Source organism: Telopea speciosissima, chromosome 2 (assembly GCF_018873765.1).
Source record: "Telopea speciosissima isolate NSW1024214 ecotype Mountain lineage chromosome 2, Tspe_v1, whole genome shotgun sequence".
Classification (NCBI taxonomy): domain Eukaryota; kingdom Viridiplantae; phylum Streptophyta; class Magnoliopsida; order Proteales; family Proteaceae; genus Telopea; species Telopea speciosissima.
This window is the reverse complement of record NC_057917.1, coordinates 5,223,868-5,368,046: the sequence shown is the minus strand read 5'-3', so window position 1 is coordinate 5,368,046 and position 144,179 is coordinate 5,223,868. Positions and strand designations below refer to the sequence as shown.

Genomic DNA, 144,179 nt, shown 5'->3' with positions numbered 1-144,179 from the left:
TGCAAAGGGAACACCTTCAAAGTATTCCCTCAATCGCCTTTAAAGCTCTGTCCTTTGCTCAAGATTTCCACAATCTAGAGAAAGGTCACTCACTTTATTATCAAAAATAGAAAAAGGTCACTCAGCCATCACATCTGCCAAAGAGTTGATACAACTCCTCCATTTCCAAACCCAAAGCTCCACACCATTGATTTCATGGACCCGACCACACTTTCCCTACCTCAAATTGAATGTTGACTGCGCCAGCAAAGGAAATCCAGGGGCTAAGGGTTCGGTGGTGTCTGTCGTAACAACCACGCTAAGTTTGTTTGTGGCTTCTCAAGGGCATCGGATGGAACTATGCATAGGTGGTTGAGACCCTGGCAGCAAGAAAAGCGATGTCGCTTGCTCTTTTCAACAATTTGAGGTGCATTATCATTGAGAGTGACAATCTCTTACTCATCAATATCCTTAAAGGATTTTCTAGGGTGGTACCATGGAAGATCTCAACTATCTTGTCTTTCTGTCTTTCTCTTATCCTTCTTTTTTATGCTATTCAGTTCTCGCATGTATTTTGCTAGACCAACAATGTGGCTGACTCCTTAGCCTCTAGGGCTGCGGACTCCCAACTCTCGGACTCTTGGCTCTCCTCCCCACTCCCTATCTCTCTCCTTTGTTATTTGCTGATGCTTCAGAAACTTTGTTTCCTCGCTATTATATTGCTCTTATCAAAATAAAAAAAAAAAGAAAAAAAGAAAAAAGAAAAGGGTCACTCACCGATTTCATCTCTAAGGAACATGCACTGGTCTCCCCCTCTTATGGGAGTCATCAAAATCAATGTTGATGGAGCAAGTCTAGGTAACCCTGCTCTGACTGGAATTGGTGGTATAGGAAGAGATCAGTTTGGAAATTTCATCTTCGATTTCTCGGTTGGTATTGGTGAGGATCACTCAATGATTGCAGAAATGTTGACGGTAAGACAAGCTCTAATTTTGGCAGTTTTAAAAGGTTATCAAATTATTATTGTAGAAAGTGATAACCTTCTTGTTATCAACTCTCTCTTAAGGACTAATCAATATAATCCTTAGCACATTCAACATTTGTTGTTAGATTGCGTATTTCTTGTGTCTCGTATTCAGAAAGTCTCCTTAGCATAATTTTGAGGTGTTAATAGTATGGATACGTAGCCTGTCGAGTCAGCTTCGTAACGGTTCAAACGGCACTTGATTCCGAGTTGAAACGAAGAAATTACGGCCATTTCCGTGGATAGGGGTTTATTTATAATTATTGGCAGTCGATCGAGGACAAAGTAAAGCAGAAGTTCGGATTCCAGGAACCTTAGCGTAATTATCAGAATTTGTCTTTCTGTCAGCCGAAAGATTCCATTTGGAAGGCTCTGGAGCAGTCCAACTTCAACTTGAGATATCTTAGGCTCCCGAACTCTAAATTGGACGAAATTTGGGTCTATTTTGGGTGATTTTTCGTAAGGAATACAACAGTGAGGCCTATATAAGCATCCCATGCTCCACGTCTTTTGAAGGACAGATTTGATATTTCATTAATTGTGAGTGGAATCCTAATCATCACCTTTGTTCTCTCTCTCCTCCAACTTTTCAAGGGCATTTTTAGAATTTTACTTGGGATAGATTTCTTTTGAAAGATATTCTCTCATCTATGGAAAGTTGAAAAGTCAAAGATGCCTTGATCTCATTGCTTGGAGAATACACCTACAAAGAAAATGAAGCACAAGTTAGAATTAGAAAGTTCATTTTTAATAAATAGAAGGTTTATGTATCTAGGATTCTTTTCTCTCCCTCTTTCTATTTTGTTTCTTTTTTTTTAGGGTTCAAGCTTTATTGTAAATTAAGGAAGGAGACGGGAATCTTTCTCCTACCTCTTCCCTCTTCCTTCTTATCTCTTCTCCTCTCATTCCCCCTATAAATACCCCTTGCCCTTTGGGTTGTAATAAGTTAGTTCTAGTTCAATTTGAGTTCAACTTTAGTTAGTTTTAATTCAGTTTTTAGTTCAATTAATTAGTGAAATTTCTTCTTCTCTTCTTCTAGTTTTTGGCTTTCTAAGTTCTAGTTTGGTTTCATACTTTCAATTTCATGGTTGTAATGCTTTTGATTCATACTTTAATTTTATGTCTTCAATATGGTTGTAATAATTCTAGTTTAGTTTCAAACTTTCTAGTCTAAGTTCCTAAGTTGATGACAAAACTTGGAGATTTAGAAAAGGAAACCATGCAAGGTTTGTTCAAGTATCCTGGTTTTTACTCTCTAAACTCTTAAACTCATTCTTCCTCTCTTCTATCTCATTCTCTCTTCTTCCATCTCATTCTTCTTCTTCTTCTTCCTCTATTTCTTTTATTTTTTTTATGTGGTGTGTGGTGTGTGGCTGCAATTTATCACTTCCAATCCGCGTTAGTTTGATAGGTTAGATGGATATGTGTTAGGACGGTAATTTAATTCATGCCAATTTAATTCGTTAGATGCTTGTGAGTTAGGATGTGTTAATTTGTTAGTTTAATTTAACACTTTAATTTGGTTCACTTTGCATTACTTTAAAGTGAATAAAATAGGGTGGCGTATATCTCCTCGTGTTCGACCCGTAGCTACGATTGACCCTTACGTTTGCGGTATTATTTTAACTCAAACAGTGTCTGTCGGAACAACCATGCTAAGTTTGTTTGTGGCTTCTCAGAGGGCATCGTATGGAACTATGCATTGGTGGCTGAGACCCTGGCAGCAAGAAAAGCGATGTCGCTCGCTCTTTCCAACAATTTGAGGTGCATTATCATTTAGAGTGGCAATCTCTTACTCATCAATCTCCTTAAAGGACTTTCTAGGGCGGTACCATGGAAGATCTCAACTATCTTGTCTGATTGTCTTTCTCTTATCCCTCATTTTGATGCTATTTAGTTCTCGCATGTATTTAGCCAGGCCAACAATGTGGCTGACTCCTTAGCCTCTAGGGCTGCAAACTCCCAACTCTCGGACTCTTGGCTCTCCTCCCCAGCCCCCCTATCTCTCCCCTTTGTTATTTGCTGATGCTTCGGGAACTTTGTTTCCTCGCTAATATATTGCCCTTATCAAAAAAAAGAAAAGGGTCACTCACCGATTTCATCTCCAAGGAACATGCACTGGTCTCCCCCTCTTATGGGAGTCATCAAAATCAATGTTGATGGAACAAGTCTAGGTAACCCTGGTTTGGCTGGAATTGGTGGTATAGGAAGAGATCAGTTTGGAAATTTCATCCTTGCTTTCTCAGTTGGTATTGGTGAGGATCACTCAATGACTGCAGAAATGTTGGCGGTAAGACAAGCTCTAATTTTGGCAATTTTAAGAGGTTATCAAAGTATTATTGTAGACAGTGATAATCTTCTTGTTATCAACTCTCCCTTAAGGACTAATCAATCTAATCCTTTGCGCATTCAGCATTTGTTGTCAGACTGCGTATTTCTTGTGTCTCGTATTCAGCAAGTCTCCTTCTCTGATATACTAAGGGAAGGAAATATTGTTATAGACGCTTTAGCTGTGGTTGATGTGGATTCGTCTGGTTTAACTGTGTGGGAGTCCCTTTCTAATTCCTTTTTGTTGTTTTTTTTTTCTACTTTCTGATGCTTCTTGTACTCACCTACTTAAAGGTTTTATTCAATAAATTTTTTTTTCACCAAAAAAAAAGAGAGATAAGATTTGCTTAACTATCAATGGAGAGTATGATTATAGTTTGTTATGTATATCTCAAATTTTTGTACCGGTTTCAAAGATTGACCAGCTTCAATATATTTTAGTGGTAACCTGAATGAGATTTTTTATTGAGGTCTGTGATGGTACGATCTAATTCGAGGGATAGACCTGCTTGGAGGAATATTTATGCTTTTCGTGTCTTGTTGTGTAAGTGAAAAAAATGTGAGAAAAAGGGATTTTCGAGCTAGGTTTTGGGTGAGAGTTCTTACTGTTGTTTTGGTTGTACTTCAAATATCTCTATATTATATTCTCTTCCATCACATAGTGAAATCATCTTCAACTTCACTTGTGGACGTAGCATACCATATTAGTGTATGAACCACGTTAAATCTCTGTTTCATCTTGCTCTGTTTTAATTTCTATTGGTGTTTCTTTGGTGTTTGTTTTAACACAATTGTTTGTCCTCACACGCCTCACTTAGATTAAAGAGAATGAACCCTCCATACAAATTTATAACAAAAGCTATATAGACACACATTATTACCAAAATACTCATATAACTCTTACTTTCTAGGAGTTATTGCCTCTGGACCCCACATGGAGGACGAGTTAACCGACACCCAATAACAAGGATACCGTTGATTCCTCCGGACCTACATTGCAACCTGAATCCTTTGCTTTTCATAAAAAAAAAGATTATTTTACAGATGCCCCCTTAAAAATGCCCATTTGTCCAAATGCCTTCTTACAATTTTTCTAATTGCAAATTCTCCTCTACTTTCAAAACAATGTAGCACTTTGGTCCTGTCTGTTAATTTGAGAACTTAGACGTTAGTTTTAGGGAATCTAATTACCAAAATACCCTTATAATAAAAACTCATCAAAATTAAAAAATAAAATGACCAAATTGCTCTCATCTTCCCAAAATGATTTAGAATTTAAAATCGAAAATCAAACCCTAAACCGTTCTTCTTTCTTCCTTCCTTCGTTCCTAGTAGGCTTATTTTCCTCTTCTTTGAGAATCCTTAATAAGCATAACCAAAACCTACCAACTAACTTGGGCCTCACCCCCTTTCACGCTATGCTATTTTATAACCAGCAAAGTACAGAGTACACACATGCCACAGTTCAAACTCCAACCAATCGCTGTGTCATTCACTCAATCATGTCAACTTGCATCTTTTCTGTCTTAGTTTGATCTTTTCCTTTCTTTATAGTGAAAGAAAATCTCCATAATTCTAATAAACTGTGTTCGTACATGATGTGTCTCCTACACTCCTACCAACGTTGTGATCGTGTTATATGTAGGGAGTCCTCTTGAGCAAGAGAGCGTTGTCGAGTTGGGTAGCCCTTCCACACTGGTGGAAGGCAATGAAAACATATACAGGGGCATCAATATGGATGAAATTTTTTACTTCTTAAGGGTAGATCAATAATTTTTTGTACTCCTGTGTTTGAGCATAGGAGCCATGCAACCATGTGGTGTCTTTTTTTCCCCCATTTCCTAAATATTTTTTGGGAAAAAGAACTCTATACGGGAGTGTAGCCAATGCTAGCACTCCCATTTGTCTCTCTCTCCTCCTCAAAGCAAGGGGGCAGAGCTATCTTTTTCATATGTGGAGGAGAGAGATAGACTCATGGGAGTCCCGGACAGAAATCTACTTCCCCTATTTTTTGATTTAAAAAGAGTATCTGAATGACACCTCTATATGTGTATTTAGCATTTAACAAAATTTTCTTATTGATACCCCCTAAGGTGATCCTCTTCCATTTTATATTTTCATTCAATATATTGAAGTTTTTTCTTCCTACTTATCAGATGCTCTTTTATTTTTTATTGATAAAGTTATCAGATGTTGTTTACCATAGAAGAATTCATGAGATTTGTCCTACTCGGTTGGGGGAACCTATCTATCATCTCACATTTGCAGATGATCTTATCCTCTTTGGCCGAACAACATGTCAAGATATTAGAGCTTTTCAATCGATTTAGAAGAATATTGCTTCTTCTTTGGCAAAGCTCTAAATCTTAATAAGACAAGGGCCCATTTCAGTCCAAACGTCTTTTTCGGGCTTACTAGACTTAGTTTTTAGAGATTACATATTCATTCTCAACCAAGAAGATTAACAAAAATCAATATCCGGAATTATATCATGGAGTTAACTCTCGGCTCTCTCATTGACAATCCAAATTGCTGAGTTTGGTAGGGAAGAAAATCTTTATTCAATCTACTCTCTCAGCCCTCCCTCTTAATTATATGTCTTGCTTCAAGCTTTCAGTCTCAGTATTCAATTTCTTAGACTCAAGTAGAAGCTTCTTTTGGTCCAGTGGAGAGAAAAGCCTTATTCCCACTTTTAGTTGGAATAAAATTTCTCAACCCATAAAATTCGGAGGGTGAATTTTAAGGATTCGTCTTATATGAATCAGGCTCTCCTTGCCAAGAAAAGGTCTGGTAATTGCTTTATCCTTCAAGATATATTTGGGATCGTATTATGAAAGCTACGTATTTTCCATCTTGCTTGCTTCTACGTACAAGCGGATTGTCTTCCCTCCTTGTCCGCAAGATGGAAATCAGTTATTTATGGTAAAGATCTCCTTTTTAAGGATCTTTTCATAAGAATCGGTCAAGGCCGGACTATTGGATCCTTAGCTCGATCTGCGGATACCAAATATTTATATATATCGGCTGCACCTTTTCATCTTCCTCTTAATATCCCAACCACTATTGCTCTTCATTAGGATAGCCATAATGCTAAATTTTTTTTTCTCGCTAAAAGGATGATTAATATTAAAAGAAATAAATAAATCCTCCCACCTTCGGCATGGCCATCAACAGGAGGGACTGAAGGGCACAAAGCAAAACAAAACAGAATTAACAAGCACGAAATCGAGCCCTTCGTTGAGCATCCATTTGCAGCTCAAACAATATTGATCTAGGAAGATCTATCATCGTAGAGGACAACTCATCTTTGGCAGCCGACTTAGCCAAGAAATCCGTAACAGGGTTAGCCTCTCTGTAATAGTGAAAAACGTACCATTCAATAGAGCAAAGGAAGGACTGTAAAGAGACCCATTTCTACCGCACAAACCATCTGACTAAACCTTTGGAGAGAAGAACAAAGACTGCATTGGAATCACACTCAATCCAAAGTTTGTGTCCATTCTGTAATGGGGATACTCTAACTCAAGATCATATTCAGGCAAGATCTTCTCTTATCTTTTCAATTGAATAGGGTTTTCGGGTCCGCCCTTTGTCCAAAAAACAAAAAGCTCAAGATCATCTTTTCCGTACATGTTCGTTTACTTCTAATCTTTTGAATTCCGTTGGAATTGATTTTCTCTGGGTTCAACCTCCTTCAGTTCAAGATTGGATGGATGCAATTCTGGCTTTCCAAGCTTCTAAGTAGTCTAAACAATGGTTTTCTACTCTTATGGCTGGCATCATTTGACATCTTTGCTTATTTGTATGTGATCTTCAAGAATACACACCATTCTATGTCGACTCTATCTTCTAAAAGCATAAACATTTGCCATAGAATATTATCAAAACCTCCTTCCAACTGCTATTTCTGTTCCATCTTCTATGATTTTTGTTAGATGGGAACCCTTCCTCCGAGTTATATTAAAATTGGGAGAGGGTTCTCTGAGCAAACGGGTACACTTCATTTATTCATATTATTATTATTGTTTTTTTAAAATCATCGTTTCTCTCTCCTTAAAACAATTAATATAATAATGAATGTGAGGAGGTATAATGGACTCCTTATAATTAGGCTCAGAAAGCCTTTTCGCATTAAAATTAATGTGGATGGTTCTTCTGGGAGTAAGGTGAATCTTCATGTACGTGAGCGTACATGAACGACTCACATCCGTTCAGATGAGAAAATTCCATCTGAACGGCTGTGAGTCGTTCACATACGTTCAGGTACATGAAGATTCCCCGCTCACTTCTTCTGGTTGCCGAGGAACATCTGGAATCAGTGGAGTTTTTAGAGATGATCAATACCATTTCGTTGGAGGTTTTGCTGGTTTTGTGGGGTTTACTTAGGCCTACATTGCTGAAGCTCTTGCTGCTCGTTTTGTGCTTATTGTAACTGTTGAAAGAGGTTATCGTAACATTATCTTGGAATGTGATAATTTATTAATGGGCTGATGTTCTCTGTGCCGCAACGCAGCCTACGCCTAATCACATGGGCCTGTCATTCAAGGGGTAGGGTGGTTATTTCGCCCACCCCATGTGTCTAAGTGCAACCTGCACCCCCGGCACAGAAAACATTTGACCTTTAATAATTGTCAATCTCTTGAATCAAATGTCAAACACACCTCCTTAGCGAGTTGGTCATATCATAGAAGATAAAATATCCTTTCTTCCTTGATTCTCTACTATTTTATTTCGGCACACTTTCAGGCAGGGAAACCATGTAGTAAATTGCCTCACAAATTTTGGTACTAATAGCAGATCTTTTGTTTTTTTGGATGGATTCCTCTCCAACGTTTATGTAGAGCTTCTACTCTTATAATATAAGTCCTTGTATTATTAAAAATCAAAAATAAAAAAAGTGCTAGTCACTCAATCATTTTATCTCACCTCCTTTTTATTTTTAGTTTTCTATTTTTATTTTTTTTCTTTCCCTTTCTTTATTTACAATCAAAATTTATAACCAATGTAAAAATGCTTCTTTTTTTTTTTGGAGGGGTGGGGGGTTGGAGTACAGAATAAGGATGTTACATTTACTTGATAATTTGGATCAATTGCTCGTACGTGTAGTATGTCCTATGGGAAAAAGATCATTGATTGTGTAGTGATGCTACCAGCATCAGTGTGGGGACCAATGAGAGCGGACACAGGAACATCTTTTTGATTTCATGGGAGTAGGGTGGTACTTTCGTATGCTTCTGTGTCTGAGTACATGAGCCACACGACCAGGAAGCGTCCTTTTTCCCATATCCTATTTATTCTTTGGGAGAAGGTTCTCTGAACAAGCGACATAGAGGAACACACCAATGAGGTGCATCAAAACATTATCGTGCATAGGAGGGCAACAAGGTAATTTCATGTTTAAAGATGAGAGATAGATATAGGGATGCTAGTGTACCTTGCCCCAGCGGCTCAAAGAACCTTTTTCCATCTTCTTTTTTTGCCTTTCAAATGGTAGTGCATGTTTGAATGACACCTCTATTGGTATATTTAGAACTTGACATCTTCTTTTAAGGGATTTTTTAATGTAATTTTACTTTTTTACCCCTTGTTTTATTTTCAAAATTTATTTAATGTAATATTAATGTAAAGATAAAAAAGAAATATACAAAAAATTGAAAGTTATTTAATACAATAGTTAATGCAGTTCCTATGTTAATGATAGATTTAACCTTGTAGAAAAAACTACACTAAATGCTTTTGGAAATAAGACAAAAGACAATAAATGAAGGCATTAAGTTCTAAATACACCTATATAGAGGTGTGATTTTGACGTTCCCTTATTTTTTATTACCCCTTGTTTTATTTCTAAAATGATTTTTAGATAGGAATATAAAAAGATTTTCAAAAATAATTTGAAAATGACATGTCATTATGTCATTATGAAATAAGGAAAAAAATTTGTGTATCTTACTCAAATAGAAGAAAAAAAAGTACAATTACAAATTATTTGACGCACCTTGAGTGACGTTAATAAGAAAACCCATTTTTAAACCTTTTTTTTCCTCTATTATTTCTCTTTGAGAGGGGTTCCTCATGTGGGTAGTAGATCTGAACTCGTTTTCATGCAAGATTAAATGGGGTTGTTTTATCATTTTGACCCCATATTTATCCCACCCACAGACCACAGTGCATGTTCAACCATACATGGTGCACGGTCGGGCACAAAACCTTTTGCCTTTTTAATTTAATAAAAAAACATATGTCAAAAGGTTTGGTTCACGGTTGTACATGATGCTGACTGTACCTTCAACCTTTGGATGGGGATGTGACGCATACTCGGTCATGCCCATCCAAAGGTTAAAAACACGGTCGTGCACAAAATCTTTCCCCATAACATATTAAACACAATTTTTTCTTACATGTTTTCTTCTTTTCTTCAATCTCAGTCTTTGCAACTTTTTCTTCTTTCTTCACAGGCGCTAACTAATTAATGTTGCTAACCCCACACTCATTTGGTTGGGCCCAGGGCCACCCGCCACTTAGTAGATCGTCATCCCCTAACTGGTTTGGTCTAGTGTGGTCGTCAACTGAAGAGAGGTCAAGAATGTATGGGGATCCATGTCATATCATCATTTCAATGGTGAAAAACCCCCCTCTCCCCTGATCCTCCATACCAAAGGTATGTGATGGTGATTCTCTTATCATGAGTGACACTCAAACGTGTCTTGGCAATAGGGTCCTATCGTCCTATCGGGCAGCTCGGCAGTAGAAGATACAAATCCTCAAAGAATCCAATCAGATAAGCATCTGCTACCTCCTGCAAGGCCGCAAAGGCCCAAATTTGGAATTACATTCCCAAATTAATACCAATTAACAATTTCGATTAAATGGTTTTTAAAAGTTTTTTTTTTTTCTAGTTTCAATTTTATACTTTTATGGTTGATTCGAGTCGTGGGTTTGAGTTAACAATTCTAAGACTAATTTAAATTAATTTACATGGCGTAAAAACACACTATAAAACACTAGAGAGTATATATAGAATGTCAGGAATATTAACCAATATTTTTAAACATTTTAGTGTATACAATAGGGGCGGAAATGATCACCTTACCTTCTGCCCAAACACACTGCCTGGTTGGGATCCACGTACCCCCTATTAGAGGGACTTGGGGAAATGGACCAGATAATTTTCATGCACGCAAATGGTCCTCAAAGGAGGACTGCGTTTTGTCTTTGTGTTAACCCTTTGTGGTCCTCTATCCATGTACCGTTGAGTATTATTAACGGTAGATTGAGCTAGATGTCTTGCTTCACCTTCTGTAGGTGCAAAACTTCACCTTGGATAGGAGAAGTCATTCTAGTCTCTATTGCAATTAATCGGTCAGCAATGCCTTCTTTTCTTTGTAGTCAATTGCTGTAACATCTCAAAGATTCGAGTATAAGGATCAAAAGGTTGATCGAGAGTCCTTAAATATTGTCTTCTGCCATGGCTCTGATATAAGTAATGAGGCAGTTGTCAATGGAGTCTGCTGCGGCTGTTGTGTTGTTGTTGTTGGTAATGGGGAACAGAGAGTGCTGGTGCTGAGGGGTTTGCTCTCTCCAAGATAGAAGTGAGAAAAGCTTGGACCGGGCCCCTCAGTTCAGCTTTAAAGAATATATTTTAGAATGGCTCACGTAAAGGTTGTGCGCTCTTGTAAGGAAAAATAAGTCAAAGCCGAAACGTACGTTTCCGAAACGAGGGATCATTTCACTCGTCTAGATAAAACCAAAATATGTGGTTTTTTCTTGAAAAAGTTCCAAAGTTAGACCAATGAGCAGGGTTTTAAAACTAGAATTGGGATACGGGTAAGGAAATTGGCAACAAACCCTCAAAACCATAGGTTGTGTTTGGTATGCACTCGGAATGCATTCTAGGTCGATTTCGATAGGGGTGCAAGTTTGGCCCTGCCGACCCAAACCTGCCCTGAGTCCGAACAGGGTTTGGGCTGACATATTTGGCCCTGAGGGCAAGTCAGGGCTAGAAATTTCTGGCCCTGAGTCAGGGTTGGGTCGGGTCAAGGTTTAAGCCTTAGTCTAAGCCTTAGTCTAAGCCTGGTTTAGCTTGACCCGGCCCGACCTTGTTTTAAGTTATACTATAAAATATATATATATTATAAACTTTAAACGTCACTCACATTTAGTTATATATAAGTGATATAATACATTTTATTACAATGTTATTTTACATAAAATTGATAATTTTCTCCCTGGCCCATTCCAACCCATGTATTTCCTTCCCCCTCACCATGATCAGGGCCAATCAAAGTTAGCTCGGCCCGACCCTGAGGGCGGGTCAGGGTTGGGTTGGGTTGGGTTGGGTTGGGCTGGGCCTGGGCCCAGCTAAGGGGACTTAGGGCTGGACTAAGGCTCTATAATGCCCGGCCCAACCTGACCCTGTTGCAACCCTAGATTTCACATTCTCAGACGATAAAAGAAATTATTTTTTATCATATGAGAATGCAAATTTGACATAAAATGCATTCCAATAATGCATACGAAACGTTGCCAATTATAAATGAGGTTTGCAGCAATCAATTGAAATTGAGACTCTGCTGGGGATGAGCTTCTAGCTCAGTGGCCGGCCTCCACCCAATGGGATTGGTATAAGTGTCGAGGGTTCAACTCCTACCCCACACCCTTCTATAGTATTACTTGTAGGTATAAAAAGTGTGGTCTTGTGCCCCTTTGTTGGCCCCTAGTGGATCCCTCTCTGGCTCCAATGTTGGGTTGATTTCTATTCAAACTAAGGGATTCACCCATTCTTCAACGCGGTGGGGGGGGGGGGTTTGGTTTGCACAAAATCATAATTACAATTCACAACTATCTATCTAATGACATGAAGGGTATTATTTAGAAAATTTTTCATGTCTTGTTCCCTGTTCGGTATAGTGGTCCAATTCCTCTCATAGGGAGGGAGATGGAAATGACGTTTTAACCTCCCTCGAGCAGTGTGTTTGGGTAGGGGGTTAGGTCGTCATTTCCAACCCCCTATGAGAGGAACTGAACCAATGTACCGGACAGGAAACAAGAGACGATAATGATCTATATTATTTGTTATAGTATTATTAGCAAGCTCCATATTTATCAATATTGGTCGCAATTTGTTGTATTTTAAGTTTGTAATAAGGTTTGTACATATTTAAAAAAAGAATACTTTATAACGAAGGAAAAAAAGTTACAATTTGCCTCCTTTTGGGAAGTTTCAACAAAAATTCTCCCATAGATTTGGCATGTGCATTCATGCAATGCTTCTAGTAGATTTTTTCTCTGGTGCTGTTAGTGTCAAAGATGAACTATGGGTAACAACCCGTTGGTCTCGGTCGGATCTAATTAGTCCCCACCACTTTAAGGCCCTGCACCATTACTGATCATTTAGCTCTCATTTGTTTAAAGGGGACTTAGGTGAAGTTGGAGAATTGGGATGGAAAAATATTGATGTGCACTTCAAAATCCCACGCTAACCTTATTTAGTTAACCTGAGATAGTAAACTTACAAAAACTCAGGTAATATCATTAAATGTTTTTTCTACTAATGTGGCATTTCAAATCCCATTCTTATCCTATCCAAAAGTCCCATCAATTTGGGATGGAATTTTGGTTACTGTTCATGAGAAAAGTAACTTTACCTCAATATTTCCACCTCCAACAAATTCCCACCAAAATGTAGGTCTCATCTTTTCAACAATCTCACCCCACCTTCTCCTCTAAACAAATAGAACATTAGGTAATCGGGCCTCTTAAGCTAAAGCATGTACATATTTCTATTCGGTAGGTCAATTATCGATTTATAATCATGTTTTAAACAAGCTAATTGACTAATCGGGCTACTAATAGGACATAAAATGGACTATAAATTGGACTATTAATAGGACATAAAATGGCCTACAAATGATCGATTAATCATGCCGATTGGTCAAATTTTTATCGTCTATGATCCCTGCCCGATATGGTTCCTACAATCCTCTAACAAGAGGCGATGGATCCCACCCGGACAAAGTGTTTGGACAAGGTGGAATGATCATTTTACCCCTCTTATTAGAAAATTATAGAAACTGTACCGAAGAGGGAACCATAGGCGATAAAGGTCTGCGATTGGTCTCGGTCAGGCACCCGTTAGGTTATAAGTTATAACTAAACACCGTTTCCGACCTTTTACATATAATAATAATTGGTTTATGATCAGCGCCAATCCATTTAATAATCGGGTAATCCGATGTCAAATATTAATTAGTCTAACAAACCATTTAACACCCCTACACCAAACCAATAATGGAATAGTCAAACAAGGAGAGAAAAGGGGGCCTCATATTTAACGAGCTAAAAGAAAATGAGGAAAAAGACTGCAAGACAGGAATCAACTATCATTGCTCCTACCGACTACCGAGTGTTCCACATTCCAGTCTCCTCGTTTCTTTAATGTTTCTTTCGTCTTATTCCACATTTCCACTTTGGCATAAGTTCTTTCCATCGTTTGAGTTCCCACATCCCCTCCTTCCTTCTTAATATCCTCTTTAATCTTTTTTGGGCCCCGTGCTAGGTGGGCGACTCTAAGCTTTCCCGGATGCTGTGCAAGTTAATGTGCCATTTGTCCTGTCGCTTTCTATCCTCTTTTTCCTCTTTTTCCTCTTTTTCTTTTCTTACCACCCCATTCTATGGGGTTACTATTCCTACCCTCTTTTTCCTTTCTTCTTCTATCCTCCTTTTCGGTCTGGGCGTTTTCTGGTCTGGTGGTTCTATTTACCTTGTTAGTGGTGTTCTTCTTTCTATTTTTTCCTTTTTCTGTTGAGACTCTATTTTGTACTGTGTCGCAGTTTCACTCTTCCTCTCGCCATCGTCAGTCTATGTTAGCGGCTCATGGTCGTGGTGCTTCGACGTCTGGCAGTTTTCAGAGTAATTCTTCCTAACGGTGCTTTCCTTCTGTTGTATGGAGGGTTCCGGTGTCCGATCAGTTGAGTTCTTTTGATGGTAGTAGGATCCGGTTGTTGTTAGCCTCTAAAGTGTTATACGGTTTTACCCTTGGCTATCCTCGTCCTTCTCAAGACACTCTCTGTGCGAAGCTGGTGGACCTCTGGAAATCTATGGGAGCTGTGTACCTATGTTGTTATGAGAAAGGGGGATTTATGGTGGAGTTTAATACTAGTTCGGAGAGGGATAAAGTCTGGGCTCTTGGTCCCTGGTGGTGCGGACGAACTCTTATTAATCTTATTGAACATGCACTGGATGATGATCGGTATGCTTATGAAAGGAGATTTTTTCCTAGATGCATCTTTGTTCCATCCCGGCCGAGTTTTGTTCTTTTGACACAGTGAAACAGGCGGTCTCTTGTATTGGTAAACTTCTTGATCTTCACATTCACAGCGATGACGCTGCTCCTGTAGCAGGTGTGGTACGGGCGAAGGTTCTATTTAAGCTTAAACAGCAAGTTTGCTTAACCTCCATCATCCGCAAACCTAATGGAGATTCGATGCCTGTTTCCTTTAAGTATGAAGCTTTCAAAATCTACTACCGCTGTGGTCGATTCTTCCATGTTGTAGATTTATGTTCCTTTGTTAAACCCTCTTCGAGCCGACGGATACCGTAGGGGAACTTTGATTCGGCCCTCACTCACCCGCTTTATATCAACTCTTCGGTGATGCACCCCTCCTCTGTTATGGATGTGGCCATGTTGGAGCCTGACTTGACGTCTTTTGATGAGTTAGGCTTGCCGGTTTCTAGTCCAGGTCAGTCTATTTCAATGGATGTGGATGCTCCTCCAACCCTTCCTGTCTGTGATGCTATGGCTCTTGTCGTGACGTCAGAGGTGTGTCTGCCAGTCCCTGAAGGCTTAACCGTTGTCCCAGCTCCTTTGAGTAATGCTACCCACTGCCCTTCTGATGTTCGGCCGATGGAGCCTAGTTCCCCTTCTAGTGAGGACACTTTTATATCTTCCCTGTTTGTGGATTTTTAACCTCTACCCTTGTTTGGGGATTCGTTCGCTAATGTTGTCTCTGCTGAGGCTAAAATCTCTGTGTCTGATGATCTTGGCTTTGATGGTGCCCACGACTGTTCTGGGCCTGAGTTTGTTGCTCCTGTTCCTGTTGGGAAGAATCCACCCTCCTCCTCTGTGGATTTGAATCATGGCGGGAAGGCTTTCTTTGTGGGATATGTTGTACCCTCCCCTTCTACCAAGAAGCGTAACTTCATGCAGCCTGATATTGCCCCGTCTGTCCTCTCGGCTTGCACCTCCAGCAAAGATCTCATGGAATCCTCTCTTGCCCAAGCCTCTAATCCGGAAGCCCTGTTGTTCTTGGTCCATGAATGGATGAAGGACTTCTCCTCCCGCGCCTCCTTTCAAGCTGAATCTACCAACCTCGATGGCACACCCGTTACCACAGCATCTGGGGAAGTACATGGGTCGCTAACTCCTAGTTCGGTAACATTCTACCTTTTGCACTCTGAGTTCTTTAACTATTTTTCTGTCCTTTTTTTTCTTATGTTTTGTGCTTCTGTTAGTATTTGGTTACTTCATTTGTGTTTCCTTCAACGATCTTTTACGCCCCGTCACTCTCTGTAACTCCAGTTGCATGCGTTATTTTCTGATTATTTTAACCTTGTCTATTCTTTGTTGACTTTTTATCAACTTGATTTGTCTTTCCTGAAATATCCGTGGCATTAACAATGCTTTCTCTAAAAGATGTGTTAGTCTGTATGTAAAGAAGTATAATCCCGACTTAGTGTTTCTCTGTGAGACCAAATGCTATTGCCATGCTTCTTTGAAATTGGTAGGCTTCTCGAAGAAATTTTCGTTGCTGGCCCATATTGATAGTCCCCCTGAATTCAAGGGCAAAGGTGGTTTGTGTGTCTTTGGGCAATGCTCACTAGACATTCTTGATATTCTGTATGGGTCCCAGTTTATTAGCATTAAGCTGAATGATAAACGAATGGGTGTGATTTGGTGTTTCTTCATCTGTGCCCCACCACATATGTCCCTAAGGCTTGGATTCTGGGATGAACTAGTTTTGACTTTATCTTCAGTCCAAGAACCCTTTTGTGTTATTGGTGATTTTAATGAACTTCTTGATCAATCTGAGAAATTTGGTGGCTCCTTATTCCACCCTTCTGCTTCCTCTAATCGGCTTCTTGATCTGATCTCTCGTCTTTCTCTGGAAGAAGTAAAGCTTTGTGGATCACCATTTACTTGGTCCAACCGTCACAAACCACCCTCTTTAATTAAAGAATGCCTCGATAGGGCTTTTTGCTCTGAGTTTTGGTTTCACCTTTCGCCATTGACTTCTCTACAAAAACTACCCTCTTTATGCTCAGACCACAATCCTCTTATCCTTAGCACATCTCCCTCTAAACCTTCTTTCCGGAAAAATTTTCATTTTCAACTTGCTTGGACTCACCACCTTGATTTCTCACTGCTGTGTGCGAACTTCTAGAAGGATAATTCTCCTGACTCGTTTCCCTGCCGACTTGCTTCCTTCTCTAATTTACTTCGAGGATGGAATAAACATGTTTTTGGTCATATTGAGGGACTGAAAGACCGGCTTATCTCTCTGCATGGATCCCTGGAGGACCTCCTTCCCCTCCTTTGAATGAAATTGAGGATTGCTCTGCTAAAATTAGATGGGTCCTGGACGTAGAGGAATGTTTTTGGCTTCAGAAGTCCAGGCAAAACTTCATTATATCTGGTGATCGTAACACACGTTTTTTCCATCAAATGGCAAAGCAAAATCTCCGACGCAGGAAAATTGATCACATTTTATTGGATGATGGCTCTAGGTTAACTAAACCAAGTTCTATTGCCTTAGCCTTTGCTGATCACTTCAGCCAGCTGTTTACAACTTCTGATCCATTGGATGCAAGCTTTATTGAATATCTTTTTCCTCCTATCATTCCTGTCATTAACTGTGATTTTCTTTGCTCTTCCCCTACTCTCGATGAAATAAAGCATATAGTTTTTTCTCTTGGCCCTCTCAAAGCCCTGAGAATTTATGGGTTTCAGGCTTGTTTCTTCCAAAAAATTTGGGATGATTTTAAGTTTCCTCTCTCACATTTCATCTCTGACTGTTTCTCTTCCCTATCCATACCTTCTACTATCAACCAAACTTTGCTCTGTCTCATTCCCAAGTTTTATTTTGCTAATCATCTGGGTGACTTTAGGCATATCAGTCTGTGTAGTGTTCTCTATAAAATTATTGCAAAACTCATTGCCCATAGACTCAAACCCTTTCTTCAACTTTTCATTTCACCCTTCCAGGGTGCCTTTGTGCAGGGACGCCAAACTTCTGACAATATAGTTATTGCACATGAGGTCTTTCACTTTCTCAACCATAAGCGAGGACGGGAGGGTTTTGTGTCAATTAAAATTGATATGTCTAAGGCCTTAAGACAGAATGGAATGGTCTTTTTTTACCTCAATATTTAAATTTCTTGGCTTTGGTAGTCGTTCATGTGATCTTATCTCACTCTTAATCTCTTCTACTTCTTTCTCTGTTAAACTTGAAGGAAGCCCATTTGGTCTATTTAGGGGTATGAGAGGACTGAGACAAGGGTGCCCTCTAAGTCCTTACTTATTTATAACTGGTATGGAGGTTTTGTCTCGTCTCCGTTCTGCCTATAAGGATCTAGACCATTTTCATGGCATCAAAGTGGCAAGGGCTGCTCCAGAAATTACCCATCTGTTCTTTGCTGATGAAATATTTATCTTTTACAGAGCTGATGATGAGGATTTATTAATAATTAAGGCAATTTTGGAGCTATTTTCTGATTTGTCTGGTCAACAGATTAATTCAACTAAAAGTGGCATGTATTTTAGTAAGAATGTTCCGGATTCTGGGAAATCCAAACTCAGTTCCATTCTCGGAATACCCCCTATGAATCCGGAATCCTTATATCTTGGTACAACTCTATTCCCCCTTAAATCTAAGGTTAAACAACTTATGCCCTTGGTTAATAGAATTAATTGCAGACTTTCTACTTGGATATCTAATAGTCTTTCCTATGCAAGTCGTGGAGTGCTTATAAAATCTATTTTAAGTTCTTTACCTCTTTTTTTCGCTAAAGGGTCATTGCATTAAAGAAATAGAAAGAAAAAAGGAAAACAAACCAAGGAAAAGGGCGTAGCCCCTTACAACGAATGAAATAGCTATAAAGAAACCAACCAGGCAGAGGCGATCACTCTACCCAGCCCTACAAAAATCTGTAGTTAGGCAAACCCATAGCATCACGGCCCAGAAGCTCATTAATATGTTAGGGAAGGTATGGCTATTCAGGGATGTGCCCGTTTTCGCCGCTTGCTTAGCCAAGTAGTCTGCATTTTGGTTCGCTTCTCTGAAACAATGCGTAATTTTCCATTTGCAGGAGTCAAGGTACGGTTTAATCACCTGCCTCCTTTGGAGAGCAAACCAGGGAATATTAGATTTCTGAATAGAGAGAACCAAAGCCGCCGAATCCGATTCGATCCAAATTTCTCTGAATCCACTCTCCCTAGCAACAAAGAGCCCCTCCATTAGAGCTTCAATTTCAGCTTCGAAGCGATTGGAAATGCCCAGGTATTTTCCATACGAGAACACCACTTGGGCTTGGTGGTTGTGAAACACGCCCCCCACCCCAGCCCTGCCAGGGTTGCCCAACGAACTGTCATTAATGCTGAGATTGACCCAGTGTGGATCCGGCTTACACCAAAACACTTCCAAGATCCCCCTACCTGTGTCATTAGAAGAAACCAAACCAATAGTTTTGACACACTTCAGATCTTAAACGCTCTTGACCCCTCTAATCACAAACTTGCACTCTTGCAGCTCCCCTTTCACGCATTCCAGGACTTGCTTCATGTTCCGGTGAGTCCCCTCATGGCGCCTTTTATTTCTCTCTTCCCACAGAGCTGCACACACAACAATAGCACCTGCTGCCCATGGGTCTCTCAGATTAGATGCTCTAAGAATTCCTTTCCACCACTCAAAAAAATCAAGGATGCTAGAGGGGCGCCCCCAAACAAAGCCAAACCAATCAGCGAAGGTATTCCAAACTGCAGCGCTAAATTTGCAAGTGAGGAACAAATGGGCTGTCAACTCACGCTCTTTTCTACACATGGAGCACCGAGAAACTACGCAAACACCCCTTTTTTGCACTTCCACATCCGTAGGCATCATCCCATGCACTAATCTCCAACCAAGAGTGGAATGGCGAGGAAGCAAATTTTTGTGCCAAACAATGCTAGCCCAGGGGGCAATCGGCATCTTTCTTCTAATCTCCTCCCAAGCTGACGCCACAGAAAAATCACCTGACATCGAGCACCGCCACCGAACTGTATCCTCCACTCTGCAATTTGGGATCTGCAAAGTTTCAATCACCTAGAAAGCTTCAGACTAGGCCATCGAAGAAACTTGAGGCAGCTTCCACCTCCTTTCTTCTAAAAATTCTTGCACTTTCATCGTATCTTTGTCGAAGAAATTCTCATTCAGCCCAATTAATTTCAAAATAGAATCCGGACCCCACCATCTATCCTTCCAAAAATTTATTTTTTCCCCATTCCCTAGGATCCATCGTTCATTATCCGTCATAAATTTCCACATTCTTCTGATCCTCGGCCAAATAGACGAAGCCGTATAACCAGGCCGAGCCTTCCCCCATTTGTTAACGAACCGATGGCACAGGAAAGAAGAAGAAACCGTCTCCTCGTTTCTGACCTTCCAGGTGAGCTTGCAGAGCAAGGCTTTATTGACGTCCCTCAGCCACCTGATCCCTAGACCTCCCTCCTCCTTTGGTTTACACAAATTATCCCACCCAACCATGATGGCTTTAGAAGATTCAGGGTCTCCAGTCCAGACAAAGTTTCTCATCCATCTTTCAAGGATTCCAAGGAGAGAGCTGGGCCACCAGTACACAGAAAAACTATGGATCGGCATGCTAGAAATCATAGTCTTCACTAGCTCCACGTGACCAGCCATAGATAACAGCTTCCCTTTCCAACCTGTAAGCTTGGACCTAACTCTGTCCATCACAGGCAGCAGCATCTCTTTTCATACTCGACCTTTAGAAATCTCAACTCCAAGGTATCTGGTTGGGAATTTGCAAACCGGTATTTGCAGCTCTTCCACAATAGCTTGACGTCTTCTCATGGGAATGGATCCCAGAAAAAGCTTGCTCTTATCCAAGTTTATCCTTTGCCCTGAAAACTCCTGGTACTGGTTCAGGAAAGCTTTAAGATTCCTGACATACTAAATAGAAGCATTAGTAAATATAAATATATCATCTGCAAACAAGCAGTGCCCTGGGGTGCGAATACCCCTAGGACCATTAAGAGGGAGAATTTTCTTATCATCGAGAAGCTTATTCAACCCCCTGCATAGAACATCCTCCGCAATAATAAATAGCAAAGGCAAAATTGGATCCCCCTGACGCAAACCCCGTTCGACACCAAAGAATCCAACAGGGCCTCCATTCACTAACACCGAAATTCTCGTAGAGTTGAGTAAGGTTCTGAGCCATTGGATCCACCGACCCGAGAACCCAAATCGAAGCAGCACTGAAAACATAAAATCCCACGAGAGAGTATCATACGCCTTCTGGATGTTGATTTTCAACCCCAAACCACCTCCTCTTGTGGCAGCCGCCAGCAAGTTTGTAAGCTCCAAAGCAATCGAAATATTGCCTTGGATGACTTTCCCTTTCTGAAAAGCGCCCTGCTCGTCCGAGATTAATCTAGGGAGGACCAGTTCAAGTCTATGAGCCATCACCTTAGATAAGATCTTACAGAAAAAATTCCCCATGCATAGAGGCCTGAATTTCTCAAGGGAAGCTGCACCCTCCACTTTAGGAATAAGGGCAATAAAACAATTATTTATCCCCACAGGGACATGACCTGAGGAGAAAAAAGATCTGGCTGCACTGCACACATCCGCACCTATCACCTCCCAGCAAGCTCTAAAAAAAGCACCAGGGAAATCGTCAAGCCCCGGTGCACTGTCCGGGTCTAGAGCCCACACCACTGCTCTGATTTCTGAGTCGCAGGGAACCGACTCCAATCTGAAGATGTCCACCTGTGGGCGCAATGGCTGAAGATCGATCCGCGACCTCTTTCTGGCGTGCTGCACCCGAGTGTGGGAGCGGTGCGGGGATTGTTGTTGATGGTGTAGGGAGTCGCCACCTAGATCAGGGTCTAGGACCCACAAATGGTGTCCGTTCTTCAGAGAAGGGCGCTAATTAACTCCAATTACTCAATGGATGGTCTGCTCCAGATCTCTGAGTAGGTGTCAAGTTACGGGCTGGAAAGGTGTTAGACACCCAGCAACCGCCCGACCGACGGCCGGTCTTCCTAGACCAAACTCTATTGTATACTGTTGTGTTATGCGTATTATGCACCTAATTAAACTATTTTATTTTGTGTTTTGATTATCTTTGTTGAAATTTATGGACCTAATTAGGCTAATTAAAATTAATGTTTTAATCCTAATTACTACCCCTAAGTTAGATAATTATGTAGAGCCAAAATGGCCAAAATTATGAAAATACCCCTAGAGGACCAAAATATGTACAAAGGCAAGAAATCATATTTAAATGCTGAAATGATTAAAACATGATTAATGGCATGCTTGTGAATCATTAAAATATATACAATACTACAAAGTGGTAAAATTACCAAAATACCCCTATTAAGGCAAAAATACAAATATGCATGGAAATGCAAACTTATACTTAAAACATGCTTATGAAATTTAAAACATGCAAATAAAGTGATAGAAACCTTTCCATCGCCCTAAATATGATTTGGTCGCAAAATGACCAAAATACCCCTGAGGGCAGAAGTGTCTTTTTATGCATGGTTATGATTCATGGTGGGCATGTATGCATATGAAAACATTCTAAAACAACTTAAAACAGAATTTAATGCTTAGAAATGTATTTTTTCTGATTTTCTTGGATTTTCACAACAAATAGAAAAATGACATCTACATCCCTAACATGGTAAGGAACACCTATGAAAATGATCAAACTTTCATGTCAGTGATTAATGATCCCATAAAATCAATCCTGATGAAATATGTATCCCATAATTTTTTTTGTGAATTTTTATGCATTTATACTATTTTTAATATTTTCTGAAATGCTAAAAAGAAGGGAAAACAAAGAAAAATACAAAATCCCCATCACAGATCCGAATTGGATCAAACCAGAGCCCACACCCACTAATCAAAACATGATATTTAACATGGTCATAATGATTTTGTCCAAATCCCCACCCACAGGTTCATATTTTACATAATTCAAAATCCTTCACAGGGGTAAAAATATCACAAAAACCATGATTTGGAGCTTGAAAAAATTAATGAACATCAAGCACAGTGGGGAACATCTTCCCTAAAATTTTCAGAAATTTACCACTCTTGTGTTATTTTTGAAGATTTTTTAACTAAAAACAACCTCTTTTAACTAAAGAAAATCAAAAGAAATACATAAAAACTAAATAAAGATATATAAAACCTACCCTTGAAGCGTGGAAGTGTCTGGGCTCAGTCTACATATCCTTGGATGGCCGGAATTATCTCCGAAAGGCACCGAAAGCCACTCCAAGTGTGTTCGCCCCGAATGGCAAGAGTGGTGAACAAGGGGTATTTGAGGAATTTTATATTTCTATGGAAGCATGATATGGAGATGTCTCTAGAATGGATGGACAGAGGGGAGAACGAACTTCACAATGATAATTTTTTCATGAATTTTCTCGGTCTCTACACCTTCCAAATGGCCTGTTATTTATAGGGGAAAAACTGTTCGAGGAAAGGTCTCAAAGACCCCTGGGGCCTTGATGGCTGGGATAAGGCGAGTGATGGGCTGGCTGGGCTTGCGTGTGCCTAGGCCTGTGCAGCCTTATCTTGGCTCAGGCAAGTGGGCATGAGGCCATCAAGCCATGTGTGGCTCAGCCTAAATGGTGGGGGTTTGTCCCCCGCCGACAGTCCAGCTGGGCCGGGTCAGACTGGGTTGACCCGGTTCGGGTCAACTCAGTTTGTCCCACCTTTTTATTATTTTTATTATTTTTTTATATATTCCTTTTAGAGATTCCATTTTAAAGGTCCACATTCAAACATCAATATCTTTTGATCCGAATGGCCGATTTTGATGCGCCACATATCACCGCGAAGGTCTCAACATGTACTTTCCATCCGTGTGGCAGATATGGTCAGATTTTGCCTAAAATGGCACAGATATCGAGGAAAGCACGTAAATGGTGTTTTACACTGATCAAGGTCCAAATGATACCGGAATTACATGAGATTTTATGTGTAAGCACAATATGACCAAATAAAGTTATCCAAATGGTTTCAGGTCACATCGGGTGGCTTGGGTACCAAGAACCATGCCAGGGGCAAAATGGTCATTTTCATAAAAGTTATCCGATTTGGCCGAAACTTTCTGTGAAAGTTTAATATGACCAAATAAGGTCATCCAAAGTGTTTTGGGCCAAATCGGGCAATCCAGATACCGAGAACCAGGCCAGGGGTAAGATAGTCATTTTGACAAAAAGGCGTCAGATTGGAGTGAAATTTCACATGTTGGCTTAAAATGGTTAAACAAGGCTATCCTAGAGATTTGGGCTCTACTTGGGACAGTTTGGTTACAAAAAGTGGGGTAAGGGTAAATTGGTAATTTTCTACTATTTGGTCACCACGCAAGCCAGTCGAGCTTTAATCATCATCGCCGAGTCACACTTCCAAGGTGCCAAAATTCAGCGTCTACACCACCTCCTCCAGAACCCGAGGAATGTAGTTTAGAATTTCCTCATGCTCAGAAACTTCCACAGCCTTGTGGACATTTTTATAATAATCCTCCACGTATTTTTTAATCAGCTCTTGGTCAACAAGTACTTCCCCGTCTACTGTCTTCAAAGAGCGAATGGTATTTTTCACCCTTCTCATTTTAGTAGATAAATGGAAGAATTTATTGCATCTATCCCCAAAAGACCTCCTCTTCAAGTTCTTTACCTGTTTATCAAATGAGTTGTTTTTTTTTCCTAAACAGATTTGCAGAAAAATTGATTCAATTAGCTATAATTTTTGGTGTGGTGGTAACAATGAGACAAGGAAAACCTCCTTGTACCTCCTTGTTGTCTTGGAAAAAATTATGCTCTCCCACGTATTTGGGCGGTTTAGGTTTTCGCTGTGCTCGGCTGCAAAACCAAGCCCTTCTCCTTCGTTTAGGTTGGAGATAATTAACAGACAATCACTCTGTGTGGGCTAGAGTTCTTAAGGCTAAATATTTTCCCCACACTTCCCTTTTTTACCCCTGTACTAAGCTAAAGAGGGGCTCTTGGATATGGAATAGTATCACTAAAATTATCCAGCCCCTTAAATCCTTTTGCTTAAGGAAGATAGGAAATGGTTGTGATACATATTTCTGGACTGATCCGTGGATTCCCTCAATTCCAACCTTTACTTTTAAACCGGCTGACTCCCAAAGGACCTATCCTGAAAAGGTTAACCTTTTTATTAATGCTTCCACTTGGAACGAGGGGTTGCTTAGAAACACAATCCCTAATTATATTAATAATATCTACAGCATCCCTTGTTCTGACTTTGCTGACACTTGGTGGTGCTCTCTTTCTAAAGATGGGCGTTTCAGCACAAAAAAAGTGGCACATTTTGTTTCCTGTTCAACTTTAAATGGTTTCTCTTGTACCACATGGTGGAAGTTTTTTTGGAAACTTAATTTTCATCCTAAGTTTAAAATTTTCTTCTGGCGTGTATTACATGCAGGGATTCCGGTTAAGGATTTTGTTTCGAAATGGACTCAGGTCGATCCCACTTGTGCTTTTTGTGACACTTGTAATGAGACCCTCTAGCATATCTTCATCTCCTGTGATTAGGTTAAACATATCTGGGCAGTTGGTTCACTGGGTCTGAGGACGGAATTCATTTCTTTCCCTTCTATCAGACATTTTTGCATCTCTACCTTTCTTAGCCGTCAGCTTGATAAGACTTCCCTCATTTGGTTTTTCTCTGTTTTTATAATAACTTGTTATGTTGTTTGGTTTGTTAGAAACAACTATATTTTTAATTCTGTTAAGGCTGATCCTTCCGCCGTGTTGCAGAAAATTGAACATTGGTTGCTGGATCTTCATCTAGCCCTCCCTTTAATCAAGTTGGATTCTTTGTTATATGCTGATACAATTATCTCATCATGCCCTAATATGCTTTTACCTACTTTAGATTTTTCTATTTTGTTATGCGTAGGGTTTGATCCCAGAGACATAGGAGGTATAGATTACTCTGGCTTGGCTTTTTGCATTTTGCTAGATGGCAAACTCATTTTGTTGGCTGCAAGACAGATTAAAACTACACATACTCTAGAATCGGAGTTAACTGGAATTCTCTATGGTTTGGATCCTGCCCTTATGAGAGGTTTGAAGCTGAAAGAAGTATGGTGTTCCACTTAGGCATTAGCAGGACTTCTTCCAACTCCATCCCGTTCTCCCTGGCCTTTTGAGGTTTTCAACCTTTTTTTGCAGATAGTGGACCGAGTCAAAGGAATGACTTTTAAAACTCTCTCTCAACCCTCATTTTGTAACTGGCTGAAGTATTATGTTAGGTTAACTCACAGTACTACTACATGTTGTCTCTTTGATCCTTGTGAACATTTGCCATCGTAATCTTAAAAACTTTTCTTTTTTCATCGAAAAAACAAAAAAAAAAAAAAGAGACTGCGAGACAGCGAGAGAGGGGGAGTTCGGTTCCTCTGCACGTACCAATAGGTGAACGTACATGTGAGAGCCAATCACATTTTAATTTTGTTTTCAAAAAAACCCCTCCTCCCCTTGTAAATGATAAAAATAGGACAGGTGGTTGGCTCTCGCATGTACGTTCACCTGTTGGTACGTGCACATGATCCATTCTTAGAGGGATGTGTACTTCAGTACTTCCTATTACCATGATTTCAAAGTGGGTCGTGCTCTTACGGATCCGGCTCCTCTCTAGGGAGCTCAGCGCCCAGGGGGCATCCAAGGGTTGGGTTGTGCCACACACATCTCAATGCACACCTAGGGATGTGTGCGGCACATTACAACGACTGGATGCTCCCTTGGCGTGCTAGGCTCCCTGGAGAGGAGCTCAATCCTGCTCTTACAGGCTGTTTTCGAGAAATTAAACTTCCTCCTAAATTAATTTTAATTCATGCAGCCAAAAAAAAAAAAAAAAAAAAACTGTCCACGAAAAAGGAAGAGATTCAATTACTTTAGCTTTTATTTCATTTGGGGTTAACGTGTACTCTCTCTCTCTCCCACTTGGAAAAAATCCTCTCCAATTCTTTAATCTTCAGAGTGTAGTGCACTTCAGGGTCTGGAGCTCGACGACACATGAAAGATGCGGACATCCAATGGTGCTGAGCTCAAGAAGAAAAGAAGAAAAAAAAAAAAAAAACTGGGTCAATCGAGCTTGCACTGTTGAATGAAGCCTTCCACATGTCGAGCTCCAAACCCTGAATTACATCGCACTCGACAATTAAGGAATTGAAAAGGATTTTAATTCCTCTCTCTCTTAGGCATTAGGTGTTTTTTTTTTTTTTTTTGGTGAAAAGGCTTTAGGAATTTGACTTAAAGGGAGTCATACAATTAGATCAAGAACAGCCAAGAATCAATTAATAGACATGGGTGTTGAGTCGTCAGGGAATCGGATCATCTCTGTAAGATCTACGCGGTAATTGACTTAATGTGGTAGAATAGTTGCCCGTAGCATGATTCATAATCCTATAATTGATCAGGTCCCATTGTCTTCCCTGAAATGTCACCTTCTTTTGAGGAAAAGGTGAGAGGTTTACCCACCTTTTTAAAAAACCAATCAAATGTCCCAAGAAACGGTAAAGAGTAACTTCTCTAACATCCCTCAAGTGTTAAATAATTAGCAATTTTTTTCTCTTTCTTTTAATTTAATACAGTGACAATAAAATCTATCATTTCACATATGTATTGGAAAAATATGAAAAACAACGACAACTCTTGAATATGATAAATGATAATCACTTTCAAATAATTTTAAAATTTTTTTTTTTTTACCAATGACTTTTTAACTCTTAAAAAAAATTTAAGAATAAGATAAAGAAGGTTATAAACTATTGCTCGGTGAACATTCAGCCATTATCTTAGGGTTTATAAATCCCTATAGGATTTTAGCATGTTCTCCTTCTAAGCATTGAACCTACCTTGATGAATGAATTCCTATTCATTGTAGTTGAAGGAAAATTGGGTCCATTCTTGAGAGCGTCTCAATGCACATAACTCTCGTTATTGCACGGTTTAAAAAGAGCAAATGTACGCAGCCTTACCCCTACTTTGTAGGAGAGGCTGTTTAGAATATTTTTAGATTGGAACTCAGCATAGACCTTAGAATTTTTGTGAATTGACATAAAGGTTATCATCGTTGTCGTTATTATTAGTTTTTTTTTTTTTTTTTCGACGTCTCTATCTTTGGAAGAAAGGAAATAGAAAAACAAAATGACACAGCATAGAAATGAAGTTATTCGAAAAGGAAAGCATAGACAATTACATTAGATAGAGAATTTAATCCCATACCACCATGTAGAAATAAGATTTTCTTAAAACCAAAGAAAAAAGGATATAAGTTTCTATTATTATGTAGTGTAAACACATGGAAGGATGATTTGACAAATCAATAGCTACATACGAGAGGAATATTGGTCTAGATTGGCCACATGTCAATTTTAAGTACGAAAAAAAAAATGACCACGTGCAAAGATCCTCATCCATATTATAAATTCATATCCATGGTTTTCGTTATTATTGGCCGTATTTGACTTCGATCGATATCGATGCTAAATTGATATGGTATCAGTGAAACGGGTACGAACCTTATATTTAGGTAAAGATGTGGACTTTTAAGCCCATATCGGATGGATATGAACCAATACATATCGATATCGGTATCGGGATCTGTGGTATACTAAAACAGTGTTTATATCTCTACAATAACACCTACACAAAATCAAAGGAACAAAAACCCACCAATATCAACTCAATTACTCTGCTTTCATGGATGATTAGAATTAGATATAACTTTTTGACAAATAAAAGAAAAGGGAGAAGAAGATGATGGATACAACTATGAATAATCCCATTCCATTACTGTTGAATTGCTGAAAATCCATTAGCCCATCTTCGATTCCTACTCTCTCAACATCACAAAAGCACCTGGAGTTGTTAATCACTCCCAAACCAAGTAAATTCAAAAGCCCCTGCATCTCAACTCTCTCTCCCCAACTTTTTTGTACTAACTACTGTGGACAAAAAGGCAGCAGAAACAGGAAAGAAAAAAAAAAATTAGTAGAGATAAGTTCTCTTATTAAACAGAAAGGAAGAGAAAGAAGAAGACCAACACTAACACCAGAAACTGAAAATAAGTAAGTTATGGAACAGAGCAGATGAGAAAGCAGGGGGAAATGAAAAAGGGAGAGGTTCTATCAATTCATAGGATTTGTCTGTTTCTGGTTCTAACTTGTGAGGGCTACAAGAATTCTGGATCAAGAATAATCGTGTGAGGTTACAGAGGAGGAAGAGCTTAATGCAGTAGGTATGGGTTTTCTGCCATTATTGCTCTTCCCCTGTCGACCCACGCAGTTAGGGGATAGTAGTACTGTCACAATAGACCTGAGCAACTTAGTAAAGATCCTTCTTTTGATCTGCCCTCTTTTGGGGGGAATGAGAACTTCTTTCTTCTTTGATTTAGCAGCTTCGTTCTCCATTGATGTGAATTGGGTGTAAATTAAAAGTGCAGAGGAAGAAAAGGAAACCAAAAACCAGAGAAACTGAAACTTTAAAGTAGGTGAGGTTAGAGAGTTCTTTGAGAATGAAGAAGGGTTTGAGAGGCTTAAAACTCCTTTCATGGTGTTCGTTTGGCAAGTTGCAAGTGAAACTTTCCAATGAACCTTCCTAATAAGTAATTCCCATCGCATCATCTTGGAAAGTTATAAGACCGTGACATGATTACGGAAAAACTCAAAATCTATTACAACGTTAGAAAAACGAATGGAAAAATAGCAACCAAAACAATCACAAAAGACAACACAATGATTTATTTGGTTCTCTTCTCACTTCTCAGGCGAACTCTCTTTTGAGGGAGAATCAATTTTCAAAGGGAAGACCTTCAAAGTATTCCCTCAATCGCCTTTAAAGCTCTCTCCTTTGCTCAAGATTTCCTCAATCTAGAAAAGGGTCTCTCACCGATTTCATCTCCAAGGAACATACACTGGTCTACCCCTAGCTCTTATGGGAATCATCAAAATCAATGTTGATGGAGCAAGTCTAGGTAACCCTTGTCCGGCTGAAATTGGGGGTACAGGAAGAGATCAGTTTGGAAATTTCATCTTTGATTTTTCGGTTGGTATTGATGAGGATCACTCAATGATTGCAGAAATGTTGGCAGTATGACAAGCTCTAATTTTGGCAGTTTTAAGAGATTATCAAAGTATTATTGTAGAAAGTGATAACCTTCTTGCTATCAATCTCTCTTAAGGGCTAATCAATCTATTTCTTGGTACATTCAGCATTTGTTGTCAGACTACGTATTTCTTGTGTCTCGTATTTAGTAAGTCTTCCTTTTTTTTTTACCCTGAATATTATCTGGACCCGGGATGGTCCCTAGCATTTTATTTATAATATGAAAATTTAGAAAAATATACACGGGGGACGTAGCCCGCCTTACCCCTAACCCAAAGAGACAACTCACTCTCTAAACACTCCAGTTGTAACCCTTCCCTCTTACAGAACCACCATACAAAAGGTTCGAAACGAAAAACAGGAAGGCCAGCCTTGTCTTCTTTAGCAAGTCTCCTTCTCTCATACACTAAGGGAAGAAAATATTGTTGTAGACGCTTTAGTTGTGGTTGATGTGGATTCGTATGGTTTAACTGTGTGGGAGTCTCTTGTTTTTTTTTTTTTCTACTTTCAGATGTTTCTTATACTCACCTTTCTAGAGGTTTTATTTAATAAATTTTTTTGTTTCACAAAAAAAAAACAGATTTGCTTCACTATCAATGAAGAATATGATTATAGTTTGTTATGTATGTCTCAAATTATTGTATCGATTTCAAAGATTGACCCGTTTCAATATATTTTGGTGGTAACCTGAATAAAATTTTTTATTGACGTCTGGGATGGTACGATCTGATTCGAGGGATAGACCTGCTTGGAGGAATATTTATGTTTTTCGTGTCTTGTTGTGTAGGTGAAAAAAATGTGAAAAAAAGGGATTTTCGAGCTAGGTTTTGGGTGAGAGTTCTTACCATCGTAGTGGGTGTACTTCAAATATCTCTATGATGTATTCTCTTCCATCATATAATGAATCATCTTCAACTTCACTTGTGGACGTAGCACACCATATGTGTATGAACCACGTTAAATCTCTGTTTCATCTTGCTCTGTTTTATTTTTTATTTGTGTTTATTTTAACACAATTGTTTATTCTCACACGCCTCTCTTAGATTAAAGAAAATGAACCCTCCATACAAATTTATAACAAAAGCTATATAGACACATTATTACCAAAATACTCATATAACTCTTATTTTCTAGGAGCTATTGCCTCTGGACCCCACATGGAGGACGAGTTAACCGACACCCAATAACAAAGATACCGTTGGTTGCTCTGGACCCACATTGCAACTTAAATCCTTTGCTTTTCAAAAAAAAAAAAAGGTTTTTTACAAATGCCCTCTCAAAATGCCTATTTGTCTAAATGTCCTCCCACAACTTTTGTAATTACAAATTTCCCTTTACTTTCAAAATAGTGTAGCACTTTGGTCCAGTCCGTTAATTTGAAAAGTTAAACTTAGTTTTAGGAAATTTAATTACTGAAATGCCCTTATAATAAAAATCCACCAAAATTAAAAAATAAAATAACCAAATTGCCGTCATCTTCCTCAAATGATTTAGGATTTAAAATTGAAAATCAAACCCTAAACCGTGTCCTTTCTTTCTTCCTTTCTTCCTAGTAAACTTTCCTTTGAGAATCCTTACTAAGCATAACCAAAACCTACCAACTAAACTAGGCCCCACGGCCCCCACCCCCTTTCACCCTATGCTATTTTATAACCAGCAAAGTACAGAGTACACACATGCCCACAGTTCAAACTCCAAACAATCGCTCTGTCATTCACTCAATCATTTCAACTTGCATCTTTTCTTTTGTCTTAATATGTTCTTTTCCTTTCTTTATAGTGAAAGAAAATCTACACAATTCGATTCAACTGTGCTCGTACATGATGTCTGTCCCACACTTCTACCAACGTTGAGACCGTCTTATATATAGGGAGTCCTATTGAGCAAGAGGATAAGAGAGCGTTGTCGGGTAGCGTATTGCCCTTCCATCAGTCTGGAAAGCAATGAAAACATATATAAGGGCATTAATATAGATGAAATTTTTTACTTCATGAAGGTAGATCAATAAATTTTTGTACTCGTGTGTTTGAGTATAGGAGTCATGCAATCATGTGGTGTTTTTTTTTTCATTTTCTAAATAAATTTTTGGGAAAAAGACCTCTATCCAGGAGTGTAGCCAATGCTAGCACTCCCATCTATCTATCTCTCTCCTCCTCAATGCAAGGGGGGCAGAACTGTCTTTTTCATATGGGAAGGAGAGAGATAGACTCATGGGAGTCCGGGACAAAAATCTACTTTCCATATTTTTTGTTTTAAAGAGAGTATCTGAATGACACCTCTATAGATGTATTTAAAACTTAACAGAATTTTCTTATTGACGCTCCCTAAGGTGATCCTCTTCCATCTTATATTTTCATTCAATGTATGGAAGTTTTATCTTCCATCTTATATTTTCACATTTGCAGATGATCTTATCCTCTTTGGCTGAACAACATGTCAAGAGATTAGAGCTTTTCAATCGATTTAGAAGAATATTGCTTCTTCTTTGGTCAAGCTCTAAATCTTAATAAGACAAGAGCCCATTTCAATCCAAACATCTTTGTCGGGCTTATGAGACTTAGATTTTAAAGATAACAAATCCATTCTTCTTTGGCCATTGATAATTATCTTGGAATTCCATTCTCAACCAAGAAGATTAACAAAAATCAATATCCGGAATTATATCATATGGAGTTAACTCTCGGCTCTCTCATTGGCAATCCAAATTGCTGAGTTTGGTATTGAGGAAAATCTTTATTCAATCTACTCTCTCAGCCCTCCCTTTGCATTATATGTCTTGTTTCAAGCTTCTAGTCTCGGTATTGCATTTCCTAGACTCCTCAAGTAGAAGCTTCTTTTGGTCCAATGGAGAGAAAAGAAGATACTATGACTTGGTCTCCTACAACTAATGGCTCCTTCATATATCAGTTAGCTCTTCATTAGGAAAGCCATAATGCTAATCTTTTATTTTTTTTCCGCTAAAAGGATGATTAGTATTAAAAATAAATAAATAATTACAAAAAAGAGAAGGCCCACTGCCCAAGAACTAATACAAAAAGCCAAAACAGACCCTTCCACGTTGGGCATGACCATCAACAGGAGGGATTGAAAGGCACAAAGCAAAACAAAATAGAATTAACAAGCATGAAATCGAGCTCTTTGTTGAGCATCCATCTGCAGCTCAAACAATATTGATCTAGGAAGATCTATCATCGTAGAGGACAACTCATCTTTGGCAGCCGACTTAGCCAAGAAATCCGGCAACAGGGTTAGCCTCTCTGAAATAGTGAGAAATATACCACTCAATAGAGCAAAGGAAGGGTTGCAAAGAGACCCATTTCTGCCGCACAAATCATGTGATTAAACCTTTGGAGAGGAGAACAAAGACTCCATTGGAATCACACTCAATCCAAAGTTTAGGTAAAGATGTGGACTTTTAAGCCCATATCGGATGGATATGGAGCAATACGTATCGATATTGGTATCGGTATCTGTGGTATACTAAAACAGCGTTTTTATCTCTACAATAACACCTGCACAAAATCAAAGTAACAAAAGCCCACCAATCTCAATCTTAGACTCAATTACTCTGCTTTCATGGATGACAAGAATTAGATTTAATTTTTTGACAAATAAAAGAAAAAGGAGAACAAGATGATGGATACAACTATGAATAATTCCGTTCCATTACTGTTGAATTGCTGAAAATCCATTAGCCCATCTTCGATTCCTACTCTCAACATCACAAAAGAAGCTGTTGCTGCCAATCACTCTCAAACCATGGAAATTCAAAAGCCCCTGCATCTCAACTATAGCTCTCCCCAACTTTTTTGTACAACTACTATGGATAAAGGGCAGCAGAAACAGGAAAGAAGAAAATAGTAGAGATAAGTTCTCTTTTTAACAGAAACGAAGAGAAAGAAGAATTTAAAGTGCGGGAAGAAGAAGAAGAAGAAGACCAACACTAACACCAGAAACTGAAAATAAGTAAGTTATGGAACAGAGCAAATGAGAAGCAGGGGGGAAATGAAAAAGGGAGAGGTTTTTCTCAATTCATAGGATTTGTCTGTCTGGTTCTAACTTGTGAGGGCTACAAGAATTCTGGATCAGAATAATCGTGTGAGGTTACAGAGGAGATAGAGCTTGATACACTGGATATGGGTTTGCTGCCATTTTTGCACTTCCCCTGTAGTACTGTCACAATAGACCTGAGCAACTTAGTAAAGATCCTTCTTTTGATCTGCCCTCTTTTGGGGGGAATGAGAACTTCTTTCTTCTTTGATTTGGCAGCTTCGTTCTCCATTGATGTGAATTGGGTGTAAATTAAAAAATTGCAGAGGAAGAAAAAGAAAAAGAAGAGGAAACCAAAAACCAGAGAAACTGAAACTTTAAAGTAGGTGAGGTTGGAGAGTTCTTTGAGAATGAAGAAGGGTTTGAGAGGCTTAAAACTCCAGTTTTATGGGGTTCGTTTGCAAGTTGTAAGTGGAACTTTCTATTGAACCTTCCTATCGCATATCGTGGAAAGTTAAAAGACTGACGCGTGCTACGTTTGATTTTGTTTTGAAGGTATCTTATGAATTGCCACTTGTGACCAAACCATTAGGAGATGAGTTGATGATGACTTTTGATTTTTGATGGTAAAGAGTTGATGATGTGACCGTGACATGATTATGTAGAAACTAAAATATCACAACATAAGAAAAACGAATGGAAATAGCAAACGAACAATCATCAAAGACAACATAATGATTTATTCGGTTGGGTAAGATTGTTTATATCATTGTGTGATAAGATTTGTTTCGTTATCAATGGAGAATATGATTATAATTTGTTATATATGTTTTGAATTTTTGTACCTGTTTCAAAAATTGATCCATTTCGATATATTTTGGTGGTAATTTGAATGAGACTTGTTACTGAGGTCTATGATGGTACGATCCGTTTCGAGGGATAGATTCGCTTGGAGGAATATTTATGTTTTTCATGTTTTGTTGATCGTATAAGTGAAAAAATGTGAGAAAAAAAGATTTACTAGTTAGGTTTTGGGTGAGAGTTCTTGTTGTCATTTTAGGTGTTTTTGAGAGATCTCTATATTGTATCTTCTTTCATTACATAGTAAATCATATTCAATTTTGACACTGAACATAGCACACATATACTATTAGTGTGTGAACCATGTTAGATCTATGTTTCATCTTGTTTTGTTCTGTTTTCTATTTGTATTTCTTTGATGTTTGTTTTAACACAGTTGTTTGCCCACACACACCTTTCTTAGATAACAAAGAGAATGAAACCTCCATACAAAGTTATAGCAAAATCTATATTAGACACATTTTATTACCATATTGTAGAAACTATTGCTTCTGGACCCCACATGGATTTCCAATTCATCAAGAGACTCACTAACGACGCTGATTCCTCCGTCACGGGTGACGTCGAGATTTTGATTGAAAAGACATAAATATTCAAACATTAAAAAATTCCATGGCATGAGGAAGAGAAAAAACGCAAACCAACCGGAGTCCTTTGTTTTCCAATAAAAACAAGACAAGTCTCTTGAAGGTGGGAAGGAAAACTATATCCAGTCGTTCTTCCTTCCTAGCAGGCTTCTTTTCCTTTTCTTTGAGAATCCTTATTTAGCCATAACCTAAAAGTACAGAGTACACCCTTACCACAGTTCAAACTCCCACCAACCGCTGTGTCATCAATCACAATCATTTCAACTTCATCAATCACAATCATTTCAACTTGTCTCTTTTCTTTTTCTTAATAATTTGTTCTTTTCGCTTCTTTCCTTGCCATCAAAATTTATAGGCAAAGGTAAAAATGCAACTTTTTTTTTATTTTTTATGGGAAGTAGTTTTACATACGGGAGTGTTGCTTATCCCATGTGTGACTCCCATGTTTTTATCTCTCTCTTTATTAAAACAAAGGGATAGAGATGTATTTTTATATGGGGGAGGAGAGAGATAGATTCATGGAAATGCTGGCATAGGCCACACTTCTGGACAGAAAACTTTTTCCTTTTATTTTATATAAGTTGGGATGGATAGAAAGAAGAGTTTATTTATTTATTTATTTATTTATTTATTTTCTAGGGTAAATAATAAGAATACTCCTTAATTTTATAGTGAAAGAAAATCTAGATAATTCAAATCAACTCTGCTCCTTACATGATGTGTGTCCTACCAAAGTTGAGACCGTGTTATATATAGAAAAGTATCTCCTCCAGTTCTCTACTTGGTATAGTTTCTCAGTTCCTCTAATAAGGGGTGGTGGACCCCATCTGGGCAGAGTGTTCAAGTAGGGATAGGATAGTCATTCTAGCCCCCTTATTAGAAGAACTAAGGAATTAGACCAAACAAGAAACTGAAGGATATAAAGATCCTGTTATATATAGGGAATCCTATCAAAGTAATGGCTCTCTGCTCCCTCTTCTCCCTCCCCCAGTCTATGCGTCTTTGAAAATTTAACCAAAGATCATCTAAAATGCTCCAAGCAAGCTAAACCAATTCATTTGTGTTAGTTTTCTTTCTTCACATGAAGCTTCAAGTTCCAATGATGTTGAAGGTTTGAGCACTACTATAAAGGAAAATTATCTCCTCAATTTGTCTGTCCGTCAATTTTTTCAATTCCATCTAATAGGGGGAGGTGGACCCCACCCGGGCAGCGTGTTCGGATAGGGGTAGGATGGTCATTTCCACCCCCTATCAAATGAAATTGAGGAAATTGATGGGCAGGTAAATTGAGGGGGATAAAGATCCCTACTATAAAGGGTAATCAATCTCAGTCTTTGCAATTTTTCTTCTTTCTTCACAGGCGCTAACTAATGTTGCTAACCCCACACTCATTTGGTTGGGCCAGGGCCACCGACCACTTAGTAGATCGTCATCTCCTAGCTGATTTGGTCTGGTGTGGTTGTCAACTGAAGAGTGGTCAAGAATGTGTGGGGATCCATGTCACATCATTTCAATGGTGAAAAGCCCTCTCTCCCGTGTCGAGATCTTCTACGGCGTGCCTGCCCGTAGCGGTGAGAGCCGCGCAGAGTGTGTCGCGCAAGCAATGACCGCCTTACCCCCTGCCCAATGCCTTGCCCGAGCGGGGGTAAGGCGGTCATTGCGCACGCGACACACTTTGCATCGCTCTCGCCGCTACGGGCAGCGCACCGTAGAAGATCAGGGTCCCTCTCTCCCCTGATCCTCCGTACCAAAGGAATGTGCTTGGGCATGAACCGCATTGGTGACTCTCTTAGCGTGAATGACATGTAGATTCATGTCCTCAAACAATCCAATCAGATAAGCCTCCGCTACCTCCTGCAAGGCCGCGAAGGCCCAAATTTAGAACCTTAGATATAAGGGTGTGAGTCGGTTCAGTTTTGATTTGGTTCAAGGTATGAAAGGGTAGAAATCAGAATCAAATCATCTATAAAATAGTTCTACTTTTCAAAATTAAAATCAGTTAATAAATAATTTCGATTAAACGGTTTTTAAAATGTTTTTCTGGTTTTAGTTTTATAGTTGATTAGAGTCGTCGGTTTGAGTTGATAATTCTAGGACTAATTTAAATTAATTTAAAATCAACATAAAACACTAGAGAGTATATATAGAATGTTGGGATTAACCGATATTTTTACACATTTTAGTATGTATAATAGGTTCAATAGTATATTGGTCTCGTCGATTTTATCCGGTTGAAAATCGAACCACACCATTTAATAAATGGTTTTATTTTTTAAAACTAAAACCAAACTGATTAGTGAATGATTTACTAGTTCCGGTTTAATCAGTTGGGTTCAATTCTAGTAAACGGGTTGCAATTCACACCCCTACTCAGATCTCTCTTGAAGTCTTAGACAAGACCTCAGATATCACAGTTTTGAAGCATTGGACATTCTTTGGTCCAAATTCTCTTGGTGTAGGGACTAAATATAAAAATGTCAGTTAGGTTCTCTTTCCAAAGAGCAAAACACACAGGGAACGGAGAGCGTTCCCCCCTTTTCCGCCTGTGCTAGTGTGGGTAAATCTACTTTGCTCCATTTATTTTATTTAGGCTAAAGATTTCATACACAGTTGTGCAAACATGTTCGATCGTGTCTCCTCTCACATGGAGGTGGAAAAGTTAAAAACCCTTTACCCCTATTTAAAGCCTCGAAACTCTCATCCTCTCACATGCACAACTTACACAGTCATGTATAAAAACTGTCCCTAACTATTTATTTTTACTAAGAAAACGACATCGATTATCTCTAGTACATATTACCCTATTAAAAACTTTCAAAAAAAAAAAAGAACTGAAGTTTATGATGTTCAATTTCCAAAGAAAATGCCATACCAAGTTATTTGTCCTCAACAAATCATGAGTTGATGAGGGATCACACTTCACACAAGAAAATGTAATACCTGTGGATCATGGTTTCCATTATATTTCAATTATGACTTTGACTATGCATCCATATGGTCCTCAAAGTATGCATGTATATGGTCCAGTTGTTGATGGAGTCTGCTGCGGCTGTTGTGTTGTTGTTGGTGATGGGGAACGGAGTGTTGGTGCGGATCTTTATCACCTCCAGTTTGCTGACCGGCCCAGTTCCCCAGTTCCTCTAACAAAGGGGGGCTGAAATGACCTCTCTACCCATGCCCAAACACCCTGCCTGGGTGGGGTCCACCATCCCCCTATTAGAGGAACTGGGGAATTGGGCCGGTCAGCAAACTGGAGGTGATAATTTTCCGTGTTGGTGCTGAGGGGTCTGCTCTCTCCGAGATAAAAGTGAGAAAAGTTTGGACCCTCAGCTCAGCTTTAAAGAATATATTTTAGAATGGCTCACGTAGAGTTTGGTTCCTCTGTTCGTACCAACAGTTGAAGGTACATGTGAGAGTCAATTCAACCATATGTTCTAATTAATTTTTGTTATTTATAAGGAGAGGAGGGGTTTTTATGGAAACAAAATTAACATGTGATTGGCTCTCACATGTAAGTTCACCTGTTGGTACGTGTAGAAGATCCATTCTCCTCGCATAAAGGATGTTCGCTCTTGTAACGAAAAATAAGTCAAAGCCAAAACGTACGTTTTCGAAACGAGGGATTATTTCATTCGTTTAGATTAAACCAAAAGATGTGGTTTTTTCTTGAAAAAGTTCCAAATTTAGACCAATGAGCAGGGTTTAAAAAACTAGGAATCGGGTTACGGATAAGGAAAGTGGCAACAAACCCTCTAAACCATAGGTTGTGTTTCGCATGCACTCGGAATGCATTCTACGTCGATTTCACATTCTCAGACGATAAAAACAATTATTTTTAGAGAAATTTGCATACCCCTCCCCTGTACTTTGCCTTAATTACACGTTCCTCTCCTTGGTTTTCCCACCTTACATTCTGACCCTTTATGGTTGACGGTGTTAATCTGTTGTTAGTTATTGTATTGAAAAGACTATTTAACCTTTTTACTAAAACATCAAAAATTAAATTACAATGCTATCCTTTTCTTCATCTTCAACCTCAATCACCTATTTCTATCTTTCCTCTTCCACCACCGCCTTTGTTCTCAAATCGATTAGAACACTATAAAATCTAATGGCCTGAAAACCCCTCAAGCATATAACTAAAAATTCATCACCACGGCCGCCCTCCTCACCCTGCTGTAGGCCAAAACTACAAACCATGGGATCAGGGTGGTTCACCTAGGCAAACCGATTATAAACCAATTAGGGTTTTACACCCCTGGAAAATCAATAAACTAAAATTTAGGGTTTTGCACCCTGGGGCTAATCAATGGGAAGCCATGGGTGCCCCTATTTAAATTTTTAGGGTTTTACATGGTTGCCCATGAAACCCTGGTGTACCTTAAATTCATTATTTCATGTTCCCCATAACTATGGGATCCGAACAGAAATAAAACAAACATCTCCGTTCCATCACATGAAGGGAAGGATCCATCCCATGCCCGAATGCGCAGCGAAAATAAATCGATTCGAGTTTCTTTCGCATCCCATGTATATTAAAAATTAATAACAATCAAAAGAAATTAACAGAATGTTGCTAACCTGGTGAGCCTCAAGTATTGTTCCTCCAATAGACAGTGGTTCTTCCTCCAAGAAGCACTCCAAGCAAACAGATCTGAACCTCCAATGGTGCTACCAAAGTTCTCCAAGCCAATCCGAATGTATCTCCAATCAGACCTGGGTTTCTAAAACCCTAGCTCTCAAAACTAGAGAGCAAAAAGAAGAGATCACAAGAGAGAGAGAGAGAGAGAGAGAGAGAGAGAGCCAAAACCGTGGGAGGGGGTGGCTGTGAAAAACTTGGAAGCCTGCCCCCCCTCCTGCGTTTTGGCTTCTATTTATAGATGGATTTCGAAAACCCTGATGGGAAGAATCCCTGTGAAAGTCTGACACTCTCTCTCCTGATTGGCTTTATCTGTTTATTTGAGATAGGCTTTATCTGTTTATCTCAGATAAGCTTTATCTATTTATCTCAGAGTCCTTTACTTGGTGAAAAAGCATAATCTAATAGGAAAAGTATTAATTAGTTACTTTATTTAATATTTATGGATAATTACAATTAGCACCATATCCAATAATTAAATAAAGAACCAATTAAAATAGCAAATTTCAAATAACTCCCTATATGATAACAATTTATCATATACAACCCCCCCCCACTAATCAACACCATCATTATGGAATCTAGGGCATGTACACATGTACTGCCAAACCCTAATCCATGGTACATGTCCATATAAGAGCGTATGTGCATCTGATCGGGTCCCGCAAAACTCGATAAAACACTTTGTTTAAATAATTATAAATAATCTATTATTTTATGTAAAATAGATTTTTGCAAAACCATTTCCAAAATGGCATTGGATCCAGATTCTGATCCAACCATACACAGACAATCTCTATCTTGGTGTTCCCCAATCGGGCAGTGGTAACCATGTTGAGTAACTCCTTCACTCACAAAGCATTCACGCATTCCCAGAACATCGGCTTTAACTCGCTTGAGTCTCAGTCATAGATGAACCAAAGAATGCGGTCACACTTTGCAGTGACAGGGTTCCCTCAGGCAAAAGGGTGTCGGTGACACATGTCTATCCCTTCCTACATCTGGCAGTAATACATGAGGGAATCGACAAAACAGATTCTTCGCCAATACACACATCAACATGTGAGTACTCGCATTCGTACCCTGACATCACATGTCTAGGCATAGCCAATGCGACGACCATATGATAAGGGTGCCCAGCCCAAACCCTAGTCGTGACTACCATTTTAAGTATAACTTATGGACACATAATGCTCAAAAAGTTTATATCATATGTGATGATATTAAACTAAAATGTATAAAAGTTCAATACAAAGGTAAACAGGGTTGAACCGGAACGAACTGGGTTTGATGGACACACATATCCAACAATCTCCCACTTGTACATCAAAACCAATTCCCCATACATTTTAAACCCATGCCCTCCGTGTGTTTCTCAAACACTCCAGGTGACAAACCCTTTGTCATGGCATCAGACACATTTTCAGTTGTGTCCACTTTGGAGATACTCACGTCGCCCTGCTGGATAATCTCTCTAATGAGGTGATACTTCCGCTGCACGTGCTTGTTCCTCTGATGAGCCCTAGGCTCCTTAGCTTGTGCAATGGCCCCTCTGTTGTCACATAACAGGGGAATAGGGCCCTTGACAAGATCAGGGACAATCTCCAAATCTAATAGGAATTTCCTCAGCCAAACACCTTCTTTTGCTGCATTGCAAGCTGCAAGGTATTCTGCTTCGGTAGTGGAATCGGCTGTAAACTTCTATTTCACATTCTGCCACACAATGGCACCTCCACTCATTAGATATACCATCCCGAACGTGGATTTTCTGTCATCCTTGTCAGTTTGGAAATTCGAATCTATGTATCCCAATACTGACAACTGATCAGATCCAAAAACCAAGAAGTATTCCTTAGTCCTTCTCAGGTACTTAAGGATATTCTTGACAGCACTCCAATGCTCGCGTCCAGGGTTGGATTGATAACGACTTACCATACCTACTGCATAGCAAATGTCCGACCTCGTATAAAACATAGCATACATAAGACTCCCTACTGTAGAATCATAGAGAATCCTCTTCATCTCTTCAATGTCCATCTAAGACTGACTCCATGTCGGAAAGGAACACTTCCCCGTTTCGAGTTCTCCATGCTAAATCTGGCCAGGACTTCGTCTATATAGGTAGCCTGTGATAAGCCTAGCATCCTTTTCTGGCAATCTCTTACGAGTTTGATCCCAAGGATATAGCTAGCTTCACCAAGGTCTTTCATCGAAAATGTTGTGGATAACCACTATTTTACTGATAAAAGGAATCCTACATCGTTACCAATTAGCAATATGTCATCCACGTATAAAACAAGAAAACATACTGCCCTCCCACTGATCTTCTTGTAAACGCATGGTTCATCCATGTTTTGATCAAAACTAAACGATTTGATTGATTGATCAAACCTGATGTTCCAGCTCCTAAAAGCTTGCTTCAGTCTATAAATGGACCTCTGCAATTTGCACACCTTTCTTTCTTCTTCCAAGGAAGAGAATCCCTCTGGTTGTTGCATGTAGATTTCCTCTTGGAGAAATCCATTCATAAATGCAGTCTGCACATCCATCTGCCAGATCTCATAATCAAAGTATGCGGCGATAGCCAACAAAATCTTGATGGACTTCATCATCGCCACTGGTGAAAAGGTTTCCTCGTAGTCTATACCCTCTTTCTGGGTATAGCCCTTTGCCGCCAGTCTTGCTTTGAATCTTTTGACCTTTCCATCGGCGCCCTTCTTCCTCTTAAAGATCCATTTACATCCAATCGGCTTAACGTTTAGTGGTGGATCGACTAGAGTCCAGACCTTGTTGGAATGCATCGAATCGATCTCAGAGCGCATTGCCTCCAGCCACCTAGTGGCATCAACATCCTTAAGAGCCTCAGAGTATGTCATCGGATCATCATCCGATTCAACCGATACCATATGGAACTCTTCCACAGTTTCCTTTTCGGTTAGAAGAGTAAGCTTGGTGGGTAGTCTAATAGTCCTCCCACTGCGTCGAGGTTCTTCAGGTGTTGGTATTTCAGCGGGTATGTCAATTGGTCTCACTTCTGGAAGTGACGTTTTTAAGTTATCTGATAACTCTTTAATGACTACTGGTTTGGACCTCTGGGTCATCATTTCTTCCTCCAGAAATGTGACATGTTTACTTGCAATGACCTTTTGGTCAATCTGGTCATAGAAATAATAGCCTATCGTGTCTTTGGGGTAGCCTATGAAATGGCATCTTGAAGTCCTGGATTCTAACTTGTCTGTCTGTTGCTTTCACACATGTGCTATGCAACCCCATACCCTAAGGTGTTGAATACTGGGCTTGCGCCTTTTCCACAACTCAAAGGGTGTCTTGGCTACAGACTTGGATGGAACCCTATTCAAGATGTAAATTGTCGTTTCTAAAGCGTACCCCCACAAAGAAAGAGGCAGCTCACTATAAGTGAGCATCGTCCAGACCATATCCAATAGAGTCCGATTGCGTCGTTCAGATACACCATTTTGTTATGGTGTGCCTGGATTAGTTAATTGGCTAACTATCCCTTCTGATATAAGGTATTGTTTAAATTCATCCGATAGATACTCCCCTCCACAATCTGATCGTAAGGACTTAACACGTTTATCGAGTTGTCTTTCGACCTCGGCTTGGAACTCTTTGAATTTATCAAAGGTTTTCAATTTCCTATGCATTAAGTATATGTATCCATATCTAGAGTAATCATCGGTGAAAGTTACAAAATACTCATACCCATACCTTGCTTGAATGTTTATGGGTCCACACACATCAGTGTGTATCAACTCTAACAGATCTATGGCTCTAGTCCTTTTATTGCTAAAAGGTTTCTTGGTCATCTTGCCCTGAAGGCATGACTCACAAGTGGGGAATGGTTCCACCCTCAGACTCTCTAAGGGCCCATCCCTCACCAATCTATTGATTCGGTCCACATTAATGTGACCTAATCTTAGATGCCATAGATATGTTGAGTTCACTGAAGCTGCTTTCCGTTTCAAATCAACATTTGAAACAACATTCGTTCTAATAGGGCAATCTAGAAAATACAAACCACTTTGCATATATCTAGATGCCACAAAAGAATTATTAAAATGAATAATTAACTTTGAATTAAAGGAGAAACTATATCCGTCCAAAACGAGTTTTGAAACTAAAATTATCTTCCTCTTAAAAGAGGGTACATAGTAGCAATCCTTTAAAACTAAACAAGTAGAACTAAAATTCAAAATAAAAGTTCCCACAGCTAATGCCATGGTCTCGGCTCCAGTGCCCATCCGAAGACGCACCTCATTTTTTTTCAGGTTCCTTGTCTCCTTGAACCCCTACAAATCATTGCAAATGTAAACAGTGGAACCACTATCCACCAACCAAGAATTGGTCAGTTTAAAAGACAAATTAGACTCATAAAGAACATGAACATCGCATGTGCCTTCTTTAGCAGCCTCAGTTTCATCCAGCTTCTTATCTTTCAAAGTTGCCAGGTAAGCACGACAGTTCCTTTTCCAGTGATCCTCCCTCTTGCAATAGAAGCACTTGTCTTTGCCTTTATTGTTAGACTTCCTACCCTTGAGTTTTAGGTGCTTGCCCTTACTTCCCTTTTTCTTTTTCTTCCCATTTAAAGAAGGCTTCACATCAGTTGCATTGACCTCAGCCTTGTTGTAGGTGCAACGGATGAAGATCGATCCGCGACCTCTTTCTGGCATGGTGCACCCGAGTGTGGGAGCGGTGCGGGGATTGTTATTGATGGTGTAGGGAGTCGCCACCTAGATCAGGGTCTAGGACCCATAAGTGGTGCCCGTTCTTCAGAGAAGGGCGCTAATTAACTCCAATGACTCAATGGATGGTCTGCTCCAGATCTCTGGGTAGGTGTCAAGTTACGGGCTGGGAAGGTGTTAGGCACCCAAAAACCGTCCGGCCGACGGCCGGTCTTCCTAGACCAAACTCTATTGTATACTGTTGTGTTATGCGTATTATGCACCTAATTAAACTATTTTATTTTTTGTGTTTTGATTATCTTTGTTGAAATTTATGGACCTAATTAGGCTAATTAAAATTAATGTTGTAATCCTAATTACTATCCCTAAGTTAGGTGATTATGTAGAGCCAAAACGGCCAAAATTATGAAAATACCCCTAGAGGACCAAAATATGTACAAAGGCAAGAAATCACATTTAAATGCTGAAATGATTAAAACATGATTAATGGCATGCATGTGAATCATTAAAATATATACAATACTGTAAAGTGGTAAAATTACCAAAATGCCCCTATTAAGGCAAAAATACAAATATGCATGAAAATGCAAACTTATACTTAAAACATGCTTATGAAAGTTAAAACATGCAAATAAAGTGATAGAAACCTTTCCAGGGCCCTAAATATGATTTGGTCGCAAAATGACCAAAATACCCCTGAGGGCAGAAGTGACTTTTCATGCATGGTTATGATTCATGGTGGGCATGTATGCATATGAAAACATTCTAAAACAACTTAAAACAGAATTTAATGCTTAGAAATGTATTTTTTCTGATTTTCTTGGATTTTCACAACAAATACAAAAATGACATCTACATCCCTAACATGATAAGGAACACCTATGAAAATGGTCAAACATTCATGTCAGTGATTAATGATCCCATAAAATCAATCCTGATGAAATATGTATCCCATAATTTTTTTGTGAATTTTTATGCATTTATACTATTTTTAATATTTTCTGAAATGCTAAAAAGAAGGGAAAACAAAGAAAAATACAAAATCCCCATCACAGATCCGAATTGGATCAAACCGGAGCCCATACCCACTAATCAAAACATGATATTTAAATGGTCATAATGATTTTGTCCAAATCCCCACCCACAGGTTCAGATTTTACATAATCTGAAATCCTTCACAGGGGCAAAAATATCACAAAAACCATGATTTGGAGCTTGAGAAAATTAATGGACATCAAGCACAGTGGGGAACATCTTCCCTAAAATTTTCAGAAATTTACCACTCTTGTGTTATTTTTGAATATTTTTAAACTGAAAATAGCCTCTTTTAACTAAAGAAAATCAAAAGAAATACATAAAAACTAAATAAAGATATATAAAACCTACCCTTGAAGCGTGGAAGTGTCTGGGTTCAGTCTACATATCCTTGGATGGCCGGAATTATCTCCGAAAGGCACCGAAAGCCACTCCAAGTGTGTTTGCCCTGAATGGCAACAGTGGTGAACAAGGGGTATTTGAGGAATTTTATATGTCTATGGAAGCATGATATGGAGATGTTTCTAGAATAGATGGACAGAGGGGAGAACGAACTTCACAATGATAATTTTTTCATGAATTTTCTCGGTCCCTAAACCCTCCAAATGGCCTCCTATTTATAGGAGAAAATCTGTTCGAGGAAAGGTCTCAAAGATCCTTGGGGCCTTAATGGCTGGGGATAAGGTGAGTGATGGGCTGGCTTGCGTGTGGCCAGACTTGCTGCGCAGCCTGGGCTTGCGTGTGCCTAGGCTTGCTGTGCAGCCTGGGCATGGGTGTGCCTAGGCCTACTGGGCAGGTGGGCATGGGTGATGGGCCTTGTGTGGCTCAGCCTAAATGGTGGGGCTTTGTCCCCTGCCAACAATCCTAGCTAGGTCGGGTCAGGCTGGGTTGACCCGGTTCGGGTCAACTCAGTTTGTCCCACTTTTTATTTTATTTTTTATATTTTTATATATTCCTTTTAGAGATTCCATTTTAAAGGTCCACATTCAAACATCAATATCTTTTGATCTGAATGGTCGATTTTGATGCGCCACATATCGCCGCGAAGGTCTCAACATGTACTTTCCATCCGTGTGGCAGATATGGTCAGATTTTGCCTTAAAATGGCACGGATATTGAGAAAAGCACGTAAATGGTGTTTCACACTGATCAAGGTCCAAATGATACCGGAATTACATGAAATTTTATGTGTAAGCACAATATGACCAAATAAAGTTATCTAAATGGTTTTAGGTCACATCAGGTGGCTTGGGTACCAAGAACCATGCCAGGGGCAAAATGGTCATTTTCATAAAAGTTATCCGATTTGGCCAAAATTTTCGTGAAAGCTTAATATGACCAAATAAGGTCATCCAAAGTGTTTTGGGCCAAATCGGGCAGTCCAGATACCGAGAACCAGGCCAGGGGTAAAACAGTCATTTTAACAAAAAGGCGTTAGATTGGAGTGAAATTTCACATGTGGGCTTAAAATGGTTAAACAAGGCTATCCTAGAGATTTGGGCTCTACTTGGGACAATTTGGTTACAAAAAGTGGGGTAAGGGTAAATTGGTAATTTTCTACCATTTGGTCACCACGCAAGCCAGCCGAGCTTTAATCGTCATCGCCGAGTCACACTTCCAAGGTGCCAAAATTCAGCGTCTACAGAATGCCCCCCCCCCTTTGACTGAGGGCACGCAGTGTACAAAAGTTAAAGTAATGACTCAAATTTTGGCACAAGGAGAGCAAAAACGAAAGCTTCCAACATCTTGCTCATGAATGTGAGAATGTAAAACCATCGATGAAGTACGGTGTACAATGAAATTCAATGAAATCAAAGTAATTTATCATACGATTAGCTACAACGGAAACAGGTAAAGCTTACAGTGCATTGTGACTAATATAGTCTGACGGGGCTCTCCATCAGCTGACAAACGACATAAACAAGACGATACACCTGCAAGAGATACATGGATGCAATAGACTAATAACACTATGACAAGTGGATGTTGGTTTGATGGTTTCCAATAGTAATACAAAATAGTGACTCACTCGGGGGGAAATACACTTATTTGGGAAAAATGTGTGCAGCTAGTATCGACACTCCTTGGCAGATTAGACTAGAAGACAACACGACGTTTGAAAATGCACTCAATTGGCAAATTCGATGTTGTGAAAATACACTCAATTGGCAAATTTGATGCTGAATGAAAATGCACTCTATCGACAAATTCGATGTTGAATGAAAATGCACTCAATCGGCAAATTCGAATGTTGGGTGAAAATGCACACTATCGGCAAATTCGATGTTGAATGAAAATGCACTCAATCGACAAATTCGAATGTTGGGTGAAAATGCACTCAATCGGCAAATTCGATGTTGGGTGAAAATGCACTCTATCGGCAAATTCGATGTTGAATGAAAATACACTCTATCGGCAAATTCGATGTTGGGTGAAAATGCACTCAATCGACAAATTCGATGTTGGGTGAAAATGCACTCTATCGACAAATTCGATGTTGAATGAAAATGCACTCTATCGGCAAATTCGAATGTTGGGTGAAAATGCACTCTATCGGCAAATTCGATGCTGGATGAAGATGCACTCTATCGGCAAATTCGAATTTATGAGTCTGACTTGTATGGTCTCAATACTATTAATTGAAGGAGCTTGCGAACTTTGGTGATTTATTACCTGCAAAATAAAAGCATGCAATTCGCAACATTTATTCATGCGCACAATCCTAACGCTATGTTCATGCAAAGGAGAGAGTCCAAGTTCAGATAAAGATAGTGGTGACAGTGATGATGGATTGTGGCAATGGTTTTTCGATGGTTTGATTGTATAGTGAGTTGGTGGTGCTCTTCGGATGGCTGAGATTGATGTTTTTTTTTCTTTCTAATGGATTGATAGATGTGTTTCATCATCTGTATGAACACCTTCCCAAATCATAGACCACCCTTTCTTGATGCCCCCTGGTCTTCTGTGTTGACATGACATGTTCATTGATGCATGTTACTTTGTGTCTATGCTTGTGACTCTTGAAGTCAAATCTTCTCTTGTCCCTAGACTTGGCTTGACCTTTGACTCAGTTATTATAGAATCATCCAATGATAGCTTGCCGGTTGAATTTGTATCAGTGGACTACCTTTTAATCCAAGAGAGACAGAGAATCTCTTTTTCTTTTCTCTTCTTCCTTTTTTTTTTTGTTTTACTTGGGCTCTGCAGTGTATCATGTTACACTAGAAATAACTGACGGAGTCTTCAACAGTGTAATCATGCCACTGGATCCGGATAACAATAGAAGATTACAAGGTGGGATGTTCCGATTGGGATAAAAGACTTATCTTAGCCAGAGGTGATGATGAAGTTGATGGCCAGGTTGGCAGATTTCATGAAGAATGATTGGGGAATGATGACTTTATTAGTGAGATCAGGAAGTGCACAGTGGATGAACATTAAGGTGAGAAAAGTGTTTGGAAATCTGACAGATTAAGATCGGAAGAGATTCAAACTTTGGGAATGGAAGAAAGCAGAATGATAGAGATGCTATGAGTGATGACTCTTTTTTTTATGATTTTTTCTTATTTTGTTATTTTTTTTTTAGGCCGCCTACATATCCTCCCTTTGAGGAATCAGGTCGAACCGTAGTTCTATCTTGATGATGGTAAGAAAATGAAGTTTGATGGAAAGATGTGATGGGTGGTGTGACCGAGCTAGAAAGCTGCCTATGTATCCCAAGTCAGGAATCAGGTCAAACGTAGTTCATGCTTTTGTGGTGTCAAAGCCTTGATAATTAAGTTCCATCATAGCTGGGTGAGCTAAGAGCCATCGACGAAGATCTCACCGCGTTTAGCCTAGGAGGACTTATTAGGTTGTAAGGGGGTTTAGGACATGGGTTCTAAGAGATGGCAAATGCTCAAATATGCCCCCAGGATCCAACCAAAATTCAGTGATTTTTGCCCCAAAAGGTTAGTTGAAAGCTTGGCAATTCCACCCTCAAAGGTTTGGCAATTTCTCCTCTCAAAGGTTTGACTAAGAGGTTTTACAATTTTGTTCCTCAAAAGTTAGACCGAGAAATATGATAATTTTGCCCCCGGTTACTCGTAAGAGTTTTCTCAACCTTGCTCAGACTAATGCATTCCCTTGACTTTTTGATTTTTTTTTTCTTGCTTTTTTTTTTGAATTTTTTTTGTTCCTTTTTTTTTTGGATTGTCATCACAGTTTTTTTTTTTTTTCTTTAACTCATTTTTTTCTTTGTCACTAGCTTGGGTTCTTGAATCTTCTCTGGAATAAGCTTTTTCTTTTCACAATCTAAATCTCGGGGACTCTCCTTTTCCCTTTATTACTCCCGGCAACGTCAAACTTTGATATGAAAATGTTTCCAATTAGACCCTGGGAGCGGTTAGGACTAAGTATATCAAGAGTACTTTGGTGATGGGTTAGAGGGTAAGCTAAAATAGGTTCCAAATGAGCAGGCTGAGGCCCAAAGTGGTAACTAGTGGATTCCAATGTTTTAGGATTTATTTGGCATAGCTAGCAGTCAAGGATGGCCTCCTTTAACAGGTTCAATGAAGTGAAATCTCCTTCTAAGCTCCGTGCTCATTTGAAGGGGATCAGATGTTTGGAAAGCTCAAGAACTTTTATTGTCAAGACTTCAACACCATTTTTTTCTTTTCATTTTTATCATCATGAAGATCATCTTCAACATTGAGGGAAAGCAAAGAGTAGAGAAGAATGTTTATGTAGAAAAGAGATAATTTATTGATAACTGATGGAATAAGCACATCAAGAGGTATTTACAGAAGGAGACTCGACAAAAGGAGAATCTAAAGACCTAAGGGACTTATATCCGAACCCGGTAACATCTTCAGTGTGCATTCCCCGTCTCCATGTAGTAGTGTCATAGTGCCATAGTGCCATTTGCCATCTCGAAATGTGCAGTAGCCAAAAGATGCCCTTCTAGCCGGAGCTGGGAGCCTGGAATCATTTTAAGTCAGCCAGCAAGACTATTCTCATCAATTAAATGATCGTAGTTTAACGCCTTCGGGCGATTCTGCTTCCCTCACATTGGATGTGTCGGGAGGGGATTGGTCATCACATTAGGCTGCTGCTGTTTGGGATGCAATTCAAATGTTCCATCTTCCAAAAGGTCTTGTATCTTGTGCCGAAGGATCAAACAATCATCAGTAGAGTACCCATGTTGTGTGTGGTACACACAATACTTTTCAGGTTTATACCAACGTGGTGGAGGCTGAGGGACAAATCGAGGCTCTACTGCCGCAATCAAACCTGCATTGAGTAGTTTGGTGAAGACATGACTGGAGTAGGAAGCATAAGGTTCACCTCGGGGGCCCTCTTTGGGAAGTTCTTCTTGCCCCCACTTGAACTAGGGGCATAACGATCCATCTCTGGAAGCGACCCATGGGATAATTCATCCTCAATTTGATGCCCAACAATTATCAATGAGTTGAATGAAGTCAACGACTGTGGAAACAAATACTTCTTGAGGTGGGGTTGCGATCCTCTGATGACCATTGCCACTTGTTCTCGCTCAGTGGGGCGATTTGCCATCAGTGATGCTTTATCGCGGAACCTTATCAAGTAAGCTGTGAAGGTCTCATTGGGCTCTTGCTTTGTTGTCTCGAGATCCTGACGAGTCAGCTCAACATCAGTGTTATAAGAGTACTGGTGGTTGAACGCTTTGATCATGTCATTCCAGGAACGAGTCTGAGACGGGTTAAGGTTCATGAGCCATTGGAGAGCTACATCCTTGAGACTCAGCTGGAAGGCCTGTCCCATCTGTTCAGGGGTAAGCTTGTCTATCCTCATCTGCCCAATATATGCTCTGAGATGGGGTCTATGATCTCCTTTTCCAGTGAATTTCTCACCCTTGTATTTGAAATTCAAAGGAAGCCTTGCTTCAGTAAAGAAACATATTCCTTCCGCATCAATAATTTGATCATCGATGCCCTTTACATTCTTGAAAGCTAACTCGCGCTTCTCCAACTTCTCACGCATAAGCTTCTCCCTCTCTGTCTCAGGGGGTTCTTCAAGATTTTGGTGTTGCTTAAACACCACATCTTCCTCTTCATCCAACATCATGTGCCGGATGCTCCGTGGGGTATGAGGAACACTTTGCTCATACTCTGGTTGTCTACTAGCCTGAAACTGTGACTGAAACATTGCTAACAAATTGGCCACTGCCTCTTGCAATTTGTTCATCTGCTCCTACAAAGACTCTTCTCTGACAGGGGGATTTCTGGTTGAGCTCATGGTTAATAAAATACTTTGACTAACTGGTGGTGATGATATTCTGACAAGATGGCCGTCCCTCCGGGCCCACAGAGATTGATTCTATTGTCGGGAAATGGTGCCTTACAACCCTGAAACACACATTGATCAGGTTCAACCTGAGGTGAGATGACTCAATGACAGAATAGAAGGGATGTTAAGGGATGGACTCACTCCTTTGATAGAACACAAGGCAAGAATCATGCGCAAAACAAAATGACCGAACCATACAAGGATGGCTTAGGTAAGAATAAACCCTATTTCCAATCCTACGTCGAATCAATGATCGCAAACCATGTAATGGATGAACTTGGTCTGCCCCTAACATCAAGATAGAGACGTGGTACTTTTACTAGGTTGAAATGTTCGTCACACCGAATCGATTGTGTAGGCATCACCCTACGGTACTAACCATGCGGTGTGGACACATAAGTCAACGTTGATGTAGTTACCAACACTCAAATCTTAACATTAAAGATGGACCATGTTTATCCGTTGGTGGATGAAGATTGAAACGGGTAGAATTGGTTAATGGGGAGTTCTAACCCAAGTCTCAAACAATTTTACATTTGTGGCATTTCTAATGATTCAGATCTATATCCACTACATGATGCATGCAAAGGGTAGGCTGATAGGACAGAACAGGTCACCCTTGACAGATCCGATATACCTATCGCTCGTATAAGCGAGTCATGGGTACGTGGTTCCTTTGATATACCAGGGGAGTAGATCAGTCGATCTCAGAATGGTCAAACTAGTGCCCTTTTTGAGTATCGAATGTACCCCACAGCACACTAGTGACCACCCTCGCCGATGATTCTAAACCCGTAAAGTACAGTATCAAGGGGTGTGACTTAGCCGTGGATTACCCATGACTACACATGGGTTCCAATGACTAAACCACGTGGTTAAAGTGATTCCATGCCGAGAGTGTGTGCATGAGTGTAGTACAGAAAGTGGCCATCAGTTGAACTCAGAATATCCGTAAGGAGCATCGTCGTTGCCTAATTTCACTTCGAACACTCTTATGTAGGAAGCGGGTATCATCCGATCTCAGAGTACTTAGTATGATGTGTCTCACCTCCCTGGGGGTAGAGACACAACAGGGAGTACACTCGTCGTTTGATTTCACTCCGAACATGATGCATGATGTAATCAGTACAATTATGATATATACAGACAAATATGTATAACATAACAAGTATACAACAAAGTGTATGGTCAATCAGAAGTCTGACGATCCCCAGTGGAGTCACCACTGTAGGCGCAACGGATGAAGATCGATCCGCGACCTCTTCCTGGCATGGTGCACTCGAGTGTAGGAGCGGTGCGGGGATTGTTGTTGATGGTGTAGGGAGTTGCCACCTAGATCAGGGTCTAGGACCCACAAGTGGTGCCCGTTCTTCAGAGAAGGGCGCTAATTAACTCCAATGACTCAATGGATGGTCTGCTCCAGATCTCTGGGTAGGTGTCAAGTTACGGGCTGGGAAGGTGTTAGGCACCCAACAACCGTCCGGCCGACGGCCGATCTTCCTAGACCAAACTCTATTGTATACTGTTGTGTTATGCGTATTATGCACCTAATTAAACTATTTTATTTTTTATGTTTTGATTATCTTTGTTGAAATTTATGGACCTAATTAGGCTAATTAAAATTAATGTTTTAATCCTAATTACTATCCCTAAGTTAGGTGATTATGTAGAGCCAAAATGGCCAAAATTATGAAAATACCCCTAGAGGACCAAAACATGTACAAGGGCAAGAAATCACATTTAAATGCTGAAATGATTAAAACATGATTAATGGCATGCATGTGAATCATTAAAATATATACAATACTGCAAAGTGGTAAAATTACCAAAATGCCCCTATTAAGGCAAAAATACAAATATGCATGAAAATGCAAACTTATACTTAAAACATGTTTATGAAAGTTAAAACATGCAAATAAAGTGATCGCAAAATGACCAAAATACCCCTGAGTGCAAAAGTGACTTTTCATGCATGGTTATGATTCATGGTGGGCATGTATGCATATGAAAACATTCTAAAACAACTTAAAACAGAATTTAATGCTTAGAAATGTATTTTTTCTGATTTTCTTGGATTTTCACAACAAATACAAAAATGACATCTACATCCCTAACATGGTAAGGAACACCTATGAAAATGATCAAACATTCATGTCAGTGATTAATGATCCCATAAAATCAATCCTAATGAAATATGTATCCCATAATTTTTTTGTGAATTTTTATGCATTTATACTATTTTTAATATTTTCTAAAATACTAAAAAGAAGGGAAAACAAAGAAAAATACAAAGTCCCCATCACAGATCCGAATTGGATCAAACCGGAGCCCACACCTACTAATCAATACATGATATTTAACATGGTCATAATGATTTTGTCCAAATCCCCACCCACAGGTTCAGATTTTACATAATCCAAAATCCTTCAAAGGGGCAAAAATATCACAAAAACCATGATTTGGAGCTTGAGAAAATTAATGGACATCAAGCACAGTGGGGAACATCTTCCCTAAAATTTTCAGAAATTTACCACTGTTGTGTTATTTTTTAATATTTTTTAACTGAAAACAGCCTCTTTTAACTAAAGAAAATCAAAAGAAATACATAAAAACTAAATAAAGATATATAAAACCTACCCTTGAAGCGTGGAAGTGTCTGGACTCAGTCTACATATCCTTAGATGGCCGGAATTATAGTCGGAAGGCACCGAAAGCCACTCCAAGTGTGTTTGCCCCGAATGGCAACAGTGGTGAACAAGGGGTATTTGAGGAATTTTATATGTCTATGGAAGCATGATATGGAGATGTTTCTAGAATAGATGGACAGAGGGGAGAACGAACTTCACAATGATAATTTTTTCATAAATAGGAGGAAATCTGTTCGAGGAAAGGTCTCAAAGACCCTTGGGGCCTTAATGGCTGGGGATAAGGTGAGTGATGGGCTGGCTTGCGTGTGGCTAGACTTGCTGCGCAGCCTGGGCTTGCGTGTGCCTAGGCTTGCTGTGTAGCCTGGGCATGGGTGTGCCTAGGCCTGCTGGGCAGGTGGGCATGGGTGATGGGCCTTGTGTGGCTCAGCCTAAATGGTGGGGCTTTGTCCCCTGTCGACAGTCCTAGCTGGGTCGGGTCAGGCTGGGTTGACCCGGTTTGGGTCAACTCAATTTGTCCCACTTTTTATTTTATTTTTTATTTTTTTATATATTCGTTTTAGAGATTCCATTTTAAAGGTCTACATTCAAACATCAATATCTTTTGATCTGAATGGCCGATTTTGATGCGCCACATATCGCCGCGAAGGTCTCAATATGTACTTTCCATCCGTGTGGCAGATATGGTCAGATTTTTCCTGAAAATGGCACGGATATCGAGGAAAGCACGTAAATGGTGTTTTACACTCATCAAGGTCCAAATGATACCAGAATTACATGAAATTTTATGTGTAAGCACAATATGACCAAATAAAGTTATTCAAATGGTTTCAGGTCACATCGGGTGGCTTGGGTACCAAGAATCATGGCAGGGGCAAAATGGTCATTTTCATAAAAGTTATCCGATTTGGCCAAAACTTTTCGTGAAAGCTTAATATGACCAAATAAGGTCATCCAAAGTGTTTTGGGCCAAATCGGGCAGTCCAGATACCGAGAACCAGGTCAGGGGTAAGACAGTCATTTTGACAAAAAGGCGTCAGATTGGAGTGAAATTTCACATGTGGGCTTAAAATGGTTAAACAAGGCTATCCTAGAGATTTGGGCTCTACTTGGGACTGTTTGGTTACAAAAAGTGGGGTAAGGGTAAATTGGTAATCTTCTACCATTGGGTCACCACGCAAGCCAACCGAGCTTTAATCATCATCGCCGAGTCACACTTCCAAGGTGCCAAAATTCAGCATCTACAGAATGCCCCCCTTTGACTTAGGGCACGCAGTGTACAAAAGTCAAAGTAATGACTCAAATTTTGGCACAAGGAGAGCAAAAACGAAAGCTTCCCACATCTTGCTCAAGAATGTGGGAATTTGAAACCATCGATGAAGTACGGTGTACAATGAAATTCAATGAAATCAAAGTAATTTATCATACGATTAGCTACAACGGAAACAGGTAAAGCTTACAGTGCATTGTGACTAATATAGTCTGACGGGGCGGGTGGGCATGGGGTGCAGTGGCAAGGTGGCGGTTGGGCATGGGTGTGCAGCGGCAGAGTGCCGCGTGGGCATGGGAGTGTAGTGGAAGGGGTGGGGTGGTGGTTTGCAGAGGTGGTCAAAACCTGCCCTTTTGGAACTGGTAGGGGTGGGTTTTTTTTGTTTTTTTTAAATTTCTCTCGATTTCCCTGTTGCAACTCCAATTAAAAGAAGGGGATTGCGGTTAGAGAAGAGGGTAATATCATCTTTTGATATGTTGTTTTAAAAGAGTTAGTCACTTAGGGTACGATTGATATAATCTTTATAAAGTAGGGGAGGGGGTAGATATTTTTCAAAACTTGGGTACTGGATTGATATTAGGCAAACTTAGAGGGGAGGGGGTATATATTTTCCCAATTAACAATCATTGATAAAAAATTGAGCATACACACATCAATGGTCTTTCATGATTTAGGTCTCCCTCATGACCCAAAAGATGAATTGGATACCTACAACCTTTACATGCATAACTTACCATGTCGGGAGTCATTATGCACACCATGGTAGTGTGGACTAAGCTGTTTACCTCATGGGCTTCCAATATTTTCGGCCACCTGGGTGTCCTGCCCATATCCTGTCGGCTGACACCCAAGTCTTGTATTTACCTATTGCATTAGTTAGAATCATGGAATCATGAAAGATGACCCACTGTCGCAGTGCCCTCTCACTATCCATACCCTAACGTATCTAGATAGAGGTAAATATAGATAACCATGTGACAGTGGTCCTGACAATGTCCTGTCGGCGTATGCGGGGCATATCACATAATTTGTACATTTATCTTCAATAGGAGGCCATGGACATGTCTACCGATTGAGACTAGTCCATATCATACATGTATTATTAAAGAGGGATTAAACAACTTTCACATATCATAGATAGATTTAAAAACAACATAATTAATCAACATTAATTAAAAATGATTATGGGATGGCGGCATTTTTATTAGAAGCAATTAAAGAACCCTCCCAATAAAAATAAACTAATAACTTGGATGCATCAATCATGCCATGAATGCCACGTCTCGATCATCTCCTCCGCCCGATAACGTCTTCAAAGTAAGTCTTTGAGCGCCACATGTGGATCACCATCAACATGCCCTGACAGTCCTAGCTCCTCTAAAATTACAATGGAAACCTAGAAAAAAAAATTCTATACACTTTCCTTTCCATAATAATAAAGAAACCCCGCATGGAGAAACCAACCCACTATTTGGGTTGCCCATGGGGTGGAGTACATTTGTTTATAAAAAAGATAGGGGGAGAGAGAGAAAGAGAGAGAAGCATCACATCCACCCTTAACCCCATGTATCATATACACAGACAATCCATCCATTTTATTAGAATGTCATTCCCATAATCACATTATAACATAGTCTCATGCATGGGCATTGTCAAAGCAAGTAATAAAAAATAACATGGATTTCCTCAATTATTGAATCACCACATCACATGTGATAACATGTATTCAAACTCAAAAATTAAAATCATATTTTAATTGCAAGTGAATGGAGGGAGGGATCCCTTCATCCATCTTCTTCCTTTAAAATCAAAAATTCTGATTTTCCCGTAGGCAGTAGCCATTGGCACCGTAGGTAGAAGCCACTGGCACCGTAGGCAGTAGCCACTAGCACCATAGGCAGCAACCCCAAAAAAAAAGGTAAATACGCAAATGGGCAGGGAAAAGGGGGAGGGGCGTGCGTAGAGGCTTGGCAGCGTGCGCTCCCCCCCCCCCCCCGGAATGATTAAAATAAAAAAAAAAAAAATAATTCATTTGGATACATGCTTCAATAATTAGAATAAATAAATCAATAATCAAATCCATCATACATGGGTAGGTTGTTACGCCAACAACCTGGTAACTACCCATTTGCACATGGGACGGTTGTTACAACAATCATATTATAACCACCCATGTGCCAACTTGCATCCCACTCATGATAATCACCATTAATTATTCAATATTCATGGGTGGGAAAGGTGGCTCTGATACCAAACTATAGGCCAAAACTACAAACCATTGGATCAGGGCGGTTCACCTAGGCAAACCGATTATAAACCAATTAGGGTTTTACACCCCTGGAAAATCAATATACTGAAAATTAAGGTTTTGCACCCTGGGGCTAATCCATGGGAAGCCATGGGTGCCCCTATTTAAATTTTTAGGGTTTTACATGGTTGCCCATGAAACTCTGGTACACCCTAAATTCATTATTTCATGTTCCCCATAATTATGGGATCCAAACAGAAATAAAACAAACATCTCCGTTCCATCACATGGAGGGATGGATCCATCTCATGCCCGAATGCGCAGCGGAAATAAACCGATTCGGGTTTCTTTCACATCCCATGAATATTAAAAACTAATAACAATCAAAAGAAATTAACAGAATGTTGCTAACCTGGTGAGCCTCAAGTGTTGCTCTTCCAATAGACAGTGGTTCTTCCTCCAATAAGCACTCCAAGCAAACAGATCTGAACCTTCAATGGTGCTACCAAGGTTCTCCAAGCCAATCCAAATGTATCTCCAACCAGATCTGGGTTTCTAAAACCCTAGCTCTCAAAACTAGAGAGCAAGAAGAAGAGATCACAAGAGAGAGAGAGAGAGAGAGAGGGAGAGCCAAAATCGTGGGAGGGGGTGGCTGTGAAAAACGTGGAAGCCTGCCCCTCCTCCTGCGTTTTGGCTTCTATTTATAGATGGATTTCCAAAACCCTGATGGGAAGAATCCCTGTGAAAGTCAGACACTCTCTCTCCTGATTGGCTTTATCTATTTATTTGAGATAGGCTTTATCTGTTTATCTCAGAGTCCTTTACTTGGTGAAGAAGCAGAATCTAATAGGGAAAGTATTAATTAGTTACTTTATTTAATATTTATGGATAATTACAATTAGCACCATATCCAATAATTAAATAAAGAATCAATTAAAATAGTAAATTCCAAATAACTCCCTATATGATAACAATTTATCATATACAACCCCCCCACTAATCAACACCATCATTATGGAATCTAGGGCATGTACACATGTACTGCCAAACCCCAATCCATGGTACATGTCCATACAAGAGCGTTTGTGCATCTGATCGGGTCCCGCAAAACTCGATAAAACACTTTGTTCAAATAATTATAAATAATCTATTATTTTATGTAAAATAGATTTTTGCAAAACCATTTCCAAAACGGCACTGGATCCAGATTTCGATCCGACCATACACAGACAATCTCTATCTTGGTGTTCCCCAATCGGGCAGTGGTAACCATGTTGAGTAACTCCTTCACTCACAAAGCGTTCACGCATTCCCAGAACACCGGCTTTGACTCACTTGAGTCTCAGTCATAGATGAACCAAAGAATGCGGTCACACTTTGCAGTGACAGGGTTCCCTCAGGCAAAAGGGTGTCGGTGACACATGTCTATCCCTTCCTACATCTGGTAGTAATACATAAGGGAATCGACAAAGTAGATTTTTTGCCAATACACACATCAACATGTGAGTACTCGCATTCATACCCTGACATCACATGTCTAGGGATACCCAATGCGACGACCATATGATAAGGGTGCCCAGCCCAAACGCTAGTCGTGAGTACCATTTGAAGTATAACTTACGGACACATAATGCTCAAAAAGTTTATATCGCATGTGATGATATTAAACTAAAATGTATAAAAGTTCAATACAAAAGTAAACTGGGTTGAACCGGATCGAACCGGATTTGTTGGACACACATATCCAACACCTGCTTCGAAGCCTCAATGACATCGCCTCTCTTCTTTCTACTCTCATTGTTTGGTTTTATTATTGGATTTAAGTCATTCTTTGTTATAGGCATTAATGCTTCACAACAAACCTACACCAACCCACCACCTGCAACCCAGCAATCTGATAGGATTACTCTTCTCCCAGGTCAGCCCTCAAACCCACCCATCTCACACTTCTCAGGCTACATCATTGTCCATCCAGGTAGGGCTCTGTTCTATGGGGTTTTTGAAGCTCAATCTCAACCATCCAAGAGGCCTCTCCTTCTCTGGCTTAATAGAGGTAGGCCTTAGCAATCAATCAATCAATCAATCACCTACCCCCATTTCCTCTTATTTTTCTTCTTCTTCTCCTTCTCCTTCCTTTTTAATTCATTAATTCATCCATTCATGTTTCCTTCTCCTATTTAATACCTTTTTCTTTCCTCTGTTTTTCCACTTTTATGTATTAGGTCCTGGTTGTTCATAAATAGGATATGGTGCTGCTGTTGAATTGGGCCTATTCATGTTAAAAGAAACAGAGTTGGACTTGATTTCATTTTATCCTTGCAGAAGTACAGATTTTCGCATTAGGGTTTTTTCCTCCAAATTTTGTATTTCTTTTACAATGGGGATTTATCAGTCCAGAATATTTAGATTCTTTTCTACTTTTGATGCTGTAGAAGCAAATTTGTTATTCGTTGAATCTCCAGTGGGAGTAGGGTTCTCACTTGCAAAACAACCTAAAAGATTACTGCACTGCAATTGCCTCAAAGTTGCAAAGGCAAGCGGTAAAACCACTATGGATACGGGTTTCTGTTAACCATTCACAATTAGCGTTGGGTTTGAGAGCGAAGTTAGCGATGTTGTCGACAATGAGGTGGGATTGCAGACAGGTGGGGGTGGGTAGGGTCACAGGAGGAAGAGGAAGAAGAAGAAAGAAAGAAGAATCCTTTTTAATCAAAAGGGTAAAATGGTCTATTTACATGGACCCAGGGTTAGTTTTGGTATTATAAAAATTATAAATACGCCACATCACGATATAACAGCTTGAAGCTAACGGCAGGGGAGGTTTTAGTAATTTTTTGAAAACTATAGGGAAATCGTCTGCAATTAGGTAAAGTCGAGGGGAAGAGTGTCTAATTAGGGCAAAGTACAAGGGAGGGGGCAGTAATTTGAGAATGCAAAATCGACATAGAATGCATACCAAACGTTGCCAATTACAAATGAGATTTGCAACAATCGGTGGAAATTGAGATTGTGTTGGGGATGAGCTTCTAGCTTAGTGGTCGGTCTCCACCCAGTGGGAGTGGTATAAGTCTAGGGAGTCGAGGGTTTGACTCTTACCCCCACCCTTCTATAGGAGTAATTGTAGGTATAATAAGAGTGGCCTTGTTCCCGTTTTTTGGCCCTTAGTGGATTTTTTATCTGGTCCCTCGTGGGTCCCTCTCTAGCTCCGATGTGGGCCTACCACTAAAAAGGATTGTGCTGGGTTGATTCTGATTCGAACTAGGGGATTCACCCGATTCTATTCCGATTCTTCAACCGAGGGGTGGTATGCAAAAAAAAAAAAAATCTTAATTATAGATGAATTAAGTTTGCAGACCATATAAAGTTGTGCACATAGTGCAGATCATAAAATATTCTTCCACACCAATAAGCCGGTGGCCAACACCTATGAGAAGGAAGTCAATGAACTTTTGGAAAGGATTACTTGCGTAATTCTAGGGCTACAACAGGGTCGGGTTGGGCCGGACTTTATAGAATCCTAGCCCAACCCTAAGTCCCCTTAGATTGGCCCGGGCTCAACCTGACCTTGACTCAGGGTTAGAAAAATCTAACCTTGACCCGCCCTCAGGGTTGGGTCGGGCTAACCCTGATTGGTCCTGATCATGGGGAGGGAGAAGGAAATGCATGGGCCGGAATGGGCTGGGGAGAAAATTATTAAATTTACGTCAAATAACACTAATAAAATGTATTATATCACTTAATGTCTTTATATATAATATATTATATAACAAAATGTGGGTGATGTTTAAAGTTTATAATATATATATATATTAGGTCAGTATATATTTTATAGTATAACTTAAAATTGGGTCGGGCTGGGTCGGGTCATTCTTAGCCTGAGGCCTCAACCCTAGGCCGACCCGACCCTGACTCAAGGGCAGAAATTTTCAGCCCTGACCCACCCTCAGGGCCAAATATCTCAGCCCATGCCTTGTTCGGGCTCAGGGCGGGCCAGGGGGGTTCGGGCCGACAAGGCCAAACTTGCACCCCTAACCGTAATTCCATGCTTGTCGGATCCAAAATGCTCTAGTTAACTAGGATGAGAATTTTGGCGACTTTGTTGGAATAAAACTATTTTGGTAATTTTACCAAAAATTTGAATAACAGTTTGAGTAACTTTCCGTGCTTACTATGGATTAACATTTGGCCATTGAGATGTATGTGGAGTTCATTATTACACGGAATAATATATGTAGTACCAAATTGCAAATAATGAAGTGTTATGTTTCACTATGCATTATGACGCTTAAAAAGATTCTTTTATTTAATAAGCATGAGGATCTTGCTATAAGAGGGAATTTTTTTTTATTTTTTTTTTTTACTATTTTACCAACTAAAAGAAAGAAACAATAGCAAAAGATAAAGATCAAATATGAATAATTGGGGATACAAAATTAGGGGTGCAAGTTTGGCCCTGTTGGCCTGAACCCGCCTTGATCCTGAATAGGGTTTGGGCTAAAGATTTCTTGCCTTGAGGGTAGGTCAGGGCCCAAAATTTTTGGCTCTGAATTAAGGTCGGGAAAGGCTAGGGTTGTGGCGTCGGGCTTAAACAGTCTTACTCCTTGAAAATGAAATCTTCTTTTTGTCCTGCATTTTTTCTTCCTTTTTTTTGTTCCCTTTTTTCTTTCTTTTTTTGGGGGGGAAGTTTTCATACATGGCCATGTAAGCATGCACCCAGTTGTGTCCCCTCTCATAAAGAGTTGGAAGAGTCATAAACTCCCACCCATTAATTAATGTCTTGAAACTCCCCCCTTTTTTTTGAATTCTTATTCTTCTCCTCTACCTTCTTCTTTGGCCAGCTTGTGCTATTGGTGGCCGGTGTGTTGGGCTGCTGCTGTAATTCTGTGATTAAAATTATGTTGTGCATCTTTTAATATACGTTATGCAATGCATCTGTACGTTAGTATAAGTTATGCAAATTTAAGGTTATATGACTATAGAATAATGTGATTACGTGTCTCTAATTATGTGATTCACCTATTTTGTAATTCCTTGATTATATAATTCAATTGTGCAATATAACCTTGAACATCACCATCTAGGACTAACCCAATCAAGGTGGGTTTGGGCTGGCTTGAGCCCGTCAGGGATAGGGTTAGGGTTGAGGTTTTTAGGTCCTTAGTCAAGGTCAGGGCGGGCCTGGGCTATGCTAGGAGGATTCAGGATTAGGTTGGGGTTTAGAAAAGCCCGGCCCAACCCGACCCTATTGCAGCCCTAAAACAAATGAGGTCTCTAGCAATCAGCTGAAATTAAGATCGTTGGGGATGTGCTTCTAGCTCAGTGGCCGTCCTCCACCCAGTGGGAATGTTATAAGTCTAGGGATTTGAGGGTTTGACTCCTACCCCCACCCTTCTATATAGGGATGTAAATGAATAGTCGAAATCCGTTTCCATATCCGTGTTCGTATCTGTTTTGCACTATCCGAATCCGTCCGAAAGCTAAACGGATAGGGATACGGATAGGCTATAGCTATCCGAAAAGCTATATTTACATGTAAATGGATAAAATATTTGATCCGTATTCGTATCCGTATCCGTCCGAAAGCTAATCGGATGCGGATGCAAACATAGCACTATCCGAGCCGAATCTGATCCGTTTACATCCCTACTTCTATAGTAGTACTTTTTTTTTTTTTTTTTGGTAAGTAGTCAATTTATTGATCTGAGCGGTGAACAGTTACATGGACATCCTGGTTACACAACTCCAGGAGCCAGTTGGTGGAAATAGGCCAAACATTCTTGCTCACCAAAGAAAGAGCCCTCCTTGCTAGGTCATCAGCGACACAGTTTGCTTTCCTAGATATCCCTAAAAAAGGATGAAACATTAAGACATTCAGCAAGCACACGGATATCCTGTATGACATTCACAGTGTCTAAAGGGGGGGTGCAGTGAGCTATTGTTGAGAAGTTCCACGAGAGTCAAGTTATCGGACTCCACTTCAATGTTACAGCAATCCATAGCCAGCGCCGCCTGTAGGCCTGCTCTCAACGCCAAACTCTCCCCCAAGAGCACAGAGTCGAACTCCTCTGGAGCTGAAAAGGCTAGAATGGGAGTGTTGTCAGCGTTGCGGATGATCACTCCTATGCCGCCCTTGGTATTGTCCTTCTCCATCGATGCGTCACAGTTAAGCTTTACGTGGCCAGCAGCCGGGGGCTTCCAGCGTTGATCTCCTTCGTGTGCCTCCTCGTCATGTTATAGTAGTACTTGTAGCTATAATAATTGTAGCCTTGTGCCTCTTTGCTGGCTCCTAAGGGGTCCTTTATCTGGTCTCTCATGGGTCCCTCTCTAGCTCCAATGTAGGCCTAGGAAATAAAAAAAAACGAGACTGTGTTGGGCTGATTTCGATTTGAACTTGGTGATTCACCCGATTCTATTCCGATGAGAAAGAACTCTTGGAAAGGGTTACTTTCGTAATTCCATGCTTGTCTGATCCAAAATGCCCTAGTAACTAGCAAGTGATTTTTGGCGGTTCCGTTGGTATAAAACTCTCCTCCTTCGTATTTTGTTTTGTTGGCGAACTCAAAACAACTCAGGTTTTAGAACCACTTCATCTGCAAAGATGTTATCCAAATGCCGTCTGGAAAATCTAAACCCTTAGCAGTAATCGCTCTTCATTTGTTTCCTCTTTGCATTCATCTTCTACTCTTTCTTTGTATTTTGTTTTCTAATTCTAGAGGTTTGGCTTTCTATGCGACTTGCAGAAGGCTTTAATGGCGCTTCAGCCGCATAGGTTATTCTCCATGGGTTGCTTGCACGGAAACATCACCTGTTCATCTCGACTTTCATCTATGGTAACGTTTCTCCAAGTTTTTTCTTTGTATATTTTTATTCCGTTTGGGTGTTGGGGAAAATCGTTTGGTTGCAATTAGTATCTGCGATCGCCAGAACAGCTCCGGAGCCTCCCTCTTTCCCCTTTCTCCTCTCCCCTCCACCCGTAATCTGTTTCGAAATCAGTTTTGACTTTGATTCTAAACTTGTGATTCCTTTCACTTGGCCATCTCTCTTAGCTATATTAGTAATATTTCTCCTGCTATCAATTCGCATTGCGAACCATTGAAATGATTCATGATTACTACTCGTTGCTATAGTGTGGAATTACTATGTATGCTGAAACAATGGCATTGCTTCTGCAAGCCATTGATTTCATCAATGTTGAATTCAGATTTTACCTCCCTTAACTTTAGGCAAGTCCTTTTATTTTTTGGATTGGCGCCCTTGAATTTTTCTTGCCTGCATTCAAACTTTCGGTGTCCCTTTCAATAATATGTTATTTTCCTTTTGAGTTGAATTTTCTAGTCATAGTTTGAATGGTTATTCTGGGAAGAACCGCTTGACCAAAATCATTTAAACTTGAATTGGCTTCTAATAGTATTACATGCCTTCTTCCTTTTCATCCTTTAATATGAAGCAGGATGAAAGTGAAGTATTATCAGTAACCATTTCATTCTTCTTGTGTTGGAACTGGTTTTGCAGCCACAATGCAGTGCATTTCAGAACTATCCAGGCACTTGTTTGCCGTATGTGCTACGTGGCGACAGCAGTAAATATGGGAAATATGCTCATTTTAAATTCAGAAGAACAAGGGATCCTTGCGGGATTGCTGATAATCAATTAAAAGATAGCTTCAAGGTTGAACATGAACCTTTTATCTTCAGAAGCCTTTCCGATGGGTTCAGGCATGGTGCAATTTATACTTTCCAGTCCCAGTTTAGAGCTGGGTTTCCTTGTACTGTTAATCCTATTAATATCTTTAGGTGTTCAAACAAGAGTTTTAGATCGAATTCATCTTCTTGTCAATATGGTCGTCGAGGCTTTTCTTCAGTTCATCCTATAGAGATACCCCAGGATTCAATAAATTCAGTTAATAGAAATGATAATCTGGCTTTGGGAGTTCATAATTTTCCAGACAAGAAAGTCCGCAGACAGCTGAAGCATACAAAGTCATTGGCTGCTCATGGAAGAAGTCATGATGGAAATATACAAGTTTCTGAATCCTCCCTAGCTGTTAAAAGGAGTGGTCCTAATGCTAGCAAGACGGCTGCTAAAATTGAGGATTCAGTGAAGCTGGATGAGAAGGTGACCAAAGATGCCTTGCAGGATGCGAATTCAGGATCATCTGTTAATTCTTCATCTAAAAGATCCAGTAAAAACCAAGAAGCTAACACGGAAGGACAAAAGATGCAGCAGTCAAGAAGTAAGAAACGTGGTGGACTTTCTGGCACTAGTTCATCTGCTGTTGGAACTAAGGCTAAAGGTTCTAAAAAATCTACTCATGCTGCCAAAGCCACTGAATCCTACACTGCTTCAGAAGTAAGTACTGGTGGCTTGTGTTAAAGACTCAGGTTATGTGCTTTATTTGATAAATAACTTCTAACTAGAGCTGAAGTATTTCAGAATCTTCCAGCAGAGGAGAGCCAGGATACACAGTTGGCAGTGGTGGGCAGTCCTCCTTCCACAAACAAGAAGTCCACAAAGTCAGAATCAAATGGGAACTCTACTAGAACTGGTAAATCTAAGATGAAAAATACTATTACAAAATCAAGTAAGGCCTCCTTGAGACAAAGCAACAAGTCTGTGCAAGATTCCTCCAGCAGCAAGTTGCCAAAGGCTCAGAAATTGTTAGATGAGGGAAAGATTAGGCCTTTTGGGAGCACATTGAAGCCATTATACCCTCCCACTGGGAAATCTGTTGTAGTAGTGGAGTCCCTCACAAAAGCAAAGGTTATTCAGAGCTACCTCGGGGATATGTTTGAAGTCCTGCCTAGCTATGGTCATGTGAGAGATTTGGCTGGTAGGTCAGGATCTGTACGACCTGACAATGGTTTCAGTATGGTATGGGAGGTTCCAGCTGCTGCATGGACTCATCTTAAGAGTATTAAGGTTGCGCTAAATGGGTACTGTCTGGACCTCCTTTACTTATAATTGATTTACAAATTAGAAGGCATATTTGGTTAAACTTCTGGTACTTCTGCTCCTTGCTTCCAGAAGCCAGCTTCTAGGAGAAAGAAGCAGATTCAGTGGAATTATTTCTCTTATAATCACTACCGCCTGAACCACGAGAAGCTCATAAATATTGCCTTTTTGCTTCTTAGAAGCTGGCTGCTTGAAGTGCAGAAGCCCAAGCCCAGAAGCTTACCAAAACATGCACGAAATAGAGTGTCATACATGTATAATTTTCAGTCATTGATGCTTCAATTCTTTGAAATGTTGGTCTGATTAGTATTTTCTATTGACATTTGATGTATATTAATCCCTTTCTTGCAGGTGGAAATAATTTGTACTAGGTAACATTACTTGAAATCTCAAACCTTTTTAATTGAACCAATCATCAACCAAACAAACCAAATATTCCTGAAGAGTTGGTGTGGAAATTGATATGAATTGAGTCGAATAAAAGTAGAATTAAGATTTCCATGGTTCTTGAGATAATGAAAAATCTTTTGTATTTAAGTTAAGGGAGACCGTTATCTGTGGGGGAGCGTGGCCCCTCCGCGCACACGGGGGCTATTGATATGGTGCGCAAAAGCATCTTGGGGGGCGGGGTGGTCATTTTGCCCCCATTGAGTTTGGGCGTGGGTGGCACACTCCCCACAGAGAATTTTTCTTTTTAAGTTAATATCTTTAGCCAAAGTTCACTAACTATATTTTGATCATGTAATCAGTTGAAGAACTTGAAGAAGAATGTACAACCAGAGACACATATAAACCTAGATTTTTGAAATAAGCAACTAAATCCAGTAACAAACCTGTAGTTGGTAATCTGACTGAAGAACACACCTAATATTTGAAAGGAAATTGATACAGTAGCAACAGGCATGATTGTAAGACAGCTCTTGAAACTAGCCTAGCTGCAGCTAGTAGCTGATTACTTTTTTTATTTTTATTTTTTATTAATCTGCTAGGTAAAGGATTCCAGCAGGAACAGTAGCATGCATTCTTTCTTTCCTTAAAATTTAAAAAATCTGATTACTTGTTCGGTTATTCCTGGTGTGCCTATTTACACCTTGTTTTAACTCTTACAGCTTGTAAGACTTGCAGCTGAATACATAGGGACTGACTTCTATGACACAAATCAGTGTGAGTTGAAATATCTTGAAGTAATCCTAGCACTTGCTGCCTTGCTGGACAACAATAAAAACTGAATGGAAGTTATACAGCTTTCCCCCTCCGAATAAAGCCTACTTAAGTGTATTCAGAAATCAGAACAGAATTTGAGTTAACCAGACTCTGATCCACAGGAGCAGATAGCTTAATTCATAAAAGAAAATTTCTGAATAACCAATCTACTTTTGCAAGTGCTTCCCCCCCCCCCCCCCTATATAGTTATATATCTTCTCTGCCGGATTGAGACTCATGATTAGAAGATTTGCTTGTGTTCATAACGACTTCCATGCCTATGTGGATGTCTGGAGGGGCATAAGGCTCATAACTGGATCTGTTATCCATCCTGAAGTGTAGGCAAGACTTTGTCCTTGAATAGTAGGATTTAAAAGTCCTTAAAATTTCATGATCTTTAAGTAATAAGACCTAGGGTAGTAATGCTTTCTTTTTTGATTAACAAAATTCTGATTTATCAGACCAAAAGGGGCCCAGGGAAAAAAAAGACACTATCACCTCAGTAGAATGAGAGAGCCTTGATTCTATTGCATCTCTAGTATAAGATTCCCAACTTAAGGTGGTAACTTCAACATTTACTTTTGGGCTTCTTGAATGCCCTAAAGAGACTGGTGGTCAAACTTATTTAGTCTAAAACATGTTGATGCAGATAAGTCACCTAAAGGGCTTATTTTATTGGAAATAAGCCTTGGGTTGGGTTATGTAGGTGTTGGGCCTTTGATCCCATGGATTTTCTTTGTAATGAGCCACTTTAGGGCCTAAAATATGGGTAGAAAGTAGGAAAACGGGATTTACTTTATTAGTTTAGTTAGAGTTCTTGGACTGGATGAAAGTAGTAAACGTTAAATTTGGGATCTCTTGGATGCCTTAATGCAGAGCTTTGAACAAGATGAATTGATTATTATTGGAGCTGATTTGAACGGACATGTTGGGAGTGATTGTAGAAGTTATGAAGGTGTCCATGGCAGTTTCGGGGTCGGGGAGAGGAACGACGAGGGGACCTCAGTCCTAGACTTTGCGGTAGCCTATGATCTTCCCATTGTGAACACTTTCTTTACAAAAAGAGAGGAACACTTGGTTACCTATAAGTGGGAATCATCGCAGCCAAATAGATTTCTTCCTAACTAGGAGGACAGACAGATTGATGTGTAAGGACTGTAAGGTTATCCTTGGGGAGTGCCTCACCACTCAACATAGACTGGTAGTCTTGGATTTGTGCCTTAGCGCCCAAAAATGTAGAAGAAGGGAACCTTTGCGGTCTAAGATAAGGTGGTGGAAACTAAAAGGGGAGTCCCTTAAGACTTTTACTGGTATGGTAGTAAGACAAGGGAAATGGGACTGTGAGGGAGACATCAATGTGATGTGGAACGAGATGATGACTTGTATTAAGAAGGTGGCCAAAGATGTGCTAGGGGAAGTAAAGGGTAATAGTTAGGTGATGTAGTCCTAGGTAGGAGAAGTCCCACTAGGAGCCAGGGGAATAGGGTTACCTAACAAGGCTGGCCGATTGGGACAGATTAGGCTAATTTGGGTAGAAATTAGGGTTAGGGTTGAATAATGGCAATGGGGTTTGTGGGGTTTTAATGTGCAGGTCTAGGGTGCTTTAATGACATATAAATATTAGGGTTTGGGAAGGTTTTAAAATTCTGTAGTCTTGGACAGAATAGAGTTGCAGGTTTTAGGTTTAATGGAGTGGAGGAATGGAGGGGATAGAGTGGGAGTTATGAGTTGGGTTTAGGATCGAGTGTAGGGAGAAGTGTGGGGGTTGTATGCTGGGAGTTTGGTTTGAAACTGATGGACAGATCTGAAGTTATGAGGGAGTCCTAGTTAAGGTAGGAGTTGCAGGTTTAATGGAGGTTAGGGTTTGATGGATGGAGGGGAAGGATATATGAAGAAAACTAAAATTACTTACTGGTTTGATCTCCTTCAAAGGCAGCAGCAACAACAGCTTGAAGAAGCTCGATTGAAGAAGAAGAAGAACCTCCCGGTACTGGACAGATGCAAGGAGTCGTGAGAGTCCACTCACCCTAGCACCTTGAGATCCACAAGGCAACACTCACACAAGGGAGCAATAGCAGCAACAAAGGCAGCAAGCATAAAGCTGAGTTTTTATTAATCAGAATTCGTATCTAATGTTGGCCTCCCTTACAAACTTATGTAGAAGACTCAAAAATAGACTTAGACACTAAAAAAGAATGGTCTAACCCTGTCCCTAACCTATTAGGTAACTTAAACTGACTAGGAAACTAGAATATTAAAGGAAATAAACTCAAAACATGGCTGGACTTATAGAGTCCTAATCCAGCCCAACTTACATCACATGACTAATTAAGTTGTCACATGACCACTTAACCAAGTCACATGATCACTTAAATTGAACCAATTGGATGTAACCAATTTGAACCGGTTCAATTAAAAAACATAAAAATAAACTACGTATTGGGCTAATTCCGTATGCAACCTATATACCCATATTCTAGGCCTATAAAAGTGGTCTATTACATTAGAAACCCATGGGATCAAAGGCCCAACATATATGTAACCCAACCCTCCACTTATTCCTAATAAAAGAGGCCCAGTTTGGTGATAAATCTGCATCATTAGGCCCCAAGGGAAACTTGGTGGTGGAATGATGAGGACCAAGAAAGATTGTTTTAAGACATAGCAAAAGACTAAAGAAACGAAGGATAAAAAGAGGTATTTTGAGGCCAGAAATGAAGCTAGGAAGATTGTGGGAATGGCTAGGGCAAAGAAATTTGAGGATCTCTATATCAGCCTAAACACAAAAGAAGGGGAAAAAGCTATATATAAGATAGCTAAGATGAGAGAAAGGAAGAGTAGAGATTTCGACCAAGTGAGGTGTATTAAGGGCGAGGATGGAAGAGTGTTGGTTAGGGATGAGGACGTTGTGAAGAGATGGGATGAGTATATCTATAACCTACTTAATGGAGTTGGGCCGAGTAGTAATGACCCGATCGAGTACTCTAGTCAACATGATACCACTCATCATAGCTATGTAAGAAAGGTTTGTGTGGCAGAAGTTAAAGAAGCTTTAAGAAAGCTGAAAGCTGGCAAGACTCCAAGCCCTGATGGGATTCCAATAGAAGTGTGGAAAGCCCTAGGTGGTTGTGGGATTTATTGGTTAACCAAGCTTTTAACAGGATTATGAACACAAAGAGGATGCCAGATGATTGGAGGAGAAGCATTGTAGTCCCAGTTTACAAAAATAAAGGTGATATCCAGAGCTGCAATAACTATAGAAGTATAAAGCTAATGAGTCACACTATGAAACTTTGGGAGAAGGTTATTGAAGCCCGTTTGAGAAGGGAGACTCTTATCTCGGTGAACTAGTTTGGTTTCATGCCAGGTAGATCCACAACAAAGGCTATCTACTTATTGAGGAGGCTCATGGAAAGATATAGAGATAGCAAAAAGGATCTCCATATGGTCGTCATTGACCTGGAAAAAGCCTATGATCGAGTCCCTAGAGATTTAATCCACCATACTCTAGTGAAGGGAGGAGTGCCAAGTAAATATGTGCAGGTAATTAAAGATATGTATGAAGGCGTAGTAACTAGTGTTAGATCAGTGGGAGGGCAAGGCAAGGAATTCCCAATTACGATTGGGTTACATCAGAGATCCGCCTTAAGCCCTTATCTATTTGCGCTTATCATGGATGAACTAACCAAGAGCATTCAAGACGAGGTCCCGTGGTGTATGCTCTTCGCCGATGATATCGTTTTAGTAGATGAGATAAAAGAAGGGATTAATGCTAAGTTAGAGCTTTGGAGATCAACCTTGGAAACAAGTGGCCTTAAGATTAGTAGAACGAAGATGGAATATATGATGTGTAATTTTAGTCACACTACGATGGATATTGATATGGTGCGAATTGAGGATAGAGAGATACCACAAAGTGACTATTTTAGATATCTGGGGTTTATCATAAGTAAAGAAGATGACATAGAGGATGATGTTTCACAGAGAGTTAAAGTGGGATGGATGAAGTGGAGAGGGGCGTCTAGAGTGTTGTGTGACCGGCGTATTCCTGTAAAGCTTAAAGGAAAATTCTACAGGACTGTTGTTCGACCGGCCATGATGTATGGGGCAGAATGTTGGGTTGTTAAGAAGTGTCATATTGATAAGCTTTGTGTAGCAGAGATGAGGATGTTAAGATGGATGTGTGGAAAAACAAGGATAAAGTACGGAATGAACATATTAGATCGGACTCAGGAATAGCCCCAATCGATGACAAACTAAGAGAGAGTCGTTTAAGGTGGTATGGTCATATTCAACGGAGGCTTAGTGATGCCCCAGTAAGGAGGAGTGATATGATTATGATTTAAGGAGCTAAAAGAGCTAGGGGCAGACCTAAAATGACCATAGGAGAAGTGGTGAGGAAGGACATGCATAGGCTAAGGTCAGTTCCAAGTATGACCTCGGACAGAGCCTACTGGAGGTCAGAGATCCATGTTGTAGATCCCAATTAGCAAAGATTCTTCTAACGGGTTGGGCTATGCCTCTTTCCTCTTACTATCTTACATTTTTTTTTAAACTATTTTTTCCGTACTTTGTTTTGTTTGGATCCATGTAGCCGACCCCATTAAGTTGGGATAAGGCTAAGTTTGTTGTAGTTTAGTTAGAGTTCTGTTTTGAGTCAGTTTCTTTCATTATTTTAGTTTCATAGCCAGTTTATGTTACCTTATTAGTTAAGGATTGGGTTAGATCTTTCATTTTTAGTGTTTGAGTCTGTTTTTGAGTCTTCTATATAAGTTTGTAAGGGGCTACAGTCTTGTACACGAATTTGATTGATGAGATTGAGGGGGAAAAAAACATAGCTTTGTACTTTGCTCTGTGAGAGAGTATGGTGAGAGACCCGAGTCTGAGAGAGACTACCCTATCATCTTCTACTCTTCTTTGATTTCTTGTTTTTTTACTTTATAGTTTTGAAATTTCCTGCAAATCTGAGAACCGATCGAAGTATTTACTGTTGCTGAGCCTGAAGTTTGCGATCCTCTTGTGGAGTGGTTATTACTTGTGACTGGTGTACATTACATGTAGGTCTTTGACTGACGACAAGTTTGTCGACCAATGATGAGTCCATCACTTGACATTCTTCTACAAACTTTGCCTTTATACTATTTCTTGATGAAGTAATAAATTTTCATTGCTATAGAAGCTGCACATGTGTATTAAACACGTACAACATTACAACCTGCCCAAAGCTGGGCCATTTAGAAAAAGCAAAATACAATTGGGAATGGAGCTATATACATCAACTCTCTATGAACCTCTTCTTTTTAACTCATCAGCTGAGGCATTAGTGGCCCTCCGGCCCCAAGAAAACAAGATATTCCTCAGGTTGCATAAGAGTTTCACTAGCCTAATCTGAATTCAGATGGCACCGACTTCCCTGGGATCTGAAATCCTGAGATAACCATTTATTCACCAAATCTTAGTCACTGTCTATCACTAGGTGTGTCCAAGGCTCTGTAGCATAAATAAGTAGTCCTCCCTGGATGACAGATTTTATTTCTGTTGTGTTAGAATCTCCTCTCCGCATTGAACTTTCCCTTAGTGCTGTTGATAATTTTTTTTCTATAATTGAGTTGATCAACTAATTGTTGGATAAGGCTTTCTAGGTGACTTTGATGGTTGAGTTTTAAAAAAAAGGAATATGAATGACCTGAGAAGCTTACGTTTTGCAGCTGAAAAGAGCTTTACATGTTTGCAACATCATCTTTTATGAGGTTGACAAAATAATGCTCTTTTGGTGGCCGTTTGAATTGAACAGTTGAAATATCAACTAGCTGCCTTAATAGGGTGGATGTTGAGAGGGGAGGATGTGCTCTGAAATTCTACCAACTCTAATCTCCATGCTCGTTCTTTTGGGTTTTTCATTTGTGGTTCCACATAGATGGTCCACAGTGTTGCTAATAACGGGCTAATGCCTTAGTTAATGAGTAAACCAAGCAGTTTGTGATTTGTCCTATGGTATGGAGATCTTATCCACTGTAATTTTTCTTTGTTTTTGATTTTGTAGTATGTGAGAGTTGTAATTTGATGTTGCCCTATGGTACCATACCTGATTAATGGTTAGCATTTCTAGGAGAACGAGTCCAATACCTCAGAGATAAGGAGCATAAATCTATGTGGGTACTGATAGCATGGCTGATCCAGGAGGTCCTTGGGCCCAAACTGGACAGTGGATCTTCTACGTCATCCCACCTAGTGACTGAAATACTGGGTGCTGTCTAGTGAAGAAGTTTAGACAAGTGTAGCTTGCCTTCATTTCTTTATTAAAATTGGGATTTGTTTCTCATTCTGACTGTTCTTGTTTTCTTTTGGTTTGGTTGGATTTTCAGGGCAGAAAATCTTATCCTTGCATCTGATCCCGACCGTGAAGGAGAGGCGATAGCGTGGCACATTACAGAGATGTTGCTACAGCAGGATGCTTTGCATGAAAACATCACTGTAGCAAGGGTCGTGTTTCATGAAATAACTGAATCATCCATCAAAAGTGCCCTGCAGTCTCCAAGAGACATTGATGTGGACTTGGTTCATGCTTACCTTGCACGTCGTGCTCTTGATTACTTGATTGGATTCAACATTTCACCATTGTTGTGGAGGAAATTGCCTGCTTGCCAATCTGCTGGGCGGGTCCAATCAGCAGCTTTGGCTCTAATATGTGATAGAGAAATGGAAATCGATGAATTTAAACCACATGAGTATTGGACTGTTGATGTTGAATTTAACAAACAAAAGCCTGGTTCCTTGGACAATGGCTCTTTCACATCACACTTGACACACTTCGATTCTAAGAAGTTAGAGCAGTTGTCAATCAGTTCTCATGTGGAGGCGAAATCCATTGAACAGAAAATTACTTCATCAAATTTTGAAGTGGTACGCTCTAAAAGGAGCCAAATAAGAAAAAATCCTCCGACACCATACATAACATCAACTATTCAGCAGGATGCTGCAAACAAATTACATTTCACAGCCACATACACGATGAAGGTTAGGGTCATTTTAAAAAATTTCTGTTCCTCGTATTTCTCCACTTTTTATTCATGCATTAACTCTTTTTCATCGTGTATATATATATATATAGATAGATAGACTTCTGGTTTTATTGTCCCTTTCTCGTGGTGACTGATGAAGTCGAATGGTTCTTTATTTTGGGTATTTTCTATCTAAATATTTTGTATCTATGATCAACCCTACAGGTTTGCTGAAACTTTATAGTGATGTTTGAACCATGAAGGTTTATTGTTTGCATACTCCATGCTAAGGGGGATATTTTATAGTTGTCCTGCACATTTGGTTGGACTGGTCAGCTTCAATTTTTGAATTTTGTAGGTTTTGATCATTGAATAAATTATTTTCTCCCATGTATCATGTATGGGTCCACTGAACTCCTCCCACCGATTGATTTGTCATTGCCGAATGCCGAGACAAATTCAGCAAATATGATCCTGTGTAGAAGGGAAATAAGGGGATGGCATGTGGGAAGTCATTTGAAACTTGAGATGCTGCCATTTGGGCTTGCTGTTGAAATAAGTGCTACATATGTGAGTTTAAGTGTTGTGACAGAGATACATGCTTGGGTGCTACATAGAAGACCTAATTTCAGATTTGTAACGTTGAATCTGGTTGGTGGACAGGAAAAATTGTGGATGTATGGTTGATTTTATTTCTTGAAATCACAACTGGCTAATCATTTTTGCCATCAGTCAAACAAGTTATATGCGAAGTGTTGGGGCTTTCATGAGTTCTTGTGGCCTGAAAGAGAGCCCAAATATTTAGTTGGGACCATCTATATTGTGGTGTATGTATGTGCCTAGGAGCAATATCTTTGTAATCTTGGATACAAGGACTTGGTTTACATGGATCCACCAATTGGGTGTTGGTACATGAAGTCATCTTGCCAGGCAATTTAATACTATTTCCAAGTAATGTTCAAGATTTCGGTTTCGAGCCTGGTCGAAACTAGTCTTGAAACCGAAATATTTCGGCCGAAACCAAAATTTTGGTTGAAATCTGTACAGTATAGGCTGCAAGTATCGGTAAAAGGTTTTGAGGCCCAAGTTTCCAAATTAGGTCCCAACACTTCTCGGAACCATATTTTAGGCCCTCTAAACATAGTGGAACCCTTAGATTTTAAAAATTCACTCACAAAATGGTAGTTTGACTTTAGACCTTAGGTTGGTAGTGTATGTTTTACCCAGCTATATACATTCTCTAATGTGGCCTATTGACTTTAGACCTTAGGTTGGTAGTGTATGTTTTACCCTACTATATACATTCTCTAATATGACCTATTCCACACAATGTTTAGCACTAGTACACATGTAATTCAATTAAAACAGCTTAAATATGCATTAGGAATGAGTAGGCATAAAACTATTGTTAGCTGAATAGAGAATGGGAGAATGGCTTGAGTGTTTTTTCTTTACTCACAGCCCTTTCATTTATATCTTTTACTAATGAGCAGAATTACAATACTGCCCCTGTATAGCCAACATGCTTATATCAGAGGAATAAACAAAGAAAGAAAAAACACCCAAAATATCCTTATCGGGTTACATAACTCAACACTCCCCCTCAAGTTGGTGCATAAATATCACATACGCCCAACTTGACTAGACTAGGGTGAAATAACTTTCCACTTTTACCCTTTAGTAAATACATCTACAAGTTGATCGTTGGATTTCACGAAGGGTATACAAATCTGCCCACTTTCTACCTTCTCCTTAATGAAGTGCCGAGAAGATAGAGAGCACCATGTACCTTACCTCCCACAATCGTGTTGCCTTTCACCAGATCTTGTATGACACAATGAGAGGGAAAGAGGGTTATTTTGCAGTTCAAATCTCGGGTTAAACTACTAATGTAAAGAAGATTAGGAGGAAATGAAGGAACATGCAAAACAGAATTTAGGGTAAGGGTAGGAGAGCAGTGAATGGAACCCTTTCCATGAATGGGAGAAAGAGAACCATTGGCTGCTCGAACAGTATCTTTTCCAGAACAGGGATATAATAATGAAATGCATGAGAAGAACCAGTCATGTAGTTAGTGGCACCAGAGTCGATTATCCAAGGACTGGAGACAACCGATGCACACTGACGACCGACCGGAATACCTGAGGCAAAGTAAGAACCAGATGGGGTAGCAGGCGTAGGTGCAATGGAAGGTGCAGCGGAAGATGGCTGGAGCATGCGACGGAGGGTTAGTAGCTCGTTTGGAGTAAAACCAGTGTTAGCAAAGGGGTTTGTAGCAGTAGGAGCAGCAGCTTCAGTCAGATTTGCCTTCGGTTTGGGCTTCCCCTGGCTTCGTTCAGCCTCAAAATCAGCAGGTTTCCCATGTAACTTCCAACACTGGGCCTTGGTGTGATGGGGCTTGTGGCAATGCTCACACTTGACAGGCTCTCTGGAGGCAGCATTACCACTGTCAGTATTGGCAATAGGAGCGGGGCTGGAAGTAGTCTATAGGATAGACCTAGTAATAGTAGGAGCATGCAACAACGCAGTCTGAAGAGTCTCCTCAGTATGAATCATAGCAAAGGGCTGCTCCAGTGTAGGAAAGGGGGATTGGTTCAACTCTTGCATCCGAATAAGGTCATACTTTACATTCAGACCAGCCATGAAATCATACACACGGTCACTGTTGAGGTGTTTATGATAGGTAGCAACATCAGTAGATGTAGAGGGCTGATAAGTGGAGTAATGATCCAATTGCTTCCACAAACTTTTGAGGGCAGCATAGTATGCATGGTTCAAGATTTCGCGAAATATCGCCGATATATCGGCATATTTCGGAAATCTTGAGCCTACCGAGACGAAATGCTTGTTGAAATGAAAAAATACAATATTTCGACGATATTTCGTGAGATATCGGTGATATTTCGAGATATCACGAAATATCATCGAAATATTCCTTTATAACTTAAATGGCTCACGTGACCATGGGTTTAAAGTTCAAATTTCACAAGTCTTAGTCGATATTTATCGACTGAGACCTGCATAGAGCTCCAAATCCTTCATTTTTTTCCTCTTCTTCCACTCTTTCAAGCATCATCCAAGCATTGGTCATCCTCATTTTCGACAGATTGTCGCCGGAAACACGTCGGAGCCTCATCCGGAAAACTAAAGGCCACATTTTGACTTTAATTTTTATTCATTACTTTGTTTCAATTTGTTATTATATCTTTGAGTATTTATATAGTTATACAATGTGTATTTAACTATTTTTACATCAGGGTCCGATCATATACTGTCAATCAAGGGTGCAAACCCAAAACACCATTTTAAGTTCACTTTTTTGCAATATGAAGGTTTAAATGTGTTTATTTAGCTTAAATAAGGGTGTAGATGAAGTATCAGGCCTTAATATGACCAAAAACCCACCGAAATGGACTGCCGAAATAAGGCAGAAAAAATACCATATTTCGACGAAATTTCGGTACATTTCGGATATTTCAGATATCTCGGACAGCCCGAGATACCGATATATCGCGAGATATTGAACCTTGATAGTTTGTAGAAACAGACAACTCCTTCTGAGTGAGATCACGAGCTTTCTTGCGAATCTCGTACACTTGGGCAGCATTCCCAACACGCCCATAAGTCTCCTTGGCGGCACTCCAGATTTGATTGGTGTCCAGAAGCATGAAAATGTCGGACAGATTTGGTTGTATCGATTGCAACAAGTAAGTAATGTAGCTCTAGATAGGAGAAAAATCCCACTAGAGGCCAAGGAATAGGATTAAAAAAGGGTTGTTGGTTTGATTGGGCAGTTTGGGGCTGTTTAGGGCAAATTTAGGGTTTAGGCTAGGGTTAGGGGTGAATGTGATATATGGTAATGATCAGCGGGTCTAGGGGATTATTTTGATATAAAAATATTGGGATTTGGATGAGCTTAAAATTCCTGCAGAATTAGGATTAGGGTTTCGGGTTTTAGAAATTAGGAAAAATTACCAAAACTAGGGTTTCAAGTGGGCTGTGAAGACTGGGATTGGGATTGAGTTTACTAAACAGGGAGGCGAAGGTTCGATCCAAATATGGGCTGGTTCTGATGATGACATCAGGCTGTGGGAATTTTAGACTATTTTAGGGTTTTGTGGGGAATGGAGGGAGTTAGGGTGTAGATGATTCAAACTGAAATTAAAGAGGGATTGAATGGGGGAAGGAGAAGGAATGAAAAACAGAATTTAAATTCAAACCTACCACAGGATTCCACCGGCAGCAGCTTGAACAATGAAGGATAGGGCCACCTTCAAAGAGAGAACCTCCCAGCCGTCACGGCATAAGGAGTCACAGGAGATCCACATGTCCTTCTTCCTTGATAGATCCACAAGGCAACACTCCAAGGGGCTGGAGCAGCAGCAATCGGCAGAAGCAAACAGTCTTTTGTTTTTTCAAAAATTCGATTATGGGGGAGCCTCCACGATTTATTATATTTATAATATGGCTAATGCCAAGTCCTACTACAAATTAAAGTCTTCTCCTTCACAAAATCGTGGAAGGGAGAGGTTTAAATCTAACTTAACTAATTAAAAGCAGTAAATTGACTAAGATACCCCTACTAACTTAAGTTAAGAACTAATTAACTAATTGACTTAAATTGGACCACTTGAACGAATTGGATACAACCAATTCTAAACCGGTTCAATCTAAAAACAGAAAAATAAAGCTAAGTATGGAGAATACTAGCAAATAAACCTACTCTACGGCTCCCTAATCAAGCCCTAAGTTCAGGACTTTTTCTTCTTCTTCTTCTTCCTACTTGGAGCTGCATCAGTAAGACATGACCATGGCATCATTGGACAGCCACTTCTCTTGCGGAGGCCCAGCTGTAGGTATGGGAATTGTCCCAAGTATGTGACTAGTCAATCCTCGACCAGCAATGGTCAAATAGATGGTCCGAGACCACTTAAGATAGTTGGAACCATCTAGCCTGATTGGAGCTGAAAGTGGAAGAAGATCTGTCCGGGGCTGTCCATCTTGCACAGAGGGTGCAGAAGATGCATCCGAGTCTGTCATTGAAGCAGCCCAACAAGGAAGTAAGACCCTGTGCAATCAGCCAAGAGAAACCAGGAACCTTGGTCAATAAGGAAGACAATCGATCTCGAGAGAGGGAAAAGAGAATCTCCAAGAAAAAAACTCAAAAGTTGAGGCTAAGAAAAAACTCAGAAGTTGAGGCTGAAACTATGGACGAAGGAGGCCCTTGATGATAGAAATCAACTTTGAAAAAATCAACCTCAATCCAAGAAGGAGAGCTGAAAGAGGCAATTTATCACACACTTGGTAGGCACTCTTGAAAAAGCAGAGAATCTGAGGCTGAAATTAAGGTCGAAGATGGCTGTTGTTGGTAGTAAGCAACTCCGAAAGAATCAGCACCAACAAAAAGTCCAGCAGCTCCAATCAAGAAAAGTCGATTAGAGTTAAGGTTTTGAAAAACAAAAACTGAAAAGGAGGCTGAAAAGAGAAGATCGATTAGGGTAGGATCTTCAAGGGACTAATCAGAAAGGTTTTAAGGATGGATAGATGCTGCAAAGGAGTTGCAGGTGAAGTTCCAATAAAGGGAAGAGGAGCCTATAAGGGAAGGAAGGCTAAATCTTCAAGAATATGGAAGTCTTCAAGTAGCATCTATCGAGCACAAAAAAGGTTCAAATCATTAGAAAGAAGGGAGGTAAGATTGAGGGCAGCAATTAGATCGAAAGATCACCTCATTAGTGCTGCCCTACGGTGAAGAAGAGAAACCAAGAGAAGAAGGAGAGAGGAGATCGAAGGTAGAAGAAGGAGAAAGAAGAGAAGAGAAGAGATGGAGGTTGTGGAAGTTTGGATCAGAATAGGGTTAGCTCTGATACCATGTTAGCTGAACACCCAAAATACCCTTATTGGGTTACATAACTCAACAACTATATACCATTTCATATGTCATACAGTTGGAAGTTAAAGAATGTATAAAACAAGGAGAAGGATGGAGGAAGAAGGTTGAAGAAGATAGAGAAGAAGAAAAGAAGAGAAGAAGAGAAGATGGTGGAATGTAGTGTGTTAGAGAGATATCTCCACCATACCTATATTACTTCACTAATAATATGAAAAAAATTATACTCCTTAGGGAGGTAAAAAGTAAAACAGGGAAATTACAATACAAAGCAACTAAACAACAAACTAGTTCTTAAAGTAACCTGATTACATATACTCTTATACTTACTTCATACATGGTTCATTACAAAGAGTCAAATATATTGGAGTCAACAATACAAGCATTCACTCCTATGCCCGTCCTAGAGTCTTAGAATCCTAGTACCACATTGAGTTCCGGGCAGGATCAAAACCATGAGAATGTTGTAGCCGTTGCCAAATCAATTTATCCTCCGACTGTATCCACAAAAGCTGGCTATGTCATAGTATGGTAGAAGAAACGATTGAAGTCATCAAGATCCCTATAAATGGAATTGTCAACATATTGGAGGCACCCTAACCTAGGGTATAGATCTCTGAACCATGAGGAACTTGATTGAGAGCCACTACTACTGGATGGTGCCTCTGGATCCTTCCCCAACATGTATGGTTAGGGGGCTGGGAAGGAGAAGATTCTGTCAAAAAAATCTGACCCAGTGTGTTACTTACCCTCATATATAGAGGGTAACAGCGATGGAGAGCTAAACTGCCCATAGCCACCATATCCACTATACCTACCATACCTAGCATCATGAGAACCAGTGCTCCTTGTAGCATATGATGATGCACGCCATTGGCCCCATGCTACTACAATCCTATAAAACGGCCTCTATTGTCAGCAAAACTCGTAACATCTATGTCCATGGACTCCCATGTTATCATCCTCCTTCTCAAGAAGTGGTATAAATTGGTGACACGGGCCTCTCTAGTAGCTTGCACGTGAACTATGATCAACATCCTGTTTGGCATGATCGAATTGACTATCACTTGGGAAGCGGATCAATTCAGTCTTTGGCTCCGGCTTCGGTTAGTGGTACCCTTCGTGCATCCCTGCAAATCTATCTCTCCCATCACCACCACCGCCATCGCCATTGCCATCACCACCACCACCACCACCACCACAATCACCATCACAGCATCACTATCACCATCATATGGGGATGGTGTGTGAGTGTGGCCATTAGAATGTACCGGTCGACATTCTCAACATCATCCTCGCTAGCTTGAGATTTAAAAGGTTGGGGTGTCTTTGAACCATGGTTCGAGAACTCGGTTTTGGTATTGGTTTTGCCCAACCAAAAAACCGAGTTAGATCGAGATCTTGGCGGGTTGGTGCATTTGTTTTTTTAATTTGGTTGATGGTTTCGGTGGGTTTTTGACAGTTTGGTAATGAAACTTGGTATACAACCTATTTTGGGCCATTTAAACACAATGGCACTATCAGATTGTCCAAAATCAAGTCCAACTAGGAGTTTGACTTCGGACCCTAGTTTGGTAGGCTACAACGTACTAATAGGTCCTATTCTACACATAATTTAGTAATAGAAAGCAATCAAAGCATACAATTAATGTAAAACAACTTAAATTAGCATTGGAAATGTAAAAGTGTAAAATACATCAATCTTAACATATACCTCTATCCTTTCAAGCCATAATGCTGAATTAAGTTAGCCTCTGAATGTGCCACATAGGATTCCCATGTCGTAGTGCTGCTGAAGAATCGCATGTACTCTTCCACACAGTTCATAAAAGTGTTGTCATCAACTAACCGAAGGTACACTATCCTAGGGTATGGAAGAGGTGGTTGCGATGAGATCGATCCACAGCTACTGCCACCAGGCTGTTGAACTACCATCGACGTGTATGGCTGGGTTGGGACTGTGAATATGTCGTCCACAAAATCTGACCCAGTGCTTCGACTGTCGAACTCATGTGCTAAGTGTACTAACTGCGGCTGCCCAAACTGACCATATCCACTATATTTGGAACTAGTGCTCTTATGGCCACACTTATTGTCATACTGAGCGATTGACGCTCACTAGTAGAGTATCTATACTCATGCTTCCGAAACTTTCAAGCATGGTCTTTATACTTATGTCCTCATCTTGAGCTTCTAACTATTTGCGACGCGAGCGTCTCTTGTACGTAGCAGGGGCACCATGGTCTTGATCCTGTGTAACATGAGTAAACTGACTCTCCTGTGTAATGCACATGCTCCGCCTTTGTCCCTAGCTCGTACTTGTACTGCTCGTGCATCCCCACATGACGATCATCACAATAACCACCACTTGCCCAGCCACCACTATCTCTACCACCACCACCACTAGCATCATCAACAACATCACCACCACCTCCATCACCATCTCCCCCACCACTACCACTATCCCCATCACCATTAGATGGTGACCCATCTGACTCGTGTTCCTCCTCATCAACCTGGCCAGCCGGATTCTCAAAAGGTTGAGGCGACTTTGAATGCACACGCCCCTCTTTCTCCATATAGTCATCAACATCAATACCCATCGAACTAGCTATGGTGGGGTCGGGCCTACCCCCAGCCTGATCCATTTCTGGTTCACCTCGATCCCTCACCCACTGGTATAGGGGTTCCTCTTCCTCATCTGAGTCCTCTTGGAAAATGTCTGCTAGCTCGATTGGTTCTTTAGAATTCTCTTCTATTTCTTCACATATGTGTTTCATCCTTAGTCTCATATTATAGTGCACATACACCGGCTGCTCCAGTCGTTTGTGACCCAATCGATTCCGCATCTTGGTTTGTATCAATGAAAATGTACTCCAGTTGCGCTTGCATCCGGAGGATGAACAAGTCTGTGAGAGTACTCTGATTGCTATCTTTCTCAGGTTAGGTGTACTTGAGCCATATAGCATCCACCAGTCTGCTGCATTACAATTATACATTTTTAGGAATATATATAGGTATATGAAAGAAATTATAATTTATAAATATAGTGCCATTAAGCAGTAGTAGACCTACCTGGGTCTGACTATTGTCTACCTTCTACTGCAGCTTTTCTATTGAAACTCATGGAACCATCTCTGAAGTATTGGATCTATTTTGGTTTCAAAGTTTAAACATGCCTTGAATTAGTATTTACTATTTAGTAATTAGTACACAATACAATAAAGTAATTACTAAATACATTCCTTTGCTTACTACCAAGTCTCACTCTCTCACCTCATTATTTGCGTCCGCTTGTATCGTTGCATCTGGCTCCAACTTCCCAATGACATTTTCAACTGCTACTTATAGTTCTGATTCAAGTCCAAAATTACGCTTGTACTGATTTGGGATTGAGATAGTATGCTGGTAATGACATGTATAACTTGTTAGTGCTTTTGTAAATGTAAATGTAATTATGACTGTGAAGTGTAAAGTATGTTGAACTCACCAGCTTTATGCAATGGATGACTCAAGTGCTTCTGCCATTGATCATCAATGATCTTAATGCATGCTTTCGTACTTCGGGGTCTCGCAGCTCTTACAAATTCCTTCATCTTCTGAAGGGTAGCATATATGTGGGCCAAGGTAGGCTTTTTCTTTGTATCCACCATCTTACCCTTACCGCTGGCTCTAATATAACAACTACTTTATTCAAGTCACGCCAAAATTGGTCATTTTGCAATGTTCTCTTGTGTTGCACTCCCTTTGTCCTTATTCAACCCCCTCCAACCAAACCACTGTTTACTGGCAAACATAGACCTTAGACCTCAGACCGACAACCTTTGTCTGAAACCTCTTCAATGCAATGTAGTTGGTGGCAAATCGAGTAAGACCAGGCCTCACCAAATCACCATTGCATTTCTTCCTCAACATTTGTAATGCATAACCATGGTTATATACAAAGTGGTCACTTGTCTTGCCTTCCTAACCATACTTGCTACCAACGTTTTCTTCCCTATGTCCTTCAGCATTAGGTCAATGGAATGCGCAACAGATGTCCAAAAGAGGTGGATCCTCTTGTTTTTTTTATTCATCAACATCTGTCCAGCCTTTTTGAAGTTTAGAACCATTATCTGTTACAATTTGGATAACGTTCTTTGACCTTACCTTCTTCACAACTTTCTTCAGTTCCTTGTACAAAAATGTAGCATCCTTTATGTCCTTTGATGCATCCAAAGACTTCAAAAAGATTGTCTTACCATTACAACTGACCATGAAGTTGATGATAGACTGTCTAGTAGGTTAAGTCCAACCATCAACCATAATGGTAACTCTATATGTCTCCCACCTTGGCTTTAATGTGTCAATATAATCTTCCAACTACTCCTTTGGCAAGTAGACATTCATCAATTCATATGGTCTGGGCCCTTTCATTCCTAGGCCAATCCTCCCTACAATGTCAAGGATGCATGATAGTATGTTCCCTGAGCTACATTAGGTGAGATGCCATTATAGAACACAAACTTGCTAAAGGCATCCCATGTTGCATCTTGTTTACTACCAAACATTTGCGGGATGGTTGGCTGATATGCATCTTGTTGCCTGTATATGGTGGGATCCTGCTGAAGAAAGGGATTTGGGGAGGGTGCTTGTGGTCGGGGGAGGGGCCGTGGGGGTTCCCTCACACTCTGTGCTTTCCTAAAAGGAGGAGGAATCTCCCTTTCTCCATGTCTATGCTTTTTCCTCCTCTCACTTTGTTGCACTGGCTCTGTTGCAGTTGAGCCAGATCCACCAGCTCCTCTCGCCTGTACATGTGACCTTATATTTTCAAAATGGAAAGATTGTCAACTAGCTGCCATAGCTTGCTAGTACTGTCTCCACTTAGCCTCTGACTGGAAATCACTAGGAGGCCTATAATCACTACTAGAGTCATCTGCATTGACCTCTACTGCTTTCTCTAACACTGCCTCATCTAACTCTCGCTATTGTCATTCCCTTTCAACCTTATTTAATTTTCCTCTTAAGTGCCTTGATATGGCTTGCTGCATCTCATAAGGAACTTGAGTGCATTTGGCCACATCCTTATACCCACCAGCCAAATGTTGCTTCAATCTAGTGGCCCCTCCAGAATTAAGCAACTTCCCACAATATCGACACTTGGATTTCTTTTTATCTCCCAACATTGGGTCTCCATGTTGCCATGCTATCTCGCCACAGTCAGTCATTGTGTAGCAAATTTCTTACTTTTTACACTGTCACATCAAAAAATTAATGTATTAAAGACTTAAAGTAATGTATTAGTAACTCTTAAACATAATGTCAAGCTACTAAAATAATCAAATAGCTAAATCATATTTATCCCCTAACTCTAGTATTTATTTTTTAATTTAAAATAAAATATAGAATTTCTATTAACAATAATTATACCTTAAAATGTAAAACATTATAATGGAATGATGCATTTGGCACCAATTTAATTTTTCCATATAGTACATATGCTGTAAATAATTTTTCAACAAAAACAGGTATTTTTCGTTAATATTTGATATTTTTTAATTTTATAATATTTTATAAATTCTGAAAAATAAAATAATATAATTTATGGGTGAAAAAAAAGTGACTCCGTGAGGCCGTAGAGCATCCAATGGTCTCCAACTTATATGAAAACTACTTCTATGCAATCACTATTGACTCTATTTTTTTTCAAATTTTTTTGCAAGAAATTCATTTTTATCCAGAAAAATAAATAATAACAGAAAAATAAATTGGACTCCATGAAGTCATAGATCGGCCAAAGTTGTGTAATATTTATTAAATTGACGCCTAACCACCAAGATTTGAACATATTTTTTTGGAAAAAAAGGAGATTTGGAGAAAAATGGTTTAGCTCTTAATCCTCCAAAACTTCTTTAAATTTGTTTTAGATCTTTAAAATTCGATGTTTGATGAAGCTTCTTTTCGCAATCCAACAGATTTTCCATCGATAATGGGCTCAAAACCATGAAAGGAGGGTTTTCTATAGGTGTTCTGCCGAGACCAGCTAGACTAGCAAGATCTCGATCTGGTCTCGGTCGAGACAGGGTCCTTTTTATACTGTGTTTTGTTTATGTGAACTGAGATCTCGGCCGAGATAATGTAATTCTCTTCTCTCGCCTTGTATCTTGTCTCAACTTTCTAAAATAGTGAGTTAAGCGAGATCTTGTTGAGTTCTTGTTCCATGCTGTGAATGAAACACGGCCCTCTCGAGACACCATAAACTTGTTGACATCAGTACCCATCAGGCTAACTATCTCGGGGTTGGGCTTACCTCCAAGCCGATCAATGACAGGTTCACGTCAATTCCTCACCCACTCGTATAGGGTATCCTCCTCATTTGACTCTACCTGGAAAATGTTGGCATGTCTTTATCACCATCCATGCCTAACTGCTGTAACCATGCGTGACCCAATCGGTTCTGCTTTTTTGCCTCGATAAGTGAAAATACACTCTAGTTGCGCTCGCATCCGGAGGCAGAACATGTTTGGGAGAGCACTGTTGTTGTTATCTTTCTCAAGTTAGGTGCATCACTCCCATGGAGCACACACCATTTACCTACATTAGAGTATTAAGATTATTCATGTTAATTGATTGTACATGGTACTTATGTATATGAAATGAATTGAATGGAGACAAAATGACAAATAATGCAGTGGGCTTACCAGGAGCTGTGGTTTCTCAACTAGACTTTGCGGCTACATGACCAAAAGTCCCAAGAGCATCCTTGAAGGTCTTTAACTATGCTCATTTGAAACATTGGTAATATTTACATTAGTACGAAATCGAGTAATTACATTCCTTGAAAATACTTAACAAGCTACCAAGTCTAACCTCATTGTACCTCAACTATATAGTTGGATTTGGCTCCAACGTTGACACCACATTTTCCATCACATCTATCAGTAATTGATCTATCCCAAATTTATGCTTGTATTTGTACTTGGGATTGAGATAATATGCTGCCAACCATAAAAAACTTGTCAATGCTTTAGAAGATGTAAATGGAATGTAAATTAAGTACCTTAAAATAAAAATATAAAACTCACCAGCCCTATGCAGTTGATGCGTCAAGTGCTTCTCTAATCAATCCTCAATAATCTTTAGGTACATGCTCCAACCACGTGGTAATGCTGCTCTCACGCCTTCATTCATACAGGTGTGGCAACGTAGGTTTCTTCTCAGAGTCAACCATCCTCAATACCTTTATCACTTGCTTTAATAAAAGAATGACCTTTTTCAGATCTTGCCAAAACTGGTCACTAGATATGGTCAGTTGCCTGTGCTGCCATACCTTGTTGTGAACTCGACTCCCTCCAACTAAATCTATTTTCTGAAGCACACATGGACCTTGAATCAACCATCTTCGCCTCGAAGCTCTTCAATGCAATGTAGTTGGTGGTTAATCGAGTAATGCTAGGCCTCACCAAATCTGCTCGCTTCTCACTCAGTAGCTGTAAAGCATATCCATGGTTATAGACAAATGTGGTCACTTGTCTTGCCTTTTCAATCACACCCATTACCATGGATCTCTTTATGTCCTTTAGTGTGAGGTCAATGTAGTGGGATGCACATGGTGTTCAAAAGAGATGGTACTTACTGTTGTGCGTCTTTCTCTCACCAGCCTTCTTAATGTTGCTCCCATTGTCCATCACCACTTGGACAACGTCCTTTACCCCCACCTCATGTACAACATCTTTCAGCAACTTATAGATATACTTTGCATCATTCTTCTCCTTGGATGCATTCACAGACTTCATGAAGATAGTAGTCCTAATATCACAATAGACCATGAGGTTGATGATAGACTGTCTAATGAGTCTAGTCCAATCATTACACATCTCAGTCACTCTATAGCTCTCCTATGCCCACTTCAATGTGTCAATATACTCCATCTCCTTTTGTTGGAGCCAAATAAACATTCATCAATTCATATGCAGTGGGTCCCTTCACTCTTTAGCCAGCCTTGCCCAGAGTGTTAAGCATTCTCTGGTAGTATGATCACTCAGTGGCTTTAGCCGGGATGCTATGATAGAAGAAATACTTAAAAACGGTATCATCCACTTTACCTTTCTAATCAGACCAAACTTGCTTAAGTTTTCTCCGCCTAGTATCTCGAGTCCTAAATATGGCAGGATCCTACTGAAGGACCTCAATGGGATCATCATCTTCATCTGGTAATGGTGGTGGGGCTACCCTCACACTCTATGATCTCCTGAAAGGCATCTCCTCTATCTTTGCTTCTTCCTCCTTTCCCATGCCTCTGGTGCAGCTGCTCTAGAGCGAGAGGGACCAGCTCCTTTCCCCATCTCTGTAGACCTAACCCTCTCCACCTGATGTGGGACTTGACTCTCACTGCCTGGGCCTACCATATCCGTCTCCTCAACAGTAGGCATGTAATCACTATTAGAATTAGGGGAGTAATATTGACGTTGAGAACCTGAGTCCGCCTTGTGCCCGGACATGGCCTGGGCTAAGATTTTCACCTCGCAGGGCGGGCATGGGCTGAAGCCTCAGGCGGAGCCCAGCCTATCCCAGCTCGACCTTGATTTTATATAACTATTTATTAATTATTACATATTATGTTTAAAACTTTAGGCCTTTAGGATTATATTTAAGAATGATTGATGTTGATTGTTGATAATGTCTCAATTTATTTTTTTTGTGCATACAAGGACACAAATGGAAAAAAAGCCGGGCCAGCCCAGCCAAGGAAAAAATCAGGGTCAATCAGGGCCAACCCGGCCTGGTTAGGGTCAATCAGAACTTGGCGGGGCTGGGTTGAGCCTGGTAGGGTTGGGCTTGGGCTGAGTTATCTCGCGAAATTTCGGTCGAGATATCGAATATTTAGAGTATCTCGACCTGTCCGAAACGAAACGCAAGTCCGATATGAAAAAATGCAATATTTCGAATATTTCGGTGAAATTTCGGTCATCTCGTTTCGAAAATTTCTGAAATCTCGGTCATTTTTGGCATTTACACCCACAGAAAAAATACCATATTTCGACGAAATTTCGGTCAGACCGAAACACTGAAACGAAACGAGATTTAGTACCATGGTTAGAAACAGTTTTAAAAGAAGTTGCAAGTATGTAGGAACTTTACTTTTTTGGGCAAAGCTACTTTCTATATTCTGTGTTTCAGGCTTTAAATATGTGTAGCTTTTGAGAGTTTGCTGGTTTCCATCCCTGCTAATATAACATTTTGACGGTAAGAAGCTATAAGTGTCATGCTCCACTTCATCATAATGGTGTCAAACTAGCAAATCATCCGTAGAATTAATTCATTAGTGTGCTTCTCTGTGGATGACCCAAACCTATTTGTTACCTACTATTAATTTTCCTTAAATTTATTATGTATTGTTTCATTGTCTGCTGTCTCATGGAACTTATTTTTGTATGTAATCCAGCTTGCCCAGAAGCTATATGAGGGAGTTAAACTTACGAATCAGGAGGCAATGGGATTGATAACATACATGCGGACAGATGGTCTCCACGTAGGTATCACTTTGGCTGCATGAAACCTTCCTTTTAGTGTGGTTATTTGATTCAACTTTCAGTAATGTACAATAACTTTTTCTTTGAACTTTTTGATCCATTAATTATATTATCTTTCCTTTCTTTTTACCGTATTAAGACTAAATTTTTCTTTAAACTTTTCGATCCATTAATCATATTACCTATCCTTTCTTTTTGTTCTTCTTTATTGTCTTAATCATATTGTAATTTTTTTTTTATTAGTAACATTTTGTTAAAAGACCATAAAGTCATACAATGAGCCTTCAGAAACACACTTTACATGTTATGAATTTGTACTTTGGTGGTACCTTTGGCTTCCAAATTAACATATGTGGAGAAGGGTCTAGGGAAAGGTGTGGGCACTGGGCAGGATGGACTCTCTTCCTCCAGTCGAGGAATATAAGTCAAATGAGATTGTTTGCTTGAAATTTCCCATTGCCTATCATGGATCAGCAACCCACCTTCTCACACACATTTAACACATTCCTGAACTATCCTCCTTTTTCCCATGAAATGCATAGAGACTAGGGCATTTCACTTGGAAAGGCTCCTCCTGCACCAGCAGTCTTCCGACAATTTAATCTTACCTCCTCTTCCCAGATCTACCAAATGGACCTCAAAAAAAGAGGGGAATAACCTAATTGGGAGTGTCTATGTATAGCATCAACAAAATAGCTAAGAGGATTCTGAGTTAAGTGGATAGAAAAGGGCTTTTAATTCTAGGGCAAAAATAAGCCCAAAATGGCATTCACAGTTTGGGAGATTGAGAGTGCACGGAGGGAAGAGAGGTAGAAGGAAAAGGGGGAACAGGGCATTTTTGCTCTCTGATTCGGAGTGGAGGCGGTGAGGTGCTGTACTTTTGCTCACAGATGCAAGAATATTTAGTCCCTCCATCTGCATTTGCTGGTGACTGTACTTTGCCTTAAACTAAGAAGTTTATGAAAACTCACAAAAGGATCAAGTGAATATTGTCTTGATTCTGGGAATATCTTCTATTTTTTGCCTGCTATTTCGAAAATTAATCTGTTTTAAAATGTCAATCCATTTTTCCTGTTTCTTATTTTGAAAAGAAAAAGAACAACAGCATCATTCTAAAAGTGATTTCAAAGGCTGTCATTATTTTTTCTTTACTTATTCGAAAAAATATCTTTTCTTAATTTTTGTAATGTCATGATGTAAGACCAGATCTCTCTGCCTCTTGGCAAAGGTTCGTTGAACTTTGATTAGAGTCCTGATTTTTCTTCACGATTTTGTGGTAATGTGGCCTTGCATGTTATTGACCTCAAACATTGATGGAATTATCGTTGGCAACTTTGAGATTTGATTACCATTTCTGAATAGTGTGGTGGTTTAGTGGTGGCGCAATTTTCCCCTCTGGTTCCTTTTACATTTTTATCTAATAAATCTTCATTAAGAAGTTCAATTTTGTGCAAGCATTGATGTTTTGGGATCAAGTTAGAGCTTGTTTGGTGCTTCCACATATGCAGCATGCTCTTGCATGTCTGTTTGTTGGTTACTATTACTGTAAATATGGTTTTTGTGTCAACTTTTGAGTACATATAACTGGTTTTTTCATGCTCCTTAGCTATTAATGGTTGGTATGAGCTTGGGCCATTATAATAATCAACACACCCTTTACAAACGGTTCACATTGGTTCATGTTACATCCTTTAAATATTATCTTTGTTAGCTTCTCACGTTTTTATGTGATAGTATGTTTTACAAATAAAACTCATTTAAGTATTTATTAATAACACATACATTATTATATATATTTTTGTAATCTACTTGAACTGCTTCTTGCACCTCTCTTTTGTCTGGCCCATTTATAATTGAGATGGCTATCTTTTAATATACTGACTTTTCCCATGTTTGATTTAAGGTTTCCAATGAAGCTGTGGAGGACATACATTCCTTGGTCATGGAAAGGTCAGTATAGGACATTTTACATCCATGGACATGCATGCACATAATTTTGTTTGCTGGAGGTTGTCTGTGATGTTTATGCGTTATTAGCATGTATTTGTAAGGAAATTAGGGTCTCCTTCACTTTCCAAAACTTATTTATGGTTTTATACAAATTGAATCCTATTCTTGAAGTTTACCATGGAGGGTTGGAAGGACTGTAAATAACCAGAACTTAAAAGGGTGTTTGGTAGTAACAAGGAGGACGCAAAAGGGACTTGAATTATGGACTGAGGATAGAATTGGAAGGGAATAAATTAAAGGGATACATTGAGATAAAGACAAAGGGGAGGGTAATTGTTGAAGTGGGGATATTTGGTGACAATTAAAACATCATCACCACCTTCTTTAAGCTCCCACGATAGAATATCCAAATCAACATAACCAAGATTCAACCCAAGAGAGAAATCTCTCTCATTCGATCATGGAATGACCAGAGTGAAACTTGAGGGGAGGGATCGCCATACTCGACTCTCTGAATCCAACAAAGTCCAGCCCCAATAATTAACTGTTAATATCAGAACAAGCTACTTAAATCGGAGGAGGCGCTGACTTCAAAATCAGGTTTATTGTCAGATCAATATCTCACAGATAAGGAGTTCTTAGGGGCTGAGATTCAGGGATTTGTATTGGCCAAGGGAAGGCAGTCTATTCCCAGAATCTTAGACCAAACAGGGCTGTTATGATGGGTGTCCAAATCTTCTTTTCTGCTCCAGCAGTAACGCCAACAAAGGAAGAGAAACAGTAGTAAAAAATAAGTGTAGGAAAAAAGGAAGAGAACAAGTAAGAAGTAATAGGAGTACGAATGGGATTAAGGATTAAGTAAGGAACCAAATTTGGAAGTAGTGGAATCATAACTGAGAGTAGGTTTCAGAACGCAGGGGGGGGGGAGGAAGAAAGAAGAAGAGAAGGTCACCAGCCTCACACACCACTCACAACCGTGAGATAAACATAAACTCAAATTTTCATTCTTCAAAATCTGTCCAATGCATTGGGTTACAAGCATATTTAAAGAAAATAAAGATTTCTACAAATAGAAACTTCTATCTAGTTAGGAAACTAAGCAAGGATTTTTACTACGTCTCTAACTATCAAATAAAACAAAAGAAAATAAAATAGAAGATTACAATTTCACCCTAATAAACAAAATTAAATATCTAAGTTATCCTCGTGGACCCAAATCCCAATACGGACCTGGTTCTTGATCGAGACTCTCAAACAGGTTTGGCCCAGTCCAAGGAATTCTCCTGCATCAAATCCCCTGCTGTTAAGAAAAACTCGCCCACTAGTTTTGTAGAACGATACAAATAAAAGAATACAAACGGGGGCTAGCTGCTCCTTGTTTGCAACTCGAAGAAAATCCAATATATGAAGCTTTAGGGTTGCATCCACATCTGAAAAATTATGGGGAATAATGAACTTATGATGGGGAGTGGCTTTCAGCCTTTTACTTTTTTTGCTTCTGTTGTTACTTGATCCACAATCTTCTTGTCTTCCGTTTCTGTTATTACGTGTTTTTGTTGGGTCTATATCACCAGTGTTGCCTTTTTCGCTTTGAGCAAACTGTTAGAAAAACAACGCAGCAGAATGGTGATTTTGCAGAAGAACACAAAGAGGAAGAGAAACCAAACACACAAGGCAACGACTGTACATGGTTCACCCCCAAGAAGAAAGGCTACATCCATGACTGATCGATAGTCTGAATCCACTATTTCTATGAAGAAAATACAAACCCTCTCACACATCTCTCAAAGAGATAACCACAATATATAAGAAAACCCTAACCCATGAAAGTACAAAACTGACCCCAGAAACCCACCCGGTCTGGTCCGAACCAACATAGGGTGAAATACATATCAAATTGAAGCTCTCAACAAGCTCTTCAGGTGACAGTGCCTTTGGCGCTGACGTATGGACTTTTTGGTCTTTTACACGCGTTTCGAAGATGAAATGGCACGCCAAAGAATCACCACAGTACTTTCTGGATTAGAACTTTGTCAGCTACCCCTTTCAAATCAAAGGTCTTTTGTAGATAAGAAGGTTTTAGGTTTCACACAAGTCTATCATGGTCAACTTCACCCTGTCGAGCTTTCAACTACTGTTGATCAACTCTGATGACGTGTTTCAAAGAATCAAACACCTCACAATAAACACCATTAAAATATGGAGAAATTGTAAATGCAATGAATACATCATCTCAATGATAATTTTATTGATCTTTCATAATGTCTCTACCACGGATTACGAGACAAAATTGTCACTTTGCCCTTTATCAATTAATAAAATAGCGGGTTTTCTGTTGGGGAAGCAAACTCTAGTCTTGAACACAGAGGAATCCATAGCTAGGTTTGCTTTGATACAAAATTTGTGCGATCTCAGGGTTCTAAACCCTGTTTGGGTTCGCTATGCCCCCCCCCCAAGTGTTAGATAACTCAAATACGATAAGTAGTGACAGCTTTGTAAATTATTGAAGTTCACCAAGGGGGAGTGGCAGGACCATAAATAACCGGAACTTAAAAGGCTATTTGGTTGTAACAAGGAGGACACAAAAGGGATTTGAATTATAGACTGAGAATAGATTTGGTTGGAAATAAATTAAAGGGATACATAGAGATAAAGACAAAAGGGAGGGGTAATTGTGGAAGCTGGGATATATGGTGACAATTAAACATTGTCAGCACCTTCTTCAACCACCATTGATAGAATACTTAAATTAACATAACCAAGATTCAACCCAAGTGAGAAATCTCTCTCATGTGACAATGGAATGGCCCGGAACTTGAAGCCAACTCGACTCTACTCAATCCAACTAAGTCCAGCCTCAATAGCTGACCATTAATATGGGAACAAGCTACTGAAATCAGAGAAGGCGCCAACTGCAAAACCAGGTTTAGTGTGAGATTGATATCTCACAGATAAGGAGTTCTTAGGGGCTGAGATTCTGGGATTTGAATTGCCCAAGGGAAGGCAATCTATTACCAAATCCTTAAACTAAACAGGGCTGTTATGATGGGTATGCAGTTCTTTTCTGCTCCAGCAGTACTGCCAACAAAGGAAGAGCAACAGTACTCTAAAATAAAGATAAGAAAATGCAAGAGAACAAGTAAGAAGGAATAGGAACCAAATGTGGAAATAGTGGAGTCATAATTGAAAGAGTAGGTTTCAGAGCACAGGGGAGGAGGCAGAAAGAAGAAGAGAAGAAGAAGGCCACCAGCCTCGCTCACCACTCACAATTGTGAAACAATCTCAAACACAAATTTTCATTCTTCAAAATCTGTCTAATGCATTAAAGAAAATAAATATTCCTATAGATAGAAACTACTATCAAGTTAGGAAACTAAGTAATTATTTTTACTACATATATAACTCTACCAAATAAAATAAAATAGAAGATTACAGTATCATTCTAATAAAGAAAATAAAATCTAAGTTATCCTGCTGGACCCGCCAATTCGGGCCCAGTTCTTGGTCGGGACTATTAAACAGGTTTGGCCCGGTCCAAGGAAGTGCTCGTGCATCACTTTGTCTCTGTATGTGTGCAAATAGAAACACAATAGAGAGAGAAAAGTACATATAGTGAAGCACACTTATAGGAAGAACAGGGGGGATGTGGAATTTGTGTGTGAGAAAAATACAATGATAAGATGGAAATTAAGCACAAAAAAGTAAGATGAAGGGGGGGGGGGGGGGAGGGGAAGAGAGGGATATAATGGGGGAGATTGGGACTTCTTTAAATTCTTACGTGAAGGATAAAAAGGTCAAATGAGAAATATAGTTGGCTTGGGTTGATGATGTCGAATTAGAAAAATCTAAAAATCCAGCTGATTATGAGTTTTTTTTTTTTGGGTTGATGAATAAAAATTCATTACCAAGAAACCCCAAGAGGGGAAAGATACAAAACAAAACAAAGCTGAGCCCATCCTTCAAGAAGAGAGTGGTAGGGTTGTAGCAAGGACAAGGAAAAACCCAGGATACAACAATGAGCCTGTTCCTTGGGGTGTCTACTACATTGTGATGAGGTAATAAATGGAGCTTGGAGCTGTCATCAAAATAGATGGCTTTCCAAATCTTGTCAATGGAGCAAGCGTTAGAGGTCCATCTTCAAAGATTTCACTCCATCCCAATATGGGGTATGGACTATGGAGGCACCAAAGGCTAGTTTCCCAACAACATCATAGATGGAAGTCCCAGAGTAGGTCATATCCACTGCCACTCACTTGAGAAAGGGAGAATACTTCTAGAACGAGGCCAGCAACTACTCAAAACCCTTTTCCAAACTGAGGAGCCAAAAGGACAAGAGAAGAAGTGGTGATCAACATCTTCCAAACCATTCCAGCATAAAGTGCAATAGGAGGGGACTGATATCTACCTACAAATGAGGAATGACTGAGTGGTGAGGTAATAGGAGAGAGATGTCTGAACCTGGAAGCTCTGACATGGGATGTGGCCCTTTTAAACCAAACAATCTTGCGCCAGGGAACAATATGGGGGTGGACTCTAACAAAATCCCAAGCTGAGGATGAATTGAAGAGGCCGCTGGGGGAATGGAGCCAAGTAATTGTGTCAGCCGAGTAGGATGCTAGAGAAGACTCGGCAGGATAGGGGGCAATGCACAGCCCAAATAGCAACTAGTGCAGGGGGGAGGGCTGGGGAGAAGCCGATGCACCATATAATAGAAGCCACTGTGTAGTGCTTGTCCCCAGAGGAATAGATAGCTCTAGCGCTCTCAGTAAAAAAAAGAATGCCTACAGGATGCCAGTTGTCAAGCCAGATGGAGATAGAGGGCCCATCAACAATCTTGGAGGAGATAGCTCCTAGGGCAATAGGCCTAACGAGAAGGATATTGCGCCAAACCCAGGAGGTATTAGTGGAAGAGGAGACTGTCCAGAGTGAGTCATTGCAGAGGGGACTCGAGTAGATCCAATTGACCCAAATGCTGTCTTTCTTGGACACAATTTTCCATATCAACTTGGGGATACCTTAATGTAGTCCTAGATTGGTAGGAGACCAACTAGGAGCCAATAAACCAGGATATGATATGACCTGGTGATCCGATTAGGTCAAAATATGGTTTTAGGTCAAAATTAGGGTTAGGATCATGGTTTAAAGTATCGATTGATACATATCAGTATCAGTTGGTACCGATACGATACATACCGATACATCTCTTTATTTTTTTTTAAACGAACTGTCTCAGATTGTATCAAATGATATAGGCCGATACAATCGATACGTGTCAATACATATCGATACGTCTAGTAAAGGGTTCTATTGGTGGTTTAATACGTATCGATACTTATCATTCGATACGGCTCGATACATATCGATACGTATTGATACGAGTTGGAATATATAATCCAGAATACCGTGGGGGTGTTCTGGTCTTTTTGGGGTAGTTTTATTCTTCTTATGTTATTAAGTGTAAGTGGGCTATGTGGGTTTTAGTCCCACATCGCCTAGTTTAGTCTCTTTGTAATTTCCCCTCTATTTATGGGCGTACCTATCAATGAATACAACACATTATTTTCTCTCATTCTCTCTTTCTAACCCACGATTCTGCCAACATGGTATCAGAGTTGGTCTGATCTCGGTTAGAAAAAGAGAAAAAACCCAACTCCATCTCTCCCATCAACCTCTCCTTCTTCTCTCTCTCTCTCTCTTTCTCTCTCTCGGCTTCTCTTTCTCTGGTTTTCTTCTTCTTCTCCTTGTAAGGGGGCAGCACTAATGAGGTAAAATCCCTGACCAATGATTTAGTTGCTGCCCTCGTCCATTCTATCTACTTTTTTATAGTAAAATACTGCTGGAATCATCTTTGCGATTTGGGGTTTTCCAGAATTTTTTGGAGATCGACTTCCTATTACTATTGAAGGCTGACCTTCCACCATTGGAGCTCCCTATGCACCCTTCTCCAGTCCCTTTCTACCCTATTCCATTATCCTCATTCCCTATTTCCTTTTTCTCCAAGCTTTAATTAATTCCAGCCACCATACCCTAATCGATCTCAACTTGTCAGGGTTTTTCAAAACCCTAACTCCAATCGATTTTGATGTTTCCTTTTTCAGATGCAGTTGATCTTTTAGGGGTGATTCCCTATTACTACAAGCCCTACTCGACCTAAGTTTGAACCCTTTCTGATGGCTGGATTTGTTTCTACAGCAAAAATTCCTTAACCTGCTAATTTGGTTACCTGCCAAATACCCTGACTTTCAGGTTTCAGTTTTTGCTAATTTTTGGAGGGCTGATTACTCCCACTTCAAGGACCAATTGACCTCAATATTGCACCTATCCAAGTTTTTCGAAGACCCCTACCCTAATCGATCTCTTCTTTTCAGGGTTTTTCAAAACCCTGATAATAATGATTTGGGCTAGGGATGTTTGCTGCTGTTTGAGTGCTTTGGAGGTGGTTCTAACTTCTAACATACCTTTGGCATATACCCATAACCCCTTTGGAAGTTAATGGTATTCTCTAATTTGTCATTTCTTCCTTTTCCATTACCCTTAGCATCTCTTGGAAAATTTTGGAATATTATGTTTTTGCCCTATCTCTTACATCATCTCTGTTATGTCCACGTGTACTGCACGTGAGGGGGGGGATTATGTACAGTACACCTGCAGACATTGTAGAAGCAGAACTTGCAGGAACAATTGGTGCAAAACATAGAAGATCAGAGTTTTCACCTTTGCCAATGGGTACCTACTTTGTTGTTGGGTTGAGTTTGCCGTAAGGGGGAGATTGAAGTATTAAAGTATTGAAGATGTTTGGTTATTGCCTGCCTATATGAGGTTCTACAGTTGAGTTGATTTTTTCCGCTGCTTGATCTTTTCTGCTGCTTGATTCATCTGCTTGCTGCCCTAGTTGCTTATCTTCAAGATTATCAGTCAGAGATTCATCACTGGACAGTTGTTAAAGATTGGTGAAAGTTTGCTGCTCAAGTCTGCCCAGGTTTTGAAGACCTATTTTTTTCAAGTTCTTGAAGGTTTATTTGGGAGCGGCATTCATCTGTCAAGCTGGATTCTACTACAACTTAGTTTTTTCCCTTTTTTTGTTCAAGTTGGGCATTAGTACCTTGTATGCGCCAACTTGAGGGGGAGTGTTAGCATTATTATGAGTTATTTTTTCTTTAGTTCAAGCTGGAGCTTCTTTCTTTGCTTATTTGTATAATCCAGCTTGAGGGGGAGTGTTGGAATATATGATCTAGAATACTGTGGGGGTGTTCTGGTCTTTTTGGGGTAGTTTTATTCTTCTTATGTTATTAAGTGTAAGTGGGCTATGTGGGTTTTAGTCCCACATCGTCTAGTTTAGTCTCTTTGTAATTTCCCCTCTATTTGTGGGCTTACCTATCAATGAATACAACACATTATTTTCTCTCATCCTCTCTTTCTAACCCACGATTCTCCCAACAATACGTTATTGATACATTCCATAAAAAGGCCATTTTCTCATAGACTCGATACAACTCCTATTCTACCAGAAAAATGAAGGAAAACTCTCAACTAAGAGACTAAAATCTTGCATTTAATCTTGGTTTTTCACACTTTTGGACTAAAAAATGAATCAAGAAGTGCTACAACATCATCCAATACTCTTCATGGCTATAGGCGATTACAACATGTAAGAAACATCATCTTTTATTACAATTTCAATTTAACACACTTGTTTGGTTATACATTATTTTCCAATTTAGTATTTATGCATGATATATGTTATATATTATTTGTTTATATTGTTTTTTGTGTCCGAAAGTGTATTTCCATGTGTATTTTGACCATTTTCATGCGTTTTTGCACCATTTGATACGATACGATATGATACATTACGTCTCTTAAAATCGCCCGACCAATACGATACCCGATACCAATACTTTAAACCTTGGTTAGGTTTAAGGTTTGAGGTGTTGGTTATGCTAGGAATGTGTAGGGAAGTCTATCAGTGAAGGTCCTGAGATGTTTTGATGAGCGGAAGTGTGTAAACTAGATTGGCCGCAAATTAGGTTTAGGGTTTCGGAAAAGAGGAAAAGATGACCGAACTTGAATGGTTTGTTTCGGAAAAGAGGAAAAGATGACCGAACTTAAATGGTTTTCTTAGGAGGGTATGAGGGATAATCGGTCATATTTGTAGACCGTTTTGACGGTTAGTTTGGGCTGGGCAGAAATTAAGGTTTATGGGGTTTAATAGAAGTGGGGTTTTCTAGGGTTTGAGTGGGAGGATGGGGCTAGGGTTTGGATCGAGTGCTATAGGGGCAGGGGTGGAGAGTTTGGTCTAAAAAAGGAGGGATTTTGGTGGCTGGATAGGTCTGTGAAGATTTTAGGTTATGGGAAATTGAAAATAAAAAAGGGGAAAGCTAGGATTTGAGGCTTTAGAGGATTAGAAACAGAATTGGGGGATGGGGAATATTTCATACTTGTAATGGTAGAATGTAATTGGCAGCAGCTTGTTGATGGAGGAACTTGAATAAAAACCGAATCTTAGACAGAAAACTTGAAAGGAACCACTCGGGCTTCACACCGCAACGTGTCGATTGGATCAAACACCAATCCCACCAACGAACCACCCGGGCTTCACACCGCAACGTGTCGATTGGATCACACACCAATCCCACCTTGCTTTGATCACACACAAAGCATATCTTCAGTAGAAGAACAGTTGCAGCAGCTTGCAAGAGAGAAGTTTCATAAACAGTGAGGTAAAAAGGAGCCCCACAGTTTGCCTTTATTTATAATGGCCAAAGGCCTAAATTCTTATGCAGCCTAGGAATAAGAAATCCCAAGCTGAGTCTAAATACAAAACACTCCCTCTCCAAAATTCGTGTAGAGGTGTGGATCCTAAACTTAAGTTAAAAAGATTCTATCCTAGGAGAATATTCTAAAATCACTTCAATTGGACCAGTGGTTCAACCGGTTCAATTTAAAACACTAAAGCATGAAAATAAACTAAGTATAGGGCTAATCCCGTATGCAACTTCTGTACCCATATTTTAGGCCCATTAAAGTGGCCTATTACATAGAAAACCCATGGGGTCAAAGGCCCAACATCTCCATAACGCAACCCTAAACTTATTTCTAGGAAAAGAAGCCCAATTTGGTGATAAACCTGCATCAAAAGTCGACCTCGAATCAGGGAAACCGGCTGGAGATCAATTGCACCAGGATCAATGCAATAACAGAACAAAAATTAAATAACAATGATGCAGCACCAAGTGCCATTTGCTTTGGAGGTATGGGTGTTAAGTTGGTAAGTAGAAGATTTTAAGTTCAAAACCTACTTAAGGAGTTAAGGTACTTATGTTTCAACAGGGGGTTTATGTCTAATCCAATCTAATAACATTAGATCTGATGGTTCTGAAATTGAATTTGATATACTTAAATTTGCATCTCTTTATTTATAAATATTTTTTTGATAAATTATTTTTTTTTTAATGTAGGTATGGGCAGGATTTTGCATCAGACTGCCCTCGTAAGTACTTTAAGAAGGTGAAGAATGCTCAAGAGGCCCATGAAGCTATCAGACCAACCAGCATTCGGAGGTTACCATGTAATATATAAATTTTACTACTGATTCTAATTCTTTATGGTTGATCTTTCCCTGAGTAATAATTCCGAGTTGGACCTTTTGTCCCCCTCCTGTTGGAAACCTGGAGACAGGTTGCACTAAAAATGCTGTCATTTCCCCCCCCCCCCCCTTTTCAGCTATGCTAGTTGGAATACTTGACGAAGATTCCTGGAAGTTATATACTCTTATATGGACTCGAACAATGGCCTCCCAAATGGAACCCACTGTGATTGATCAGGTTTGAATCATTGTGTCATTTTTTTTTTATTTTTCCATCTAAAGTGTCATATTTATTTTTCCTTCCAACCGTCCTATTTGTAATATTTGATTAAGATCCTTTGAAATTATACACTCTTATATGGACTCAAACAATGGCATCCCAAATGGAATCCACTGTGATCAGATTTGAACCATTGAATGATACCATTTAATTAGTGGTACCGGGTTTTGGCCACTTGCTTGAGTGCCAAACTAAATTCCATACTAACTTTCTATTGGTACACATTCCTTAGCAACTTCATGTTGATAGTGCAAGCTCCACTATTTCCTTAGGTGGGGGTGGTGGGGTATTATGTGATGCCATTTCTTAAATACACACCTCTATAATACTACATTTTATTTTTATATTTTATAAAAATCAAGTTATTGGACCTAATTGTCCTAATTCTATACGAAAGCATGGCCTTCACTATTTGGTACTGCTATGTGCATCATTTTCTTACAGTATATACCATAGTTGTCAAGGTGACAAGGTGACTCAAGGCGGTGGCCAGGCACCTAGGCGTGCATGCTGTGTATTATTTATGCCATATGAGATGCAAGATGAGCCTATTATGCTTTAATGTATTATAATCAATTTAATGTATATGTAATAGAGAAGAAAAAGAAGTGGCAAAGGGTTGAGGGTTTCACTATAGCTCTCTCTTCTCCCCTTTTTTACTTTTTTTCCCCCACATGCATGATTCCCTGCACATTTCATTGTACCAAAACTCTGTATACAAACCAATAAAACAGTCGGAAAAAGAATCAATTTATATAACAATAAAAAATTTGCAGACTCACAACAGAGCAAGGTTGTTTCGTCAAGTCGGCAGGTGGCATTATAATAACATTAGCCAAACCATTTTGCACGGATCTTAGAACTTTCCATTTTCAACCTTATGCCAGGGCGTCCCCTGGAATTGGTGCGCTGCACTATGACCCGGGCGTCATGGAGCAAGGGTTAATTAGGATGTTCCTATAAGTGACGCACTGCTTCGGCTCCCGGTTGCAGTGACAAGTGGGCAAGGGTTCTCACATCATGGACGAGTGTGGGTAAGGAAGCTAGTCCAAAGCATAAGATTAGATTAGCATCTGGGAACATAAGAACTTCAACAGGAAAGAGTTTATAATTGATCGAGATAATGAGAAGAAGAAGAATTAACATAGCTTGTATACGAGAGAGAGAACAGTAAACATCATCTGAATTTGTATTCTTCCTCGGATATTTTCCCTAGGATAAGATGAATGCTCATAGATGTGTTTTAAACGTTGAATCGTTGTTCATGTTGAGACAACAGAATATGACACGGTAAACGAATCATTTGGAGTCCATTTTCTTTCCCTCCCTGTAAAGATCAGGTGGAAGCAATCCTATGGAAGGTGGGGAGGGATATGGAGTCTTGTTTTTATAATATTTATCGCATTTTCCCATCACCATTTTTGTTGTTGGTGGAAAAGAATGTGCCTTTATTCCCTGTAGCTTTGGTCATGTGGAGTCCGTTCTCTCATACTTCGGACATAGATATACTTTCTTTTCTTCCCTGTAAAGAAAGGGTGGAAGCAACCTATGGAAGGTGAGGAAGGGAGGGATATGGAGGGAGACTTGCTTTTATTTATTGCATTTTCCCATCACCCTTCTTGGTTGTTGTTCTTGGTGGAAAGAATATGCCTTTGTTTCCCTGTAGCTTTTCCCCTTTGTTTCATGTGTTAAACCAGATTGCATTGTTTACATAAAAATTATCCTTGTGGTTATGGATCATATGGTCTTCTTTTGCCATTTCTGGTAATGACTTTTATACATGTAGGTAGTTACTTCTTATGGGTTCTTAAATAATTGAAATTTCCATTTGTCTGATATTTATTTTATCAAACCAGATACAACTTGATATTGGAGGTGATGGTGAGTCCATTCTTAGATCTACCTGCTCAAGAATCAACTTTCTTGGATATCAAGCAGTTTATAAGGTATCTGGATGCCTTTGTTTTTTCTTTGCAGTGCCATGGAAATTGCTTGGTTTCCGAATTATTGTTTGATGTTGCTTTGCTACAAAATTTAAATCATTCATGGAACTTGTTATTATGTTGGTGCTTTTCTAAACCATGTTCTAGTCCTTCCAAGTTCCATCACAGGCAGAGAAATTTCAGGTTAATGGCCTTCTGCGCGAAATAGTTTTCTCATTATAGCATGTCTTTACATTTAATACAACATTGGTATGGTTAAGCACACTCAAATCCTCTTTCCATCATATTTTGGGAAAGCACTCATTTTATTGTTAGCTCTCTGATTTCTGGTGTATTCTAAGAGGTCTTGTTTTCTTTTCAGTGGTATTCCATTCTATTTCCCTACGATTGTTTTTCTTCTTGTCAAACATATTTTAACCAAATTGACAACAACTATAAAATGCTACATTGTTTATATTTTCCCCCCTGTTTTGCCTTTGTCCTTGGCATTTTTTTAGTTTTTTGATCTGGTGCTTGTAGGAGAGGAATTTTTGGTCGGTTTCTCTGAAGGATTTTAATGTTGTCTATATTGATTTAGAAAGCATATGTCAGGGTTGTTTGAGATGTGTGACAATTATGGGTCAAGGAACAAGTGAATTTCCAGTTACAGTAGACCTGCAACAGTTGCAATAGGTTACAGATGGTTTCCAGGATGTTTCTATATGATGCACATTTCCTAATGGGATAATCTGAATTGATGACACCTGATGAAAAGGTAAATGACAAGCTAGAAATTCAGAGGAGTCCTGGGTCTAGTTATAGTTTCAGAATAATTTGACTACAGTGATACATGGAGTCAATTTCTTGCAGAGATTGGACCAGAGGAAAAAGTTAGAATTGACGGGCAAGGAAATTCCAAATCTTTAATCATCTTCACTTGGCTTCACTTCAATCATTTGTGTAGCATGCCTTGGGAGCTCCCATGTGAAGCCTGGAGTGGTTCCTTGAGGTTTTGAGTATCCTACCTCGTCGGACGATACTTACTGATACGTATCATATCTTTAAGGTACCAGTACAATACGTATTTGATATGGTACGTATTATTTAAAAAATTATATTGTACCATATCAGCCGATACTTACCAATACGGCTCGATACTTACCTTGAACCCTCCAAAAAAACCTATTTTCAGAGAATAAAGAAACTATGGATACATTGATGCAAATGGTTACAATGTTGTTTCAAAATTACATGTAATGTATGAAATATAATATGGAATTTGATTGCTGCATTTTTTTATTATATGGAAAATAAAAAATTATGTATACATTGAAGCAGATGGGTCTAATGTTGTTTGAAAATTAAATGTCCAGTATGGAAAATATTATGGATAAATTGCTTCATTTTTCTATTTTTATGCATTTTTTAAATTTATTTTTATTTTTTGAAATATAAAACTCGATGAAAAAATGAAAAGTATATGGATACTTCAAACTTTGGTTGCACTACCATTAGTCGATTGGGGGGCAGTATTGCATGTATGTTCAGTCTGTGCACAACATATTTTTTTTTGGATGAATAGAAATTTAAATTATGAAGAAAGGAGAAGGAATATACAAGCCCAAGGGCCAAAAACCGCAGCTAAAAGCTAGCTAGGGCGCAAAATGGAGAGAGGGAGACCCCAGGAGACAACAATGAGCCTATTCCTTGGGGTATCCTTAACATCAGAAAGGGGGAGGGAACCAACTTTAGATGAAACATCAAAGAAGATGGCGTTCCAAATCTTGTCGAAAGAGCGGGAGTTGGACGTCCATCTTCTTAGGTTGCGCTCCATCCAAATGTGGGAGATAGCGGCACAAAAAGCAATCTTGCCTACCGAATCACAAATCGACTTTCCTCCGAACGTCATGTCAATCCAAACCCATTCCCTGCTGAGAGGGAGAGGGCTACGGCGGTTAGGCCAGCAAGTCCGAAGAACGCGGGCCCAGATAGCGGAAGCAAAGGGGCAAGAGAAGAACAGATGGTTTGCATCTTCAATGCCATTCCAACATAGACAGCAGCTGGGGGAGACCTGCATATGGCAGTGGATAAGGAAAGCCTGAGTGGGGAGGCAGTTCGCTAGGGCACGCCATGCGGTGATGTTGTGGCGAGGGATGTGCCCTTTAAACCAAACAACTTTGTGCCAAGGACATGTGGTCCCTCTATGTCTAACCATATCCCAAGCTGAGTGGGAAGTGAATCTGCCGGAGGGGGAAGGGAGCCACAAGGTTGTGTCACCTCTACCTCGGTGGCCAGGGGGAATAGGGGGGAGGGAACTCCAAAGATCAGCCAGGGGAGGGGGAGAAAGGGGGGGGGGGACCTTTATTTAAGATTACGTCCATCCCTGAATTTGAACTAGCCTGCAGCTCGCTATGGTATTAGTATATGTAAGAAACCTCATCCTTTATGCATAATCAATTGAATGCAATTATCTCACCACAGTTTGTTCTCCTTTATATACATGGTACATTTTATATATTGCTTATTTATAGGATTTGATGCTTGAAAACTGTATTTTGCATGTATTGTTAGCATTTCCATGTGTTTCTTGACCATTTCCATATATATTTTTAACGTATCTTATGTCTTTCCGATACGCTATGTCTCTTAAATCACCCTTCTGATACAATACCCAATACTGTTACTTAAAACCTTGGTTCCACTACTTAATTCCAGGATGGGCTTGATAGAATTTATTCCACAAGGAGTCCAGCTGCCACTGAGGTTTTATAGTTTGTAGTTTTGCATGGCATTTGGGGATAAAATCTCCTTCATTATTTTCCTCCAATATGATTAAATTGATTACAAACTTCTGAAAGTTTGACATTTGATTTCATTCTCTATTGTTCCTAGTGCTAGAAGGTTATCCAAACTTAATTGTTCTTAAATGTTTCTAGAATGTGGAAACTTAGATGTATAATTTTCTTTTCCACATGCATTTCGTCATGGGCTTTATTTTAGGAGGTTCTTTCTAGCTTTTCACCTCTTCATGCCTGTTAGGGGAAGGTTATGTAATTTTCATGTTCTCCATTTTTTTTATAGGATATAGAAGCTGCGCCTCTCGGATATGAAGAAAAGGAAAGGGATCCTCGTGAGGAACTTTTTGGTGTTCTCTCTGCTCTGAAGGTAATGCTCATTGTAATGTGTCATTATGACTTCTTTTTTAGTTATCTTGGGGATGACTGTATTTGTACTCCTTGATACAGATTCACCTCCCACCCCTTGTATGGTTTTTTTTACTGCTTGGTGTGCTTTGCTGGTACACATTCCTATCGGCCAATATCAGTTGTTTTTATGCTCTATATTGCTTGATATGCAATGATTTGATGTGAAAAAAGAAGATACTGGAAAAATTTTGAAAGAGATCAAAATCCTTGCTGGCAAAAATTTTCTCTCTGTGAGCCACCTAACAAGCAATCTCAACTTACCCAGTGCACTCTACTGTTCTGTATATAACCTCAATACTTACAATATGATCTTGTTTCAATCTCTAGGTCCCAGTACACTGTTGTTTTGCGTCCAACCTCAGTACTTACACTATGATCTTGTTTTGTAAGCCACTTTATGTGGATATAAATGAAAATGACAATACCATGCTTCACGAAGCAATACCTTGAACAATGATTGCAACTGCATTTTTGCACAAGACCAAATTAGTTGAATATTTTCCTCTTTGATGCACTATACCCAAGCAATTTTATTGCATAATTGATTGGGCTGAATTTCTTAGGAAATTCATGCTTTTTGGGACTTGTTTATGAGAACTTTTTCCGTTCCATTATTTACAGATTTTCTGGTTGGTCCTAGTCTGTTCTTTCTCATTTAGTACTGGTTCCTTGTCATTTATGTCATAGATTAATTTGGTAATTGGTGATCCTTTTTTAATTGTTAGTATTTCATCAATTCATTTGTTTCCTAGTCAGGAGATCCATTGTATCTTGATAAAGTGGAGCTCAAGCAGCATTTCACACAACCTCATCCACGCTACTCTGAAGGGTCATTGGTATGTTCCTTTTTATCATTTTTGTGGGCTCCCTTTCAACATAACTTTTTTTTTTAAATAATATTTGGTTGGAGATAATACTACTGATGTTTCAGTCACTAGTCTTGCATAGTTTTATTATTATTTCCCTCAGGTTCTTGGCTTCCTTTACCTTTATTTATTTTTTAACATTTGAAAGGTTAAAAAGCTGGAGGAACTTGGGATTGGAAGACCTTCTACTTATGCAAATATTATGAAGGTTTTACAGGTATCTTCGAAGTATGCAATTGTTGTTGATTTTAGACTCTTTTCCCTTTTTTATTTAATCCTGGAATCCAACTTCTATTTGGTAATGGCTGAAGTTTAAAATGTTACTGATTTTTATTTTGATTCCAAAATCACTATAATTTATGTACGGATTCCATTAGTTTTAACTAATGTCACTGAAATCATTCCCCAATTTCAGTGATAAAAAAATGAAACATTTGGCTGGAATCATTAAAACATGTCTGAGGTTGAACATCATGGATTATATCAGATACTGAATTGCAACTTGTGGACATCAATGTTCTCTTTGATTGTACCTATGTTAAATTATGCTTCCTACAATAAAACTTTCCATTTTTATCATTTGTTCAAGAAAATCTTTTTTAGGGACTGCAGAAGGCATTTAAGACAATGAGATCCAATGTCTTGTTTTCTCTTCATTCTTGTCACAGAAGCCTTTAGTAGAGTGTTGGTGAAGGATATTCAAGGTGTTTTGTTCCAGTGCTTTCACTTTCTAAGGCAGCGTTTGGTTACGTTTCTGTTCTTTCTGGGAACGGTGTGTCTGCAGAACCGTTTTTTAGTTGTGTAAAAGCATTTGGTAAACCTGCTCCAAAACTGTTTTCGTAACAAAAACAGAACATGTTGGCGTTTGGTAAAACCTTTCCAAGAACAGTTTCATAATTGTTATCAATATTTACGAAAATGCCATTATAGGCCAAATTAATCGAATTAAATTATATTAATCCAATTACCTTAATTAACACAATTGATTTTGATCCCATTATCATCAAAATTAACCCAATTAAAACTCAAATTCCATCAATATTAGTCTAACAAAATATGATATACATGTCCAAATAACTTTAACAACCTTAAAATAATACATATAAAGTTTACTTTAACAGGCCAAGTGGGTAATTTAAAACATCCATCCACTTAATTAACTTTGATTAATCCTTTCAAAAGTAGCCATCACTTTCCAACTTTATTCAAATCCACCTTGCTAAGAGCATCAAGGACTTCTTGTAACATCATTGTATGACTGTTGGAGTCTCTAATTGCTCTCGTTAAGAATCCCTTCACAAATTCATTTGAGGGAGGCACTGATGTAGATGTTGAGGTCTCAGAAACAGCAAATGAACATGTGGCTTTATCCTTAGAAGAATTTGATTGGGGCTCGTCTATCCATTTGAAAAAGCCACAACCTCGATTTTGAAGACAATAATAGCCATTACTTCAAAATGACTATCAGGGCTTAAATATTCATTTCCAGTCTTAAGATCCTATTTCAGTGGAGACCAAGTTTTTCAAGCAGAACCTTTCTCTGGAACTGCAATAATAACAATTGTAACTGTCAGAGCACAAATCACCATTTTTCCTTTTGGGTCTTAAAGAATTACAGATGACAAATCATAAATGATTTTGGCAATCTCTTTCCGTTCGTAGAGCCTTAAATCATAATAGAAAAAGGCTAAAAGATTTGCACTCCAAAAAATAATCTTAGATATAACTGAAACCATATTAAAAGGTTCATCAAAAGCAACTAAACAAGAGAATTTAATGGTGTTAGATCTTGCAATTCAACTTGAGTTATTAATCTAATAGTATAATGAAAAGCTGAGCAGCATTCTTGCAAACAAATAGCCAAACAGAAAAGGAGAAAAAAAAGAGGATAGCGAGAGATTTTTCACCCAAAAAAGTGACATTTTATCATCATCCCCTGACATCCATCACAAACGCTGTTTTTCACCCAAAAAAATTGACATTTCATACCCAAAACAGAAGAATCACCTAAAATCGCATACCTTGAATGTAGTTTGTGAGTGGAATCAGCAGGGAAGAAGTGCGTTTGGGGGATTCTTCAAGAAAACCCTAAAAATTTGAAACTCAAACCATTAATCGCCGTACTGCAAAAGCAAACCCTAAATGTCAAAATTCTGAAATCATGGATTCCATACCTGGGAAGGAGAATCAGAGAAATGTAAGAGTTTTTTGTAGATTTCCTCAACCGTCTCTCGCCTGGGATAGCGATATAAACAACCGAAATCTAAAGTTAGGGATTCCTCTGCAACTCGATCGAGTTGCATACCTTCACCACCAAGACGACCTTGGTTGCAGGAGAGGAGAGTCTCTTCCGCCTTCAGTCCCTCTGAATGGTGCCATGAGTTGAGAGTTTTATCGGGAACATCTTTCATTTTTTTTGGGTCTTGTTTTAATGAGAAACAGAAAAACATGTCCTACATGTTTTGCTAGCACATGTTTTTAGCACACTTTTCCATCCGGTCTGTGCCAAGGAAACAGAAAAATGAACCGTTTTACCAAAGAAAACTGTTCTTTGGGAGAGTTACCAAACACGACCTAAGAAACTCCCTTCTCACCCATATATTTCATCAAACACTTTATTCTTCCCCTCACCCTCCCCACTCCCGCCAGGTTTTTGATAAAAAAAAGTATAAAAAAGGGCATACCCAGTGCACAAGGCTCCCACCACTGCGGTGGCTGGGAAGGGTCATAATGCCCGCTTCGCGGAGAGGCTGTTTCCAGAGACTCGAACCCATGACCACTTGGTCACAATGGAGCAACCTTACCATTGCACCTCTTGATAAAAAAGTATATATTATTTATATAATAAGGATTAGAGATGCATGCTAGTTGTAAAGGAACCTTAGTAAAAGGAACTTTCTTTACAATGTGTAGTTTTGATCTTTTGTGCTGCTTCTCATTATCAGTTGAGACTTTTAGATACATGCTTAGAAATTAAGGGGAGGTTGTACGAATAAAAATCAATTTCAACTGCAGGGAGCTTATTTTCTGGCATTATCCATCGAGCAGCCGTCACCAGTCTTGGTTCTTGAATTCCTGTCTATCAAATTCAAAAATTTTCACTCTGTAACTTACAGAAGATTGTCATTTTTTACTAGGTATCTACTGACAAAATAGTCCAACATGAAATTTTATTTGGAATAAATTATTAAGTTGATTCATGATATACCCGTCAGGAACTGTGCAAATATATGGTTTTGTCTAGATTCAATATTTAGATTGATTTAGAAAATCCTAACTTTTGATTTTTCTTGTGGATTACCTGTCAGGAACTGTGAAAATGTACGGTTTTGTCTAGATTCAATATTTAGATTGATTTAGCAAATCCTAACTTTTGATTTTTCTTGTGGTATCAGGATAGGAATTATGTGACAGTAAAGATTCGAGTATTATATCCCGAATTTCGTGGCCGTATGGTATGTTCTTGCCTTTTTTGTGGTACATTCCCTTAGTTCTGGTAAATTATAGGGACTTGACAATATCTTTCAATCAAGAAATATTTGAATTTTTCTTCACTGTTCTACATCATTTTGTACCACTGATTTATTTGGAAACATATATAAAACTTGTCTTGCCTCTGCATTCTTGGATGGTTTTAATGTTAGGGTAATGGATATTTATCCTTTTTTTTTCTTCATTTTCTTTCAATATCTATTTTTTTTTTTTTTTTTAAAATTTGTATCTTACTATCATTACTCTACACTCACTGTTGGTCCTTGCATGTCTCTTGTTCTTCCTTCCCTTTTTGGTATACCATTGCTTGTAAATGGAGTCCTAGAGAATTTTGTGGAGTGTTCTAAAGGATTTCTTGTCATATTAGGTATCGGCTTTTCTTGCCCACCATTTCTCTGAGGTGACAGACTATAGTTTCACTGCTGATATGGAGACTGAGGTGAATTCCTTGATCGATTCTTTATGATTGTCTATTTTGGTAAATTTATATTATTTATTTAGTGGCAGGATAAATAGTACAAACTCCACCTCTCCTCTTCCTATGCAAAAAACAGATTATGTCAAAACAACCCCCCCCCCCCCCCCAAAGCCAAAACTCCAGCTCCATTTGGAGATGTCCAGTAATGGCCAATTCCCACCATGCCCCGCCCTTGAGGAAAGAAAAAGGAGGGGAGGGGGTAACTATTCACTCTAAATCATTCAATCTTTACTTCACAACCTGAAGTGAAGTGGATAGATCCCAACATTTACTTTCAATACCTGAAAAGAAGCTGATGAAACCCCAAAATTCAATGGAACACACCCAAGATGACCTACCTGCTTCTCAAAATCGCACCCAATACTCTTTGATCCCCACTGGAAATGGTCTCCTCATTTCTTTTACCTCATCCACTCTATTTGTCATCATCCATCAGGCATCCTGACTCTGCGGGTAGATGATGCATATATGTCATCCAACTCATGTTTGCTTCCTGATGACCATTAAATCCACCTAGATGTTCCTTATCGTCAGACGGTTGCTTAGGCAAAATTGAATGGCACATCAAATATTTTAGAGATGCAGATCCAAGAATCTGCAAGGAAGACAAGCTGCCTAACCATGGGGCCATAGTTGATGCCTTAGTTTAGTTTTATACTTAGTTTTTTTTTTAGATCTTAAATTGAACCGGTCCAACCAATGGTCCAATTTAAGTGACTCTTTTCTATTGGCTAGTTTTGTTTTAATCCTATTGGCTCTTAGAGCATCTTTTAAGTAATTATTTTAAAGCTATGTTTTGTTCCCCCTCCACGATTTTTAGAGGGTGAGGTTTTAGATTTGTAATAGGATTGGGCCTTAGGCCATGGTATTTATTAATGAAACCGTGGGAGACTCCCCCATAATTTAGACTTGGAAAAATTCGATCTCTTTGCTGCTGCCATTGTTGCTGCTGGTTATCTCCTTTGAGAGTGAGTCTTGTGAGTCATATCAAGACAACCTTGTGAGTCATATCAAGGTGGAAGGGTAGGTGGATCTCCTACGACTCCTTGCATTTTGTAGATCGGGAGGTTCTTCTTCAAAACTATCTTCAAGGTTGCTGCCATTGAAGTTCTTCCATTACAAGTAAGTTATTTACAGATTTCTGCAAATAACCCTGCTTCTTCTCATCCTCTAACCTAGACCTACATTCCCCAATCGATCCCCTAAACCCTAGCTTCATCTACTGTCCATAAAACCTAATTCCCTCCATTAACCTCAACCTAATTTCATCCACAGCTCCATTACCATCATCCCTACACTCGACAGCAGCCCCTGCCCCATTCCACTATTGCAATCTTAATTCCCCTTAAACCCTAATAAGCCCTACAGCCCTTAAACCAGCCTAGACCTAACCCACCATCAAACCACACCATAATACTCTCGAACCACCCTCTCACTGCCAATACCACTCGACCAGAACCCCTCCCTTAAATTCCAACTCTAAACACTAGATTTCATCATTCCCTTCATTCTTGAAACCCGAAACCCTAAACCTAAATTTTCTGAAATTTAAAATCCCATTCAAACCTAATCAAACCTAGTTCATTAAAACCCTTAAAACCTGCCTAGTTTTACCAAATAAAACCCAACTCCATTCTCCCAAGTATAACCCTAGATCTGACCTAAAATACCCCAATCTGTCCCAATCGGCTAGCAGTTTCAGAACTTCTGTTCACCTGGCTCCTAGTAGGATCCTATCCTATCTAGGACTACATTATTTAGTGGCTTGTCTATCTTTATGAAACTTGTCATTTTCTTTGCTACTCTGGTTGCAGCCATCCTAATACGAATTGATAAAGAAAGAATTACTTTTTTTTTTTTTGCCATGAAATTAGTTCTTTTCCGCCATTGCTGATGATTTCTCTGTGCTTTCATGTAATTAACCCATTTTTCCGTTGACACCTTAAATAGCTTGATAATGTTTCTGCGGGGGTAACTGAATGGAAGGGCCTTCTAAACGATTATTGGACGCGGTTTAGTATGTATTGTGAGACTGCTGCAGATGTCAGCCCACGACAGGTGACAATTGGTTGGTTGTTTAAATTAGGCTATTTATCTGATTACCTTATTGCAGCTTTTAGTTTCTTCTTATTGACATTTTGTGTTGCAGGTGGAGAAAATGTTGGAGGAAACATTTGGAGATTTCTTATTTGCTTCTCTTCCAGACAGGACATGCCCAAGGTATTATATCTGTAATGTCTTTTATGGATATGTAGATCAGCAAATGTGAGATAGGGAATGGACTATTCAGGTTATGTGACTAAGGGAGGACGTTTCGTCCCTCTGCTTACCCAGCTGGGGTACTGCTGGGTTTGCAGTAATGTAAAGATTCAAATGTGTGCTTAATGCATTGATGAACTTGGACCAATGCCAAATGGAAATGGCACTGGGAGCTGGATGGCTTGTAGGACTTCGTATAATTGTGCAAATAAGTTGGATTATTATCATTATTGCTATCACCTGTATGACTCATTCGTTCTCTCTTGATGAGCTGGTGGGAAATTTTCTTTACTCATTTGCTATTTGTCTTGACCCTTTCTTGGGCCTTAAAACGAAGGGAACTGTAGGCTGAAGCTTTTGCAAAATTTTCAAATACATGGAATGCCTATTCAATTTCAATCTGGTCTGATCTATTATTGTGGTATTAGTTATAATCTAGAAGTGTTGTTTTGCTTGTTAATGCGGATACTGCGACATAATGACTTATGCTAATTGAAGAACTGTTCTTGTTTCATGTTTGTTTAGAAGACCAAAAACTGTGGCTTAACAAGCTGAAAACTATTGTGTGATGCAAGTTAAATCATGGCAATTTGGCAATGGCCGCGTTGCCAACTAACTTGACTTTGGAAAAAAAAAATTAAGGAATTCCTTGGTTCAGCTGCAGGTTGCTATAGATTTTATGGTGCTTTACTAAATCTTAAGGTAGTTTGTGCCTTTCATTGGAAGTAGAAGAACTTGGACTTTTATATAATATGAGTGGTTTAGGTGTGGCTGTGTGGGTTCCTAATTTCTTTTAGTCTTTGTTATTTGTACTTTAGGGAAAGAAAGATTCCAATATTTGGTTTCGGCTTGGATTTCAACCCTGGTCAAAACTTAAATGTTCCTCAAAATCTGCGAAATGGGTTAGAAATTTGGTTCATTTCATAGGTTAACTTGAAATGGTCATTTCAGTGGCCAAATGGTTATAAATTGTCCTGAAACGTCTTATAGTGCTTAGGCTGTCTTTGGTATAGTTTAAATTTATGTTTATCTGACACATAAACATAAATAGATGTCTTTGTTATGATTTATGACCACTATTTCTCATTAAAATAAATCAATATAAGCATAAATTCATAAACAGCTTGAAAGTTGTTTATGATTTATCATCATAAACTATTAATATTTGTTTATGCGGTAACATGTGTAGAATTGCTACTTAAGTGGGGGGTAAAATGATAAAATTAACAAAACTTAGAACAAAACCTCTCTCTCCCCCCATGGTTTTAGTGCATGGTATCGGATTGGGTATCGGTCACCTGCAAAACAGAAACGATACCGTATCGATATCGTCATGGATTGGCCGTATCGGACAAATTTGCCCTTGATTTCCCTTTAAAAACAATATTTTTAACTGTTTTACCCCTTGTCCTTACCGTGTCAACAATACGGTATTGGCAACTATTAAAACCATTACGCATCGCCTGATACTAGTGATATGATACTGATACCTCAAACCATGCCCACCCACTCCCACCCTCTCTCGTAACATAGATCATATATATATATATATATATATATATATATATATATATATATATATATATATATAAATACATTATATAATATAAATAATTATTTATTATATTATATTATGATATATTAGATATTATGTACTATATAATATAGTATCTTATAATATAATATATACTACTATATATATTATAATATAAAAGAAAAGTTTTTGTTTTATACATAATATATTCTTCACTTAAGCATACCAAACCTATTTTACATTATATAATCTATTATGTCTAGTAATAACCAAACGATTATTGTTTATAGGCCATAACCTATTATCATGATTGATTATTCATAAATAGGTCATAAATATAAATATAAACTATGCCAAAGAGAGCCTTATTTAAGCATGTTTACATACGTTTGAATCATCAGATTGCAACCCCCCTGCCCCCCCCCCCTCCAAAAGTGATAGTTTGGTTTCGGACCCTAGGTTGGTAGTGTACAGTGTGTAGCCTATTGCACCCTTTCCTTTATATAGCCTATTCTACACATAGTTAAGTCCTATAACATACATCATTCAATAAAAATAATTGAAATGTCCAATATGAATGAAGATCCATAAAATTAAAACGCTGTACACAATTTCAACTATTTTGAGCGGGGAATTTCGACTATTTCTACTATTTCGGTAATTTCGCTGATATTTTGACTGAAACCTAGTGAAGTTGTCAAGATATTGGCGGTTTTGTTTCGATTAGGGTCGAAACCAAGATAAAATAGTTGAAGTTTCAGTATTTCAGCAAAAATTTCGAACTATGAAGAAAAATTACTGTTCTGTTCATAGTTATAAAGGCGACAAAGGTGCTGGAGAGGGTCCAAAATCTTGGCGACACCAACAAGGTGGACCAAGGCGTCCAAGGTGCCTGGACGAGCGATGCCTTGATAACTATGGTTCTGCTTTTATTGACCTCTATGCCTGCTTATGGTTTGGGTTTCCTGTACCGAAAGCCAGTGAATAGAATCGAAGTTGATAATCTAATGTTATGTTTTGTCTTCAGACTGTTTTTAGCATGCAAAGCCATACAAAGGGTGATGCAGTTAAGATTGTCCAATTGGATCAATTGGGCTTTAGAATTTTTTTTTTGGTCCATGGTTGGGTTCTATGGACTTTGGGCTTCTTATTTTTGGGTTTCTTGATGTAATATACCTAATTTATAAGCCCATAAAGTGAGGGATAAAGTTAGTACATAGGAATAGTAGTTGAGTTGAGTGTTTGAGTTAGATTAGGATACTTAATAGCTAGGTGGAGTTCTGTTTTGAATTTATTTAGTTAATTGAGTGTATTAGAGCGATCAGGAGTCCTTTTACTAGTCAGATTAGGAATTTTAGAAGGTCTATGCATAGTTAATACGTCCCCAATCTATTAGAGATGACTTGACTAAAGAATTTGAGTTTTTTCTAAGAGTTTTGGTGTTGTTGAGGAGTGCATACGGGATTGGTATTTCAAACTTGATTTCTCCTCCTCTTCTGTTCTCTTCTTCCCTCTTCTTCCTCTGAAGAAGATCGATCTCATCTCTCTTCCCTCCCATTCCATCGATCTGGTTTCTTCCCTTAACGGCTGCAGTTGCTCCCTTTATCTCAGATTTGATCACAGATTTGATTATTGGGCTTTCTTGCATCTGAGATCCAAATCTGGATTTTTCCGATTGATTCAATTGGTATCAAAGCCGAACCTGAGGCTACGTCATGGAGGTTGATGATTCACACCATTCAATTATTGATGAAATCTGTACACTCCAAGAAATCGGGCTTTCCCAATTTAGATTGGCATAGGTCCACAAGAATGATCCAATTTGGGACTATAGTGGATCACCAATCTTGTGTTCTGGATTATTCAGATTGCCCAGGATCTTTAAATCCTTGGCTGGTAAGGTGTTGTTTACTCTATAAGGTTTTGGGGGAAGTGGTGCCTATGTATTACAGAGAAATTTGAAGGAATGACCTATATTTTGTGGAGGTGTATATATCTTAGGAGTGTATTGACTCAGATTTCTAGAATGTGGATTGAGGAATGTTATAGACATAGGAAACACCTTTGATCTTGTATTATTGAGCTTCTTTGTGGAAGTAACGAAGTTTGTGGGCTTTTGGGGCTCACTAAATGTAGTGTATGGAATCATTTATCTCTCTAGCAAGATTTGCGATTCTAGTTAATGAACCTCCAATGCGTTACTCACCAGTTTTCAGATATGGAGGCTCCTCATCACCTTGAGAACAAGGTTTTAGGACTCGGTTTCACCCATGGTTTCAACCAGCCAAGAAACCAAATTCTGCCGAGATCTTGGCGAGTTGGTGTATTTTTTCCTATCAAGACTCGGTGATAGGTTTCGGTGGCCATATGGCCAAGATAGGGGTCCTGAAACTTGACATCCACCATATTTTACAAATTCAAACCCAAAATGGTACTTTGACTTCGGACCCTAGGTTGGTAGTCTACGGTGTACGTGAGCTCTACCCTAGGCTATTCCACGCAATATTTAGAACACATATAATTAAAGTAGAGGTGTAAAACAACTTAATTAAGAATTAGGAATTAAAAAAACATCAAACCATAAACCATTTAATGCATTAGGCATCATATTCATAATCATACATGGTTTGTTTTAATAATTGTTAGAAACTTAGAAAGAGACATAGATTAAACAAATACAAGTGTAAAGGGGCCCTGGGAGGAACCAATGAAAAGCCAGGGTAGAGCCTCAGAGCCGGCCCAAGCGAAGATCGGTACTCTAAGGCCTTTTTGAAGAGCAGCCCGCAAAAGGGAAAGCCGTGGAGACGGCAGACTCGCCAGTCAGGCACGCCGTGAGGCTGACTACATCAGACCGGGAGGTGACAATTCCTGTTTTCCTTTTTAAATTTCCGGGAGTGAATATAGGAAGTGCAGATGGTGGATCAGGTGTGAACATTCAACCAAAGGCGTCTTGGGAATCGGCAATAGCTAAGCATTGTGGCCATCACAGTTCAAGCTACGTATGGCTGGTGTACAACCTACGGGCTCCTTAGCCAAAAGAAAAACAACAAAAAAGGATGCGGTACCTTTAGTCCAATCTTAGACAAAGAGCAAGGAGGATATGAAGCACTGCTGGGTAGACCGTGGCTCCAACCAGGCTGGTTCATGACTGGGCTAATAAAAGAGTCTAAAGCAGGGAAACGCGGGATGGAACGCGGAAAAGGCTTGGCTTTGTTTCACAGAAAAAGGACTAAGGAAATTTCGTTTCCGTAGTGGTGATGCTGGCGTCAGTTGACCTGGTTGATATATACAAGTCCTATGATCCTAGTAGCTAGTATTGAAATGAGTGCTGGACTAGATCATCAAAACGACCATGTTGTTGTTGCTGTTGTCGAATAAAGCTCTGCTCTGATTGAATCACAAACGCTGGCCACGACATATTATGCTGAAAGTAACACTCAAAGTCATCCACAACAGCTCTATAAATGGAATCATCAATGTATTGGAGGTACCCTAACCTAGGGTATACATATGCGGAACGTAAGGAACTCAATAGCCACCGCTACATTGCTTTCATTAAATTTCAATACTTTTCAAAACAAGACAAATATTTTTCACTATTTTTTTGGATTTCTGTATTTTTTTTAATTTCAGAAATTAAAATAAATAATTTTCTAGGTGAAAAAAAACACGACACCATGAGGCCATAGATCGGCCAACAATGTCCAACATATATAATAATGAGTTCCAAACAATGAGTAGATCCCATATTTTTTTCAATTTCTTATTTCAAGAAAACCATTTTATTTTACAGAAAAATAAATCTACCTCCATCAAACTATAGATCGGTGTAAGATAAATCGCATATAAAAACCATGTAGAGTACAAACAAGTATTCATGGTGGATCTATGCAAAAAGTAGTTTTTGAGAAGAGTTTTTTTACCTAACACTGTTTTTAAGAAGAAATGCAACTCCTCCTTGTCTTGAAGCTTAAATCAACAATCTTCAATCTCCAGTAGTTTATGTGACATTTCCCAACAAAAATAGTTAAAAGCCCAAGTTTGGAGTAGTTTTTCAAACCAAAGGCGAGAAATGTCGAGTTGGGCGAGTTTTGTCAAGTTTTGGGTCGAAATTGGGTATTTATAACAATAGTACTAGGCTTGGTTTGACCGAGATGAACTGAAATCGAAACAAGCACCGCAATCTCGCTGAGATAGCGAGATCTCAGTCAAGATATGGTATATTTTATATATTGCCATGCATCTCGTTCAGGTAGGCCACGAAACGAAGATAATAGAGACATCTCGGTGAGATCTTGTACCATGCTTGAGAAGTCATTCATGTGGAAGAGTAGAATTGCCAACCGGGCTGTTTGAGAAGTTGGATGAGCTGGAGCTACTTCGAGTATTTAAGCATGTTTAAAATTTTGGCGCAGGATCCAATGAAAATCAGATTATATTTAGGTGGAAATGTCTACTCATAAACCTTTCTAGATCATGTCAACAGTCAACTACAACATTACTTATTTCGTTTGAAAGTTCATTATTTCAGTTGAGATGAAGGCATATGTCAGTTCATTATTTCTTTGAAACAATAGTAGTCAATCATTTTCTAGGGAAATTAAATGGAGAGGATTGAAAGAATCCTCCATACTTCATATGCCTGAAGGGGGGCTGATGGAGGAGCATCTTGTGCTTCAAACAATGGTGGTGGCGTGGTGCCTCTCTAGAAAGTTCATATTCAGCTCAACGAGATTATGAATGCTTGGATTTGCATGAGATAATTCTCAAAAAAAAGAGCCATATTATATGTATTATTTATAATGATGCCTATTTTAAAAGGTAAATTTTGTTTGTTTATTGGAATATTGGTGCCATATGATGCTTCTTCAGTTTCCTGTCCAACAACACCAAGATCTAGCAATTCTGAGCTCTATTGGGGAAGTTATTGACAATTAGAAGATAAGCTATTAGGCTCCCATTCCGGAAAGTTTAATTTCACTAAGAATTTAGAGTTTCTTTGATTTGATATGCTTTTCTGTTTTTGAAAGGTATGATGTATTAATTCGGGTCATGGTAGGTCTTTTAGTTTACTATGGAGTTAATTTTTGAGTTTATAATTGTTTTTTTCTTTTTAATTGATTAGAGTTCTATAGTTGCTTTCTACTCAGAGGGAATAGACTTTCAGTAAGGTATATAAAATGGGTTTGTATCATTACTTATTCAGATAGTAGTTATTAAATCATGGATGATTCCCGGGGGAGAATTGTGGAAGAAAAGAAATAGAATCTTTGAAGGGAGCCATAACCTAATTTGAGGCTCTTTGGTTATGGAATAGGTTTCATTTTGAAAGAGTTTGCAGATATGATCAAGGGAGTTTTTGAGATGAATTTGCATCCATTCCTCACCCTTCATGTTACTGTAGATGTATTTGTTGGGCATGACATACATAGTCATACTATGCTAGTTCACCTTTTGACAAAATTCAAGTTCTGTCAATTGAGGAATCTCTCTCTTGCGCTCTCTCGTTAGTGTCTATGTGTAACTTCAACACCCTTGAATGATGAGTGCTGAACATTTACCTACAGAAGAATTTGGAATAATGCTGCATAAGATGGCAATACATGAAATATGAGGGTTTTTGCCACCCCTAGGTTGTGCAACATGTTAATCATCTTTGCTTCTAGAAAACTTACTTCTTGTTATAACCGTCAGTTTATTCTTTTGCAGTTGTTCAACGGGTACTTTGGTCTTTAAAGTGAGTAGGATTGGTGCAGGCTATTTTATCGGTTGTGATGAGCACCCGAAATGCAAGTAAGTTTGGATAGACATTTTTTATTTACTTGTTGGAAATCATATTTTAGTTTCAACTTCTCTTTATTGATACTTGTATTTGTTCTGATATTTTATTGGTATTTTCTTTTCTTGATCTGTTTGTGTCGTATATAGGTGGTTGTTTGAGAAACTAAATCTGAAGATTCTATGACTTTCTCTTGTCATCAATCCCTAGATCCAGTTCATTTCTTTCTCTGTTCCTGTCTCATCATTCTTTTCGATACTTCTCTGGATTTGTGATGAGGGTGGTTATAGGGTTGGAGGGTCTCTGACTCTCTTTTTTGTGAATTGGGGGGGGGGGGGGGGAGGTTGATAGGGGTGTTGTGTTGATTGTAGGGGTTGCTGGAATTAATTTTTTGTTTGGAGCTGCTGCTGCGGTTCCCCCTGCATATGGGGTGCTCTTGTATTGTATTGCGTCCCCTAGTTGCTCGCACTGTAGATGTTTATCATACTAAGTGAGATCTAGACCAGAGGCTTTGAGAAAGTGGAGAGAATATGGGAAAGGAAGAGAGAATGAAATCTCATGATGAGCCTCCTCTCACACCATCTTATCTGTATAATGGCTCATCTTAAAGTTCACCGATAAAGGTTGAAAGGGTTCCTAAAGTGGTCAAAGCTTGCCATGTGGCAGACATAAACTGGCATGGGTAGAATCATATAATAAATGATGCCTCACCCATCTCACTGGTCAAGTTCAGCCACAAATGAGCGTAGGGAAGTGCCTCATGGTCTGCTCTATGTTTCATCAAGTTACAAAACTACTGTCATTTTGTAATGGGATATATTCACACACTGGCGCTTTTTAATTCTATTGTCACCTTCTACTTACTTTTGAGGGCCCTTTCTTGTTTGGAGCTGATAGTTGAAAGAACTTGATGTCCTCAGTCCATTGGAAGCACCCCCATCTGCCCACTGGTAGGGCTGAACTTAAATAAAGTTCACATTAGGGGTTTGATGCATTTTGACAAATCATAAGCTTATCTAAAAAGAGTGCATGACAAGGAGCCGGGGTTGAAGAGTGGAGAAGAGCTCTGATGATATTTTTGTGTGAGAGGCAGTACCCCAAAGAGAATAATAAAGAAGGTGAGTGGATTCTCCAAATGCCTTACTCCTGACATGTGTTGTATTAGAGCTTGATGCCCCAAACCAATGCTTTAGATCACATTATTTTTATTAACTAAGTGTCCGATTGGAATGATATTTGACTCTGGAAGTGCCAGAGTGGATGCCTCGAGCTGTCTTCTACTTCTTCATTGTCTTCTCAGACTCCCCCCTTCTCCATATTAGTGTAAATGGTGCTTTATTCCAAGTTGGAACAGCAACAACAACAAACTCAGCCTTCTCCCAACTAAATGGGGTCGGCTACATGGATCCTTGCAAAACAAAGAAGGGAAAATTTACTGAAAGTAAGAAGAATGAAGAAATAATGACAAAAGAGATGAGAAGTGCAAAATGAGAAAAGAAAGTAAGAGGAAAATGGCACCGCCCAGGAAGTCTGGATAATCTCAGCTGGATGGGGTCTGCAATGTGGATCCTTGCCCTCCAATAGGCTCTATCTGAGGTCATACTTGGTACAAGACCTAGACTACTCATGTCATTCCTCACAACCTTTCCTATGGCCATTTTAGGCCTGCCCGTAGCTCTTTTAGCTCCTTCAATCAGGATCAGATCACTCTTCCGTACTGGGGCATCCTCAGGGCGCCATTGAACATGGCCATACCTCCTAAAACGACATTCTCAGAGCTTGTCATTGATCGGGGCAACACCCAAATCAGCTCTTATTAGATCATTCTTTACTTTATGCTTCCTAGTTTTTCCGCACAACCATCTTAACATTCTCATCTCTGCTACACATAGCTTCTCTATATTACACTTCTTAATTGCCCAACATTCTGCCCCATACATCTTTGCTGGTCGGACAACAGTGCTATAGAACTTTCCTTTAAGCTTTAGAGGAATACGTCCGTCACACAGTACTCTGGTGGCGCTTCTCTACTTCATCCTTCCCACTTTAATTCTCTGTGAAACATCATCGTTTAGTCACCTTCCTTACTAATGATCGATCCCAAATATCTAAAATAATTACTTTGCGGTATCTCTCTCAATTTTCACCATGTCATTATCCATCATAGTGTGATTAAAGTCACACCTCATATACTACGTCTTTGATCTACTAATCTTAAAGCCTCTTGTTATCAAGGTTGATCTCCACATCTCTAACTTAGCGTTAATACCTGCTTTTGTCTCATCCACCAAAACTATATCATCGGCGAAGAGCATACACCACGGGACTTTGTCTTGAATGCTCTTGGTTAGTTGGTTATTCCATGATAAGCGCAAACAAATTAGGGATTATGATGCAGATTTATCACCATCTGAGCTTCTTTGCTTAGGAGTAAGTCTAGGATTGGGTTATATACATGTTGGGCCTTTGATCCCATGGGTTTTCTATGTAATAGGTTACTTTTATGGGCCTGAAATATGGGTAATTAGCTTGCATACAGGATTAGCTGTTTTAGTTCCATTTAGTTTTATTTCGGTGTTTTTATTCTTATATTGAACCAGTTCAACCAATGGTTTAATTTAAGTGATTTTAGTAGTTTGTCTTTTAAGTGTTTAGTTGGATTGGATTAGGACTCTGTTTTGAGTCTATTTTAGTTTTCTAGTCAGTTTAGGTTATCTAATAGGTTAAGGATTGGCTTAGGCCTTCCCTTTTTAGTGAAAGAGTCTATTTTTGAGTCTTTTATATAATGTTGTAAGGGGGGAAGGGGCCAAGTATTGGTCTATTGGACACGAATTTTGATATTAATGAAAAACTTTTTGCTGTTCGTCTTCTCCTTTGAAGATTTATCTTGTGTTTGATCAAGGTTGGTGGGATCGGTGTTTGATCCGATTGACACCTTGCGGTGGGAAGCCTGGGTGGTTCGTTTTGGTTACTTTGTTTTCTCCATTACTGTTCTCCAACCAAGCTATCTGATCTCGAGGTTTATTCATCATCAACAAATTCAAATCCCAAACCCTTGGAACTGCAGAAAGATGGAAGGGAATGCTCTTTTCCCATTGTTCTCTTGGTTTCCTCATACAATTTATTTCCCATTGTTCTCTTGGTTCCGTCATATGATTTCTTGTATATTGGGGTGTTTTCCCTAATCTATTATTTTTTCATGGTTTTAAACCCTAAATTGAACTTATCCTTTGGTAAAGATCCTGTTTTGGTTCCTAGTTTGAGCAATTCAAATCTAGGACTACATTAGCTTAGGGCTGATTCCTGATGTAAATCGTAATTGAGAATTCCTTGCCCTGGCTTCCCACAGATCTCACACTAGTCACCACGCCCTTATACATAGCTTTGATAACATCTATATATTGATTTGATACCCCTCTCTTCACAAGAACATGCCGTATTAAGTCTCTAGGGATTCTGTCATATGCTTTTTTCAGGTCAATAAAGACCAAATGAAGATCCTTCTTGCTAGCTCTACATCTTTCCATGAGCCTCCTCAGTAGGTAAATAGCTTCTTTCGTGGATCTATCTGACATAAAACCAAATTTGTTCTTCGAGATAAGAGTCTCTCTTCTCAGACGGGCTTCAATAACCTTCTCCCAAAGTTTCATAGTATGACTCATTAGTTTTATGCTTTTATAGTTATTGTAACTCTGAATATCGCCTTTATTTTTGTAGATCGGAACTACAATACTTCTCCTCCATTCATTTGGCATTTCCAGGTTGGAAATTGTTGAATAATTCTTTCGAGGAGTTCTGAAATTTTTCATCTTTCATGTGCACTGGACATGTGTTCTATGTTCTGTTCTTGAGTCAAATTATGCTCTTCTTCCTGCTGTTGCTATTTGATGGCTCTTATGAATTGGGATATCAATCAAAATATTGATTGACCATATATACATAATCTTAAACCTTGATTCCATCAACATGTTAATCAAATAATTGTCAGCCTGTAATATTTAAGAAACAGAGAGTAAGGCAAATTGTAGAACAAAGAAGCAAGTGGCATAGAAAACTCAAAAATCTCTCCCACTGATGGATAAGTCACCAGTCGGATAACCAAACACTTTCTTGTATCTTTTTGTTATGTACTCTCAACAAGGTTGAGGTGGCAAGCTGAAGGAAATATTGGAGGGTGAAAAAGGAATAATCAGTGGAGTAAAGGAAAAATTAGTAATGCCATATCATTCCTGTTGCAGAGCTTCTTGTAACTAGTACTGCAATTTGGCCATCATATGATTGTATGTAGACTTCAGTCTGAACATAAGTAACAGACCCGTCACTGTTCAGTTCACCTTCCATCAGTATACTCAACACCTTGTCATCACTCAAGCCTTGCATCCCGGAGAGCCAAGGTCATCTTTAAGCTAAGGTGATGAGCTGCCTTGTCATATCCATCAGAAACTGAAACCTTTCAGAGCTTCCCAGTCAATCCCTCTCTACCCATCTTCTCTGCCATGGTCAGTCCAAGAAATCAACTGCCCTTGTCGTCCTATTTTTGAAATTTGAGGGTTTCCTATTTGCTTATGTTTTTTTTTTTTGGGTGAATAAAAATTTCATTACTGAAGAAGGAGAAAGAATTTACAAGGCCACTAAAAGGGGAAGAAACAAAACAGCCACTCAAATAAGAGGGCTAGTAGGAACTAAAGAGACAGTAGAGAGTCCCCAGGATACAACAATGTGTCTGTTCCTTGGGGAATCAATACAAGAAGAAGGAGCAAAAGATAGCTTGGCTTTAATTTCGAAGGAAATGGATTCCCAAATCTGGTTGTAGGACCGAGATTTGGAGGTCCATTTCCTGATATTACGCTCCATCCAAATATGGTTTAGGGCTGCACAAAAAGCCATCTTGCCAATAGAGTCACAGATGGAAGATCCTCCAAAAGTCATATCAATCCATATCCACTCTCGGGAAAAAGGGAGGATTCTTCTTGGTGAAGGCCAGCATTTGGCCAGGATTCCTTTCCAAATAGCAGAAGCAATAGGGCATCCAAAGAAGAGGTGATCCAAGTCTTCCATGTTGTTCCAACAGAGGCAGCAGTTGGGGGGTGGGGGGACTGAAATCTGACGGCTGTTGAGGAAGGCTTGAGTAGGAAGGCAGTTCGAGAAGATCCTCCAGGCGGTGAAGCTGTAGCGGGGGATATGATGTCTGAACCAAAGAAGCTTCCTCCAAGGGACTGTGTGGCCTCTCATGCGAACTAAGTTCCAAGTTGCTTTGGCGGTGAAGGTGGTGGAATTGTTTGAGGACCAACAGATACAATCACCTCTGTTCGGAGCCCTTCTGGTGATGAGATGAAGGTCATTCCAAAGGAGGTTCAGCTCAGGAATGGATGTAGAAGGAGGAGACCAACCAGCCTGTCCAATAATATCTGCAACCAAGGAGAGCCTGTGGAGACCCGAGGCATAGATGGTTTTGGGAGTGACAGAGTGGAGGAGAACCCCTCTTAGGTGCCAGTGATCCCACCAAAGGAAAGAAGAGAGGCCATCACCAATCTGAGAGTGAATGGAGTGAATCACCAAGTGACGGTTGGCAAGAATCTTACGCCAAACCCAAGAAGAGTCAGACAAAGCTGAAGCAGTCCAAATAGAATCTTAACGGAGAGGCCCCGAGTAGATCCAATCAACCCAAATGCTCTTCTTTTTTGAAGCTAGCTTCCAGCTTAGCTTAATGATACCTGCAATGTTCAAATCTTTGATCCTTCGAATTCCCAAACCACCTTCCTTCTTTGGTAAGCAAACGGAAGCCCCTCTGAGGGGATGGAGGAATCTAGAAGAGTCGTTGCCCTTCCAAAGAAAAGAGGCGAGGAGTGATTCCAAAGACTTGATAGTTGAGCGCGGGAGGCCATAGATTCCAGACCAGTAGATGTAAGAGGCCTCCAAGACTGATTTAATAAGAACCAACCTGCCTGCATAAGATAATAACTTGCCCTTCCTCAACTGAAGTCGTTTCCGAATTAGGTCCAACATAGGGGTGCAATGGTGAGCTGAGAGCCTGGCAGGAATTAGAGGCAGCCCCAGATAATTGACTGGCAGATGACCCTCAAGGAAGCCTGATATGTTAAGAAAGTTTGCTTTGTCCGACTCAGAAACACCAGCAAAAAATAAGAGAGACTTGGCCGGATTGGTGCAAAGGCCAGAAAGCTCATGAAAGTATTGCAGGCAAAGCAATATAGACTCAAGCGAAGTAATGGAGGCCTTAGAGAAGATCATAAGGTCGACCGCAAAAGCCAAGTGAGTCAGCTTGAGAGTCTTACACTTTGGCATAGGAGAGATGAGCTGCTGGTCAGTGCACAGTTGGATTTTCCGAGAGAGAACCTCCAAACCTAAAGCGAACAAATAAGGAGAGAGGGGACAGCCTTGACGAATGCCCACCGAAGCACCAAAATATCCCGCCGGGCTTCCATTAACCAAAACAGAGAACATAGGGGAAGAAATGCAGTAGTGTACAAAGGAAAACCCATCTTGATCATCACTTGAACTATAAAGTCCCATCTAAGAGAGTCAAAGGCCTTATGTATGTCAATCTTCAGGAGGATAGAGGGAGAGTGGTTCTTTCTGTCAAACCCTCTGACAATATCATGGCAAAGGAGAATGTTGTCAGCTATGTTCCTGCCAGGAATGAAAGCTGATTGGTTGTCACTGACCAGGAGATCCACTACACTTTTAAGCCTTCAAACAAGGATCTTGGCAATGAATTTGTAAAACAGATTGCAGAGGGCAATGGGCGTGAATTCCTTCATAGAAGAAACTCCCTCCTTTTTTGGGATCAAACAAAGGAAAGTGTGGTTAATACTTTTGATCTAGCTGGGGTTGAAGAAGAAGCTCTCAATGGCAGCAATTAGATCCACTTTGATGATATCCCAAGCAGCTAGGAAGAATCCCATACTAAAGCCATCAGGGCCAGGGGCACCATTTACCTTGAGGGAGTGGATAGCAGTCAAAATTTCCTCTTCCTTTGGGATGGAATGCAGTAAGTCCAGGTGATCAAAAGGGAGGGCCTTGTTGAGTAGATGATTTGAGATAGTAGTTGTATCCACATGGGCAGCACTGAAAAGATCCTTAAAATATTGAACAGCCAACCCTTTGGTGTCTTGAACTGAGGTGACCACAGAGCCATCTTGAGATGTGAGCTGGAGGATAGAGTTTGAGTTAACTCTAGCTTTCACTGAAAGATGGAAGTAGGCTGTATTTGAATCTCCCAAGTCCAGCCATTTAATCCTGGATTTCTGCTGGAGGAAGCTTTCTTCCTGAGTGAGAAGGGAGGAGAGCTCAAGGGAAGTAGCTTTCTCTTCTTCAGTAAGAGGGCCATTGAGGCTATCTGACAGCAGCCGAAACTGAATGGAGGAAAGCCTATCTTTGCAGTCCTTGACTTGCTCAGTGATATTGCCAAAAATATTAGTGTTCCAAGCTTTGAGAGTAGCCTTGACATTGCGGAGCTTTTTAGAGAAGGCAATGAGAGGAGTGGAGAAGGAGTAAACAGGCTTGTCCCAAGCTTCCTTAACCGAGGGGAGTAAAGTAGGGTGAGAGGGCCACATGTCGAAATATTTGAAAGGCTTAGGACCAAAGGAGGTGAGAGGTTGGATAGCAAGGGAAATGGGGGAGTGGTCGGAGATGTCTGTATTATTGAAGGTAGCATGGGAGGCTGGGAAGGATGAAAGCCAAGCTTCATTAACAAGGACCCTGTCAAGCTTGCAAGAGATCCGATGGCCAGCAGCTCTTTTGTTACTCCAAGTTAGAGGGAAGCCAGTCCATCTAAGATCATTGGCTCCAATGTCCTCTATGCAATCATTGAAGGAGGCCATTGCTTCCAAATCAAGATGATCCCCTCCTTGTTGCTTATGTTGAACAGAGGTTCAAATAAAAAATTAAATGAAGGATCAAGAGCTGAATGTGGGGAAGATGAATAAGTGGAGATTTAAAGGGGCTTATGGGAGGAGACTGGAGAGTCCATCGGATGGATTCCAAGAGGTTCTATGTTGGTCAACAAGCTTGGCGTCTGGGTAGGGCTACGTGTGAGGGGAAAAACTGTTTTCTTACATAACTTTGGAGGATAGGTGGTCAATTCTCCTGACTATCATTAGGCTAACAGTTGACCATTGGGAGTAGTTTTAGAGACATGTTTGTATGGAGGTGTAATTTTGGAAGATGGGAGGCATTAATTTGTGCGTTAAGGAATGACTGCTATGAATGTATCACTGAACCTAGTGTTGTTTGAGACATCAGTGATAATATGCATAGCAGGATTGCATGGTGGTCAAGGCGTTGCCTAGATACCCTCTAGGCGTCAAGGTAGTCTGAGAGGGCCAAGGTGATCAGTCGCTTTTCTGTCTCGTCACCCACTCTCAGGAAAAAAGATCAAAAAAAAAAAAGGAAAACCAAATGGGAAATGGTTAAAAAAGGAAATGAAAGGAAAATATAAAAAAGAAAAATATTATAAAGAAGAGAGGAGATGAAGCAGCAGGAGCCGCTTTCAATGAAAGTTGAAGCAGCAACAACCTCATTTTGACTGTAAAAGAAAAGGAAGAAGAAAAAGAAGCTGTGGCATAAGGTTATGGTTGTTGTTGTAAAAAGAAGCAGTGGCAATAGCAGTGGCTGCAGCAGCAGTATTTGCCTCTAATGAAGAGGAAGATTGCAGCCGTCACCGTCGCTGCCACTTTTTTTAGTTATGCTGCCACATTATTGCCGGTGGTAGTGGTGGTGGGCGCTGCTCCTCTGGTGGCAGTGGCCACTGCAGCTGCTCCAGTGGTGGTGGTGGCCACTGCTGTTGGCAATAGCGTCTCGGGATTTCTCGATGTCTCGAGCCATATTGACCTGTATCGATCTAACTCAGTCGATACATATTGATACGATCTGTAAAACCTTTTTTTTTTTTTAAATAAAAATTTATCATGTTGCATCAGGTTGTATCATTTCGAAGGCCAGGATCTCAATACATATTGGGCCATATTGAGATTAAATACCTTGTTTGGTTAGCTACATTATAAATAGATGCAAAGGCCATAGGCCTCCCCAAAAGATTTGAAGTAATATATCAGTTCTGTTTTCTGAAAACTTTGCTGTTGTGAATTCACTAGTGTGCTTGGTGGATAAAGGTGGGGAATTCCTTAGTGGAAGTGTGGATCTCTTCCAAGGTTCAAGATCTCGCCGAGTTTCTCGGTTTTGGGCAAAACCGAGTCGAGTTCCTAGTCGGTTCTCAAAAGTGCACTTTCTCTACCGAGATCTCGGATCTCGGTGATATCTCGAAGGTGAAAATCAAGTTTTTTTTAGTACAAAAAAAACAATATCTCGCCGAGATCTCGGCGATATCTCGGTTGGGCCCAAATGTGCTATTTACTTATATTCAGCCCAATTTTCACCCAAAAACCCATTTCCAACATAAGAGAGAGCAGGAACAGAAGTTCTTAGGCTCTAAACCAAGGGGAAAAACACCTCTCCTTCAAATTTCTTCTTTCTTTCGATTGTTGGATGGAATGCACTGTTTGGAGTTAGATTGAAGTGCCAAAGTGAAGATTCAAGTGCCAATTTGTGTATGTGCACTACAATATGAGATTAAGGATGAGGCACATACGTGAAGGAATTGAGGCCAATGATAAAGAACCCATTGAACTGTCCAACATTTTTCAAGAGGACTCTGATGACGATGAGGATCCCCTATTCCAGTGGGTGAGGGATCGTGGTACACCTGATATGGATCAATCTGGGGGTAGGCCCGACCCCACCATTGCGTCTGTAACCGGCGCTGATGTTGATGAATATATGTTGATGCAAGAGGGGCGTGCACATGCAGAGTCACCGAAACCTTTTGAGCCTGCTGTAGGAAGTCCTGATGATGATGATGATGGTGGTGGTGATGACACTGGTGATGCTAGTGATGGTGATGGTGATGGTGATGGTGGTGAAGCTGTTGCTGCTAGTGGCATGCGAAGTGGCGGTTATTATAATGATTGTCATGAGGGGATGCGCGAGCAGTACGAGCAAGAAGTTGGAACGCAGGAGGACCCTGTGCGTTTCACCGGTGAGTCTCAGTTTACGCATGCCACTCAAGATCAAGACCATGGTGGCCACCCTAAAACATACAACGAGAAAGAAGGGTCGCAAACACTCACATCAGTCATATGCTCGGGAGGAGGACAACAAGCGTATGAACACCATGCTTACAAGTTTCGGAAGCATGAGTATAGATACTACTAGTGAGCATCAGTCATGGCAATCATCTCAGCATCATCATGGCTATGACTATGGCCAGCAGAGCACCGGTTCTGATTATAGTGCCTATGGTCAGTATGGGCAGTCAGCAGCTGAGTATGACAGTCAAAGCTCTAGGTCAGGTGTTGGGTATACATTCCTAGTCCCAAACCAGTCATACATGCCTCAAACTCAATATGACAGTAGCAGTGGATCTTACACCTCATACCAACAGCCTCCCATGTACCCTAAGATAGGGAGATTGGTATATGTTGATCAGAAGACTTATATGGAAGCTGTGTCACACTATTTGCAACACTATAGCAATTCCATGACATGGGAATTCTATGTGGATCGATATAGGGATGAATTTCTTGTTCAATCTCATTTTATGTAACAAATTAAGTGAACATTGATGTAATGTACATTTTATTTGAATGTTTTGATTGATGTGTGCTAATTAGAATGTTTTGATTGCTAATTTGCTATGTTTTACTAAATTATATATAGATTATGTTGTTTTAGTACGACTCGTCGCCTACCAACCTATGGTCCAAAGTGAAACTCATATTTGGACTTGTTTTTTGGCAAATCTGGGCATGCCATTGTGTTTAAATGGCCTGAAATAGGCTGGATACCAAGTTTCAGACCCAAAATATGTGTACAACCCACCGAGTTGGGGGTCCGAGTCCAAAAAAAAAAAATGCATCAACTCGCCGAGATCTCGGCGAGATCTCGGCTCGACTCGGTTTCTGGCCTGGCCGAGATGCCACCGAGACCCGAGTTCTCGAACCTTGATCTCTTCTTGGGTTTTTTGCTGATTCCAAACCACTGCAGGTGGATTCCTGCCTTAGTGACCCTTTTATCCACCTTTTTATTCTACTTAATCTATTACTGCATGTCAGATTTATCCAGTCTTCTGCTACTTGCAATACCCTGTTTTCATCTATTTTTCTGTTTTTGTTTAACTTCACATATCTCCTTAAATATTGTTCTGATCTTTTGTTCAAATCTGAGTTCTGAGTTTCTGTTTTTATTTTCTCAGAAATTCTGATTCTGTGTCTTAATTTTTCTGGTTACTATTTCTGTTCTAGTTTTGTGCCTGGTTTCCTAACAGCACTAGGATACTGCTGGAATTTTTTTTTCTGTGACAAGAGCCTTACTAAATCCTGCAGCTTTGTTCCACCTACCACTCACTCAACCAGACTTTTAGCCCATTTTGAACCCCTAATCTTGAGTTACAATTTTTCTGCATTGGCTGGTTTATTTTTTTCTAATTGGACACTATTTAAGCTAATTTCCTACTGGATTTTCCTGGTTCGAAATTAGTCTTTGTTACTGTTGGTAGTTGATTTTTTGTAGCCAGCTTTGTGCAAAAATGGTCCATGATGTCACTGGATGGTCATCCTTATTCTCTACTTTGTTTTGCACTGGTGATATAGGTATATTGCAAAGACAATGTACGGGGATGATGAAGAAGATGATACTGATAAACAGGAGATGATTTCCGAGCCAAAACTGTTGGGTCTTAAACCTGGTACTAATGAGAAGGTGTGTATTTTATTTTCATTTTGAGGTTAATTGTCCTTTGAGAAGTGATACTAATTAACCACATAACCATTCCTTATGGATGTTTAGTTGTTCATCTTTTCATCTATGGATCCACATTGAAGTCATTCCTCTTTCAGGTTTTTCTGAAGAGTGGCCCCTATGGGTTCTATGTCCAGCTTGGTGAAGATAGAAAGGGACACCTGCCAAAGAGAGCTTCTGTCTCTCAGGTATCTCATACAGTTTTTTCACCCATTAATACTAATGCTTCCATCCTCAGGTGGGGCCATCAGATCTATTTCTATCTGCCATTTGTCTTAAAATGTCTAGGCACAGTGCTTGGGATCAGAGGTTTCAATGTCAACATCCCCCCAAATGTACAGGATTCTATGTTTTGCCTTACTCCACCCCCCCCCCCCCCAAAAAAAATGTTGAGGATACATGATGCAAATGACTAGATCATGTATGTATCATTCTGCAATTCTGTTTATATTGTAGAGCATTTAGGAGAGAAATAATGAATCTTGTTTGATAGGTGTTAATATGTGAGGTCTCAGACATCATGTTTCATTAGCTTTAGACAGAGATGGCAGCAGTAACTTGTTTTTAGTTGAATGCAACAAAGTGAAAATTAGCATCATGGTGGATTTTATTTTTTTGGGTGAATAAAAAATTCATTACCAAAGGAAAGAAAAGGAGGGGGGGGGGGGGGGGAGAGAATACAAACAAGCACGAACCAGTTACAAAGCTCTACCGAAAAAGGCAATAACTTGCAAAAAAGAGGGCAAAAGCCCCAACAAAAATGCATAGAAGATTTACTGAATAGCCATTATTGTTTCTATGTTGTTACATGGTGGTTATTTACTGCTATTGAGAAACATTATTTTTTGTTGAAAACCATGCTTTTCCATAGACCATAATGCAATTGTTTCAATACTGTCAGCTGTTTTGTGTTTTGTTTTTTTGGAATATGTTGGGTGAAAATGCATAGAAGATTAACTGAATAGCCATTATTGTTTCTATGTTGTTACAACTGTCATGACTTAAAACGTACAATTGAGTTCATATATTGTTTCCATGTTGTGACAGCTGTCATGAGTTATCACTTACAATTGAGTCCTTACATTATTTATGAAACTAATACAAATCATATTACAGATAAAGGATGTGGAGACCATCACCTTAGAACAAGCACTTGAGTTGCTACAGTATCCTGTACTTCTGGTATGTTTCTTTTCATAATTCTTTCTTCTTATTTTCCATTGTCTATTGACTCTTGCAAACTCTATATAATCTATTTCTTTTTAGGGGGAGCATCCAGAGGATAAGCAACCAGTCTATTTAAAACTTGCAAGATACGGTTTTACAATTAGACATAGGCGCACAATTGCATCAGTTCCTAAGGTATTTCCCAGTTTTTCTTTATTTGCCTGGTCAGTGTTGACTTCAAGTGCCCTCCAGATGTTGAGATTAATTGTCTTTTGTGATCAATTGAGACCCATGCCTTCATAGTTAATTGTTTGTTGGAATAAAGTTGCCTTATTTTCTTTTACTGTCTTTTTTCTCTTCCATGCAATAAAGATGTTCATTTAAATACACAGCAAGTGAACAATCTTATTTCTGTGTCTAAATATTAGAAAATGAATGATTGTATCATTGTGCCACGAAGCATTCAACTGACACATGTTAGGCATATGCTGAGCTTGGTGGAGGTATCTTTGATTAAATCCTTATTACTGCTATTATCTGAGTTGTCAAAACCACCTTTTCACATACTATTATTATAATATGATCATAATGTTAACAAGTTACAGATTTGTAGCTGTAATTGTTGGTTATTTTATTTGAAGTGCTGCTGAAAGAACATCGTGGCTAAATTTTGTATACATGCACGTGCTAGTAATATAGTATACACCCAATCTTAACTAGTCACGGACTTGTAATTGCAATTGTTAGTTCTTGTATTCAAAATGCTGCTGAAGAAATGCCATGGTTCAAATTCTCATATAACTACTATTCTGTCTATTGATTTAGCACTCAAATTAGCTTTTGTAACTGAATATATGTTGATCACTGTCTGTTTCAGAACATGATTCCCAAAGACATTACTCTAGAGAAGGCATTGAAACTATTGTTGGGTAAAGATGTAAGACGATGTGGCCGACCTAAGAGTAAGCCGAAGGTTGAAGTTATGTAAAAAATGATTAATGATCGAGTTCGAAAGACGGTGTTCATTCAATCAACATTTATTCGTTGAGAATCTCTTTTTAACCTCCTAATCAACAGCTGGTTGGGCGATTGAGCATGTGTTTTTGAGGCATCTCAATTTATTTATTGTTGGCAATCAGAGATGTATATAATAATTATTAATTTTGTTGTAAATTTGATCAATTTTGTTTTTCTATTATTTGTTCTTGACCTTTTAATGTTTTGTAACTTCCTAAGAAATTCTCTCAAACAAGCAAGGCTAAGAACTTATTACGGCAGAAAGCAGTCATTGAGTTTGCCCATCTTTACTTGTAACTGCTCATTTTGAATCTGTGATCTCGTTACTAATTTATAGTTTCAACGAGAGATCCGATAATATGTTACAGGCTTTTGTAATCTTGTCTTTGCAGAATTGATAGTGCCTCGGGGTAAAATGGGATAGTGAAAGCAGATCCTGGTCTCTGGTAGAGAAGCCCAAATAGGGCCAAAAGATCGGGCGATATCCATCCAGTGGAACTCAGGTTCAAATCCTAATAATCTCTGGAAATGCTTTCAATTGACGAGAAGTATCACTTAACTAAAGTATGATCTCAGCCAGCAAAGCACGAATAGCTAGTAGATGTTACATGTATATGGTCCTATATCATATGGTTTACTTATCCCATTTACATTTGTTTTCATGCGTGGGTGGGTTGGGATGATACCGAGGCCGCATTCTATAACACAGCCTGGCCCAACCTCGTGCTGGGTTTTCTACGCCCATGGGCTGAAAGTCCAGTGCAACCCAGAAATTATATGGGCTTTGGGAGGGCTCAAGTTGCACCCCAATCTATTGTGAAGTTTGAGTCAATGTTGTTTGCTACCAAGTAGTAGGCCACTTTGTGGGATCTTCTGAGTCTTGACTGTATTCTAGGTCTCATTATTAAGAGTCAAAATTTGTCACCTAAATGTATGTGATACAAATGCTAGGCACAATGAGTGTAGGGACCTCAACAAGATCTCTTTTCAACCTATGAACCAAGGTGAGTAAATTTTCATATTTGACTTTCTGAGTAGAGTGATAGATACTCCAATAAATTTAGGCTAATCTATGCTGGAGGCAGACCTACATCAAGGTAACCCTTCTCTCTTCGAAACACTTTAGGTATTGCTCCTAAAATTTTGGTTTTCGTTTCCCTTGTGTTGAACCTGGAAGAGGTGGGACATGTTAAGTGTCCCACCTCGGACCATGTCTTCTTAGGTCTATTCTAGATTTATAATGCAATTTCGGTAGTAACATCCCATTGTCCATGTAACATCATATACCCCTTTTATATGATTTTTTTTTTTTTTTTTTTTTTTTGAAATCCCCCACCCCCTAAAAAAATTGTCCTCAGCGTTTGATTTGTATGTGTTTATGAAACCTACTTTGTCATTTGTTTTAATAAATTATTTATTCTTCACATTGTTATTGTGTGGGGTCTTTTTTGCATATAACATTTCTTAATTATGTTCACTACTAAGGATAAGGTATCAAGGTTGGACACTTGTTCATATGGTTGTCAAATTCAGTATGTTATTTACCCAAAAAAAATAAAATTTGAGTGCTTGGTAGAGTAGCTTAATAGCAATCTACAAAATGGTGATCCACATATTGGTGTGGATGTACACATCTGTGTATGCTGTTTGGCTACGTTTGGTTGCAAAGGAAATTAAAGGGAAGGGAAGTGAAAATTTTCAAACTTAAAAAAGAATTTTTTTTTTAATAATTACGTGATTATATAAACTACTTAAATTTCTTGTCACATGGGATAATAATTACAAATTTTTTTTTTTTTTAAGTATCAAAATTTCACTTCCATTCCCTTTAATTCCCTTTGCAACCCAACGAAACTTTTGGGGTTCGATTGTGCAAATTTTATATCTTGCTACCCCCTCCACTCCCCTCCAAATAAAAATGAATGAGTAAACTAGATGATATATACTATCAAGATTATTGTCAAATATTTTAAGAACACCATTCGTGTTTGCATAATGCAATTGGTTCCTACATCTAGGAGATCATTATTGTTAAAACAATAAAGTTGGGGTTTTGGAATATTAATGGTTGATGCAATCAAAACTGTCTATTAATGCATTATATTCAAAATATAAATTTGGAAACAGTGCCAGAATTCAAACTGCCAAAAATACCCAAATCAGAGAGATGTGTTATCAACATTCTCAAAACAGTTAGGCACTATTTGTTAACTTTCTGCTGTTTTTATCCTGAGAAATAGTAGAAACAATTTTTTCCGTTTTTGTGCTGAGAAACAGTTTTTGTAGCGTTTGATAAACTTATCTTGTACACGTTTCCATAACACAATTGGAACACCAATGCTATTTGATAAAATCTGTCTCCGGAAACATGTTCTTATACTGTTAGCAATAATTACATAATTACCCTACTACTTTTCTAAATTAAAATCAGATTTTTGTGATATTCCATATATTCTTTGGACAAGTCTAACCTCAAACAAACCTCTAAGTCTCAATCTCAGCTGTCTAGGTGCATGGGAAATAAAGGGAGAGACGGTGATCTTTTGTAATCACTATCTAACATTATTGTGTAACTAACAGCAAACATTTTAAATTTAATCATTACACCGGCAATCTCATATGGGAATTATTAAACCGGCAGTGTTCCTTTTTTGTACTTTTGCCTATTATTCCCAAACAAATGGAGCTTTAATTATTTGAATCTTAAGTCCCACTCCCAATTGATGTAAAAGAAAAGTGGCCTAATGTTTTAATCACAAATGGGCAAATCCAAATTGTTCGAATTATTCGTCCGAATCCGAATTGGATACAAAGTTTTGGAAAAAGTCGTGATATATAAAGACTTCCGAATTATTTGCAAATAATTTGCCGAATCCGAATTCTATACGAATTATTCTACCATTATTTTTAAAAAAAAAATCAGAAACACTTTTTATTATAAAACAAAAACAAAAAAAAGATTTGCATTCGGGAATTATTCAGCAAATTAAACAATTAAACTTATGACTACCTAAAAAAAGATAAAAATTAATTATCCAATATGTATTTCCTGGTTAGAAGTCTTTTTTTTTTGTAGAAATTCTTGGTTAGAACTTAGTAGTCAGTAGTCAAAAAAAAAAAGGGTCGAATAATTGTAAATTTTTTTTTTTTGATGGTTTAGAACCATAGAATCGTTAAAAACAAACATTTTGGCACACGTGACTCAATAAAATATTCATGATCTATTCAAAAGATCTCAACTTTAATTTTAGGGAAAAAAAAAATGACCCAATGTTTTAATCACAATCATCCAGTCAAGGTTTATCAAGAGAAAAATTATATAGTCAAGACTCAAGAACAACATGTCATCCTTAAGTTTAACTTGAGATCCTTACAGGGAGATTCTATTGGTTATGATTTTTAATCTTTGTTACGCTTTTTGATTAATGAAACAAATATTATCCTAATTTTTATATCATTTATATATTATGCACATATGATAATTGATTGATAATGTTAAAAATGTACTACAAATATTAAAAATAACGTTAAAATTATTTGTTTGAATTATTTTTTATAAAACGAATAATTCTTGAATCCGTATTTTGTCTGTTTCTTTGGCAGCTTTTTTTATCGAATTTTTAAATTAACAAAATGAATTACTACGAATAATTCTTTGTTCCAATAATTCTCGAATCCGAATTTGCTAACTAGGGTCCCAATTGATGTAAAAGAAAAGTGGGGTTTTCCTAAACGTCCTATCACCTACTATATGGTAGTTTTGTTGGGCTTAAAATTTGTGGATATCTACATCATGGTCAACCAGTATCTCAATATTAAAACCAATCTTTTACCCCAAAAAAAAGTCTTCAACCCAATCCAAGAAATATAAAGTTTTAAATTTTAATTCAAAACTCAACTTTGGGTTTTTTTTTTTTTTTTGTTTTTCTTTTGAGGAGGGGAGGGGGAGTATAGTTCCTCTCTAATAACATTAACCACCACAATCGATCTTACACCATCCATGAGGTGTAGAGATGAAACAGGTTACCAATCCAATATATATATATATATATCGTTTTAAATTTTTATTCAAAACTCAACTATGGGCAACTTTTTCTTTCTTTTGTTAGTAAACAAATTTTCAATGTGATATTTTTCTTAGGCCACTTTAGTTAGTCACAGAAGAAATAGTAGGGAATATGCCAAAACATGGCGGTCGTGTAGAAGATTAGATGTCAAAAACTTGACACATGGTTAATCGAAAGAATGACTTGTCATCCAACAGTTAAGTCTATCAAAAGGGAGAATCTGAATCATTTGTGTATTTATAAATTGACACATTCTTTTACTTGTCCATTTTCTTATATTATCATGAAGGATTTTAAGAAAGGGGTATTAAAGGGAGTTAAAAAATAAGTTGAAGGTGACAAAGGGTGTTATACGAAAAAGACAAAAAAAAGTTGTGTTATATGCAAATTATTTAACATTTTGAGGGCGTCAATTAAACAATCCCTTATCAAAAGAAACCCTATGCATGTATACCTTTAAAAGGTCACAGTATATGAAGAAGAAGCCTTTTAGAGTTTATGGAGGGCTATCCCATGAAAATAGAAAAATAAAGAATTTTGTTAGTAATAAGTCATTGAATAAAGGGCATTCACAATTCAAGCTATTCAAAAGTTTGAAGAGTCCAAAAAATGTATACAAATATTGCGAAATCGTTGATCCAAGGCTTGCTCTGGCAATTTGGCACTGCTTCTTTAGGAGAGTGTTCAGGGATTTAAGTCGGTGGATTAAGTCCCCTTGACAACATTTAAATTATAGTATTACCATGTACTACTTTAATTGCTTTCCAAGAAAGATGGCCTCTTTGAACTCTATCCGGCGCCTAAGGGGGTCTTGTATGACCTCTTGTGGGCCCTAGAACCTTTCACATTACAAAAATTCTATCCTTTAAAGTCCATAGTTGGAAATAATTCCGACAACCCTGCTCATCTAATAAAGAAATGCCCGAATTTCACTTTTCCGTACCACTTGTTTGCCTTAATCTCATGATTTCACTTTTACCACAAAAAAAAATGTCATAATTTCACGTTTACTTTTTTTTGTTTTGGTAACCTGATTTCACACTTACACCATCCCTACTTCTTAACTACAAATATATTTATTTTGGCTAGCTCATCATTCTAAACAAATTCACACCTATTAATTGGATGACATGAAGGGTATTTTTTGTGAGAAAAAATTTTCCTACACCTGGAGTGTAGGGTTCAGCCATCATCCTAGGGTCTTAAAACTAGGGGTTTCAATTAGTTGGTTCAGTCTGATTTTGGTTTGAATTGAATCGGATTTCAATGTAGGAATGATGAATCCAAATCAAACCAATAAGAAAAAAGTTTAATTTCAGTTTTGGGTTCTTATCAGTTTGTTGGTTTCGATTTTGATCTAGTTTGGGCTTGGTTGAAAATCTATATGTATACATAGATTATGAGAAAACAGGCTTTTTAATGAGTTTTGAGTTGTTGGTTTCTAATCAGTTGATTTCAGTTTTGGTTCGATTTTTTATATTCATTTCGGGTTAGTTCTAACTAGTTTCACCGGTTCAATGTGCATTAAGAGTTTAAGACACCCTAGAGACGAATGCAATAATATCCTTCTCTTATTGTGCGATACCCTACCACCCATCCGAAGTCATGGTCAAGAAATTCCTTTTCACTGTGACTGAAGGAAAACTCAATTCTTGTTTATTATAAGCTTGGATGCAATTTTTTTTTTTTTTATTTTAAGTTTTTATTCAAGGAATCAAACTACAATCTGCCTCATCTTGGGGAGTTCCAACAAATACTCTCCCCAGATTATGAAGCTTATTTTTTCTACCTTTTGGGGAGTTTCACCTTGCAAAAGACATTTAGTTGTATAGAATATGTGGGTGGGGTGGGGGGGAGGGGAAATACTTGTTACGTGATGAGTTCTGATGAGTTCAGATCTGCTACCCACATGGGGAAAAATGGGGACAGATCTGAACCCTCCATGGGGGTATGCGACCAGCCTCTAGGGTATGGGACCCACATCCCACGGAGGGGTCAGATCTGTCCCCATCCGTCCCCATGTGAATAGCTGATCCGGATTCTTACGTGATACCCACTTATAGGTGAGTGAAAAGGTGTCTACTACCATGTTCTCTCTTTCTATGACACTTTCATTTAAAGAGAGAGAAAGAGAGAGTTTAAAACAAAATGAAAAGGGAGGACTTTGGACATTAGAAAGAAGTGTGGATGTGGTTCATAAGTTTAGGAAATCTATATATGGCTTATAAAAATGAAAATTCGAAGCAACATCTGATGCTTTTTTAAAAATGACAATGCCTATGTTTTCTTTATCCAAAAATAAAAAGGTTGTTGGGTCGCGTGGCCATGCGTCTAGAGATAGGAACGTGTAAAATTACTGTCACACTCCTGTGAAATAAGAAATTCCATCTATGTTGATGTCCCAACACGTGCTCTCATGCAGGGTCCATGTAACCAAGCAACAATCTCTTGCCCAAAATAGAATTACTTGTCTAACAAATGATTGAGCCATTTGACTTCACTTATTGTTCCCACTGTTTTTCGGCATTGATGACGTGAGTTAAAGATACGCAGACGTGTCATAAAATGAATTGAATCTGACTTCTAATCATGAAAGAATGGATTCTTTCTAGTGCCTCAATCACTTCAAAAACTTTTAAATGTGCAATGCCAAGAAGAAGAAGAATAAATCAAATTGCTCACTTTACAGAACGTATCTGTTGAAGTCTTACTCACCAACTCCGAACTGATGAGGCTTATATCTTGGTATTTAAATTAAATTAATACTATAACTATTTACGACCAAATTTTTCACTTCCCATAAATGAATTTGTTGAAGTATTCTGACCAAGAGGTCACGGGTTCGAGTCTATAAATAGCCTCTCTACGAAAATAGGGGTAAGGGCCGTAAGGCTGAGTACATTATGACCCTCCCCAGACCCCGCAGTGGCAGACATGGTTTTAGTGCACAGTATCAGAACAGGTATTGGCAACATGTAAAATCGATATGATACCGATACTGTATCGGCCTGGATTGGTTGTCTCGGACAAAATTACCCTTAAAATTCCTTAAATAATGAGTTTTCTAATCATTTTACCCCTTGTCCGAACCGTGCTACCGATACGGTATCATCATGGTATCGATGTCGGTGACTAGCAAAATCGATAGTATCGCCCGATACGGACGATACGATACCGATACTTAGAACCATGGTGGCAGAAGCCTCATGCACTAGGTACAAGTTTTTTTTTTTTTTGAAGGATTCACAATTCTGCCAATCATGAGATAATGGATGTCTTTTGAAGCGAGCCAAAAGCCTACAACCAATCTCTCTCTCTCTCTCACTTTCCAATGATAGTTGCTATGCTTTACAGTCCCTGATTTCACGGTATAATCTTCTCTCTCTCTTCAACTCTTTTTCTTAAGCTTCTCTTCTTCTTTGTCATGGAAGAGTCCTTGGTCCTTACTGCCCCCATCCATTTTTGGGGTCTATCTAATCACGTAGGAATGCTCTTCTCATAATCTGATTTGTAATTTTCTTTTCCTTTTTTTTTTTTTTTTTTTTTTTTTTTTGTCAAATTCTCAAATCTACAAGTGCTAGAGACTGGAGTAATCGATTCCAAGAGAGATTGGTTGGTTTTATTTCATTAGTGAAAAAAAGAAACAGAATAAGAAGACCATTCCAAATTCATGTTTATGAACTTATGGTCATGAACACTCAGTGATTAATGATTCTAATCCCAAGGGTAAGGGCCAAGTTGCTCAAGAGATTAGTACTAATATCTTAAACTAATGATTCAAACGGAACATTCTTAGATTGAAACTCAGCATAGAACTCACATTTCCTTGTGAATCATATATAAAGCTCATCATCATCATCATCATCATCACCATAATAAAAACTTAAGGAGAATCAGAAAAGCCCACCAACTCAGATTCAATTACTCTGTAAATATGCTTTCATGGATGATAAATACAACTTTTTGACCCCCCCAAAAAAAATTACAAAAGTACATTTCTGTGACTTGGTGAAAATCCATTGAGGAAAAGAATCCCCAAATTGATTCATTCACAGATCAGAACAGAGCAAAGGCAGCTATGGCTACAGTAGTTCGTCACTCCGGAACGAAGTAAATTCAGAGACCTCTGCATCCCACCCATAGCTCTCCTCG

General features: G+C 39.2%; 2 protein-coding genes across 2 annotated transcripts; both read left to right on the top strand.

The window, feature by feature from the left end:
- Positions 1-64,642: 64,642 nt before the first annotated feature.
- On the top strand, positions 64,643-66,651 carry LOC122652728. The gene is made up of 3 exons (XM_043846552.1): positions 64,643-64,694; positions 64,796-64,885; positions 65,568-66,651. Exons 1-3 carry the CDS (start codon positions 64,665-64,667, stop codon positions 66,426-66,428), a joined length of 981 nt encoding a protein of 326 aa, XP_043702487.1. The 5' UTR covers positions 64,643-64,664; the 3' UTR covers positions 66,429-66,651.
- LOC122652727 (DNA topoisomerase 1) lies at positions 66,489-136,298 on the top strand. Its single transcript, XM_043846551.1, has 20 exons — positions 66,489-66,988; positions 74,576-75,227; positions 90,523-90,609; positions 92,514-92,560; positions 102,019-102,128; positions 102,284-102,384; positions 104,283-104,372; positions 107,430-107,513; positions 108,307-108,390; positions 108,569-108,637; positions 111,816-111,875; positions 112,280-112,351; positions 114,341-114,448; positions 114,540-114,610; positions 121,893-121,976; positions 133,629-133,737; positions 133,875-133,964; positions 134,893-134,958; positions 135,043-135,138; positions 135,821-136,298. Exons 1-20 carry the CDS (start codon positions 66,612-66,614, stop codon positions 135,929-135,931), a joined length of 2,568 nt encoding a protein of 855 aa, XP_043702486.1. The 5' UTR covers positions 66,489-66,611; the 3' UTR covers positions 135,932-136,298.
- The last annotated feature ends 7,881 nt before the right edge of the window (positions 136,299-144,179 follow it).

What these genes read in the sequence shown, in the direction of transcription:
- LOC122652727 (XM_043846551.1), top strand. Translation starts at nt 66,612, where the DNA reads ATGAAAAATACTATTACAAAATCAAGTAAGGCCTCCTTGAGACAAAGC. An exon ending in CAGCCACATACACGATGAAG is followed by an intron (nt 75,228 to 90,522) that starts GTTAGGGTCATT and finishes TATGTAATCCAG; the next exon opens with CTTGCCCAGAAGCTATATGA. An exon ending in GATGAGCACCCGAAATGCAA is followed by an intron (nt 121,977 to 133,628) that starts GTAAGTTTGGAT and finishes CTGGTGATATAG; the next exon opens with GTATATTGCAAAGACAATGT.
- LOC122652728 (XM_043846552.1), top strand. Translation starts at nt 64,665, where the DNA reads ATGCCGTCTGGAAAATCTAAACCCTTAGCA. An exon ending in GAAAATCTAAACCCTTAGCA is followed by an intron (nt 64,695 to 64,795) that starts GTAATCGCTCTT and finishes TGCGACTTGCAG; the next exon opens with AAGGCTTTAATGGCGCTTCA. An exon ending in CATCTCGACTTTCATCTATG is followed by an intron (nt 64,886 to 65,567) that starts GTAACGTTTCTC and finishes CTGGTTTTGCAG; the next exon opens with CCACAATGCAGTGCATTTCA.